Source organism: Botryllus schlosseri, chromosome 8 (assembly GCF_051294905.1).
Source record: "Botryllus schlosseri isolate E-star chromosome 8, Bs_hap1, whole genome shotgun sequence".
NCBI classification, from domain to species: domain Eukaryota; kingdom Metazoa; phylum Chordata; class Ascidiacea; order Stolidobranchia; family Styelidae; genus Botryllus; species Botryllus schlosseri.
The window spans coordinates 28,228,789-28,372,967 of NC_137243.1; the positions used below are offsets into that span (position 1 = coordinate 28,228,789).

Here is a 144,179-nt window from a genome sequence, read left to right on the forward strand (position 1 = left end):
TTTCGACCGAAGAGCCATATTGACCCAATATTTCCAATTGTAACTCCCAAAGAGCCATACATGTCAATCAACTGTTACGTCACAATTGAAAATTCGTGACGTATTCGTAGCACTAATATATGGAATTCGTAATGTGTGCCATATTTTTCTGCCAACATGCGACATGCGTAGGTGGAGCCAAACTACAGCAGTACATACCCAATGCAGGGTGTGATACGTCAGTGACATGGGGTTAGGCGAGGAAAGTGGGGCAGTGCCTCACCTGTCGTCAGGGATGAGCGAGGGAGAATGGCGAAACCTTCAATGATTATTGGTATTTTTATAGATGTTTATGAATGATTAGATTTTAAATATTTCTATTACCAAAATCGAGGAATTTTCATATTTATGGTTCGAAAATAAAGCGAGAAAGGAGAGTTAACGCACAGATGAGGCACAGACGGGCCAATCCGCACCTGTGATACCGCAACTCATCGTAAATGCATTTGAATTTATTATCACTGATATTATTCTAATAAAATTGTCGCGGTGATTCGAAAATCTAAATATTGATCGACTTCTAAAGTAGGCTATTCGGCGTAACATAACGCTACACACCTACATTTTACGGGGGTCCTAGACAGCTACTGACGTTACCAATCAAGATCTTGGATAGCTATGGTGTTGTTTTTAATTTGAATTTGTAATTGTTAATGTCACTTCACAGGAAGTTTGTTTATCGGCGTAGATCAGGAAGACAATGTGTATTTGAAAACTCCATTGTCCTACAAGCGTCGCCATGTCAAGGTATCAATCAAGGTATCTTGCAATCAAATTTAGAGGCGCGCGACGATTGGTAGATCGAATATGCCAGTGGTGTTAGTCGCCGGTGCGACAGCAACTGTAATTTAGGATTTTGAAATGGGGATACGAACCCCTAACCCAGGTTACCCCACTGTCTTGACCTGTCAAAACATGTTTATGTTGCAACGAGAGTAAATATTCGGGCCATTATGAAAATTTAGAAACAAGTTGCTGCAATATTGATAAATTAAGTACAAAGTTAAAATTTTGTCAAAGAGCCATATCTTATACCCAAAAGAGCCATATATGGCTCGCGAGCCATAGGTTCCCGACCACTGGCAAAAGCCATAATTGGCCATAAGCGCCACTATTGAAATGATAGTTATAATAATTACAATTCTCAACAAATCGTATACCCGCTATATGTGATGGATATGCCAGTTTGTAGCTCAATATTTTTCATTCGTCCCGCATGAATATACTTTTATTTAAAGCATGGCATGTGCATTTTGCATTTTGAATCTAATATCTCCATAGTCCTTCAAAATCAGGGTTGAATTTACAGCCCTGCCAAACACGTTTGTACGGTTTCAATCATTTCTTCATTTCACAATTGGACAACAAGAAAAATTTCAGCTTTTCTAAATAAGATTAGAATTTGAAGTACATTTTTTCCGAATTACACTATATTTATATTTAGAGCTAGCCAGTTTTTCCAAATTAAATTAGAATTAGAGATATAGCTACACAAGTTTCAAATTATATTATAATTACTGAACCTGTTCGTTTCAATTGACCGTTTATGATTGACTACGGTAGGCCTATAAAGTGAATAGGCCAAGCTGTGAATGTCAAATGTTAGGTTTACGGTCGGTATAAACATCTACGATACCAACAAAATGCAGGTTGCAAAAACATTTTGACTTTGTAAACAATGTTAATATATTTTGACCTAACGTTATGATTTTGAAAAAATCTAGACTTTTTTGCAATGTCCGAAAAATCGTCCTATTAACTCAATTTCTACAAAAGAAGGTTTACCCAATGACAGAAAATAGAAAGATATATAAGAGCTTCATACTTTGTGACCCAAGTTCAAGGCCAATCCTCGATCTTATTATGGCACGAAATCATAATGCAACATCACCTCACTATGCCACACCGTCACCACAGCAATCTATTTCGATTATAATTGATCATTCTGTGAATACTCTTACGAGCGTTGACAATCAGAAGTACTTAATTAGCCTATGCAACAAAATAATTCCTAACATATACCCTCAATCCACGATTTAAAAAGTTTGGAACCACTAATACCTTGCCCAGAAAGTAAACTAAATCTGCGTCAGATTCGTGGATAGGTGATAGCACTATAGGGTTGGGCAACTTCTCCAGTCGGTGGGCCGGATGTGGGAAAATTAAATACTTGGCGGGCCGGATAGCTGAATCGATACATTATTCGCCCATCTATCCACATATACAAGAAATAAATAGCATGTAATGAATGTATTGTAACGACAGCAATGTCATTTCAAAGCCATTTCTCGCCGATAATGACGAAGACAATGCGGATTTGAGAACACCCTTGTCAAACAGGCGCCGCCATGTCTGCTTCTCTCTGATCAATCAACACATGTTGCAATCCCTAATTAAGATTTCAAGGCGTTCGATAAGCCCGCGGTACCTCAAATTTACCAAGATATCAATTCATTAGGGTTGAGTACATCATAAATGCCGGCAATGCAAGTCTTCTCGCTTCTACTTACTTACGCGTAAGCTCCACTCTCGCACGCTGCGCACACACGCAAATAAAAACACACAGTCTCTAAAATTTGACGTAGTAAGCAAGTACTGGGGAATCTCGGCCGACTAGGGCCGCGGGGGTTCTACACCAATACCGAGAAAATCATTACCAAGAACGGACATTACCGATAATGCGTGCGAGAGTGAAGCTTACGCGTCAGTTTGTAGAAGCGAGAAAACTTGCATTATCGGTATTTGCGATGCGCTCAACCCTAATGAATGGATAAATTAGTGAATTTGGGGGACCGGGCTTATTGAACGCCTTGAATCTTACTTACTGAGAAGGCGTTGTCGAGAAATTATTTCTGAGAATCGACACCGAATGTGGCAAAACCGTCATGCACATGCACACGACCTGCATATATGAATAATTTGCCTGCATAGCATACTTAGCATTCTTGGTAATGTCCATTCTCGGTGGTGTCTATTCTCGGTAATGGATTTCTCGGTATTGTCCATTCTCGGTGGTGTCTATTTTCGGTAATGGATTTCTCGGTGATGTTTTCTCGGTATTGATCGGACACCGGCCGGCGGGTCACATTATTAACTAAGACGGGAAACTGTCCGCTGGCCGGACAAAATCCTGTCGCGGGCCGTATGTTGCCTGCCCCTATAGTGACTATACCATAGTTTTTATTTTAACCTGGGCATTTTTGATCGCTGTTGGACCCACCGACTAGCTTGAAGTGGTCAGTGAAAGGCCAATCTCGAAACTGTAACTATAAATCATACAAACACATGGTATAGCCTAGACCGTAGGCGATTTAAAAAGGAGGCATGCACATTGCACACTAAATGAAAGCATAAGAAGATAATATGAAAGGACAGACGACAAAAAGTGGTGGCATGTGCCGGAACCGAGATCGATATGTCAGGCCGTGGTCCAGCAAACGTAAGAGTTGACTGGTATTGATTCAGTAGAAATTGTTTGTATTTCGACTTGAATGTGGACACTGGACATGCTCAACGACTGTCAGATAGCCGGCGAGATACTGTTTTACACTGCAAGTCCGGCATATTTTATAGAACGATGATATTTCACATCGACCGTATGGTAGTTGGACGAGGGTTGTTCAATGTACACTTGCACCTTTGATTCCTAGGTAAGAAGTCATTGAAGTGATCGCAGTGGAACTGATACATAAACTTGGCGATTTCTAGTTTACGCATATCTTTTGTGTTTAGAACACCGAATCTTTTCCCTGTTTGATCATATAGATTAGTTGAATCTTGACTCCATTGGGTCTTGCCATGACATATGATGGACAGAAAATACGCGCATTACGCATCGGAAACGCATTTGTTACATACGGCTAGGGTTGCATTTAAAACACAAAATCAATTTAGAACAAACATGTTTGAAACGAGGCTCTTGTTTAAAACATGTTTATTTTTTTATTAGCTATGACGTCACGAATATTTAATTTTGACGTCATATATGATTGACATTGGCAATGGAAAATGTAGGGTAAATATGGCTCCTTCTGCGAAGAGGGCTTCCGATCACTGTCATAAAGAGAAAAAAAATATATTAACCTGTACTACATCGCTATGCAGCATTTTTACGGTCGGCGGTCATCATCATCAAATAACCCATTCCTAACCAATGATCTTGACTTGAGACTTGAAGAAATATGACGATCCCGGTATGGATTTTGGTTGTCATGTTTGTATTCAGTCTCAAATACCAAGACATGCATATCCAAGTATCCATGAAGGCTATATGTTTAAAACAGGAACTACTTTCTAAATATGTACCTGTGTATTAGGGTGGAGTGAAAATGACTTTTTTTTTTCAAATTGAAAAAAGGGCTTCCTCAATCCCGACAAATGACCTAAAACTTCAATAAAGAATGACTTCAGGGTTTTACTCCCATTTTACAGCCGGCAACCACCCAATTTCTGCGCGTGGGGGGGAGGGGTAAAATGGCCCATCTCGGCAACCGCTAGTCGTAGAGTCATGATATATAGCTCAAAATCTGCGGAAACAGCATGTTTCTATCTGTCTTAAGAGGAAAGTTTTCTCTATTGTGAACACAAAATGAGTTATAGGCAAAAAACAATATATACGCCCATTTTTGTTGAAATTCAGCATTTATTCTGACAAATTGTGATCTGTCACTAGTTTTGTTGAAAAAAAAAGTAACACACTGACAATACCGAATATTGGGCCCATAATGCAAATATATTCACAACACAGTCCTTTTAAAATCGGTTCAAAACATCATAATGAAACACTCACATTTAACGACTTATTGAAAATGCATTTTTTCATCAGTTTACGAGGCTTAATTTTTTGGCGAATGAGGCCATCTCGTCTTTCAAATCCTGAAACTTGTGCTGATGCTTCTGTTACGAGCTTTACATATCGTTCCACTGGTTGATTGTGGCAAGGATGAAACAAAATCAGAGGTTTCTCGCGGCATTCTTCCAACTCTGCATCAGTTAAGTGCTCAATCGCTAGAGTAAGTTGTTGATAAGTTTCAATATCAAACAACTCGTGGTATGCCTTTGCTTCCAAGTTCAACTTTAGGACACAGAATAAACGAATAGGACCGCAGTTCAATTGGTTGGAACTGCTATGACTATCAATATCCATAAGTGAATTTTGTTCAGCGGCATGTTTTCGAATCGCAAGCACCTTGCTCACACCACTATTTCGTATGTCTTCATCATCATCTGCCAGCATTGCAATCATAATATTTTCGGGGTGTTCGAAATAACCGTTTCTTATCACCACATTCAAAGCAATTTTACGAACGTTTTGGTCAGATAAATTCAAAACCCGTTGAATCAAGTTCAAGAAGTTTCTGGATCCATATGTGTTATATGTTTGTTTAGCTTGATCTCAACCCAAGTCGGAAAATATACTTCAAGGCAAAAACGAACCAGAATCTCCAGGTTCAAAGGCGGTTCATCAACTGTCACATAATACCGTAAATCTCTGCATCCCAAAGTTAGCCATCTTGAATGCACAACAGGTCCAACCTACAAATAAGCCAGATCATCATCAACATTTCCTTGAATAATTGCCCAGCACATTTTATAAGCATATAACTGGTCCGTGATTAAGTCATTCACGACTTCGGATGGGAGCTTTGGAAAGGCCAAAAGTGGTGGCGGAAGCTTTTTGAATTGAGTAACTGGCCAACAAGATACACTTCCATGTAGTTTTTTTTTCAATTGGGTGTGGTCCACCAAGATGCTTGCGATTCGAAAACATGCCGCTGAACAAAATTCACTTATGGACATTGAAAGTCATAGCAGTTCCAACCAATTGAGCTGCGGTCCTATTCGTTTATTCTGTGTCCTAAAGTTGAACTTGGAAGCAAAGGCATACCACGAGTTATTATTATTATTGATGGAAAGTTGAGTGACGCTTTCGCCTGTGGATACCACGAGTTGGTTGATATTGAACCTTATCAATAACTTCCTCCAGCGATTGAGCACTTAACTGATGCAGAGTTGGAAGAATGCCGCGGGAAGCCTCTGATTTTGTTTCATCCATGCCACAATCCAACAGTGGAACGACATGTAAAGCTCGTAACAGAAGCATCAGCGCAAGTTTCGGGATTTGAAAGACGAGATGGCCTCATTTGCCAAAAAATTAAGTCCCGTAATCTGATGAAAAAAATTGACACAAAAATGCATTTTCAATAAGTCGTTAAATGTGAATGATGTTTTGAACCGATTTTAAAAGAACTGTGTTGTGAATATATTTGTATCATAGGCCCGATATTCGGTATTGTCAGTGTGTTACTTTTCTTTTCAAAAAAACTGATGACAGGTCACAATTCGTCAGAATAAATGCTGAATTTCAAGAAAAATGTGCGTATATATTGTTTTTTGGCTATAACTCATTTTGTGTTCACAATATAGAAAACTTTCTTCTTAAGACAGATAGAAACATGATGTTTCCGCAGATTTTGAGCTATATATCGTGACTCTACGACCAGCGGTTGCCGAGATGGGCCATTTTACCCCCCACGCACAGAAATTGGGGGGTTGCCGGCTGGAAAATGGGGGTAATACCCTGAAGTCACTTTTCATTGAAGTTTTAGGTCATTTGTCAGGATTGAGGAAGCCCTTTTTTCCATTTAAAAAAAAAAGTCATTTTCACTCCACCCTACTGTGTATATATGTTAAAAGCCTAAACATAGCAATAACATCATAAAATATTACCCTATTAGTTCATTCTGTTATAAATTGACATTGATGCGGGAGATAATGAAGCAGTGTTTCTAATCGGCATCTGCGAATTACAATTTGTCAGATAATTTGACATGTTGCTATAATAAATATTAGCCTACATGTCATTGAATTCATAATTTCCCGAGTCTTGGACTTGATCAATGAAGCTAGAGTGCATAATTTATATTGCAAGTCGGTGCAGGTTCAATCATGTTTGATACGGTAAAGCCTGTTCTAATAAACGAGATCGTGTCTGTAATGTATTATTCAACACAGCTTTTCCCGATAATTTCTCCTTCCTGTGCGCTTACTCACCGATGCGTGATTGTGACGTTGTCTAAGCTACCGCGAAACTTCAGTCTCGATTTTCTCGCCATAAGACGTGATCTTTCTGGATGTACTCGATCGATATTATAACAGTATAGTCTCATATGCGGGCACCACTAATATAGCAATGTAACTACAGTTAACAAGCGGGAGTTTGACATTAGTCAGTTTGTGGTTAAGCCCCCGTTAGATAGCGTCGTCAGAATCATTGATTCCTAGTGATATTAGAACATGTGAGTTAAGTAGAACACATCAGTCATGGAACACCTTTAGTATATAGGCCTAGTAGATTAAAGATTTGGAAAGCAACGTACGCTTTGATTTATTTGGCAGATTTGTGTAGACTTTGTACTCTTTATTTGAAATGATTGACTACCTTTTGCGTGAACAACATTATGAAGCCAGCCCTCTCAACCGAAGTTTGATCTGTGTGTTTCATGAATCCCACGTTCTTAGCTACAAATTCAAGCCAATATGTAGGCTTTACTATGAGGCATATAAGCTATATCAGTGATTCCCAACCGCGGTTCCAAGGTAGCCTTATTGCAGCTCTGATTGACCTATATATAGGCTATGCCGCAGAATATAATAGACGATCGTTTTTGTTAGTTTCTATGAATAGTATAGTCAATTTATGTATATAAATGCTAAAATGTGGGATATTAGTTATGTCTAAAGTCGTCTAAGGGCGCTTCTGAAAACCGGAAAAGAGAATACTTGCAGACTTAGCGTCAAAGGCATGGATGAGTAGTGAGTACCCGTCAGAAAAGGATATATCTCGAGTTCTGTAGGTCATAGACCTTTATATATTGTATGTGTGGAGAGTAAATGTCGACACATACAGCGCGGCGTGTTTTAATTATACCATACACCCTACATGAACTACATAGATACTAGACGGCCATGTCTCAAATTTGCGTTGTTTAACTCTTGCTCCTTGACTAAATACTCGATTAGTGGTGTCATGTCATTGTTGTAATTTCGTTGCCATCGCCGTTGGAGAAGGTATTGCGAGCGATTGCGATCACGAGCAGTCAAATGATTCCAATATTTCACCCCAAAATCCACATCTATGTGGGTCAGTGGAATTATTTATTTTCAAGCCTTTTGTCAATTATGAGAAACCACTAAAACAGTGGCTCTAACCTGCGTGTCACGAATTTATAAGTTCGCGAAATTCTATACTTCCTTTGCTTTATTTCAGTTGTGGCGTTAGCCCAGTGAATCCGTCGTCAGGTATACAAGATATTGAACTGTAGACCCGGACTCTTCGAATTTTCTAATCAGGCAAATCGAATCCTGCATCGAGATAATAACAAAGAAGCAGTTAAGACAAAATATATGCATGTCAATTGTACTGTTTTAAAGGCCTAATATTACTGACCGGCTGTCATTGACTGCCAACTAAACAAGCTACAGATGCGTGATTCTCAATTGAAGCGTAACATGATTACATCACGATCAGTTTCTTCTATCTGTCATCAATAAAATTACGCTTCTTTAACTTTTATCTCAAGGAGATCTGTCTGATCTTGAGCTAGGGCCGCTCTTGAGATCCACCGCTATATGCCATGGCTTGTCTGTTTCTATCACATATCTTACTGAATCAAGCACTTGTTCGGTTTTCCAGGTAATACGTGTTAAGTTGTGTACTGCAACGGTAGTTCCATGCCAACATTGCAAAATGCTGTCTCGCAAAGGCTTGATCATCATTTCGTTGGCGCTCCTTGTATCAGGTAAGGATAGGTTTAGAATGTAGCTCCCTCTTACTCCCTGTTATAATCAGGGGCTGGTATCAATATGCATTCGATTTTGTACTGCAGTCGTGCCAACATGGATCGAAGGATTGACTTGCTTCAAGGTGTTGGCTATGCGGATACTAAATTAATGTTAACCGTAGTAGCTATAACTTTTGGCCAATGTGTGGAAAATATTTATTCGATATGAGTGCGTCCAGAAATCAAATATGGACAACTGGATAATTCTAGTTGTCTAATTTCACTAAATTAGAGCGAAATCCCAGTAATCCAATTTTAATCTAATTTGTTAAATGTCTCCAAGTTCCAATTTTAATTATAATCAAATTTGTGAAACGTCTCTATGCTCTAATTTTAGATTTAATCTAATTTTTTGTTTTCCTGAAAATGCCACTTTGTGCTAGGCATTTTGCAGCGAGTAAACAAGAATATCCCTATCGCACAAGGAAATCTAGTGCCAAGACACCATCGGTCCATCGCCTTACTTACACCATGCAGTCTTAGTAGTTATTGTGGCGAATAATAATGGCCTTCCAGCATAGTAGCTTGTAGTCTGCTAACAACATTCTAGTTTTACGTTAGTGCAACGCCGTGCTGACTAACATTGGTGATGCTCATGGTTGCCACAAAAGAAGTAATAGTTTTTTAAAGTAGTACAAATACAAGAAATATAATGATCATAAACGTCATTATATTTTGAACTATGACATGCGCACGATAGCTGAAAGATTATATCACCCTAAAGAGGGACCTTGTGGGGACGTCCTGCGCCGTTTTCTGAGCGTCTCTGTCTTGGCAGTGTCTGGGCCATTGCACGTCGAGGCAACATGCTTCTTGATATCAGCAGATTCTGCATCGATGGAATGCTGTTGCCATCGCCGAAGCCGTTTCAGGTAGTGTGGAATAGTGTTGTTGGGCACACACGAATAGCTTGTTTGAAACAACAACAAGAATTTGAAGCAGAAATCAATTTTAGCAATTCAAAATGCTTTATTGTGCGTATTTCCAAAATCTCAACTCAGATCGCCCACGGCGATTGCGATAACCCCTGGTATAGTAAAAAGCGAGCCAAGCTTGTTGTACAGACATTAACCATTCTGATGGTTACGGGAATGCACTGTGATTTGATATGAACTTATTTTTGCTGTATTCATTTCCATTCACAATTTCATTCAATTTCCAAGTTTTTGCGAATTCAGTAATCCTAATTCTTATCTAATTTGGAAAATAGAAACTTTGCAGCTCTACTTCTAATTTTAATGTAATTGGAAAAAAACTGTGTAGCTCAATTCTAATTCTAATCTAATTTGGAAGAAACTGAGTAGCTTTAATTCTAATTTCAATCTAATTCGGAAAAGCTGAAAATTTTCTAGTTGTCAAAGTCTGCTAGAAAGTAATGCCTCAATTGAACTCTGTACACGCCGGCGTCAGGGAATTCTCTCGAGAACGAACGCTGTATTCATCGCCATCTGCAATCTATACGTCAAGAGTATTTTTCCCTCATACGCGACACGATGCTCTCCGCTGAGAAAATTCCCTTGAGCGCTACCGAAGTCTTCGATTTCATATCATTATTTTTGCAGCACCTGTGTGACGCAGACCTGAGAACTGGATCATTTTAGTTGTTTAATTAGAACAGTGGTTCTTAAGCCTAAACTTTGGTAACCCGCGGAAACGCCTGCGCCAGTAGTTTTCAGCCTTTTGGTCTTCGCGTACCTCTTTTGGACCGCAGTGGACACCAGAGGAACCACTCAAGTTTTAGTTCAAAATTAGCTCACCCGTCGTGCAACCATCATCTGTCTTGTGTCAAAATTAATTTTGGGCTACGGAGGAATAGCAACAAATTGACTTTACCTCAAAATAATATCATACAATATATAGAAATTGGGATTACTTTTATTATTTTAAAGTGAATTCTGCAGCGGAATTTCTTCATATGCGTGGCCGTGTATTGAAAATCCGCGCCTTTAGCGAATGTATTATTACAGCGTAACGATACCTTTGGGTATGATCGCAACATTACGACATCAAAATTGAGTAACCGATTTTTATTGAACGTCCAGCCTAGTCATTTCTATGAAGCAGTTCATCTTGAAGTTATTCTGGAATATTGGTTATGTATGTCACAGGAGAAAATGGATTCCATGTCAAGGTTTACATCCCTTGATAGGGACTGTTTAGCAAAAATGGAAGGATTTTCTGTTTCAAACGACTGTTCACTATGTTGCTGGGACCGGCATATTCAAATCTATAATGCAAACATTTCGAAGTCTTCATGATTGATCCTGTTACTGCATCTTTTTATTTTATCCACAACCCACAAAACCTCTCTAAACAGCAATATGTTAGTATCAGAAGGCAATTATTGGCAATTTCACAATTAAAATGTGTTTGCATAGTAGGATAATTCATCTCCTACGGCCATTCTGTTGATGTGAGTCCAGAAGTTTTAGCGGTTATGAATCGAAACTGCTTCGTGATTCACCCAATTAAAAAGTTACTAATTAGTTTATCGATCATTTTTAAAATTGGGAGGTTTCGCGGGCCCCCTAAAAATGTTTCGCGAACCCAGGTTGAGAATCACTGACTTACGGTAATCTGCAAATTTTCGCGGAACCCCAAATTTCCCCAAAACAGAAATACACCACAACACACAACCAACGAGTTGTGATAAGTGTATCAACATCTATGGCGTCGGTCAAAAAAGTTCCAGTTTTGAAATCATTGTAAGATGCGTATGCATTGGTTATACCAATACCATTGGATTGAATGTTCTGACATCGCAGTAGATAGGCTACAAGACATACGCACAGCCGCATAATAAAATTCTTTCTCTGCCCCACTATCCCAATCATCGAACTGAGTTCGTAGATGTGGGGATTACATCATTGTGTTTCGCACCGTGAGTGGAACAGCGGAAGGCGGTAATGTACACAAGAGTTATACCGGCTACTAGAGCTGTATCCCCAAGCCCCTCAATTAGGGAGAGCTCGGAGGGGGCCCCGAATTATTTCTTTACGGCAGCCGTTTTTTGGAGGAGATATATTCGACTTCAAAAGTTTGCATACTTTTGAGCAGGGGCTCTTCAAGTACATAGGTCATGAATTGTATCTTTTTGGGTCGCGGCGACACCGAAGCGATCTTTTAATGTGTATGTAATATTTGCATCGCGCGAATTCCAGTAAATGGTTTGTGCATTTCCGAGGTCACTGTTGTGTACTATAGCCAATCTCCGAGACACGCAGGAAATCGTAACTACAGAATGACTTGACCATGAAAATATGTCGGCCTTTGCATAATAGTATCAAACTGAGAGGTTTGAATTGGTGATAAGATTTGTATGGCATTGGTTTCTCTGGAAAAAGACGGCGGAGACCATTGTGATGAGATAATTTGAGGCCAATCCATTACGCGCTGAGACACATGAAGATATGAAATTCTGACCAACATATTGCTGGACAAAGTGCGTGGTGCGAAAGAGATCGATAAAACCTTTGATAAAAAAGACCGTCGGTTATTGACCGAAACCTCCTTGCAATACGAGTAGACAGTGGTTCAATGCAGTTTAAATACCACACGCAGAGTAAAAACATTTAACCGAAATTGATATCACTTGTGTCACACTTATTTCATAGTGCTGTGTTGCGTACAACTGTTGTCTGCGCGTTGTATGTCCTACATGCTTGTAAAACGTAGCATATTATCATTCTTTTCATGTGCGAGGCTTGGGTCGCGAGTTGCCACTAAGCCCAGATTTGGGTCGCGGTCAAAAAAGTTTAAAAACAACCGCTTTAGAGAAATAGGCGTATCGGCACCGGCGATTACCACGCATTGAACAGGATTATGACTTAATAGGCCAGGCGTGAACAAAATTTCGAGCTCGCTGGCCGCATTCAACATATGAATCCCTTCGCGGGCTGCACTATGGTATAATCGGATTTATAAGCCTCGGCGCAGGCATTTATTTTATTATATAGTAACCTTATAGTAACCAAAGCCATGCAGCCAATACACAAGCAATTCGGACATTGATTATGATGAACGAACATGCGTCTGAAACATTGGCGAGATTTTATAAGCTGGCCATCCTCAATAATCAATTCGTCAAAATTAGGGACGCAAGTAGGTTTTGCCAATCTTCAAGAATGGATGGAAATTTGAATATGCGAGCAGTGATCGGCTCATCGATATATGTCGATTATGCGTTTGGTCTACTTCAGAACGCACAATGCTGACAGCGTCATAACCGGCATATCACATTTAAATACGTTTCGGTAGAAGGTTTACCCTGTTAAACTGTTAAACTCTTTGCGTACTTTTGTGATGACGACATACGAGACATAAACATTTGACTAATTCGGTTGATTTATTTTGTACCTCGTAATTTGATAAATTATTATCATTAGGATGGCCGGAATCAAATGGTTTTTCAAACAGCATCAGCATAACTTTTCACTTTTTGTATTGATTTGGTTATCCCATTATGAATCAGTAGAGGCCGAAGTCATGAATGGTTTGCATGCAACTGCACATAGAGGACGAATCTACAAACACACAAGAACTGGAACTCATGAAACTTCGAGTTCTAATCTAAGATCACTATTGTGTTCCGAACTGAGTCATTTCCGTTTTGATTTCCATCAACCGAAACGTTTCAAGATACGTTAGCCTCGAGGACGTGTTATTGCGCCAACAATAAAATATTTATCAATATTTTGATTACGTTTCTCGATGCCTTCGCGGGCCGTAGTTTGCCCGACCCATGTACTGTAAAGGAGGTGGACCGTAAAGCTTTTTCTGACCGGAAAATGAGCCACGGTCAAAATATGGTTGAAAGGCCCTGCGCCCTAATGTTCCGTGGAATACCGGTTAAGCACCACTGAATTAGAGTTATTAGGGCGAAATTCCGGTAATATAAATGGTTGAACGTTTCTATTCTCTGATTCTAATTTGCGAATGTGCTACAGGAGAACAGTATAGTACGAAACAGGTCAATATCGGTGTACACAGTAATAACATCTGTCATCTTAATGATTATGAGAATGAACTCTGGTTCGATATGAACTGAACTTGATTCAATTTCCAAGTTTTCGCGGAGTTAGTAACAATTGTATTCTAATATACATGTGCAGCTAACATTCTAATCTAATTTGGATAACCGTGTAGCTATCATTCTAATCTAATTTGGGAAAATTGTATAGCTATAATTCCAATACTGGTCTAAACTGAAAAACTGTATATAGCAATAATTCTGATCTGATTTAGAAAAGCTGAAAAGATTCTAGTTGTGCGGGTGTGCTATGGCGATAGCGTATTACGTGAACTTTCCCATGGTACAAACAAAAACAGTATTACAGCAAGAATTGCGCGAAATATTCCAATTTAACGACAAATATATTCATGAATCCTCTACAGCACTCGAGTCGCAGTACAAACAGAAAGCCTCTACATCTCTGAGTTTGCTGCGAACTGCGAACGGCTCATTGAACCAGTCTGGGTTTATTTGGTCGCAGATTTAGCAGCAATTGTTGTTGTCTAGTATTCATGGCATCACTATTAATTGTAAAACTGACCGATATTCTTCATTATTATTCCCGAGCCTCCGTCGTATTGCATGACCCACTTCCGTTCAAGCTTAATGTAACACCCCGCTTACTGTAGGACCATATGGTGATGAGGAGCCAAGATAAACTTCAAACACTGAGGACGACCACCCGCATAGCCAGTCAGAAATATCAATAGTTGCAGCATCAAGGATACCGAAGTGTCTCATTGATTGACCGATTTATCGGGCCGGTACCTACTCATGTAAATATCGGTATCGGCTAACTCCAGTCGATATGTAACGGCCCGTCCGATGGTGTCATCATAACATCTTCCTCGTTCTTTGGTGATTATGGTTGTATTCTGTTTCTTACAACGACAATTATTACCACCATAAAATGTAGATTCTGTCGCTTCATTGCAATGATTTGTTACGCGACGATACTGATAGACCAGTACACGGGCGAGTAATTACGGGTTTGGTGCAGTTCATGCCGGATTATTTATAGGAGGAGGAGGATGTAGTTTTATTTTTTTCCTCGATGTTTTTACGGCATATACACCGACTCATGATATACATACACACGATATGTGCATATGCATAACATGAGTGCATAATGAGCATATGTCGCTCGACGGGGAATCTGCAGACGTAGCGTTTTACGGCTTTCTAAGTCTTGCACCACCCCACCATGCTATCCCAGTAATGCATGAGCGCCAAGCGGTGAATTCATGGATACCAGTGGTCTTTGGTCTGACCCGGCCGGGGATCGAACCCGCGACCTACCCGATCAAGAATCCGGACTCTTCACCATTACGCTATCTTGTTGGTAATATAGCCTGTGTGGTATTAACATTCACACTCATGTGATAGAATGAATAGGCTACAACTCAGCAAAACATGAGCCACAAAAGTCAAAGTGTGGTTGATGCATGTGCTAGACACTCGAGGTTACGTTTCATGTTATTAATGCGTCATTGTATTTACGTATTGGACAGGTGAATCACCTTCAGGTACAACAACGACTGTTGCTGCTACGACAATTGGAGCTGGAGGTGATGCATATACGACAAGAATGGCGACTACAATAGCCCGTGAGGGAAGTGATACGAGGACTAATACCACAGCAGACGATGTTACCGATGCTGCCAAATCTACGGCTACTACTTATCCTACGTCGAGCGTCAGTTCCAAGCTAGATGAAACGACTACAACTACGAACAAAATCAATTCGACTGCAACTACGACGGCTGTGACATCTTCTACGATGGAGATCAATTCAACTACAAACACAACCATTTCACACGAGTCTGCCACTTACATTAGTCCACAAATTGTAATAGCGACTACTCCGTCGATGACTATTTTTGCGAAAGCTGACCGACTGGCAACATCGACCAATAACAACGACATCATCACTAAAGGATCCGTTGTCATAAGTAACCGTATAGCATCGACAACATCAGACGCCGGCGGTTCCGACAGAGGTACAAAATTAGTCATGTAATGAGACAAGACCCGGACAACTACATAATTGTAATTGTCTAGTTCAACTAATTATAGCTAAATGCCGGTAATCTAATTGTAATCTAATTTGTCATGCTCTCATTTTAATTCTAATCTAATTTCGGCTTTTCCTTTCAATAATACAGGAGAACTGCTTATGAGAAATAGATCTGATTTGATAGGAACTGAATTGGATTTAAGGTCGAATTTTTCGCGAATTCACTCGCCACGTTTGTTTTGTGACTGTTTTTATAAATTTTGCTTTGCTTTGTTCCTGCAACTTTTGCCTGCGACTACCAAGGACGTATGAAACACCATCAAACTCAGACGTAACAATTCTACTTACGTTTTACTTGCTGGCAAATATGTTTTCTTTTTGGTTGCTGAAAATAGGTTAGGCCTAGTTAACGTTCCTCATGATATATGATGATCATCATCATCATTTCTCTATTTTTCAGCGCCCGCTTCCCCCAAAAAAATCAGCAGTGGGGGCGTGGCAGCCGCTGTCATAGTATCTATTGTTGCCGTTGGAGCTTTGCTGTGTTATGTTCGTCGAAGGATGCGATTGAACAGAAAGAAAGACTCAATGAGGCGACATTTATTTAGCAATCCGATTCGATTTGAAGAAAACAGCGTCCTGTAACGAGATTTCTTGCGTACTGCATAGCGTTACCAATCCCTGGGTGACAAAACAATTCGCGAAAGGAAATCCGGCTTCGAAACAGTCAACCACAACTTTTTGAGAGTTTGCGGATTCCCCTTCCATTCGTACATTATGCAAATGGAAATTCACGTTCATTTGATCCGTATTTTATCTTCTTTTTTTTTCTCACGTGAACACTGCGGTTAGTTGATACACATGCGGTACTGACTTGTACTGTCAAAACGCTGTTGTTGTTTTCTGATTTATTCTTCGTTCGTGTCGAGACTACAGGTCTACGTCCATGTAGGTTTACGTAAGATTTGTTTAGTGTCTCACCTCGTTATTTCATTCGGAAACATGTTGCTACGTAGTAGTTTGATTCGATGCTCGTTATTGAAGGTGTCTTGGGGTGTGTTAAAAACCATGTACGCACTGTCGTATTTCTGTGGTTGTCAGTGTGCGTTAGGCGGTTTATGGTCGTCCTTTGAAGATGATAGGCCTTGACCATCGTTTCTCAAGTCTTTCTGTGGATCACCCCTTATCACGCTCGATCTCTATCTTCTGCTTGTAGCATATTGTGGCTTGTTTATTGCCAATCTATGTGCGTGCTCATCCAGTCGATACTTTCAATACACAGTTAACTCCCCTTCATTCGCACCGTTTGGTTCCTCCGAATTTAGGCCGAATTAGACTGAAAATAAATTGTTCGTTCTATGGACATTCTGTGAAGGCAGACAAAGCACCAAAATGACTGCACTGCTGCGCAGTAAATGACTTATAGCTGTGTTATTCTTCAGTAATTGTCACTGGTTGCCTAAAACGCACCAGATCTATAGGCACTGCTTTATTTTGAACCTAGATTACTCACACGTCGTACGTAGGTTACGTAATAACTGGGTCAAGATTTTGTTGCACTAAAATTACGACAAAGTTGCACTTTATTTAACAATAGTTGCATGCAGAGTTGGATCAAATACATTAATTCAGTTCATATTACAATTAGAATTACAATTACTTCTTTGCATGGTTTAATTACATTACAATTACAATTACTGTTAAACAAGTAATTAATTGCAATTACAATTATATTTACTGTTAAAAATGTAATTGGATCGGTATTGAGAGGTGCCCTTTGGCAACTGTAGCGACGTAATTGGCAACAATCTCAAGCTAGTCATGTTTAATTCATGATACGTAGAATACCCTTTATTCGAAAACAGCTCGAACGTATTCGAAGTATTTCTAATCATGAGTACTGAAAACTACAAATACAGATTTTTTTTAAGCGAATAAAAGTTTGAGCGAATAGGCTACACGACCGGCAGTGAAATGTAATCAAACGAATACACAAAGCTGAGTAAGGCAAATGAAATGTAGGCTAATTGGTAAGTCGCCAGCGATAAGGATGATAATGATAAGGTGTGTAAAATTAAAATAAATGCAAAAGGAAAGAACCTCCTGATAATTTAGAATTGCAAAATGTTGATTCGCATTTACATTTTCACTTGCACAAAAACTGTTAGGTTGCTTTTGATGAACATTAGGGTGCGGAAACTTATTGACCCTAGTAAATTTGGCTAAGATTGGGATAACAACTGTAGAAATGCGTGATGAAGTTTGATGAAGCCTTGGTTGAAAACTTGAATTTTTTGGGATTGTTGCAGCAAACCTCAATACTTGTCAGAGATTTAAAAAAAAACTCTGACCGTGGTGTAGGAAATGGCTCATCACAGGTTTCACAAGAGTTTATTGGCTGTTTATCCATATTTGAAGTGTTAAGATTTAGTTTAGCCCACTGGTTCTCAAACTTTTTTAGACACGCCCCCATTATGAGAGTGAAATATTTAGTGCCTCCCTTACCGTCATATCACACAATGAAACCAGAATGTTGACAATCCTTACAGTTAGTTTGATGGTATGGAAGGTTATGACTGTTGATGAGAAAACTTCCAATATGAAATTCGTACTATACACAGAACAATAACTATGAAATGGAGGTAAATCGGGCCAAGCGCGGTAAAATTCTTCAATTTACCGGAGCTTCGCGCCCCCTTTCAGATGCTTTCACGCCTGACAAGGGGAGCACGCCCCCAAGTTTGAGAACAACTGGTTTAGCTTATATTGTAATTCGCTACATTTTCTGTTGCTACTGATTTATGGGAAACAGTTTAGCATGGCTGAATTACCTAGTTAACGAGGCACGCATAGAATACCGACGCAAATAGGCCAATTATTTTATGCTGTGATGTCAATGTAATTAAAATTGTAATGAGGCAAAATTTCCAACTCTGGTTGCATGAAAAAGTTGCAAGTACCATTATTCAATGATTAGGATATGAGATAGTCGAAAGGTTTCGGTGTATAAACTAAAAGATTAAAAATGGCATGGTGTATGTTTGTTCCGATTCCTTCCTCACTGTTCAATCGATCAAGACCATGACTATAATTTTATCTTATTCTTAAGGTTTGAATCATACCGAAATAATTTCCCCCAAAAAGCCAAACAGCACAGCGGTAACCCACCCTTCCCCTGAAACGAGTCAAATACCACACCCCAAACCCCACGGTTTGCAAACTTGACTGAAGGCATTGCAGGAAAACTCACTGTTGGCGCCTTTAACATTTCATCAATAGCCTGGAAAAAGGTAACTAAGTGAAAATAGCCTACATATTGTCGGGCACGGTGGTGCTTGGCTAGGGTAGTTGAACTACCAGCTTGCCAGCCATTGCGTCATAGTTAACATAGAGATGCAGCTTATTCATGACAGCGTCTTGTTATTCAAATCAAAGAGAATAGAAACATAGTACAAAAGTTGCAGTAAAAAATCGCAGGCAAAACTCAAAAGACGTAGGCCTACCACAAAAATAGCTTCTGTAGCCGTTCGGTCGTAGTCTTCGCTATCTAACTGAATGCGGCCAAGTTACTTCAGGTTCGACTGGACCCAGAGACACATAGCAGATTCGACGGATATATTACAACGAAGGCAGGCACAATAAACGCATCAATACTTCCAATCCAATCCAAGACTTAACACAGTAACAACTCCACACGAAGATACTCCAAGACCAACTCCATATCCGAACCCAACTACATATCCAACTACATACAAAAGACTAACCCCAATCACTTCCTCTTTTCCAATACCACATGCTACCTTACGCATGACTGGTCTTGCAACCAGATAGTCCGGAGTCATTATGGCTCCGGAGTCGAGCGGTTACACTTCACTCATCAGATTACATAGATTTTTAGTATCTAGGAAGATGTTAAATTTTGAAAAAACTTGTCCTAGTAATCACGGCACACAAATAAACTAGACTTCGAAGTAAACGCATTTCCGAGTCAGTTTATACCAGGGGTGGGCAAACTATTCAGCTCGCGGGCCACATTCAACATGTGATTACATTCGCGGACCGAACAATGGTCAAATCGTATTTATAAACCAAAACGCAAGCTTTTATTCGATTATATAAAGCAGTGGTTCTCAAATTATTTTGACTGCGACCCAAATCCCGAGTTTTGGTGGCATCTTGCGACGTGAACATCACATAAAATCATATAAATTTTAAGTATAACTATGCTATATTCACCGGCATTCATACGATATGAATAACGCACAGACAGCGGTTGTACGCACTTCAGCTCCTTGGAACATGTCTGACTCGACGCGCTTTCAAATTAGGGTGTATTTTTCCTCTGTATTTTTCCTCCATTTTTAATGCTGTCTACTCGGACTATTCAGTACAGACCATTTCGACGACAGGACATATCAATATCGATGGTATATGCGAGCCAGCGACGGCAATTGTTCGCCACCGTTTTATCGCCGCCAATCTTTTTGGCACCGCACTGTACCCGTTGATATGTCACCCAAAACTTGATGTCTTCATGTGTCCTGGCGCTTAAGGGGTTGGCCTCGCAAGTACTCTCTCTCATAGTCTCGCACTGCACACCCTTACACTAAGGCATCCTAACGGTGCCCGACAGCGTTTTCAAGGATGACAAGGTCGGACAATAAATCCTGTCGTGGATTGAAACCAATCTGTGTAATACAAAGGTCGGTACATTTTTATGATCAAGCTAAGTTCTTGTAATGACTTTCCCACGTGTTTCACATACTGGCCGATAGTACCCAAGACAGTGTCCTCTAAAATCTACAAACGATTCACCGTTTGTAAGACCTTCCACTTTTTGGTTACAATGACCTTGGCCGTGGTGCAAAAGGCCGTCAGGCGATAAGTGCTAAATCTTTATGTTTATTTAAGAAAGCGATCCAGCCGAGATCGCGCAACGCCCGAAGTATTTTTGTAGATACTCAACAAATATTACATACTTGAAAGATCACTCATCTGCCATCGCGACCAACAATTATACCCTTCGCGACCCATACTATCAGAACCCGTGATATAAAGTAATCCAAGACTGAGAGATGATACATTTGTAAATTGAAACACCTCATAATACGACAAATTGTGCCTATAATTAGGATGTTTGGATTTAAATGGTGATTTGAATTGCAGCAACAAATTCATTATAATAATGACATATTATGTCAAGTAATAGTCCTACATATTGCCTTATACCATCGATGCTGGAACAGAAGTACGCCTACCTATTAGTTGATGCTTTTTGATTGCCTCATTCATAGCCTCCATCTTCAACTTTCCGCTTTTATTACTTCAGACAACTCATTATGAAGGAGTTAAGACCGAAGTTTTTTTTGTGGCGAGATAGCGCAGTGGTAGAATCCGCGGCTGCAACACCAATGGGTCCGACCGAGGTCGACGTCACAATTCCTATACCCATGTGTTGGAGGTTTAGGCTCCTCCTCGCCACCTCATCCGCGTAAGCGGCGTCTTACAATAAGCCTAAAAGTGGGCAGTTACGGAAAAAATGAAGAATGTCGACTTGATGTAAATGACCATAGTAGTCGACAAACATCACCAATACAACAAAAAAGACCGACGGTTAAAATTATTTGCAACTAACTTCGCACATAAAGGACGAATCTTCCAAAAACACGCACCAATCGGTTTTTCCAAGTACAACACTGAAAGTTTTAATATAAAATCACAACTGTCATCCGTACTATTAACTCTTTTAATTTCATTTCGATTGTCTTGATAAAAAATATATTATAAAATTGAGTAGTATAATCATATTGAAATGAACTCGAATAATTTCGACTTACACTCGTCAGGGGTAATCGTCATCAACTAGTAGAAAATTGGAAAAGAACATCGTATATCAACAATCGTATCACAAAATATGACGTCACCAGCATCAAATTTGAAATACGAGAGCGTTCAATTTACTATTTTCAGATGGTACACGAACTATTTTTGTTGACACAGTCTATGATGGAGCATTTTGATAAAAGTAGAATCCAAGTCACTCAAATGAACCTGTTAACAGATCCTCCCAATGACACGAAATCTGTCGTCTCGATAATTTTCCGCACGAGCGGGATAATGGAGCAGATTTTTGCCAATGGCAGAATTTATGGCCTTTGATTGCTGTCATCCATCTTTACCGGATGAGTAAGCTTTTCAACGAGCGTGACGCGCGTGTCCTAATAAATATAGGGACATGCTGATCAATGCGTTCTTGCAAACTCTTTGACGTTCTTCCCACGTATAGCCACAATCACAGCGGCACATATATTCGTACACTACATTGTTTTGTTGAAGTACAGGAAAAAGTTTAATCAATTCGTTCTAGTAATTTGATTCTTTACTGTAAAGTTTCATCAATATTTGTATCACGTTTCTCGATGCCTTCGCGGGCCGCACAAAATGTTGTGGCGGACCGTAGTCTGCCCCCCCCCCCCTGGTTTATACAGTAGTTTTTGTACACATATTAAGTGAGTACGCGCCTGTGAGTCATAATCATAGTACTGCTGCTGATCATCACACGCTTCCGATATCTATTTCTTTATTGCTTTATATGTGTAATGTATCAACTGGGGCAATCAAATGATAAAATAATCCCCTAAAATCAACATCTTCAGTCGCTTTGCCAACAATTTCCACGAGGACTTGCAAGGGAATGAAGGCTTAAGCTTCAGCGGTCAATAGCCATAACCATACAAGGTATTCGGCGTCTTTTTGCCGATCAAGATAGCGTAATGGTTAAGCGTTCGGCTTCTTGATCGGTAGGTCGTGGGTTCGATTCCCGGCCGGGTCAGACCAAAGACCTGATTGGTAACACTGGTATCCATGGCTTCCCTGCTTGGCGCTCATGCATTACTGGGATAGCATGGAGGGGTGGTGCATGACTTAGAAAGTCGTAAAGGCTATATCTGCACTTCCTTGTCCAGCGGCATATGCACATCATGCACTCATGGTATGCATATGCGCTGATCGTGTGTATGTATATCATGAGTCGGTGTATATGCCGCAAAAACATCAAGGACAAAAATAAACTACGTCCTTTCCTTTCCTTTCCTGAGTATTGCTACGTTGATGTTGAGCAGAGTGTAAAACGTGTTTCCATACAGGCAACCGATATTACCCCATCAACAAGTTAAACAGCAGTAGCCAACACCCCAATCGCACGGATTTGGTTTTTATGATGCATTAAGCATATGAAGTCGAGATTGTCCCAGTACGCTTGCTAGATTTTTTTTAAATCAGGCTACGATATCAATTTCATTGATTGATTGAAAAAGCATCATTCGCTCTTGATGTTGTGTGATTGCGGGTCGATCTCGCAGCAGAGAGTCACTAAATATTCACTAACGGAAAGCAGTATATTTCGAGCAAACTTTTTTTTTAAAGCAAGTAATTTTTTTGCGATTGACAAGGTGCATGCTCATTTGGTGTAGATTTTTATATGCTGCCCGCGCCATCGATAGAGTGGCCCGCAGTTTAAATGCATTAAATTTCATACAAATATGTTATAAACACGTGAAAATTGTAATATATGAAAAAGGTTCGCAATGCAGCACCTACCAAGGATCGCTTGTGAACGCGAACCTCTAAATGTCTGAGGTTCACACTCGGAACGCGAACGTGAACTTCACGTTCACACCATCCCTACTAGCTATTGAATTGAGATGTTTTGATTTAAAAGACTTTGTTAGAAGTCTTACCGCATTGTAATTCCGGCCCAGCGCTATGAATATCGCATCGGGCATTCAGTATGGTACAGGTAAACGGCGGGAGTCTCTTCAATCAGTGCCCAAGAAGTTTGGTTGCAAAAGGTTGTTTGACGCCTGGCCTAGATTCACCTTCAACGCAATGTACCTCATTCTGATTTGTATTTTTGTCAACGCACAGGTGCAGAATAAATAGCATACAAAATACTCACAGATGATTCATGACCGAAAACTGGGACTTGTACTCGGATTCGACGTCGACCTCTCGTGTTATGACTTTTACGAGGACACGGATCGATGAGAAAATGAAACTGGGAAGATTTGTCTCGAGTTAAAAGCTAACAAAAAAGTCAGGGAAGGACATGGAGCGTGGAGCCTCGCGACTTTGTTATAATTCTAATCAGTAGTCACTAATTTATCCTATGTTGGCTTTACAACGTTGTCTGAGATATGGATATAAAACGAATCACAAAACGGATACACATATTGATTGTTACGCCTACCGATAAGGATATCGATAATTGCAGTGAACAAGGTCTCTAATTACCTTACTTACATCTTCCTGCCATAATTACACTCATTATCATTGAAGGAGTCCGACGTCAGGTAATCATTGAGATATTTTGCGATATTTAGCGTTATCAGATGTAAAGGGCGAATTATACGTTCAAGCCTAAAGTTTCTTATTTGACCCGAGGTGACAGTGACAGAAATAGTTGAACATAATCCTTGATCATGTTCAAATTCCAAGTATATTGATTTTATCTAAGTTGTTTTGCTATCGTTGTGAAAGGGAAACAGGCCCGGTTCCGGGTGAAATTACAATCACATATATCGAGAAGACGAGAGTAGCCTTAGTCCAGTGGCATATACCGAAGGATTTCAAGGCTGAATCTGGGTAGTCAGGATATAAATGACTAGACGGTGATTATGTGTAACTTATTTAGCACAAAGTATTTTCAAAATTCTGTGACTGCGGAATGTTTTAAAAGCGATGAACGGCTCTAATATTGAATATAAACATCGTCTAAAATGAGATGTACGTTTGGAAGTCAGTTGATTTGAATTGCCCGTTAAGGCATTAAACGCTCCATTCTAAGCACATTTGTGCATTTCAAGGCTCGGGGTCATCTAAATTTTTGGGATTGAACATTAATTAGGTCAATACATGATAAAGCAATCTCTACAATGTAATTGGTATATCGGATAATATGTAAGACATCTATCGTTCCGTAGACTAGGGGAGATATGGTACCGATGGATCACTGGGACCGAAAATACTTTGAAAATTCTCTATGATAATTCCATGATTACACTCCGTGAACTTTCCTACAATTGCATGCTGGCAACATCTTTCCTCACATACAAACAAATTCGACGTGCGCGAACTATGGGGTCTCTCACAGATGTTTTTTGTTTTGGGGGGTGTAAACTAAATTTAGATCGACATATACATTTTTCTTTGTTACCTTCAACACGAACGAACCAGCAATCATTTTTATTGTGAAGTCTAGGGCTTGTATAAGGCTATATAATGGAACCTAATATTTTTTTCAGTTCTTTCCTTGAGTGGATTTTATTTCGATTCATGTACAAAATTAGTAGGGTGGGGACCGATGATACAATAGCCAAATCAAGCAAAATAATGAAGCATACTAATCATGAAACAAATGAAACATGACTACGTACAGAAAATCTTTATATAATAATTGAATATGATGTTTTATCGCTATAACGAGGTCTTTAGAAGTCACACTGTCGATTTTCGGGCAATATGTATGTACCCTCAAATTTATAAGTCCGAGCCTAAATCGAAACGTGATTTTATGACAACATTTGAGTCTATATTTAATCTATTTTTTGACGGTTGCGACCGAAAATTCTTCTTTGGCTTGCTGTAGCTTAGATTATAATACTGAGCAAGAAAAGTTGTCATATCTGAGTTTTTTAGGGTATATGTGTCATAGGTCCCCGGGTCGTGTGCCATTGGACCCACCGGGTGGGGACCGATGACACGTTCGAGCAACAAATTTTAAGCGTCCATAAATATTTTTTGAAAAGACAGATATTCATGTATATGTGCGCGATAGGTAGAGCTTGTATCAAAGTGCTGAGCCAGCAAAAGATCTGCTGTTTTCGGCTGAACATTTTTGGGCCAGCGAACATTTTCCAATTTTTGATCCATCGGTACCACATCTCCCCTACGTTTGTACTGAATTGGAAAACGGATATAGTGCGGAACTGCGGCTGGGTACAATATGGGAAAATAAAAAAAACATTATCGCAGTCTGCCTGATGGTTATGTGATCTGTGTTTGTTAAAATTATAAATAATGTCAATTGAGAAACACATTATATTCGACAGCTATTATAAATTATTATATTTTATTGATTGTTATTTTTGTTAAATTATCCACCTATATACCGTGTGCAGTACTATTTCTATGAAGGTAATCAATCTACTTACGTTGCTGCTATACACAGTGTTGGGATCTGGTCACTATGTTCAGGTCACGAGTTATCTCCAGTTATTGCGCATTTTGACTCGAGTCAAGTCGAGTCAATCGGTTCTTGAAAGTGACTCTAGTCAAATCAAGTCATTCTGTCATTCTGACTCTAGTCAAGTAACGAGTCAAATCACTATTCAAGTTATGTTGATTTACAGAAGTACGAGGCGTAATGACGTCATTGCCTTTTGATAGCTATTTGAAAGTCGCCCTCTATTTTGGATCAAGGGACGAATATAGAGTTGAATAAACATTCAAAAAGGCGTCGTATCGCTCACGCATATATAGAACTGGTAAACTATATTTGATTAACTGTATAGCACCAGTCTATATTCAGTCAAAATATAGAATAGAACACGAAACATCAACAAGGAATTGATATGAGCCCACCTAAATATCCGTGAGATACAATTTAAGAATGCGCCAATTGTTGTCAAGTGATATAAACTGATACACTATATTAAATTTCGATCCAAGGTTATAGTGAGTATCGACCACAATGAACAGTCTATAGAACAGAGATTGATACTTTGCCATTAGATTATACTGTAAGCATTAAGCTACGATCACTTCGTTTTCAGTCAATTTATTTGTGACAGAGTAATGGAGGCTCAGTAAAACACACCACCATCATGGAGTGATTACTCACTCTCACAGATCACACCGGCACGGTGCGCAAAATACGAATATATGCAAGATCAGTCTGCGGCTGACAAAGCCTGACAAAGTCTGCACGCAACGCAAAATGTGTGCCTTGCACGAAAACAGAATCCACCTGTGGTTCGAAAATAAATTGTCAGACGACGCGGCACCATCTCTTTTTGTAGAAAATGTATTAAAATGCGATAAAAAAAGTCGTGTCCGTCGCAGCGAACGTCAGAGTTTCGCAAAACTCTGGGATATCGATCATCAAGTCAAAGTGACTACCTTTTTATTTTTTTCAGTCAACACCAGATATAATTGTAAAAAAGTGGGTCATTCTTGAGTCGAGCCGAAGTGATGACCTTATTGTATAGTCAACACCACACATTCCCGTAAAACCTCCGGTTGAGAGTCCAGCTGTGGCTACGCACTCTTGTCCAAGGGACCACGCAGTGTGTTGGTGAGACCGCGCAGACTCGTGATAAAGTACAGGGAACATTTATTATAAGGGAATTAGATTAAATAATCAAATAATCGAATTGATGTAATGTTGCGTAATAGCGAGGTCGTATCGAAGCGTTAACATCTTTCAAGGTGACACAAGTTTCAGTTAGTTATCAGCAGTGCGATTTTTTGACATGTCACAAAAAGTCAAAGTTTTGTCAAAATTGTCGCGTTAGGTCAGAAAATTGTCAAAATTGTGCACCGAGTAAAAATGTTTTTGCAGCCTGCATTTCGTTTGTATTTTAGATGTTTGAGCAGTCGTCGAACTTGTCATTTAATATTTTACAACATGTAGCCTACTTTATAGGCGTGCCGTTGTAAACTGCCCATTGTCGACTCATTGCGGATCAAAAACGGTCAAATGAAACAAATAGGTTGACATGGTGTTATGCTCAACGTACCGCAATATCCTTATTGAAGCAAGACTGCGAGGACATTGGCTCTTACATCAAGAAGCACTTGATAAGAAACTGCAATGTATTCAACATTGTTAGAATGAAGCAACACGGTATGTCACCAGCAGTGTAGGCACAACTTCAGTGTTGCCAGCCAGCAACTGCTGCTGTTGAACATTCTTTCTCCATTCTTCGCAAGCTACTTAGTAAGGACATACATCTTCAGCCTGCTAATGTATGGAAATATATTCCGTTGTACTACAATATTTTCAAATTATTCCTACCATAATGCGTGATGTAACTACTGACATTCTTCAAAGGTTCAGATTTCATTAAAATAAAGATTTTTCAAGTGAAAATTAGTCAGGTTTCAAGTCGAAGAAGTTTATTCATGCCAAACTGCTTCGTAAAGACAGACAGTTCTAACCAGAAATGAAGATAAGTAGTACAATTCTAACATTGTGTGCGAAAACACCTAATATACATACACGAGGCGGAAATTCTGTCAAAATTATTTTTTTAACGTCGAAAAACGTTTTAGGTCAAAATCTACTGTATTTTAGGTCAAAATATCGCCGTAGATATCGACCCCAATCGATAATTCCATTACCACAGGCAAATTTCGGGTCCTTACTTGAAGAAGGATTTTGTCCGAAGTATTTAGTTTCGAAATGGTCCTAATGAAAGACGGAACTTGGATCGGATACCAAAACTTCACTGATAATTTCATCAACAGGGTGGTGTGACCCCGCGTTTCGCTCAAGCTCTGATACTGCGGTCATTATCAAGTTTACTGTACTAGGACGTAAAGTATTAGGTGGCCCCACAGACAATTTGTTACGACACTATGTCATCATCAAAATTGTGTTCATCCTTGTATTGCGCAATTCTATTGCATGCCAAAGTGCGATTTTTCGCCGTGCCGTTTCTAAAGCTCTAATATGGAAGGCCTAAAAAACATGAGAGTTGATGTCGGATCCATTGAGATTAAAGAGAAATAATATAACTGTTGTCAGCGTGTCATAACTAATTGTCGGGTAGCGTGGAAACTTATTTTTTGAAATCAGATCGCACACCACAGAACATAAAGAAACAATGATCTGGACCAGGACTTCTCAGCCTGATCAGCATGCAGACAAGTAAAATTTCATGACAAAATTGCCGAACCTGTGAACTTACGAAAATGAAGAAAAAAACTGTTGTGTTTCTTCTGAAAGATATTTGACTTCACTATTGACTAGATTCTGATGGTTGCATTTTCCTAAATTGTAGTTGTTTGTTAATAATTGTTATTGTTTTAAAACTCCTTCTTTGATTTTACATATTACTGTTATAGGCTACTTTTAAGCGGATTGGTACAACGCTTGTAGTTTTGTGACGTAGGGTAAGTCGAAAGTAGACCACGAATGTAAGAAAGCGTTGTAAATTTCTATATCAATTAAAATTTGTTTTTAAATACCTCTAAGAGTCAACATCTTACATTCGGCCGTCGTGATTGGTGGGAAGTTGATACGGAAAGGTAACGGTTTGCGGAGAGGAGGTAGAAAAATCACATTTAACTTCGGAAGCGAAGGCGCATTACCGAATTTCATTTGAAGCTTTGAGGTCTTGGAGTTTGTGAGCTCGGGATGTTTTTTCTGGAGCTCGTCACGGTTAACGAGTTTTTTCCGCGTAATAGAATAGGATTAAGTGTCATCGTCTCCTCTTTAACACCATCGTCATCGCGCAGAGAACGCGACTATTTGACGGCTGATCTCCATTCTAGAAATTGAGATGACTCATATCTTACTTTGGGAACACCAATTCCATTAAAGCATCATGGTATGTCGTATAGCAAATTGAATGTTATCATGATTTCGGAATTGTCGTCTTAAGACGAGAAATGCGTCTTAATCTCATGATTTATTTTTATACTTCCGCTTTAAGGTAAATTAATGCATTTATCCCCATGTAAAGTAGCCTAATCTTAATCAAGCCGAAATTCACGTTGGCAACAAATCTTCTTCATGGCAGTGACGATTTCCTAATACCCTCTCCTATATAAAGTTGTTCTTATTTCTGTTCCGTGATGGATTGCGTAGGATTGTCCGAAAATCGCGACATATCAACTGTTGCCCGAGGAAAATCGAAAGTTTCTTGAACTCTATTAGCGTCAAGGTACACCAGCCGGCTACCGAATTTTGTGCTATGTCGTGATTTATCTGTCAATAATTAATGTCTATGAAGATATTATTATTCTCGATTTCAACTTTCGTCTCAAACCTAGTTTCACATTCATATCATATATATATACATACATTTTTACCGAAACCAATATTCGATACGTTGGTAATCCTTTGATGAGCCATAAGCAATCGCTTGGGGAATCTTGAAGATTAAAAGTATCATCAACGGTGCTTATGCAACAATGCGAACGTTCGATTTAGCCTAAATTTAGAAAAGTCGTTGAGCTTTTCGTGCGAATTATTGAGATATAGATAATTCCATCTCTGCAATTTGGAATGTATGCAGATACCATGTAATTCGTATGATGGTAAATCGGTTTAACTAGTTCTTTGATCACTGAAATATCTGAATGTTTATTTACTTGTTTAACATTTTAGTTGCTGTTTTGTTGAACTTTTACGGTGGCGTATATTTCCTGGAGTATGAGTTTCTGTAGGTTGCGGTCGATATCAATGCATGTAAAATTGCACATGACACATATGTGGATAAGAGTCACCTTCTTTCAGATTTTTTCCGGTAAAAACTTTAATTGGTATGAAATGAAGTTTTTGCTTTCCGTTGCAACCCTGCTCTGTGCGGTCATGTTATCGAAAGGTTACTCGTGGGGCCCCGACAGAACGGCTTGTGATTTCTTCACGCCGTCTTATATCGGAGTGAACAGACGACCAAAGAATGGATACTATAAACTGAAATCATCGCGGGTTATGTTTTCGGCTGGGGAGACTGTGGAGGGTGAGTTCATTTATTAGCATGTATGCCGACATTTATATCCTGTATCTATGAATAAATAACTATCTCACTTCCGCTATTTCGCGGGTGCGGCCAACGAAGAGCAATCAACTATGTATTTGCTTACACCAAAATTTGCAGCCCGAGTATGCCCATACGGTCTTTCACTGCTCTCATTTTCTTGCCTGTATGTGAAAATACTCAATCAAGATAACCTTCTCGAATCTCATCAATACTATACTTAATGCGTTGCTCTCTTTTAATATTCCAACGGCAGAAAAGACAGCATCAAACGAGCGCTCCGCCATCAGAACCAGAATTTAGATACATGGCTGTCTAATGTGTATACGGAACCAGAGGTGGTCAGGAACGAAGTATTTCAATTTTTTCGAAGTACTCAAGTAGTTTCCCTCTACTTCTGGTACTTACTCAAGTAGATCTGATTTTTTCTATTGCTACTTCTTAATATTTTGTGATCTACTTACTTACTTTTCGCTATTTTCAGTTTGTCAAGCAGAAGTAGTTTATCTCCCAATAAGAAAGATAGCCCGAGGAGTTTCGGGGCTGTTTCCACGGAGTATCAACATTTAATATTTATAAAAGTCAAGTAAAGTCCATAATCTTTGTTGCACTTCGCGCACAGTAGTTATGGAGTGACAAATATGTTTTCACAAAAGTGTCAGTGAATATAAATTAGGTGCCGCATTGCGTGGTTCCCCTCATACCGCATTGTCGCCCATATCAAATATTTCATCACAGTAAATATGGTTCACCATATCGTTTGAATTTTATATTTCAAATTCACAGAAAACCAACCCGTTTTCTGTAAGAATCAATTAATCTATCATTAACCCAGCTTATCACATTCGCCATGTTGGAATTCTATTCGATTCTAAATTGTCATGGAAACCTCATATCGACTCAGTCCCCTCGAAATTGTCAAGGGCTACAGCAGGGGTCACCAACACGCGGCCCGCAAGGTCATATTTTGCGGCCCGCGACATGATTTGAAATTTCGGAAGAACGATTACTAAAGCATTTTGAAATGCAAACTCCCTAATTAATAAGAGGTTGAAATTATTATTGCTACACGCGGTTTAATGCTAGTTGATTACAGATTTTAACATATCAGTGTCCTTTGTAATCTGAGCCTCACAGTGAAAATACGAACAGCAGAGGAAAATGTTGCGCCCCATAAAGAAATATCAATTTGCAATCGTGTTCTAGTCAAAGGGGACTATTAAGAATTGGCCCACCCAAAGATGCAGTACAGCAGGGGCGGGCAACTTTTCCAGTCGGCGGGCCGGATGTAGGAAAATTTATTACTTGGCGGGCCGGATTGCAGAATCGATACATTTTTCGCCCATTTATCCACATATACAAGGTGTAAATCGTATTTAATGAATGTATTTTAACGATAGCACTGTCACTGCAAAGCCATTTCTCGCCGATAATAACAGCATTGTCATACAGGCGCCGCCATGTCTGCTTCTCTCTGATGAACACACGGCGCAATCACTAAATAAGATTTCAAGGAGTTCGATAAGCCGGGTACCCCAAATTTACCAAGATATCAATTCAAAAGGGCTGAGTAGGTGACGTTGTTCAAATGTGTGGTATATTTTATCTCGATATTGAATTTATGCGGACCGCGGCTTCTACGACAGTTGAAAACTGGCCCGCGACCCATTTTGAGTTGGTGACCCCTGGCGTTAGCGGTGTCTTACAAAAGATTAGAAGGTTGCCGTGCGACAAGTCGACGGCTAAGAAATATCGGCCTGGTGTAAATGACCATTGTAGTCGACAAACACCATGATTACCACAAACGATATTAGGGTTGAGTACATCGTAAATGCCGATAATGTAAGTCTTGCCGCTTCGACGAACTGATGCGTAAGCTCCACTCTCAGACGCTGCGCAGTGCGCATACATGTATATAATAACATACAGTCACTAAAATTTGACGTAGTAAGCAAGTAGCGGGGAATCTCAGCAGACTGTAGTCGCGGGCCACATTAATATATAAGACAGAAAACTGACCGCGGGCCGGACAAAATCCCTTCGCGGGCCGGATCCGGCCCGCGGGCCGTATGTTGCCCGCCCCTGCAGTACAGCATTACTAACTTCCCTAAAATTCTTAAGAAACTTCCTGCATTAACTCTTCCGGTGAATTTGATGACGGGGGCTAAGAGAGGATAAATATTTGATAGTAATATTGAAGCTATACTAATATTATTGACGAAATCCAATCAATAATATTAAAAAGTTTTCGCGCTTCGCGCGACTAGGATATGAAGTCCTGTGGTTGTTCATAGCATTTCGGTGCGCATAGTAAGCCAATGTGAGGAAATCGATTAGTCTGGAGTTCACCGGCAATGGACATGGGCACTGGCAGTTTAATGTGGGTATCTGGCCCCCAGTCAGCCCGTTACGACTATGTACTGGAATGCTGCCGTAGCTAACATGCCCGTCGCCCATATTGGAGAGAACAGTGTTGTATTGGCGTAGTTATAAAAACCTATAGCTGTGATACTGCCTTGCCGAATTATATCTCGATATTAAAGTCATGCTGCCCGCGGCCTCAAAAAATTTTGAAAAGTGGCCCGCGACCCCTTTTGAGTTGGAGACCCCTGGGCTAAAGGCATGTCTCAACGATTGAAATATCTAATGCCGCAAAACGTATTGCGTGCAGTGTATTTTGGTATTTGTCGATTTCCACTTCAATATCCAATGAATATATCGGGACATACAAATGTAACAAACCTTACAAAAATCAAAACGCTACAGAACCAGCAGGCTCTTCGTATCATTAGTAAATTACCTCCCAGGTGACGAATTCTCACGGAATATACTCATACTCATACTCATACTCATACTCAGAGTTGCCGAACTAATTCAGTATGAGACGGTAAAGATGATGCACACCATCTTCCACACAACCAGGTCATACTTTAATTCTCAATTTACAACTTTTTCGGAAATTCATGGTTATGAAACTAGACAGGTATCAAGATATTCTATTTCGCTACCGCTCCTGTCCCTATCTTCATCACGCAATAGTTCGAATTTTTACGGTGTGAAAACCTGGAATAACCTCCCTGTGGAGCTAATACCAATACCGCCATGGCAATTCAAAACTAAATATAAAAATTATCTACTCCAAACGTAGGCTACTGCTGTTTTTTTTTATACAATGCTTGTTCTAAATTTTTTATCATATCTTCATTCAAGATCAACATTGCGATGTTTTTCATATATATAGTGAATGTTGACTTTACCTATATGTGTGTGATTTGATATATATGCTCACATAATTACCTATATCTTACCAAACACTCCAAACGGGTGGCGACTGACTCTGAAGGCCTGACGGCTCCTCATCGTCTCCCAGTCTATACCGCTTGCAATTTTGTTTTGCATACTTCTTTATTTATTGGTGTGACGAATAAAAGCCTATTTATTTATGCATCCATCCACCCGTCCGTCTGTCCGTCCATCCGTCCATCCATCCATCCATCCGTCCATCCATCCATCTAAAACCCACGTTAACATCGATAGCAACAACAATAATGAGACATTAGCATTACTTCAATTAACTAATGATATTTTTCTTTTTATAGACTGTACTAATTTTCAACGTACACATGGCCCACCCAAAAAGACCCATGGCTCCAGGTTTCTATAGACAGAGCATACCGATATATCGAAATGAACGTGAAATCCATGTGAATTTATGATATACAAAGTACCGCATCCATCTCTGTTCTTGCATATGCGCGGTAATGCTATGATTATACACCATTACCTTCGTTTTTACAGTGACAGTAACGGGTCGGACACCATCAGATGACTATACGTATACTGGAATTCTCATGTCTGTAAGTATCCAAACACATTTGGAAGTATGAATTCTACTACATATATACCCGTAGGTGTTTAAAGTCGAGGCCTACCTTTATCAACATGATGGACCCATAAATAATAATATATTACATACATACGTCAACGTAATGAGCTGAGGCTGTACTAATACAGTGAAATAGGATAACCAATAAATCTGTGCAACCCACTGTGCAACAAAATTCACTCAAAAGAGTTCAGTATGACAATAAATAGCACTAAAATACACGAAGAAAATTGAAGCCTAATAAACCTCCTAAAATATTGCTTGAAATCTTAGATTAGAACCTGGACTAATTAGGCAGTTTTCTGAGAATATTATGGCTCCAAGTGAGATTGGATATGGTCAATGAACGAGCTCGTGCCTGCCAATACAAATGTCAGTATAATAGCGATTGCTGTCTAACGCCTCCTCGGCGTGTACGTATGCAAATTTAATATTATTACCAAAATCCACGAAAGCACCTAAATTCCGTCATAAAATAAATGCGTCAAAATGTTGCTAAATTACCCAGGATGATTTTTCTTTCCGCTTGTTAAATCTAAAATTGTCTCATCCAAACCTTTTAACGTAGGATTGCAGATGTGGCGGTGACGTCATACTGTCAGGAATGAAATTGTCTGTGATCGTAATTTTCATTTGGCGACATGTGACGGATCATAATTATATATCTATAGAGATAACGTTAGTTACGAAAATTTCAGTTGTATTTTTTCTCTGGAATCAAGTCATTAAACATCCTGAAAATCTTCCCTCAATTCAACCAATAAAATGAAGTCGAAACGATGTCTGCATATGAATAATGATGCTACACAGTGTACACTAGTAGTACGAATAGCAATTGAACCGCACCGCACGGATAAGTTTTTAAGGTTTATCATCATATTAGGGAATCGACGTGTGCTGAAGCTTACAGTCGCTTGACAGCCTTTCGCATCATGGCCAATGAGACTTATAATATAATAATAGGCCATATGAAGTCATGTGCATATTTCAAGACTTTAATATAAAAACTCATGTCAACAACGTAAGGAATTATTCTCGTGTTTTGGTCGTGCAAGTCAGCTGATTAAGCGGGCAACGAAACACTTAGAGATAACGTATTGTAATTTTTCAAGACCAAAGACAGACAATCACTTAGGAGGGCGAGGTTCTTCCGAAACCTGAGTAGCCCATAGTCTAGTAGTGAACTTTCGAATCCATGCTTCCTCAAAGATGTACATAAGAGGGCGAGGCGAGGCGAAGGTGTCAAAGAAGCTTCTACGAAGCGGCTTCCAGGGCTCACGAAGACTGTCTTGAAGTCACCATATCCCATTACTAGAGTTGAAACGGTTATTTAAGAATTTTGTTATGGCTAATACGATTGTCAATGAACTTCCCAGTTTATCATTCGCCTCTAGTATAGTTAGATCTATGTACCAGTTTACAAGCTTCAAAGACAAACAGATTTGCTTACCGACAACCAGTCTTGACCTGCGGCGAAACAACATTCGCTATCAGAGTTGTGAATTTTTGGAACGCGAATGGTTCCGAAACACCCAATGCTTCATGCTTGCCACTTTTCAGAAACAGATCAAAGACAAATCTGGATAGGTTTCTCGAGGATGGCCTATTACTAGTTGTCTTCGGTCATCCACCGGCACTTGGAAAATGTTTTCTGCAGCCCCCGTTTGCGCATCGTTATTTTGTTTGTTTATTTCTTTCAACTGATAATTAAATACATGCTATACGACGTACGTATATACACAGGTCCATCTGACGCGCGGAATAATGCTGCTTGCCACGGCCGCAACAGCAATGAAAAGTAGGTCAAACTCCCACCGAGCTCAACTCCCGAATCAAAGAAAAGATCAGTGACCTTTTCTGCGTAGTTTTTCCTGTTTTGCTAAAGTGGTGGCGGAATTTACACCCTGCAGTACCGTTTACTAACAACTAAATTAGAGAAATACTCTGGCTTTAATCATTTAACGAGACTGTTGGCCTTGTCGAAGGGCTACGAGCCGTTACATGCCTGTTTCTACAAAATAATGCACAGCGAAGGTATACCTGAACAAGATGTCTATTATACACGCTACATAGCCTCAGAAAATCACGCAAATAAATTTAAAAGGATGACTGAACGATAAAATGGAACCCGATTATTGACAAGCAGTTCTGATGGACTTTTAGGTCGAATTAATATAATTGATACGCTATCAATCAGGGGCCGGCCACCTTTTGTGTGCAGTGTGCCAAATGCCAAAAAATGTCCCATTATTACCAGCTGGCGTGCCAAACATTCAATTTATTGATATTTACCGATTCAATCAAGGAATACAGCAACCGTTTCTGCAGCTGGCAACGGCATCCGTTAGTGGTCGCGAAGGGAATAAATTTTGCTCGCTGAAGGCTATCGCCTACATGTACGTAATATTTACATAATTTATTTTTAGTCGCGCGAAGATCGATTTTTGTGGTTGATTTGGTCGTTTCCAAGTCCACTCTGTTCGGTACCATATCAAATAAGTGACAGACAGACCTATCCCTGATCCGTCCACCACATCCTGCCATCCCTTCCATGCAGAATCAAACTTCCAGGATCGTGAACAGATTATGTGAAGTAATGATGAATGATAAAACGAAATATATACACTTGAAGAAAGCAACATTGACAAATAGAGAATTGAATTTTCAGGACACCTAATCATGTATATGTAAAGTATAGAATAATGAATACTAAAAATTGCATACGTTTCAAAAAAGAAGTAGGAAAAACGTTGGCCTATAGAGAAGAGAAGAGGCATGTACACTGAATCGACATTAAAGCAAAGAATAAAAAGGGCAAGTGACAAAATGAGGTGCTGGCATGTGGCGGAAGGCGAGATCGATATGTTAGGTCGTGGTCCTGTAATCCTGTACACTGACTAGTAGGCCTATTCATTTAGAAGAAATTGCTTGCATTTCGACTTGAATGCAGACATCCTCGACGACTGTCGGATAGCCGACGAGATGCTGTTCCACAATTGGGGTCCGGCATACTTGACAGAGCAATGCGTTATGCGTATTCTTGTATTCAGTCCTGATGATATGGTAGTTGTTCTTCGTTGACGCGCGCATGCCGTACTTGTGCGTTTTTGACTCCGAGGTGAAGTGGTCGTTGAATTTTGAGGGACAGTGACCACAATGGAACTGATACATAAACTTGGCAATTTCTAGCTTTATAGCTAGAACACTAAACCTTTTGAGTAGCGATTTATCAGTTGCACATCCAGGCCCCCGTGGGGCATTGGCAATAATACGGATGATCCGATGTTGTAGTTTTTGCTGTGATTCAATCGTATTCTTGCAGGCAGCACCCCAGCAAAGGATCCCGTATAATAACTTTTATAGGAATAGAGTGTTGAAGAGTTTCAACAGAGCCCTGACTGGCAGAGAGTAACTGAGGCGGCGGAACAGACCATATACCTTCAATAGTTGTGGTTTGAGGGATTGTATGTGACTCTTCCAAGACATGTCCGAATCCAGTAAAACACCAAGGTATTTGGCATGTTTAGCGTTGGAAATTTGTTGGCCAGCGATGTCAACGGTTAGGGTGTTTGGTTATTGCAGGAGTTCATGACCAATAATTTGGATTTCGCAGCGTTAACTCGAAGGCTGTTATGGGAAACCATGTCGAATAAATTACAGTGCTAGTTATCAGTTCATTGTTAACTTGGAAAAAGTATTTGAATAATGTACATCAAACTTGGTTTATAGGCTACTTCAGCTGGGTTCATGTCGTATGTTTCTGACTCTGGAGCATTGAGTTAAAAAAGTTCAAAGCTTATTTTACAGCAATTCCATTGGAATTCAAAATCAAAAATTAGACTTGGTACAAAGATTCACCACAATTCACAGCTTCAAGCGCAGTATAGCCTACATTTTCAAGTGTGTTCTCATTTCACAGGCAAAGTGCAATAAAATTTATTGCAAATACTAAGTGTGACTGTGTGATGTTCTTCTGTGGTAATCAAACTGTCGGATCATTAACTTTCTTCAATCTTTAGCAGGTGATCAGCAGTGCTACACTGCTACGTCATACGTTTAGAAATCGTAATTCGGAAAATAATTCAATCAGTGCACGTTATTAGCGGTCGTGAGCATCGATACACAATATCAATATTCCCTATCATAGTAATAACGTAAGGGTGTTGTAAAAACAATAGTAAATTATGTTACTACAGCATTTTGTATTTGGTTTAGGCTACTAGTTAAGAGGTGTACAATGTACATTTACTAATTTTCTAACCGTGTATCGTTAACGTGACGTGATGCGTTAACCTTTGTATTGCTAATAAGTCATGACATTTCCTATTTGATAACTTATAATGATATCTATTCTCTAGAATCTGTAGGATGAGAAAATCGTAACAAAGGAACACCTAACAAATATTGTAGCTGCGGTCGCATTTAGCACTCCACTCAAAGTCATTATGGGATTCACAATCTATTGAATACTACATATTCTTGATTACCCGTTCATGAAATTGAAGTCACAAAAACAGACAACATTAACTGCAGAATAATGACACTATAAAGTTAGCTTGCAATCACCCGTGGTGAGGAGACATATCGTTTTTCAGGCAGAGCAATGGAGTCAGAGTTATAGTCGGTGAAATCGGAGTGGAAGTTTCGCTATTTTTTTCCTTAAGGGAGTCGGAGTCTCCAATTTTTTTCAGCACTCCTTGGACTCGGAGTCGGAGTTCTGTGAAGAAAATAGTCGGAGTCGAAGCTTGAGTCGGTGCGTTTAAAGACCCGGGAGTCGGAGTTGAATTCGTTATATTGACAATGTCTGGAGTCGGAGTTGGAGTCGGTGGTAAGAGTGACCGCCTCCACAGCCCTGTTTTCACGTGACTCTTTGAATTGTAGGTACGTAAAAACGGAGAATCGTTTGGAGTTTGGGACGAGTCGATAGATTATAAAAATATTGACTGCAGTAGTAAAGTCGGAAGCGCCATTGCCGAACGAGACGAGTTTCCAAAGGCTGTGGGCAAGCATGTATTTCGGTGGACCGCCCCAGATCAATGCAATACAAATGATATCTATGTCGTGAGGTATGTTTGCTGATGTTTGCTGATGTTTCACATTTGAGAACTAGCCTTTAAAATCAATAAAAAGATTTCGGTCGGAAAGTGTAAGTATTCTCGGCTCTGTCAAGATACCAATTGATTACTTTTTAGGATGAAATTTAATTTAATGTCACGAGTTACGTATTGAAATATTTGGATAAGCATTTCGCATTGATAATTAATTTATGTAGCATCGATCTCGATTCCGATATCTGACTCCGCGTTAATATGTTTAGTGCTACTGTCGTCAAAAGAAAAAGAGAGTTTTTGGACGGAATAACGCTTTCTTTAAAATGCGTTTTACCACCAGAAGACGAGAAAAATGACAGCTGCAGCAGAGAATTCCAGGTCATCCCTAGAGGTAGGATGGTAATTTGACTAACATTTCAACACACAATATTATCGAGCATTGTAAACGCTCGTTCGCTTGAACTTGTCATGCTAATATACTGTTTCATGACAATCGTTTCATTACTTTCTATGATTTATCTTGAATCAAATAACGACTATGCATGCAAGTAGGCGTTGTATCGCTCACGCACACGTAGAACTGCAAATAAAATACGTGAGTAAATATATAGCTACTTGCGACAGTCTATTAATATCAGCCAAGAGGATCGAATACGGAGCCTCAAGAATTTGAAACAAATTGATATGACAGGTCTACACTACCCATCTACACATTTGTGAGAATATAAGCTCATAAACTATATTCGCTCGATTTAAATCATACCAGATGGTAGGTAAAGGTGATCACTGCGCTATGTAAGCACCAAGTTTGTAACCAAGTCTCAAGGCTCCGAGTCACAAGTCAATCTCACTTTTATAGTTTTGACTTGAGTCAAGTCGACTGAGTACGAGTCCAAGTTATTGTGTTGACTGCTCAGTTTCCAGTTAAATTTTTGTTAAATCCACTTTTTATAGATCTGCTTCGTGATATCGGATATTTCGCATTCATAATATACTAATTTTCCTCACTTTTAGAAGTTTCTAGTCGAATTTTCAAATACCAGTACCAATAAACGAAATCCCAATAGTGGGGTTGCTTTACTATTCTTTGAAATTACACTGAAATGTCGGACTTGGCTCTCTGAGTTTCGAGTCATATGACTTGGTTCGAGTCATGCGCAATGACTCGAGTCCAAGTCGAGTCAATAAAAAAATTGGCTCGAGTCGAGTCGAGTCATTTCCGTATTTGGAGAAAATGACTCCAGTCAAGTCGATTCATCAGAAAATCGTGACCCGAGTCGGACTCGAGTCGAGTCATGACTTGGGCCATTACAACCCTGGTACTGAGCCGTATAAGAATCAGGGATACGTTGCTATTAGATTAATCTACTTCTACTACCACAACGTAAGCTATGATCATTTCGTTTCTGGTCGATTTATTTTTTATGCAATAATATAGGAGCAGTGAAACGTACAATCAGTGAATTACTGGTTACTCTCACAACTGGCACAGGCGTATCGCGAACAATACGAACAGACACAAAATACAGGGATTCAATCAACACTGTTTACTTGATGACTTGAAATTGACTCGTAAATTTCTCTCTCAATCACGAGTCAATCCGCATTTTTTGAAGCTCAAAGTCAAGTCAAGTCATTTTTGCAAAGTGAATCGAGTCAAGTCAAGTCATACGAAAAAGTTAACTCGAGTCACACTGATATCAAGTCATAGGGAAAAACTGATGTGAGTATGACCCGAGTGAAGTCATGACTCGAGTCATTCCAACACTGCTATTAAGACCTCCAGGAATCCCTAAGAATAGTATCGTTGCAGCATATAATTTATTTTCGAATGCAGTAACACCATAGTGTCCTAAATGGTGTGGACGCAAGCAAATCTCACGGTTCACTGCGATTGGTCTAGGTCACACTTTCCATTTGACTAAGGAATTTTGACGGTAATTTGACCGGATTTCCGAGCATTAAATTTCATAAAACCGGTATCAATAAAAAGCTGCCGCTGTACTGATTACGAAAACATAAATTTTCTTCCGCTCATGGCCCTGGGACCCCGACAATTAGCCTCGAATATTTCATTGTTATGGACATTGACATTGTGACGCAATGTCTTGCTAAACGAGACATCATTTCAGGAGCAAATGAGCGGCTGCGCGGCGAGACTGAGACTGCTCAGCTGGCGTCGCGGAAATAGGCAATGAACTTGCGTTTCGACGTGCAATGGCGTCGCAGAGAAACGTTGCGCTGTTGATACTTTCTATAGGCGCTTCGGTTGAATCGAGCACACTTTACCAGCCTTTCCTTGACTGGTAAGGGTAAAACTTGGTCCACAGAATGCGTTAGGGCCCCGGGAAGTGTGAAGTAGATCAATCGTAGTGAGCCGTGAGATTTGCTTGTGTCCACACCATATAAGACACTATGCTAAAACCATATCTTTGTCTGAAAACACCTTGTTCATCACTTTACGAATGTCTAGTTTCTGCTTCCGATAACGTGGATTTGACCAGCCATGGAATAAGCTGCTTCTACGTGTGCATTGATGAAAGCTTGCCCTGCAGTCTTCCTTCTTTGTCTTCACCATCACTCGCTATGCTGTGTCGATCTCTGCATTAAGGCCTCTAAGTGATAGTATCGATGACCGTGCGGATTTTAGATTTCAATACTTCCTTCGAGCTTGGTGATCTCGGGCAATGGAGAAATGACGAAACGACCAAGCTAAACTGGAAACAATGGACCCGCAAAACGCCATCTCCGGGAACTGGACCCAGGGATGCCATTGATGGAGGTAAATAGCAGCACGTTTATAAAACCGTCGCAGCGTCATTTTGAAATGATTAAGATTCACGATCGAACTAGCGATTGTTCACAAGTTCGCCAAGGCATGGGTCGTAAGAAATATTACTGAAACCCGTTTCCCAGGAATAGATGTTCAATTGCACATACTGATAAGGAGATATTTTATGGGTAGAATTGCGATCGTGGAAAATGCTCATTGGTACGTATTGTATCATGTGACGTGCCTACAATGCCACTGGCGAATGCGAAATTAACACAGGCGGGCCGTATGTATCTTACGTCACACTTATGAGATATCAATTTCGTGCCCTCGCTTATCTAATACACAGTCCCACCGACCACGTCCTTTCAAACATGGAAACAAAGTCATGTCTCTTGACTCAGAACCACATCCTTACACATATTCCTATAAATCCGATTCAAAGCGTGTGTCTGTGCACTGCATCCCACGAGACAGCGTTGGACTTGATTATTTCCAGATTTTACAAATGATATTATGATGGGAATTACAGGTATACCGTTTTTATTCAAATAAGATTCGAGTTGGAATTAAAGCTACGGAGGTTTTTCCAAATTATATTAGGATTATAACTACTTAATTCGCAAAAACTTGGAAATTGAATCAAACTCAGATCATATCAAATTAGAGTTCGTTGTTATAGACATTAAAATGGCAAATGGCTCGTTTTGCACTACAATTTTCTCTTGTAGCATTTTCAGAAAAAGCGGCAATTAGATCAGAATTAAAATGAGACCACAGAAAAATTTCAGAAATTAAGTTAGATTCAGAAAATGGGTATTTCGCTGTAATTAATCTAATGTGACAACATAGATATTTCTAATTGTCCACAAATGTCACCACATTGCAATGAGAAGGTAAAAAATTCTATATTTGTCGGGGATATTTCTCGCCCTATGATCAAATACACGGTAGCCTATTTTTGGAATGACCACCTCATTAACAATGTTCCCTATTTGTTCAGATCATTATTTGTACACTGAAGCAAGTTTTCCAGCTCGCGAAGGACAGCGTGCTGTTCTTGTTAGCCCACCTGGGTTGGCTGGATGCTTTTGCTTCCGTTTCGCCTATCACCTCTACGCAGACCTCGCAACTCGCTTTTTCTGTGAAGTCAACGGGAAAACGGTACAATGCCAACACCCCGAGTATTTTAGCGAAGGAGAAGCTGGTGCGCCAATGGATGTGTCGCGTAACCGATGGATCAGATCATGGATTTCGATTAACGAGCCAGCAAGTGTGGAAGTAAGTAAACAGTTTTATTGAAGTTGACCGCAAAAATGTATGTGGCAATTCGACAAAATTCGTATTTCCCTCTTGGAAATAGTCTACTGAGCTCATGTCGCCCTGGTTCTGCTACGTAGGGCCTACTTGACCTACAAATGGCCTTGCCTAGCTATATAGGAGATCGACGAAAAAATTATTATTTGTGGATTCAACTTGGTATGTAGTTTTGGGATGTTTAACATGTCCATATGTGCATTGGTGACGGTATTTGAAACCCACTTCTTGGATGCTTTTATGATATCATCGGGGCCTCATGCCTAGTTGGCAATAAACCAGCCTAGCTGCACCTTTGTTGGGAATTCCGGTAGATATCATTAAAATTAGGAATTCATGGAAGTGATTTCACCAGTCGCACAAATCTTCAAGGTGAATGTTTTTTTAATAAAGTCGATCTACAGATATATGCCTAATACTAGGCTTACCATATTTCGGAAATGAAAAAAGAGGACACATTTTCAGACATGCCAAACTGGAGAAGAATTCTTAAAAACCGGTAAATTTTTCCCACTTCATGATCGGTTGACTAAAAAAAAAAAAAAAAAAAAAAGGTTTTCTTTTCGCTCAGAGCTGATATCACCACTTTTCCCTCCGAAATACCCGCCGGAGCTTCACTTCTGCGCTAATTTGCGGCATATCACTCGCAATTTCCTCTAAATCTTACCTAAATTTTCAAAAAAGAGGACAAAATCTCAAAAAAGAGGACAAAACGGCGTCCTCCGAGGACACTTTCAAAAAAGTCAAAAAAGAGGACAAATCCTCTTAAAAGAGGACGTATGGTAAGCCTACCTAATACCCAGAGTTGGCTATACATATGCTTGATGAAGCCTCTTATTAAATTTGGGTTACTGCTGAAAATTGTTCCGTGGCCTAAAGGGACTCCGAGTACACCGACAATGCTGTAACTGTATACGGAACACCCGTGTCACATATCTTGTGTCTGTAATTGTGTCGTCTATGCGGTCTGTCAGTAAGAACGAAACTAACGTGTATGCCACACAGTACAACCTATACAGCAGTGTTTCTTAACCTTGTCGTCTTTGAAGGGGGCTGAAACGCTCAGGGGATGATATGGCGGGGCTAGGAGACCTAGAGAAAGAAGACTTCAAAAAATCATTAATACAAACAGGTATTGGTGATAGAGAGATAAACGAAAAACCAAGTAAAGAATTCTTCGAAAGACTGAGATCCAAGATAGAGAAACAAAACATAACACAATTAGTAGATGATGATCAGAACTTGCTAACAGATGAAAAAGAAATAATGGGAGAAGTAATGAACTTCTACCAAAATTTATGGGGCAGAAAACCAACAACAGATAGGCACAAACAATGCCAATTTGTAGAAGAAGTAAAGAACATAGAAATAACAAAAGAACAAAGGGATATCCTTAACGGTCCCATTTCTGAAGATGAAATAAAGGAGGCTATCGATAAAATGCAGAACGGGAAATCGCCGCGCAGCGATGGACTATCTGCTGAATTTTATAAAGCCTTCTGGAAATTGATTAAGACTGAACTAACAGAAGTCATGAATAATGCCTTTTTGTTTAATCAACTATGTGAATCCTGGACAAAGGGCATAGTTAAAATGATTTATAAAAAAGGAGATAACAAAGAACTTAGAAACTACCGTCCGTTGACACTACTCAACACGGACTATAAGATTCTATCTAAAATAATTAACAGAAGACTGTCAGAGATCATGCCTAACATCATTTACAAAAGTCAAAAATGCAGCGTGAACCAACGCTACATTCATGACGCCACCCTGAACATTAAATCAGCCATCGATTACACCAAGTATAAAAAGAAGCCCTTATTCATAGCCAGTTTCGACCAAGAGAAGGCTTTCGATATGGTAAATCATGAATATTTGATGAAATTGATCGAAACACTGAACCTTGGGACAAAATTCCACAGATATATCGAAACGACGTATAAAAAAGCAACCAGCAATGTAGTGGCAAATGGGAAGATATCGCAGACAATCAAAATCAAAAGAGGAATAAGGCAGGGCTGCCCAATGAGTATGTCACTGTACGCCATTGCGGCAGACCCCTTGATAAGAAAAATAATAAAAGACGAAAATATCAAAGGTGTTTCGATAGGCAATCAGGGCGAAATGAAAATGCAGCAGTACGCTGACGACCTGACAGCAACAGTAACGGACGAGGAATCTAAAATAAAAGTCCTGCAGCATCTGCAGGACTTTGAAAGAGCCACGGGCCAGAAAGTTAACAAAAAAAAGACACAAATCCTTGCGACAAACAAGGAAGCGAAGAAAAGAAGGAGAAACCCAGAGATCAACGAGTTCTACCACGAACAAATTAAGGTACTGGGACTCCTCCTAGGGGAGAAGAACGTAGAGGAAATGTGGATGAGAAAAATAGCCAAAGTTAAAAACATACTTAACTTATGCAAAGGAAGAGACCTTACCTGGAATGGTAAAAAGAACGTGCTTAACAGCTTGGCAACCTCGCAGATTCTGTATGTGGCGCGAGTGTATCCACCTGGAAAACAACATACAAAAGCACTTAACAAACTGTTCTTTGAGTTTCTTTACTACCCAGAAAAGATGGAGACGATATCCAGGATTAAACTAGCCTCAAGTAAAGAGAAGGGAGGCATGGCAATTCCATTCCCAATATGGAAAGCCACTACTAGCGACATAATGAAGATGAGAGACCTAGCTAATATTGACACACCAGAAGAATTTTGGCAAAAACACGCATTATATCAATTAGGAACCAAAATCATCCAAATCAATCCGAAACTGTACACCAACAGCACCCCGCACAAAAATGTACCAAATAAAGATTGGGCCATAACATGGAAAAAATACAAAAATCTGAAGTGGGGAAGAGAACAGCTTCGAGAAGCTAACTTCAAAACAATATATACTACATTAACAGACATGCGGGAAGAAAAGGAAGACACGATCACAAACATCAATTGGCTAGGACTTAACAAATCAAAGAAAAACAGAGAGATACAACCAACAAATAAAGAAAAGATTATAAATTACAGAATAGCACAAGACGGATATAACTTTGGAACGAACAAAAAAAGACGTGGAATGCTAAAAATAATAAAAGGGAAAATGGAAGAACACAAATGCAAATACTGCAAAATAAAAGAGGAGACGGTAGACCACGTATTTGCCGAGTGCACAGTGACGCTAGCGGTTCTGAGAGGCGTGGAGAGATTCCTGGAATTGTCACCTGCAAAAAGAGAAATGATATTAATGAACAAGCTGAATTCAGATGGCTTGGTACTTACATTGTTATCAATCTACAAAAGAACGGTGTTGACACAAAAACAACACCTTGACATCGAAAATATGTACTTGAAGGAAGAAAAGAAATGGAGAAGAGACGCAATCAAGAAAATCATGGGGAAACTGTTGCAGAGATTCAAGCTGCACGAAAATACCCAGAAGAACAAAGAAATAAAGAGTTGGACGGAAAAAATAACAACTTTCCTGTCCAAAGAAGAATGAAAAATTGGACAGGAAATGTGAATGCCTTCCTGTCCAAAATGAACGAAAACGGACGGGAAAAGGCAACATACCTGATGAGACGACGTCGACGCCTGATGAGGATTGACGAAAGGATGGGATGATGGGAAAGGATGGGATGATGGAAAAGAAGATGGAAATGGAAAGATGCGCGGCGATTTCATGTATTTCAAGCATTTCATGTTATTTTGTGCCGCGCGCGTAAATTAATTTGCATTTTTTTGTATTGAAATTATATGAATGTAATAAATATTCGGCGTATAGCCAAAAAAAAAAATAAACAAAATGTAACCGCTTTTACAATAATAGAAGCAAGTAACAATAGACATATTTACAATTGATCTTGAAATGTGGCAATTCGACGATCCAAAATGCATGCCAAACACGAAACAAGAAATATGTTCGGATTTTTGACTTTTGACAATGCTAAGAGACAAAATGCATTTTCTCGTTTGTTCCATGTCATGTAGGATTCGGACTACACAAAAAAATACAGCAAAATGTACTTTAAAGCAGTATGGTTGACAAAATGTTTGATTTTAAATTTAATGTTTGTTCAACTATGAATTAGACAGTTTCACAATATTTGGAACTGGGTGCCTCTTTGGCGCCACCTAGAAACATGGTTCTGAGTGCTGTTACCATGGCAAATATTGTGCTTCTTTGATTTTTATAGGCTAGGTAACGTACCTAATCAATACAGTAAAATACAATGCTTCTATTATTGTTGAAGCGGTGGTTCAACATTTACAGTATCCGCTACATCTCGGCATACATGACCTACGGTAGGCTATGCACGGGCGGGATGAGGGTGAGGTCCCGGGTTTCTTTTTCTATTTTTTTTTCACGATTTATATTCTCTCTTGATGCTGTCTAGCATATCTTCCAGGTGGTCTTGTCCCTGGAGTCTTGTTCTTGTTTCCAGTCTTTGTAGTATTGATCTTTCAATCCACTTGTAGCCTAATTTCCTTCCTTCAAATTTCGTCTTGTTTCTAGCCATCCATGTGGCTTGTTTGTACATTGTGGTTATTTTCATGAGTGCCGCCTCTTGGGTATCTGTGATGTTTCCCTCTGTATGCATGTCGATGATCATTTGGATCTCGGCTGGCTGAGTTCTCTGATTTGTCACCTTGCTCCAAGCGCCTACTAATTTCCCTACGGCTCTGGCTGTTTGCTCGCATTTCAAGAAGAGGTGGGTGTGCGTTTCGGTGTGACCCGAGCACAATTCGCATTCCATTTTGTTTGTTACTCCCGCTGTTTGCAGTCTGCCATTTGTTGGTAGCATTTGGTTGGCTACCATCCAATTCAGGTCCCTCTGCCTTAGCGTAAGGGTCGGGTGGTGTATGTTGTTCCAGTTGGGCCCTTTCATTTCTTCTATGTCCCTGGAGTGTTTCCTTTCTAGTATTTCAGTGTAGCGTTTTTTGTTGTCAATCGTTTTGATTTGTGCTTTGTCTATTCCCATTTCTGTCATTGTTTTGTTAATTTCCCTCCAGTGTTTCTGTGGTTTCAAGGTGTGTGGTCTGGTATTTGGTGTTCTATGCGACTGATATCTTTTCAGGGTGAATGCCAGTTGATAGTCAATCCTCCTTTCCCATTCGTCATTTATGTTCTCTTGGGCTTTCCTCAGGTATTCGACTGCCGGCTTTATAAAGATCATATCCGTTATTGTGGGTATGTCGATTAGCTGTCTTCCTCCCAGTTTCTGTCTCTGGATTATCTTGTCGTAATCCGCTCTTCCGTTTTTGGGGAGGATCAGCTTGGTGAGCATTCGTCTTAATTCGCCTCTTGTTTTGCTGGGCATTCTTATTATGGCTGCGGGGTATGTGAACAGTGGTAGTATGTTGGTCGCTACCAGGCTGATTTTCTGCTGTCTTTCGGAATGGATGTTTTTGATCTCATAAATTATCTTTTTCGTCTTTTTCATTGGTTCTTCCCAGTGTTTTCCTTTCTCTGGGGTTTCCCTTTCTATCATGTGCCCAAGAATTATCATCTCTTCTACCCATTGGATGTTGGTTTGGGTGGGTTTTCTCCCACTTGTTTGGAAGTTGATTCCCTTGCTCTTTTCTTTGTTTATTTTTAGGGCGCTTGCTTCACCGAACTTTTCTATGATTTCAATCGCCTCGTTTGTATCTTCCTGTCTCGCCAGCGTTATGTTTACATCGTCCGCGTATGACGGTGCAGTGATCGTTTTTCTCATTCCAGGTAGTTTGTAGCCTGCGAGTTTCTGGTCTAACTTTTGTATCAGGGATTCTGTCGCTATCGTAAACAAATACATCGAGATGGGGTCTCCTTGTTTTATTCCCCTTTTTATCATTATTTTCTTCCCCACTCTTCCCCCTATTGAGATTTTTGCTTCTCCGAGCTCATATACTTTTTCAAAGAAGTTACAGAAGTTCCTCCCTAGGCCTGCTCTTTCCATTGTTTTTTTCAGGAATTTATGGTCCACGGAATCATAGGCTTTCTTGAAGTCTATTGAGAGTATCGATCCTTTTCCCCTCTCTCTCATTTCGGAAGTTATCTCTCTTATGAGGAGGTTAAGTTGCCCTATGGTTTTGGGCGGATTTACGTGTTGGTTCTCATGGGTTATATCTGGTAACTCTTTCTTTAGTCGGTTGGTCAGGATTTTGGTGAGGATTTTGTAGTCGGTGTTGAGGAGACTCACGGGTCTGTAGTTTCGAATTTCTTTCTTGTCACCCTTCTTGTATATTATTTTGAGTGCTGCTCTTGCTAGGTTCGGGCTGATGTTCTGTGCCTCGTACATTTCGTTGAGGGTTTCGAGCATTTCTTAAGCGATCGTGTCAATATTGATCATATACAGTTCTGCGCTCAACCCGTCTTCCCCCGGGGTTCTGTTTTTTTTCTGTTGATGGACTGCTAGTCTGAGTTCGTCCATCTCGATCTTTTTGTCTATTTGCTGGCGTTGTTTTTCTATGAGGGCTCTATTTTGGTAGCAGAGGTATTCTTCTGCTGTCGTTTCATTTGTTTCTTGCCTGCTATAGAGGTCCTCATAGAATTTCTCTATGAGGTCTCTTATTTCTTTTGGGTCTGTGGTGGTGTGCCCTGTAGGGAAGTTCAGCTCGTGTATTGACGCCATTTCTCTCCTTTTCTGGAGGGCCTTACAGAGTGTGTATTTGTTGTTATCTAGCAGTGAGTGTTTTTCTATCTTTGCCTCTTTTTTTAGCTTCTGTAGTTGATCCTCTTTCATCTTCCAGAGGATCCTTTTTTCTTTTCTGTAAGCTATGCTGGAGTGGTTGTGTTTTATGATGTTTTCCCTTTCTCTCAGCAGTTTTTCTTGTTGTTTCTGTATCAGCTCTCTTTTTTCAGCTGTGGCTTTCTTTGTATGTTTTATCACAAGCTGTTTTATTCTCATCTTCATGGCTTCCCACCATTCTACCCTGGTGGGGTATATGGTGGGGTAGAGTGTTTTCCACCTATCCCATTTCTTTTGTAGTTCGTTCGCAAACTCATCCGTGTGATAGATTTGTACATTGTTTTTCCAAATCGTTCTATCTTTTTGTGTGGTTTTCCTCATGGATATCGTTGCCATTACCGCATCGTGGTCAGATAATATGCAAGGGATGTGTTTGCAAGAGGTTGTTGTTATTTCTCTTGATACATAGATTCTGTCTAATCTCGATTTCCCACTGTTGTAGAAGTGGGTGAATTCCTTCTTATTTCCATTAGATTCTCTGAAGGTATCCTTAACATTTATTGTTTTGATTATTGATCTGAAGAATCTCGATTCTCTTTCCCTGTGTGGGTTGCATGGCTGTATGTCATTTTTATGGTCTTCGACGGCATTGAAGTCACCCCCTATCACTTTTAATTTCGCCTTAGCCACCCTTGTGGCCAGGTGTCTTATCTGGTTTTTCTTTTTGGCTTTATTGTTATGTCCGTAGTAGTTTACTATGTCTAAGGAAATTTCACCGAATTTTATACCGACCTTGATAAGTCTTCCTTCCGTGTCCATTTCCTGATCGAGAATTTTCGTCGAGGTCCTTCTGGGGATCATCAGTATTGCTGTTCCAGCTGTTCTGTTGTCCGCCGAGTTCCAGACTGATTTTCCTTTCCATTCTCGTTTCCACGTTTCCTCCGTGAGGAGGGTTGAGTGCGTTTCTTGCACTAGGGCTATGTCTGCCCCAGTTTGCTTAATAAACTCGAACAGTAATTTCCTTTTGGTTTCGTCGCTCATTCCGTTAGCGTTTATTGATAAAATTTTGATTTTTTCATGGCCCTCCATTTTGCTTTTTTTTTGGGGGGGGGGGGGTTGGGTTGGATTTTCCGGTTTACATTTCTTTTTGGCATCTGCCACATTCGGGGTTTTGGCTCTCTTGAATGCAAAGTAGGTTCCCGCAACAGGACGCGATTGCGCATTCCCTTTCGCAGGCGTTGCATTTTAGCGTTATTTTGTTCTTAAGTTGAGCCTCCGTGTATGTATACACATAATCATCGTTGCAGCACGCTAGGGCAGTGTAATGCTTTGTCTTGCAGTTCAGGCATCTGCTCGTTTCTCCATATTGCGTAAAGTGCATCGGCTTCTGGCATTCTATGCATTCGGTCATTGCCACGCCTTCTGTTGAAAAACTGAAATTTCTCTTCGGGTTCTTCGCCCCACTTTCAGAGTCTGTGCTCTTCCTCGGTCGTTTTTTTTCGTTTGTCTCTTCAGGTAGGCTTGTTGCATCATCCGAGAGGCGGAGGTCTTCCGAGAGTTGGAATGGATCTGTTCCAGTGCTCTCCGAGTCTTGGCTTTCTCCGCTGGTTTCTGTGGTTTCAGATCTGGTCAGGACGTCCTCCAGACTTTTCACTATCCTTTTTGCCTCCAAGTGGCGTCTTGCAACATTCTCTGTTTTACGGGTGATTTCCCGCTGTTCGGTACCTCCCTCGTCTTGTGGGTGGTTTCCAGAGGGTGGTACATCGTTATTTTGTTCTTCTTCATGAGTCTGGGGCGTCATCGGAGTGTGTTTCTCTCCTTTCCCCTCTTTTGTTTCCTGGGATTTCTCTATCCCTCGTCTTGGCTGTTCGCTATTTTCTGTTCCCGGAGTTTTTTGGGTTGTTTGATGTAGCCCCTTCTCTTTCATATCTTCCCTCTTGTCTGTGGGTTTTCTAACGATTTGATCCATTTTCCTCGGGTTCTCCTTACAGAACCTCTGTAAGTGACCCGGCTCGCCGCAATAGCCGCATGTCTGTGTCTGTCCTCTGTGTTTTACGGCAATCTTGGCGCCGTCAATCCAGATATAGCTTTTTATGGGCCTCTCGTCAAGGCTTTTCTTTGGCATGAGTAGGGACCTTACCCCAGTTTTCACTCCCCTCTTGTCTCTTTGGTCAATCATATTTCTAATTTCTCCATGGTTGTTGCGGAAGTACTCAATTATCCTTTCTTGTCTTAACGTTATCGGTACCCAGCTGAGGTAAACGGCTACATTTTCCGAGACGTAGAGCCAATGTGCTGGGAAGCCCCCACCATTCTTTTTCAGTTCAACTATTTTTCTGTCTGTTAGAACTGCGACTTTCCTTTCTGTGAATGTCAGGTCGACCTGGCCATTCGGATATTGTACTATCCCTTCTATTTCCTCTTTTTTCAGTCCAATACTGTCGAATAAATCCCAAAGTTCCTCCCTAGGTATAGGTCGGTTCATTTTAATTCCCAAGTCGCATGAGCGATCGATCGGTTCGGTATTTCCAGCCGCTATGGCATATGAAGTCGGGGCTTCGCCCGTTCGAGTATAGTCCATATCGATATATCCGTCGGGCAACGCCCTGCGCTTTCCGCGCGCAAATTTGCCTGTCGCTAACTCTCTTTCAACTTTCCCGCCAATTTTCTGCGTTCAGTTCGGTAGCTAATATATCTTTTCGATGAAGCGGTGGTTCTGCAAGAATTCTACTTGAAAAATTTCGAAAACCTAATCAAATAAATTTATTCATATATATGACTGGTGATAATAGTATTTACGGTGAGCAGGGATGTGGGTTTGGACCATGAAATTTTTATGTAATGCATATTTCACGGTGGAATAACTGGGAAATTTAAAATCAAGCTTTTTATCAACCATACTCCTTAAAAGCACATTTCACAAGAATTTTTTTTGTGTAGGCCGTATCCTACAGACATTTTCAAGCCCGTCCCCCCATTTTTTTTTTCATCCGTAACTTTTTTTTCATTGAGTTTAGGGCGAAACAGTTGGTTTTATTGAATTCCTCGGCCCCAGGATTGGTTAAATGGACATTTTAATTGGTTCTCTACCATCATTTGAGCAAAAAATATCGATTTCAAAGATTTTTGAAAGTAGCGCCACCTAGTGACGAGAGGATTTTAAATCGCAATATCTTTTGAACCGCTGAACATTTTTCAATTTTTTTTTTAAATAAACTTGGAATTCAAAAAGAACAACATATGTAAATATTGGACAATTCTGAGAGTATGCATTACAAATCTCAAAAAAATTGCTCAATTATAATGGAATTAGTCATCTTTCCATGCAATATTTATTGATATCGTGGTTGATAATTGCTACAGTGGTGATGGTCATATTTTTACCCCGGAAGTGGTGTGTCATAATTACCTGTAACAGAGTCGCAACAAGTTGGCTGCAGTATATTTCCAAATATGATTTTTCAACCAAACCCCCCATATGGCTCCTTCGGATATCTCTGAATTGCTGACACTAAGGGCAGCGGCATTATGTTGTCTTTACAATCGCATACCGCCAATTGGAGGAGGGCCTTTTAAAAATTCACAGACTTTTCAAAATCATGAAAATTTTTTCTTGAAAAACAATATTGTATCGCAAGTCTGAACGGACCATATAATGTCTCGCTTTTCATAAGATAATGATCTCATCCTACTAAAAATAAACCAAGTACACAGCACCTTTGAATTTAGTCGCGTACTTTATTTAGGCGGATTCACATTCCAAATTTTGATTAATCATATTCATGTGACTTCATGCGATATGAATTCGAGTCGAGTAGAGCATTCAAGTACTGCCAACTATGACGTCATATAAGTGATATTTACGGCAAAAAGAATAATCATACCAGTTACACGACATCCAAAAGAGGGTCTGCTATTTCTGAATCATGACTATTTCGTAGTGCTTGCCAGGGTCGATCACCACTTGTCGGAAATCGCCGTATAAAAATAGAAACATAAAAATATCCTTGCGCGTCCGGTTATCAGATGCTGAGATATGATTAGTCAGTTTTTCGAAGCTTCAACGGTGGGAATGAAATATCGGAACGCTGATTTTGTTGAAATATTACTCTCGGTGTGAAAGCGTCTGTTTTGGCTACTCGAAAATAAATAATCGACTCTGATTATACTCTACTCGAATCATTACACTTTATAGTCTAATCGGAGTGCGCAGCATTATGAATTATGAATTTATGATACAGGCAGTACGTTATAGCCTGCCTTTATTTGAAGTCCATGTATCGATAGACTGAATAAGCCCATTCTCCCGAGCGTTCTATAGTCTCATTGCCCGACTGTGCAGCGTACATAAATTTGTAAATATCACACCGTTCTGATATTCTGAAGAATAAAAATAAAATATTCTCTCTCAGATAAAGATTATTGCAGTACGCGGATCAACATTTCGAGGAGATGTGGCAGTCGATGACTTCTCATTCTCGCCTGGACCTTGCATGGACGGCCAGAATTAAATTGAAATGGCACATGGATCATCGACGGTCTCCGTAACCTACCAAGCTTTTATTATTATCAGCCTGCTTACTTTCACTGATGCCGACAATAAATCTCTTTTGCGTCTACTGCTATCTCGACGGAAAATAATTAGCAATGGTACGAATATGATATCATCGTCCATGATCTATTGCAGTGGTTCTCAACCGTGGGTCCGCGAAGCCTCTAAATTTGAAAATGCTTGATAACATAATTTGTATTTTTTATTATAGGGAAATCACGATGCAGTTTTGTTTGATACCTGCTAAAACTTCTAGACTCACATCAACAGCGTGGCCGTCTGAAATGAAACATCTTACTGTGCAAATTCATTTTAATTGCCGAAGTCCCAATAGACTACTGATACATATATATTGCCATTTAGGGGGGTTTTGATGGAGTTTGCGGAAGAAATAACAAGCTGGAGTAGTAAGGTCAATCAGAGTGACTTCGAAAGGGTTACAAATCATCTTGGATTTGAAGTCGCCAGTCTCAGCAAATTTATGAACGGAAATTTGAATTACAAATTCCAGATGTTTTTAATATTTACATAAGACAGATGACGGTTGTTGTTTGTGTTATTCATGGTCTTTGTCGACTACTGTGGTCATTTACACCAGGCCGATATTCCGTATCTTTGATTCCGTATCTGCCGACTTGTAGCACGGCCCACTTCTAGGCTTTCCGTAAGACACCGCTTACGCGGATGAGATGGCGAGGAGGAGCCTAGATAAACCTCCCGACGGTTAGATGATAATTAGGCTAAATTTCAACCGAAGCTTGAGGGAGTCCGCGGGGATCCGTGACGGTCTAAAAGGGGTCTGCGAAGACAAAAAGGTTGAGAACCACTCATCTATTGGCTATTTCAATTTGGAAATGGCGCATAGCAAGGCCTTATCAAGTTACTTAGTAATCTCGATTCCAATTTATTTAGCAGAGGAATAATATTATATGAACTGGTGGTCAAATTAGTCAGGAAAACTAGTGAAGTAGAAGCAGAGGTAATGCTTCACGAATCAGACCTAAATTACGTCAAGTAGAAGTGGAACTTTCTGACTTTGAAAGCTGCTCACGTAAATAATTATAGGTTTGGAAAGCAGTCATAAATACGCTCTCATATAGTCAAAATATGGACAGTGGCATATGCGAACTGCGTATCAGGGGTTCTCAACCTTTTCGTATTCGCGGACCCCTTTTGGACCTTCGCGGACCCCTACGGACCCCCTAAAGTTTCGTACAAAATTAGCTCAATTATTGTGCAACCGTCATTTGACTGGTGCAAATATTAATTGTAGGCTAGTGATAAACAGCCACAAAATGACTTTTTTTGAAAATGACACCACACTATATCTAGAAATTAGGAAGACTTATATCATTTCGAAGCTAATTTGACAGCTGTATTTATCATTGGTTCATTAGCAATTTTATCATTATTAGCAAATTTATTGTCTTGGAAATACGGGTCTTCGATTTGATATGAACGAGTGCCGAAAATTCATTTCCACAATGATAGGTGGTGCTGGTGGCACCTGGCGAATGAAATATGAACTCGAAACGCTTCCGACGACAGCTTTTGGTGTGAGTTTTTAATGAACATATCACGTCCAGCCTAGTCATTGCTATCTAGCATCTCATCTTGGAGGTATATCACAGAAGAAAATGGATTTCGTGGCGAGTTTTCAATTCCTTCATTGGGACAGATTAGGAAAAACATTCAGGAATTTATATTTCAAACCATTGTTTACTAATTTGCTGACACTGACAACTCCAAATCCAAAGTGTTTTGCAAACATTTCGAAACCCAGTTTGACCTTGCTATCTCCAACGTTAAATATTTACACACACCCCAACAAAACAATTATAAGCATGAATATGTTTCCATTGGCAGGCTGTATTGGCAATTTGACAATTAAAATGAGCTTGCACAGTCTGATATTTCATCTCAGACGACCATTTTGATGATTGAGTCCTAAAGTTTCAGCAATTACTAAGCAAAACTGTCTCATGATTTTCTCTCTAATAAAGAAAAATACAAATTACAAGTTATCAATTATTTTACAACTTTAGAGGTTTCGCAGACTTCCTGAAAATGCTTCGCGGACCCCCGGTTGAGAAGCACTGGCGTATACTGTATATAGTAGGGCTACCATACGTTCCATTTTGGGGGGAGTTTTCCTCCTTTTTTCAGGAAATTGGAGATGTCCTCGGAGGACATCCGAATGTCCTCCTTCATGGCAATTCACAGGCGCAACTAATAACGTCATAAACTACGCGAAATCTGAAATCCGAACGTCGTAACGGGTCTTTCGGGAGTCGAATTTAAACAATTGCCTTTTTAGCCACCACAACAGAATTTTTCATAGAGATTCTAATTACCCGTTATCTCGATCGATGCTATAAAATCTGTAATTTGATCCCCAAATAGGGTAACCTTAGCATGTAGCTGCGTTTCTGTTGCTACATCCCTTGAGATATAGATTTTCGAAAGAGACGGTTAGGAGTACAGAACATCATAACACATTTGAATAATATATTAATATTTATTCCCGAAGTTTTCCCGAAGCCCTTATTATACCATCGCAATGTCGATGACACGTTCGTGATATTCAATAATGAATCTGACTGTGATAGTTTCCTGAAAAATTTAAAAAATTGCATCCAGCATTGCAATTTACATCGGAAAAAGAAATTAACAACCGTATGGCATTCCTTGAAGTTCTTGTGGAGAAACAAGATGGCCAATTCCTTACCTCCGTTTATAGGAAGACCACATTTTCAGGTCATTACCTTCCATGGAACTCTTTCAGCACAAAAAGTCGCAAAATCAATTTAATCGGCACCTTGGTCCACCGAGCGTTGATAATTGGTTCCGAGGTCAAATTGAATAGTGAACTTGAGTACATCCGTAAAATTTCCATTGACAACGGATAGCCAGAGTATGTTATTAAGCGGACAATAAATAACAAGTTAAGTCATCGGAATGATACGAAACCAAAAGGGACTCCCGAAGAAGTTTCTCGTGAAAGTAGGGATGTGTATATCCATCTACCTTGGATTGGCCCAGTTTCTTATCGATTTGTGAAACAGATAACTTCAGCAGTCTACCGCTGTTATCCAGCGGTGAAAACCAATGTTGTTTTTACACGATACCATTGTTTCCTGCAACCCGTAAGGACGTTCTCCCGGCTTTACAACAAAGTAACGTAATTTACGAATTCAAGTGCTACTGTGATTGTCGGTACGTGGGGAGAACTTCCAAACGGTTGCAGGATCGTATCAAAGAACATACCCCACCGTCTGTCAGCTCTTATATCTCGAAATCGCAGCATAACAATCCGCTTGTTCTCGAACATAACCAGGCCATGGGTCAAAAGTCTTCTATCGGCAAACATTTACTCGAAAATCATGCACGTGCTGCTAATTATAATGGGGATATGTTCTCTATATTGGCTAAGGGTCGCAATTTGTTTCATTTGTCTGTTCTTGAGTCCACCATCATCCCAATAAGTTAACCTAGTCTAGGCCAACAGAAAGAATTTGTGCATCATTTGGAAATCGCGCATTAACTTGTTTTGCTTCGCTATCTCCGTGCCAACGCTACAGTTCTCTCGTTTTATCTTCGTATATTTCCTGTGTGACGTCATAATCAGCCATATATATTGTTGTTATTTGAACTATCGCATTATTGCTGACGATATCCCCTGACGAGGGTCAACTGAAAAGCTTCGGGAATAAATATGAATATATTATTCACATGTTTCAAGATTTTCGAAAGCATGTGGATTCAACCACATCACATGGCACATATGATGGCTTTCCTGCAGGAGAATGATTCTAAACCGTTTTTGCATCCCTTTTACAAAATGTCATGTCGGCAACTATACCGCATGAAATTGTCCACATGAATCACGTAACCGCTGTATACATCCATTCAATTATTATTTCGCGAGAATCACAACGAAATTTTTAATCTCTTTGCCAAAACAACCGTACTTAACCGCAAATATCGTGAATTAAATAAGTCACAAAATAGGCCCAAGTTGAATTAGCGGATAAATTAGATTTATTTTGAGTAAGCACAGTGAGTAGAGGAAACTACATTGGTACTTGAAGTATGTAATTAGAGTTCGATAAGAATTTCCTGCCATGTCATCGATGATAATTCGAGAGCCAAATATCTCGAGCACTTTAAATCCTCCTTAAATGTCACCACAGAGATGTTAACCGATGTCTAAACTGTGAATCATGCTTCGCGAACAGAGTAAGTGAGGGCCGCCGCAACGTTGCTATTGTAAATGTTCCTGCTATTATTCTGGTAATCCTGAGATTCGACAATTCGCATAAGTCTCGGACAAACTTTTTAGACATGTTTTGCACATCACAATTGAGGTGTTCAAGAAACCGAGCAATTTATGTAAAACTATATGTAAAACTATCGTCATATCATACTGAAAAGCGACAGAATCATATACAAGGATTCAGTTATTGAGGTATATATTATGAAGGACAAGAACTGTTTCTATAATTTTGTCCCAACGTGGAAAACCCGACAATCTCGATTGGCCGCACCGCAGCATCCAGTACGTGCGTACCAGGCGTACTAGGCACGAATATTGTCCGAAATGATGCCGCTGTGCAGCCGTGTTCAACCCGCAGTGCAATGAAATCGGTATGGTCAAAAATGATCAGCATGTGGTGGAGAAGTGGCATTATTGTTTAGTTTGTAGTGGTAGAAATTTTAGCCTTTCACTTCAGTCAGAGTCTTATGACGTCATCATGAGTAATACTGGAATAAGCTGATAGGTAACCGGGTAATTACGACTTGAAAGCAACATGTACTTTGTACAATGTCTGTAAATTTATTTTCTTTCATTTGTCAAGTGATTAATACCAGCTTGATCGCAAACAAAATTCGTCAAATCCGTTTCAAGTTTACTGGTCCTCTGCTACGGGAAGTCCTGCAGTTGAGCTCCCAAAGATATGGCACAAGGACCAGGCGTGAACTTAAAATCGTCGAGTGCAACATCTCCTTCATCAGATCCGCTGCTGAATACTTGGAAAAGCAGCTGAAAATAGGTGTCAATGGTTTACATAGCTTACTAAATCCACTACAGATATAGGAAACGAAGATTGTTGTCGTTCAGTACAAACGCATATGACATCATCAAACAATCAATATATTAATTTATATTCATCGCCGCAATAATCTTGCGAAATAGGAGTGAAAAATTATTTCAGTTATACATGTGTCTAATGGGTGGCGTCACAATGCCATTCTCCATATAAATGAAATATTCCAGGTTGATTGTGGGGGTTCCATGGCCATGAGCGGAATAACAGTTATATTTTCGTGATCAGTACAGCTGATCGATACCGGTTTTTATCAAATATTATTCCCGGCAAGCCGTTCAAAAGTTACCGTCAAAATGCATTTAGCGAAATGGAAAGTGTGACTTAGACCAATTGCAGTAAGCCACGAGATTTGCTTGCATCGACACCATATAGGACACTATGGTGGTAGTGATTTTACTACCGGGACCACCAAGTGTCTGTTTCTGACTAGGTAGTATGGAGCAATTGGTGGACACATGACAATGCATGCTAATTTCTGGTCTAATCTTGTAATCTCTGTGCATCTACAATATCAGAACGGCATGATCAATCTTAAATTTTCTCGTTTGATCATCGTTTATGGAAATGCTATTCGAGCTCGACAGTACTCGGACACGTGCCTTTTTGGAGGCTTCGCTCGTGTTGGTTGACTTTCTATTTCTCAGTGAAATAATCGAACTGAGAAACGATATCAAGTTTGACATTACCTGTCAACTTTTACTATTAGAAAAGAAATCGAACACAACCACAACAGCAACAAACCAGTGTTGGGATAACTCGCGTCATGACTTGACTCGAGTCAGACTCGAGTCACCTTTTTCGTATGACTTGACTAGACTCGGCGTATCAGAAATGTGGATTAATTCGTGACTCGGAGCAAAATTCACGAGTCAATTTCAAGTCATCAAGTAATCGGTATCGATGAAAATCACTGTATCTTCCATATGTTCGGATTGTTCGCGAAACGCTGATGTAACCCGTGAGAGAGACCAATCATTCAATGATCGTGTGTTTTACTGAGACTCCATCGTTCTCTCACAAATAAATTGACCACAAACGAAGTGATCGAAGCTTATAGCTTACGTTGTCGTAAACTAGTATAATTTAATAGCAAAATATCCATTTCTCTTCTTTGTTCTTACCTTAGCCAAAGCTCTTGTTTTATTAAAATTGAATTCAAATATAGTTAATATACTCTTCAACCATTGGCGCAGCCTTGAATAATATCATATTAATATGTAAATGGGTAATGTATTGTATCTTATCAATTCGTTTCTCTATTTGGCTGGTAACTATAAAATGAGGCTATGCAATTACTTGCGTAGTTAACAGTTCTACGTATATGTGAGCGATACAACGGCCTCTTGTGTGTATATTTAACTCTATATTCGTTCATCGGTTCAGAATCAATGAGCACTCAATCTGTATTGTAGACACCCATCAAAATGCAATGACGTAATCATGCCCCATACTTCGAAAATGCAACTTGACTTGAATTGTGACTTGACTCGTGACTTGAACTGACTTGACTCGACTTGACTTCAGTCATCTGCAACAATCGAGTGACTTGACTTGACTCGAGTCACCTTCGAAATTGGATTGACTTGACTTGACTCGAGTCAAAATGTGCAATGACTCGAAATGACTCGTGACTCGAAGGTAGTGAGTTGATCCCAACACTGCAACAAACACAACCAAGAATACAGAATTCCAATTTCTACTGAACTTTGCAGGACTGTTTTTACTTCGGCTTACGGACACGATTATTGTGTTCAATGTACTAAAACTACTCACCACGACTGGCCTTGTTGAGGTCATAGTATAAGCAACAGTTTCCCACTCATCAGTTTTCACGGCTGTTCTTAGGATTTCCCTCGACTCTTCTCCAACAGATCTCAGGGTGAATACGGTGCTTCCGTCGGTTTTCATGTGGCATCGAAATGTAAAGCAGAAGCACCCCTGTATACCGAATGGGCTCAAAAGTCCCGCCATATCCCCGGCTTTCCGCCCCGTTGCCTCGTAGTACATATACCAGCCTAATGCAAATTTAATAAGTATCCATAAGCTTGTGTGACAGCCTCCTTGTGTGCACGTGATATCCGGAGAGAGAGGATTCGCCTTTTCCATCAGACAATAGAATGCCATTGAGATCGCATCCGAATGAAAACGTGGTTGGAGCCATTTCATAATAAAAGAGTTGATCAGTAGAGGACTATTCTACTCCATGTAGATTTTGTCAACTTACTCAAATTCCTCAAGTGGTTATGTTTTAGAATCCTATTTCTACAGTCTTCAGTTTTCCAGACAAAACTAGGCCTGGAAGGCTTACTTATTATGTAAATGGAAATAGCTCCTTCTACTTCTAGTCAAGTAGAAATGTATGAACTTATTTCTACTTCTATTAGAAACGATGACTGCTTTGACTATCTCTACATGATACCAACTTCTACAATCACGCACTTCATTATTCTCAGTTTCCCAATAAAATCCAAACGAGGCCAGAGGCGGGCGGGCCAGCCTAAATAAATCAGTCCTATCCAAAGTCAAATGTGTCATTGACTTCACCGACGAGAGGGGTAGTGACAATGCGCAATGGCGCTGTTAGTTTTGATTTCATGTCAGGTGAACAATATACAACGGGACATATTTCAAATCCTATATGGGTTGTCGATGATGGTAGCGATGCAATTCCGTAATAAAAAGTTGCATCGTGCGACCCTAATTTCACCTACTTCCATCTATCGCGCTACTCGGTCCCGTGTTTGCTGAAGGAGTTGATCCTGATTGACGGACGAACCGGAAGCCAGGTGCACCGTACAAATGTCGCCAACCGCCCGGGGTGAGTCTTGTTTCGAAGGAAGTAGTAGCGGCTAAGAAATGACTGATATCATTTACCTTATAAACAACATTTATATCGTTGTTTGGTTGCAATTGAATCAACGCTCGTTCACTCGGAAACTCACTAAGGTTAATACCATGAGTTTTCTAAACGCGAGCTTGACACCATATAAACCTTGCTCATTTCAACATTCCTTTACGTCGATTTACATTGTTTGACCTTACCTAATTGCCATGCTATAACTGAAGACATGGTGACGGTGTCACGTATCATATGCACACAGCCTTCATTCGCTATAAATTATATTTGCCACTTTAGTTGCAAAATCATATGATCATAAAGGTACGACCGGTAATTAGGTGTTGTTGTTCGGGGCGGACGGAATCACTGGGAGCTTTATGAGGGCTTTCTGATTGAAATTCAACAACAACAAAAATCACGGTCACGTGGCCTCCGGTATAACTACCTCCAGAGACCGCTTAGACTATGACCAATGATTCTAATTAGAATATAGCAAGTGACCAAGCTCACAACGCGAATATATTGTGTATTTGCCCTCTGTCCCGGAAATTCGCATTAGAATGCTATGTTTATGCAGGTACGATGCGTCTGATAGGACAACAGACAGCACGAATATACTTTATCCCGATCCACCACAATCATTATTACAGCAATTTTTTTCAGTCAGAAAAATTTTGCATAGCCATCTTGCAAAGTCAAGATCCGTATACTGTTGGGCGTCCGGGACGCCGAATTCTAACACAATTGGTCGACAATGATTCACTTCTATACTGACGAGAATATCCAAGAACATGTGGGCTGATTTCATCCTGATTGAAATCAAGCGGCACGGCTTCCTAAATATGACGGATACTCAACTCGCCTTTGGGTAATATAGCCCAACTTCCAACAGCACAATACTGCAATTTGAGAGGAGGTCGCACTCTTTCCATTACTGCGACATTGGAATAATCCGGATCGCAAACCAATGGTACCACGACTTGTGTCCAAACGCTCGGGTTATACTGCTTCACTACCGTAGCTCTGGAAGAAGCAATTATTCGGGTAGATGAATCATTTAAATCTATATTTTATTTAAGTAAAGTTGTAAACGTCTACAGATAGCTTATATTTATAATATTAAGTAGGTGCAAACATAATTTTACAGATATATCATGAGAAGAATGGGCTCACGTGACCAATCTACGCTGATCGGGATCGTAAATTAATGGGTATGGTATGATAATATTCTGGGCGGAATTGGATGAGAACGGCCACTGACGGCGATGGACACTGGTTTACACTGAAGGCGAAAGCTCTGTTTGTTTATTATAATTTTGAGCGCCTCAATACGCCTCATTACGCTTCATTACGCTTCGACTCGCTACGCTCGAAAATGCTCTCCGGGTGTTTTTTTCGTGGCATTGAAGCGTATAGCGGCGACAAGCGACAACTGGAAATCGAATGAGGTAGTCGGTGGTCGCGATTAGGGCTGGGCAAAATCGAGTACCTGAGTGATTCGATTCTGAATCGAGTATTTTGCTTCGAGTCGAGTCGAGTAATCGAGTATCACTTATTATGACGTCACATCAGTATGGAAAATGACAAAATTCAAATATGAACTTTTATCCTACCATAAATAATATAAAGCCTGTCGTACACCATGTAAAGGTAATTTGTAGCTTTGCAATACATGTTACGTAAGCTGGTACATGACCAATCGAAGTTTCAAGGTTTCTAGAGTGGAAAATGGTATCGAATTACAATTTTCGTTGATAAATTCACTCTTATTGACATGGAGCGTACAATTTCAGTACTCGAAAACATCACCTTTTACTACTCGACTCGAATCATTAGAATTAATACTCGATTCAGATTCGAGTACTCGAATCATTGTGCCCAGCCCTAGTCGCGATACCGGTGGCGTTGAGTAGACGTCGCCAAATATATGTATAGGTATTAGTTACCGCTTTTGGCGTTGAGATTACTCCACGTGATCGATTGCACATGAAAAGTAAAGGTGAGTTCACCCGATATTAAACAGACGAGAAACTTCAGCTATATGGACATAGTACCTGTGGGCCATGGGCTATGGAATCGGTGTCTTTTGCACACTGCACAGCACACCAGAGATTTTGCTCATTATACCTAGGCCTGACAGTAGGAACCGTCTTGTCACACCAAATATATTATGCTAAATGTATCGGGATTCCAACCTGGCCGGGTTGATCAGATCTTGTGATGTCAAATAATGTTGCTGTGCTATATCATGCTTGGCTTTCACTTAAATTATCGTCGCTATTTTGAATTCCAAATACCAAATTGCTTATGTCCAGCATTTTAGAGTCAACTAGGCCGTCAGCCAATCTTTGTCTTGCTGGCACATCTATTTTGTGCATGCTATTGCTGTAGATCTATTTTGTGCATGCTAGCTGTCTCACAATGGCTGACAACAAGTGCCAGGAAATCCCTGTCTGAAACACTGTTCTATATCCTTGTTTTGCAGATATTGATGACTGGCGACTTCTATTAAGCAACTGGATTTTCCTACCTAATCAGCAAATCTGCGGTGGCAGAAATTACTCAATCTGGGATGTACTCCAACCTTGGTTCATGACAAAATTAATAGGGAAATGTCGCTGATGAATTCAACAGGACATGTCATTCCAGAATTGCCTTAGATGGAAAGCATGTTATGTTGCAACTTGCAAGCTCCCACCAGATCAGCCATCTCTGGCTTAATATTCTGTAATTATAAATAGTATATTGGTAGTGTGCTATTCGTAGTACGGTAGATGATGTGATGCTTCACGTATGGTCGAGGTGCATGATAGTTCAGTATTTCCCAATTCAAACTGCAACAAACATACTCTGTTCATATTGAATCGGGAAATTGTTGTTTCACAAATTGATTATATGATAAAATGAATTGTACAAGACAGCTGATGAATTCAACATGATGTAACATTTCCTAATTGCCTTGGATCTATAATAAAAACGCATTGATCTGTTTGAAGCAACAGCCAATTTTGGCTCATTACTTTTACACAAAAAAAGTATATTAGTCTGCTATTAGCAGTAGCTGACTCTTCATCATTCTCCAATTCTACTGAAATGTTCTATAGATTCTATGGCGTGGAAGAAAAAATTGTTCGCTATCTCTATTTGAGACCAATTTCAATATTAAGTGTCAGAATGAAAATGAGTGCATATTATACATATCTGTTTTGTTATTGTGTAAACTGCTTCTATATTACTCCTGATGCCGTGGTGATGTGAATAATAAATTCAAATGGATTTGGATTTGGTATATACAGTCGTTCGACAACGTCAACGGAGAAACTGCGGGTAAGGAATAGTATACAGGTGAACAGATTGAATCACAATGAAATCCTAGTCATCTTGCTGAGTCGACCTAAAATATCATCAATTTTGAATAGGTTGTGTCTTTTTGAATGATTCATCTGTCGATAGAAGACGGTGATGCGACTTGACATACAGTGACGGGAATTACTAAATAGATTCGACCAATCGCTCGGCAGCCTTCGACGAAGTTTGCATAGCTGCACAATACTAGACTTAATGACTGGTGACCGGGAGCAGGAAATGTCCGTTTAAGACGGATCGATTTCGCAGGTCATGCGTGGCTGCATACGATTTATGCCGGCAGTGTGAACTTCAGCTTCGCTTCGCTTAGCTTAGCTTAGTTTAGCATAGCTTAGCTGACATTCAATGTACACCGCCGAGCGAGATAGTGTAATGGTTATGCGTCCGGCTTCTCGAGCGGTAGGTCGTGGGTTCGATCCCCGGCCGGGTCATACCAAAGACTCGAAAAATGGTATTCGCAGCTATCCTGCTAGGCGCTCAGCAATCACGGATAGCATGGAGGTGAAAAAAACGGGGGCGCAGACTAGATGACCTCATGGGGCCGTATCGCATCTCCGTCGTCAAAGCATCTCGATGGTGCAGGCGAAAAAGAATATCATATATCTCTCTCTCTCTTAAACACCGCCCTTACACCGCCCTTACGCTATCATCTACATGGCCCACATACTAGTCATAATGACAGCCCCAATAGCTCTTATTAGACATCACATCCCGAAATACCTGGTTGTCCCAGGAATTTCGGGATTGGTTGTAACTCCGTTGACTGACTCGCAAAACCTGCCTCCGGTGCGCAAAATCGATACATGTCCTTCATGTGGCCATCTAAATCGGCAGGGTGGCGGCCGGCCGGACGGGCACCAGGCGTAAAACTTCAGCCATCTCATGTCCGGACAGTTGAGCATTGTTGCCTGGTGGCGACACAATCGGCAGACGCCGAAAGACGACACTCTATATGTCTCTTTTCCTACCACTTTCCTCATATACTTGCAAGAATTACAATTGTCACATTGCTTTGATCTTTGAAGAGCTTCTTGGAGGTACAGAACTTCAATATACAATTGAAGAGTATCGTTGGGCAATTTGTGTGCCTTGGAATCGACTTTTATCAAAATACACCAATCAAAACTCTGTCAATAAAAGGAGTTCGTGTACCACCTAAAAATAGTACACTGAACGCTCTCTCTTTCATGCTGGTGACGTCATATTTTGTCATACGATTGTTGATATACAATGTTCTTTCCAATTCTCTACTAGTTGCAGACGATTACCCCTGACGAGTGTCAGCGGAAAATATTCGGGTTCATTTCAATATGAATATACTATTCAATTGCATTGATCCTGTTATACTATATGTCAGGGGTGTCTTATTCAATTTTTGTCGCGGACTCGATTCAAATCTTTTGATAACTTGCGAGCTGGACAAGTCAAATGATGCCAACATGTTACTTAGAATACATATTTATTTCAGTCAATGCTTCATCATGAAGTCTAGTCATATTATTACGGATCTTGGGGGTTCCATTCTAGAAAAACCTTCATTTGCAAACAATAGCATATGTGAAAATACAATGAATTGTCGGTTGAATCTAGTTATGTATAAATTGAAATGTACTGGCGTTTTTGGCATGAATCAATCACAAAATAATCAGTGGGGTGAATATACAGCTCAAGCTGATCCGAGCTTATGTCAGTGCGAGTCTCGGGGCAGGGTAAATTTATGAGATGAATTATTTAGGACTGCATCAAAAAGTGGTATAAAATTCAAATATGTTTGATTATTAACTATAATCAATAATTGAACACATATCTCTGGAAATTTTAGCTTACAATGCTACCATTCTTACCGTATTTCAAATTGTTCGTTTGTGCCGCAAGTCAACGGTGCTTTCCATGTAACCTGCGTGTCCGTGTCAGCTTTCAAGTTATTGTTTCTGTGAGTCACAGAACTATTCGAGACTCCATTACAATTCAAATTCTTCAAGGTTGCACTCTCTGACCATGTTCCTGCTACATTGTTATCGCCATCTCTAACCTATAATAAGAAAATTTTGTGGAAAAGTGTTGTTTCAAACCAAATCATGGCTAATTGATCACACTATAAGAAGAGCGAAATGGAAATTGAGAACATTCCTGGAATTGGTAGATATACAAACTACGACATTGCGATATCAGTCAGCGCAAACGTAATAGCATGGAAATGCATTGATAAATCAATGCTCTTCGATTTTGGGTGTTTCGACGCAATGCTGTCGGCATAAAATTCGAGATTGTCGAAACTAGAATCCTACTAATGTAATGACCGGTAGAAAATATACGAAAATACGTGAATTACTCTATCTATAGCAGTGGTTCCCAACGTGGGCGATATCGCCCCCCAGGGGGCGATTTGGCGGCCTAGGGGGGCGAAAATGACGAAGGAGGTGATAGGAGGGCGAAAATGGACAAAGGGGGGCGACAGGGGCTAAAATAACGAAGGCGGCGATAAGGGGGTGTTAAAACGGCTATATTGGAGTCAAGTCGGAGATGACCTTTTTTTTAGTCAACTCACGGAAATTTAGTTGCAAAAGCGTAACGAGCCGAGAAGTTGACCTTTTTTTTAGTCAACCCGCCGATGATTACAGATTGTATACCAATTTTTCGGGTTGAGCTTGAAAAGGGGGCGATGAGTCGAAAAAGGTTGGGAACCACTGATCTATAGCATTTAAAGAAAATTACAACCTGCATCAGAACGCCTCTTAATTGACCAGCTCCCTCTCGATCCCACACCCGAACTGGAATTGGAATAAAATGAAAGCGGTTGGTATGATGCCAGTTTCCTAATCGGCTTCATTCGCTAACGTAAAGATACGTCTGATGAATTGCGAAGAAGCCACTTGTTAACGAAACATTCAATTTGAAATCTCATTGCAGCTCATGGCAGTTGTGGCACGAATATTTCATGAGGAGCAGTTTCAAACGAACAAGCCGCGTTCGCGTGTCCACGAGAGTAGCTTTATGAACCATGTAAGGTGGTGACTTATCGGATACGAGTAGGAACCGAACTACTATACAAGGACTTCGCAGCAACCACTTGAAGTCATGGCAGTGTTGGGATCAAGTCACTACCTTCAAGTCACGAGTCATTTCGAGTCATTGCACATTTTGACTCGAGTCAAGTCAATTCAATCGATTTTCGAAGGTGACTCGAGTCAAGTCAAGTAAAGTCACGAGTCAAGTCACAGTTCAAGTCAAGTTGCCTTTTCGAAGTATGAAGCATGATTACGTCATTGCATTTTGCTAGCTGTCTGAAATACCGATTGCTTGGTCATTGATTTTGAACAGATGACGAATATAGAGTTGAGTATGCACGCAAGAATGCATTGTATCGCTCACATATACGATTAACTGCTAATTGCATAGCCTCAGTTTATAGTTACCACCCGAAATAGGAAATAGAGAAACGAATTGATAAGATGCAATACATTACCCACTTACAAATTGATATGATACAATTCGAGCCTGCGCCAATGGTTGAGGACTATATAAACTATATTCGAATTCAATTTCAATAAACAAAAGGTTTGGTTAAGGTAAGAACAGAAAACAGAAATAGAAATTTTGCTATTAAACGACTTTACTATACTAGTTTACGACAACGTAAGCTATAAGCTTCGATCACTTCGTTTGCGGTCGATTCATTTGTGAGATAACCACGGATGCCCAGAAAAACGCACGATCATTGAATGATTGGTTGCTCTCACAGGTCACACTAGCGTTTCGCAAACAATCCGAAGATATGCAAGATACGGTTCTTTTTCCAACACCAATTACTCGATGACTTGAAATTGACTAGTGAATTTTGTTCCGAGTCAGAAGTCAAGCCACATTTCTGATACGAGTCAAGTCAAGTCATGTCATATTAGAAAGTGACTCGAGTCAAGTCAAGTCACACGAAAAAGGTGACTCGAGTCAAGTCAAGTCATACGAAAAAGGTGACTCGAGTCATACAAACACGGAGTCAAGCCATTGAGGGGAAATAAAAATAATTTTCTGGATGTATGTGTATCATGAGTAGGGCTGGGCACAATGATTCGAGTACTCGAATCTGAATCGAGTATTAATTTTCATGATTCGAGTCGAGTAGTAAAAGAAGATTTTTTCCAGTACTTGAATTATACGCTCCTCGCAACTGAAAGTTAATTTACTTGCGAGAATTATAGTTTTGATACTATTTTCCACTGAAACCTTGATTGGCCGTCTCGCAGCATACCAGACACAGTACAAATCTACGAACGTTACAGGAAATAACACATTTCCGAAGTCATGATCATCTACCAACATTGTCAACAAGCGCTATGAAATCGGTATGGTCGACAAAATACCAAGGTGGCTTTAATGTGACGGATAACAGGCATTATGTTCTTTGTGGTGCATAAAAGGTGAAAATTTGAACTTTGACATAATACATTCTGTTGTGACGTCATAATGAGTGCTACTCGAATACTCGACTCGACTCGAAGCGTAATACGTGATTCAGAATCGAATCACTAAGGTACTCGATTTTGCCCAGCCCTAATCATGAGTAGGGCTGGGCACAATGATTCGAGTACTCGAATCTGAATCGAGTATTAATTTTATTGATTCGAGTCGAGTAGTAAAATACGATTTTTTCGAGTACTGAAATTATACGCTCCTCACCACTGAAAGTTTATTTATCAACGAGGAGTTTATCAACGATCAACGAGTTCATGCTAATCTCACTGTTGAAGCCTTGAAACCTTGATTGGCCGTATCGTAGCATACGAAACATGAAGTACAAAGCTACGAACGTTACTGGAAATAGCACATTTCCGAAGTCATGATCATCCCACAATATTGTCACCAAGTGCAATGAAGTCGGTATGGTCCAAAGAAATAACAAAGTATCCTTAATATGATGGATAACAGGCATTATATTCTTTGTGGTCGCTTAAAAGGTACATATTTGAACTTTGACAAATAATATTCTGCTATGACGTCATAATGAGTGATACTCGATTACTCGACTCGACTCGATTTTGCCCAGCCCTAATCATGAGTCAGTGTCATATGCCGCAAAAGCATCAGGGTCAAAAATAAACAACGTCCTTTACTATCCAACGCAAACAAATTTGAGATAACTTTCATAGCAACATACATCGCCGGAAGGAATTTAATAGAGCTCGAATACTTTCCGGAAGTCTCTTATCAATATAGTTATCGGTACAATAAAGGGAATCCAATATGTTCAAAAGTGAAACCAATATGGCAAAGTATAATGAAACAATAGAATTAACGGACCGTGAAATTTGCCTTGTAATGATGACAACAACAAACTTTCAAGTATACATTATCATACAGATATTACTGACGCTAAAGGTTAAAACGACAAAATAAAGCGAAGTAATGGCAGATTTGTAAGCTATACTGATCATCCTTTCGTTCACATAAACTGGAATTGATCAACTGAATCGTGGGTGTTTCCAGAACCTTCAAATTAAACTAGGATCTACCCATCGCAATGACACTGAATACGTCATCATAGTTTTGTGAATATAAATATCACCTAAGGGTGGAGCCCAATTCTTCTCCTCAACTGAGTACTGCTTAAATGCGAATCTCCACTCAACTAAAAATCGATTGGTACTCAGCGATGAGTGCGCGCCAATTCTCTCTACTCAGTTAAGTATCGATTTCCAGACGTCGTTTTCCGAGATAGCGTTGCCAGATTTATTTTCGCCTTCGACCGGACACGCGTGAACGATTTTGTCATGACAACACGACGCTGTCGTCGCTATTTCGTCACTGACCTACAAAGCAGACGCAGTTCTCAACTGATTTATCTAAATGCAATGAATACCCTCAGCTGATCCACTCTCTTTGAAGATGACACGATAGAAAAATACAAATCCTTGAAGATACCCGGAACGTTCCTATGCCCCACAGAACTATATTTGCAAGACGCTACAAACTAGGCTTACCATTTTTTGGAAATCTAAAAAGAGGACACTTTTTCACTTTTTTGCAAAACCGGAGAAGAATTCTCAAAAACCGGTGAATTTTTCCCACTTTGTGATCGGTTGACTAAAAAAAAGGTCATCTTTTCCGCTCAGAACTCAAAATACCGTTTTTCTCTCCACGTTGCCAGGTGGATGACTAAAAAAAAGTCATCTTTTCGCTCAAAGCTAAAATCAACGTTTTTCACTCTGAAATAGCCGCCGGAGCTTCACTTCTGTGCTAATTTGCGGCATATCAATCGCAATTTGCTCTGAAACTGACCTAAATTTTCTAAAAAGAGGACAAAAGGGCGTTCTCCGAGTACACTTTCAAAAAAGTCAAAAAAGAGGACAAATCCTCTTAAAAGAGGACGTATGGTAACCCTACTACAAACCCATTCGAAATTTATGAAGATAATAGATAAGTTTCACAGCAGGCGAACACGTAAGTGCAGGCCTGAAAGAACAAAAGAATGCATCTATATCGTGAAAACAAATTGAAAAATTACCATGTTTTCAGGATTTCTTTCCAATTCTCTTTGAACCATTCACTTTGCCCCTCTACTATTCAACTTCCCGAAATACCCAGACCCACCCGACATTTTCTCCCTTAAATTCAGTATTTCTGGTTTCCAATATAGCTTATTGCTGCTATTGTCTAAACTGTCTTGAAGGTATAGCGACTCCATCCTAACACTGATATTACCATGCAGGAACTCTATCAGCTGATCGAGGTTCATGCTATGGGTCTGTTCAAGATGCTTCATCTATTTAATTATTGTGGGAAGAGCATGCGTAATATTAATAATAATCGTCAAGTTTTATTTTTCATCTGAACAAGTCACACACAATGTAGAATGCGATAAGAGACAATGCGACGTAGTGAACAGATTTGAGGATATCGAAAGACAAGCAGTTGCGATCTTTTTTTTATACTGACATCCACCTCGGCCTAGAGTGCCCGATGTCACAGTTCTTTTCGATGTTGATCTTTTTGAAGCCGCGGCCCTTTCTAGTTCTTTCCATTCCTTGTGAGTGCTTTCTTTCGCCGGGTCTTTTTTGTCGCCGTAAGAACGGCGACGGCAGGGGATGCTAGCGTATTGAGACTGCAGAAGTTACCATTCCGGTATAACGAGATGCCGTACGACAAGAAGTCGAAAAGGTACAGAAGATAATTACAAATACAATTATAAATACAACATCCGTTCAAGCGCCACTGATGTCATTCGCTCAGCAGAACATCACATCACGAAATACCTATATACGACAATACCGGTACTCCGGTATTTGGCGGGTGTTGCCTGCAGTTGGCTGCTCGACCGTGAAAATCGACACTTGAGTCTGGTGGTGCGCTGACTTAGATTTGAGTGCCGATCTGGACGCATTTGAGTGTGAGTATACTTTTTGGCGTAAGTTGAGTAATGAAATCGTTGCTGAGTAGAGAATCGCCACTCAGCAGAGAAATTGGGCTCCACCCTTCATGTCAACCAATCGAAGAAGTGTTCAATTTATTTTGCGTATGTCAACTTTCGTTTCCGCCTTTAACGTTGCTATTATTATATTGTAGACTTCAAACATGGTCGTTGCCATTTCATTGGGTTCGGTATTTTACCTGTTACGTCATACTTTGGCATATTTGTTTCACTTTCGAATATGTTTGAATCCTTTTAGTTTGCAGATAACTCTTGATTTATAGGCATTCGAAAAGTATCAGAGTAATCATAAATGAATGTTGTGATAGAAGACATCTTCAAGTTCTTTACCAACAACCAGTTATATAAATATATTGAAGTTGTGTTATCAATTGCACGAGCGTGCTATCAAATGCAAAACATAATTATAGGTAGAACTTCAGGGTTAGTACTAAAACTAGTAAAGTTGTGAATAAATTCGAAATACTCAGGAAATCTTATGGCGGAGAGTAGGGCGCGTTGGTCAACATTTAAAATATTGCGATCGCCTGTAAATAAACCTCCCATGCGTTCATATCTGATTCGATTAAGCGGTGTCTTACAAAAGCTACGTACGATTCGGCAAATTAGGACTGATCATTAAGAAGATTAGCCTGGTTGAAAATGACCATTGTAATCGAAACAATACGGATACCTAATGAATAACAACATACATATCACGACATTTGTTACAATGACACTTTGTGGCAATAATAAAATTATGACTAGTTAGGCGCACGCTCCGTTGTCAGGATTCACTCAGTATATTGAATATACCGAAAATAAAAGTTGATGAAGGATATTTATTTTTTAATTCGAAGCTAAATTGTAGCATACCATTATAATCTGAAGAAATGAGCAACTTACCGCTCATAGAATCGCTTGGAAAAATCACGTAGCAACCCGATGCTACGTCATAGTCCGGGGATCCACTAAACGTGTTGGTACCATGCATCGGTTCCATAGTTGAGCATGCTGTGGTTGGGGCTCCGTCTGGATATGCATTGCTTACAGCAATGGATGATAAAACGACAAGTAACAATCGTGACATCACCATAGCAATGAAGTCAATTTATAAGGATGGGGAGCACTAAGTTCTGCAATAAGATTACGTTGAATGTCGTCATGGAATGCAAACCGATGTTGTCTAGCTCTTCCCTCATCCATCACTAAATGCAATTAGCATGTTCATGTCGCAGGGATGCTCATATTGCAGGTTTCGCTTGTTCCTGGACTTGAAGAATAAGTTGATAGAAATACTTATGAAAATGTTCATTTTTATTGATACGAATTCGAATACATCAGGAAATTCGAACCGATCCAATTACTCGTTTTTATAACAGACAGGGTCTAGCCTCAATTAAAGTGGTTGCTTAGTCCTATGAAGCTTTCTTTCGTAGCAGTTCCGGGCACCACGCTCTACATACTCCAGAAACACGGTAAACCCATCGAGTAACACGGTTACGCTTACATCCGCACCCGATATCTTTATAATGTCTAATTAGAAACTCCTAATTCTCTTATATCGATCGATGATTATATCAGTGCAGCTGTCTGTACTGTAGCTACAGATAAGCTGCGCCGAAGGGCAAAACTAACATTTCGTCTCGTCATCTTGACTAAGAATTTTTGGAAGCAAGCTATTTCGGAAATTAGTTGCAAAACAGGTGGATTATTTCATACAGTTATTGCAGAAATGACCCCGAGTCTTATTACGGTGAGGACTGTAAACATTACCACTGAATGCGAAGTATACCTAAACATTGACAACCTTTTTGCAGATATTTGCACACATCATTCCTTTGCGCATAACGAAACCAACATCTTTCTTCGTCTAATCAAGTGGCTCGAAACCTTTTTTAACCTAGTCAGCCATTACCCGAATGTCCAAACCTTTGGTGATCGTCAAAGTCTCTGGACCATGAAGACCACAATCTACAACATCACACATCTAAGATCTAACTACACATCTTATTCATTACTATAAATTACTGGTGCACAAAATGAACTGTGTGTCAACAGGGCACTAAAAGAAGATTTCCATACAAATCAAAAACATTACATGATTAGTTATTGCAAATCATTGCAACTCATGCTGCCCCCATTTAGATACCAGTTCATGAATGTGAGGCATGGGTTGGAAAGTGTCATCGTCTTGTTTGGTCGAAACGCAATAGCGTGATAGGAATTGCCTAATTGTACCAATCTAACTTGCAAGAAGCGTGATCACGTAACGCCGATTTTTAGGTCCTTTCATTGGCTTCATGTAAAATATAGGTCCGAATACAAGTTTCTTTTGTATGTTTTCAAATGCTTGAAGGAAAGTTCACCAGCGTATCTCCTCAGGCTATTGACAATCTACAATCCCAGAAGGGCGTTACGTTCCTGGTCGCAGAAACTCTTGTCAGTTCGAAGAGTCGAAACATCGACCTACGGCGAGATAAGCTTTATTTTTCGTGGCTGCCGCTCTGTGAAACAATCTTTCCTTTTCTATCAGATTCCCAAAACCGTTTTATTCACATTATGCCATATAACTATATGCACTCCGTCTTTTATACATATCGTTTACTTATCTATTTTATTGCCTATTGTGTACGGCGCTCTAGTGTTATGTATAGTCCAGGTGACTCAAGTCGCGAACTGTGTTTATTCTTTGTTTTTTTGACTCTCTATCCCATATGAATCATGTACGAATAAACAGCTTTACTATAAAAAAACGAGATATTGCTATACTCGGCGCTCAATAAATTACTGTATTATTATTATATTCTTTACTCCCAGTAAAACTGGTAAATACACGCGTGATCCGGAGAGGGACCTGCCTCCAAAGGAAAATGGCGAGATTTAAGTAAATTTTCAAAATTTCAGTATTACAGTCAAATTGTTATTCCTATGCAATACATGAAGAGGTCGGATTGCGGAATTGCGGTAGATGAAGAATTGGCAAGGGTTACAGAGCGGAGGTAGAGTTGATTGAAAATGAAGAACTTAAACTACAGAAATTATGCTGTGATTCATGCGCACAAGTTTAATTTGAGTTCAGTGGTGCATTCCAGGCCTTCCGAAGAATATGCACAGTGACGAATAATGTAATCTTTTGGATCATGTCGAATCGGAAGTTATCCGGAATCTGTTGGATATGTCTGATGAGTTTTTTGCTTACGACGCCTGTAGCGCCAATGACTATCGGTAAAATGTTTATTTCGCATCGCCACATTTTCCCCCATTCCATTTTGAGGTCTGTGTAGTGCTATTCTTTTTTGATTCTTTTTTGATCAGCTGGGACAGCCAGTTCAATGAATAAGCATTCGCTTTTCTTTTTTAGTTTGATTATCATATACGGGCGGTTGCTCCTTATTTCACGGTCAGTTATAACCGGTACATCTCACAGAATTTTTACTTAGTCGTTTTCTGTGACTGGGGCTGGACTGTAGTCATACTAATTTTTTGTCGAATTGGCGATGTTGAAGTGTTTGCATAGTTCAAAATGAATGCAGCGACCTATCCTGTTGTGTCTCCATGTGTATTCGTTAGCTGCAAGTGCGCCACAGCCAGACATAAGATGGGCAGCAGTTTCAATATTAATCCAGTATTATTATTATTATTATTATATTACTGGCCTTCATATCATCGTGAAAAATTTGGATATTCAATCTGTAAGAAACTGGAACACGTCTTACGTGAATACTGAATACAGTGCAATATTTCAGTGATTTTTCATCGCCTTATCAAGCAATGATATAACAGTAGTAAAGCAGGTATACTTCAACAGAGTTTTCAAGTTAGAAATCTCTAATCGTATTGCAATCCCATGAAACTGACCGAACGTGCTGTCTAACTCATTGAGGATGCTAAAAAAATAGCATGATTATGAAGTTCTCACGGCTCCACAGATATGGTGTAGCTGATTGAACGTATTATATTATTTGGGAGGTATGACATACAAACAGAGCGACAGGATGACTTATATCTACATGTTCATGAACTTTGTCACGAAAGACACTATCTTATGATATTTGTGATCTAATATTGTAGCCACATTCCCGCTTGTTACCTATAAATTGCGAATGTCGTACTGCTTGAGACGGACAGTTCATGCTTTAGATCTGCATTTGATTTATTTAATTATATTACTCATTCTGTCAGTTACTAGTGATCCAACCCTGCAGCTAATTTCCGGTATCCGATACGAGATCTAGGGACTCGCGACAGTGCAATGGGTATCACTGTTTTCAGCGGTGGTCAGTAACGAAGTTTCCTCTACTTTTTTGATGTACTCAAGTAGTTTTCCGCTACTTGTGTACTTACTCAAGTATATATAATTTCCCGTTACTTCTACTTCTACTTCATAATATTTAGTGACCTACTTACTTACTTTCCGCTATTTTCAGTTTGTCAAGTAGAAGTAGTTTAGTCCTTCAATCAGAAATATAGCCTGAGGAATTTCGGTGATGTTTTCACAGAGTATCAATATTTAATTTTCATAAAAGTTGAGTAGAGCCCAGAATTTTCGTTGCGCTTTGCGCACAGCAGACCAACATGATTTCACGATCGTATCGGCTAATATAATTTAGGTAGCGGGTTGCGTGGTTCCGTTCACACCGCATTTCGCATTGTCGCATGCGAAATATTTCATCACAGTAAATATGGACCATCATATCATCTGAAACTATCGTTTCGCAAACTAGCATTTACCTATCATAATATAATCTAGCAGCCTATGGCGTGTCCTAATCTGGAATAGTGAACTCTGATTTTTTGTAGCTGTAGACATGTTTTAGCAATACGCTGTTGAAACTTTCTGGACGAAAGACATGAATTATATTTTCCGCCTTTTAGATGTAGTATTTATATTTCTCTTCCAACACCTCAGTATCATAATTTGAGTTCTAATTAATATCAGTTCTTTTGTCTGGAGAACAGACATGTTAAAGTATAAAGGGAAATGCCTCTATTTCCGAAAATAAAGCTACACTATGGGGCATTTTTACAAGCCATATTTTTATTGTCGTTTACTAATCGCACAAAGTGTTAGCACCGTATCAGACACAACTTTTCCGTATTGCTTTTCGGCCAATAACACGGGACTTATAATATGGGGGAGGGCTCCCTATCATGATATTTTCGAAATCGGGGTGTTAGAGTAAACAGAGGACTAGCATCGCATTTCCATATCAATGCTATCATTTTCATTCCACGACGCAGATGAATGCTTATATGCTGTCGAACATTTACACCTCATCGGATGCATCAATATGAATCGAGCTCTGCACCTTTCGCATAGCTCAATTTGCTGCTTTTGACAGTCCATTTCAACGAATTACGATATTTTTCAATACTACTTACCTACTTCAGTAGATGTAAATACAGTCAATTCTACTTCTACTTCTAGTAGTTTGAGTTTGCTCAAGAAAGAAGTACTTCTACTCGCACTTGAGTATGTTTTTGCGTCGCTACTTCTGCTACTTGAGTAGCTTACTTAACAACTTTGACCACCTCTGTCTGTTTTACGATATGAATCGCAATCTTCAAACCACGCGTGCTTTCCGTTCACCAACACCTTTAATCAAATTCATTGACAGTCGGTGAGTGTTTGATTTTGTGAATGATGATGATATCCAGTCTTATTGTGGTAGCTTCAGGAAAATAATTTTCAAACCATTGATAAAAAACAATCACTGGTGATGACTAGGGCGATTTTTTTTTGACCTAAAAAACGGAGGATTTTGACCTAAAAAATCTAAATTTTGACTTTTTTTTACCTAAAAAAACTGAAATTTGACCAAATTTTGACCTCACGCATGCAAATTAGGTGTTTTCGCAGATAATGTTAAAATTGTACTACTTATCTTCATTTCTGGTTGGAACTGTCTGTCCTCACAAAGTAGATTGGCCAGAAAGAACGTTTTTGGCTCAAAAACGGACAAATTTTTACATGAAAAAACTAGTATTTTAACGAAATCTGGCCCTATGAAGAATTGCAGTAGTTACATTACGTATTATGGTGGAATAATTAAAATTTGTTGTAGTACAACGAAAGATACTTTCCTACATTCTCGGGCAGAAAGTGTTTGTTTTGTGGTATTCATGGTGTTTGTCGACTACTGTGGTCATTTACACCAGGCCGATATTCTTCATTATTTTCCGTAACTGCCAACATATAGCACGGCCCACCTCTAGGCTTTTTTGTAAGACACCGCTTACGCGGATGAGGTGGCGAGGAGGAGCCTAGGTAAACCTCCAACACTTAGCTATCGGAATTATGAAGTCGGCCTTGGTCGGAATCGGACCCACACCCATTGGTGTTGCAGCCGCGGATTATACCACTGTGCTATGTCGGGTAGAAAGTGTCTGTTCTTACTAAGTAGCTTGCCAAGAATGGAGAAAGAACGTTCAACAGCAGCAGTTGTTAGCTGACAACACTGAAGTTGTGTGCACACTGCTTGCTGGTGATGCACCGTGTTGCTTCATTCTGACAATGTTGTCTATATCACAATTTTTCAGCTTGCGCTTCTGGATGTAAGAACCATGCAATGCCCAAGCTGTCTTGCTTCAGTTAGGATATTGCGGTACGTTGACCATAAAACCATGTCACTATTTGTTTCATTTGACCGTTTATGATTCACAATGAGCAGACGATGGGCCGTTTACAACGGTAGGCCTATAAAGTAGACTACAAGCTGTAAATTATCAAATGATAAGTTCACAGAAAGCGCAAAATCTACGATACAAACGAAATGTAGAGGTCAAAAAATGTTTGATTTTGTAAACAATTTTGACAAATTTTGACCTAGCGCTACAATTTTGACCTAATTTTGACTTTTTTTGACATGTCAAAAAAAAAATCGCCCTAGTGATGACGGATTGCTTCACAATTATTTGACATTTATTCGCGACATAGGTATTCACTAATATAATATAACGATACTAAATATCTTACTGAAATACTTGATCAGTTATTATAATAAAATGTCACGTCACGTCACCAAAACTGAAACTGCCTGAATTTCAGTAATGACCCGCTATATGAGATAACCCGACGCACATAATATACGTTCAAAATTCAGAAAGATGTTTTGGTGCTTGAGGCACACAGAATTAATATAATTATAGGTATAATAGAGTGTAGGATTAGAAATTATAAAATACGGTACGCGTGCTACACTGCACACGAGTGGGAATAGTCCATCAACATCTCACGAAAACAGATGTCACAAATAGCGATTAGTAACTTAGAGCAGCATAGGCCTGCAATTAAACTGGCTTGACATCTACGCCTCATGGGAAATCGTTCTCTTAGTAGTTGAGATTATAGGCGGTGGTCATTGTCACCAAACATGATAATTCGCTTGTATAACAATAATTATTCGTGTAAGTCAACCCTTACATCTGATTTACGTCATATATTATACCCGTTAATGTTGTGAAACAAAATCGAATGCAATAAAACTTTTATTATTAAATGTATTATCCCGTTATGGACATTATTGCATTTATATGCCGGACTACGATAACGCCAGACCGATTCACAAACATAAATTGTATTTTGTGCAAATCACACAGCTCTTCAAAACGGTTGAGGAACAAAAATAGAATAGTTTTCAAATTCAAGAAATATAGACGGAAATATATCTTCGGTAACCGATAGTGATAGGCAGAACCAAAACAACAGTTTTTGCCACCCAAACACTGGCCTTTACCACAATCTCTACATAGAGGTTTAATCAAACTTATGGAGTTCTTTGACGCCATGTCCTCATTTACGCATGCGGATCTTTCATATCCGCTCTTTATCCATACAATTCAAAATCACGCAAGTCTTTCCGTAGAGAACTAAATCTGCGATTCACGAACGTGACGTAGTTGGTAACGACGAACGCAGAACTTACATATATATTTCCGTAGTCTCACTATGCAATAGTGCATATTGTAGGAGCAAATTTCTAGAGAGATATTACATAAATTCCGGTAATAACATTGATACCCGCATGCCGCATCAAATTAGAATTTACAATTGTACGGTGTATGTTTCTAGCTATGTTTATACCATACGAATAATATTATTAATTGAGTTCTCGCAGTTTGTTTGAAGAATAACAGTCGTAAATCTGCGTCTATCAATGCTAACATAACCGATAATTATAATAAATAATGGAAGTAATTTGGTGGATGGTTGTATTCTGATCCATGCTCTGAAATATTCATTTTAAGTGCTCCGGTAATTTCATGCTGCTCCTTACGTACTCTGAAGTTTGAAATGCAGTCCCAAAACCAAAAAAAAGGTTACTGCTCTGAACCAAAACCAAAACACCTAGCTTACGCAACATTATTCGTTTATCGGTTATTTTGTCACTGGAAGAGGCATCGGCGGCATTGCCACCCAAATGAAATACGATGAATTATATTAGCCCTCCAAATCAGTGCTACCTAACCAATGGGTCGCGAAGACGTTCCAAATGTTACACTTTCGTATTCAATTTTCCCAATATTACAAACAATCCGACAGTGCGTTATTGTGCACTGTAGGGTTGTCCAAAATTTGGAAAATGTTACAAATCCGCCGTTGTAATGTTTTATTCTATAGATTATTGATAAAAAACGACACTGGGCCTAAAAGAAACTCACAGGAAGGCCGTTAACATTTCGTGCAAAGCGTTTGAAAGTAGCTGCCGAAAAATGGGCGTGCCACCGACCATAGAACGGCGAGAAGACTAGTAATCACGAAACCACGGTTCTTGATTGGCAAATTGGCTATGCTTCAATGACCACGACTGCAGCAGCTTGATTATGAGGTGATCAAGGAGTCTGCTACCGGCGGCGATTCTGAAAGCGCATTGTATGTAGGTTGGCAGATATTGATTTAGGATTGATTCAGGGTATGTTGAGGTACGAAATACATGATATACAAACAACAGCTGCTTCACAAAAACGTCTAAAGCATGACTGCTTTATTGTGAAGGAAACCGCCGTAGCCTATATGCCTTGTTTTCAACGAGGGAAAGCATAGACGCTTATGCGAGTGGCGACAGATTCCTAGTTTCAGAAAGGATCTATCATTATTGAATACAAATATAAAGCTTAACAATGATACTACTTTGCCTGTCTGAGCTTATTGGGCTCCGGTTGTAGTACATAACTGAAGTTTTGAAAGCTCTAAGGATCGGCTGAATCAGCGGGTTAGCTTGGCCCTTATCAGATGCCTTTACATCAAATTGTATTCACTTGCAAGTGTTTTCAAAGTCCTTAATGCTGGTGCAGAAAAGAGGTGTAAAAGTAAGCACATACTATGCTGGATATGATATGCCAAAGTCCTTGATAATCGTGCAGAAAAGTGGTGTAAGGCAACGCACAGACAATGCTGCATAGTGCATAGTATCCAGCATATTGTTTATATCATATTAAGCATAGTCCGTGCTTACATTTACACCTCGTCTCTGCGGCATCATTGGGGACTCTGAAAACACTTACAAGTGAATGCAATTTGCTGTAAACATCTGATAAGGGCCAAGCCTAACCGATCCCTAGATCATTCAAAACTTCAACTATGTACTACAACATGAGACCAATAAGATGACACAAATTAAAGTGTCATTGTTAGGCTTTATATTTGTATTCAATAATGATATAGCCTTTCTGAAACTAGGAATCTGTCGCCACTAGCATGAGCGCCTATGCTTTCCCTGGTTGAAAACAAGGCATATAGGCTACGGCGGTTTCCTACACAATAAAGCAGTCATGCTTTAGACGTTTTTGTGAAGCAGTTGTTGTTTGTACATCATGTATTTCGTACCACAACATACCCTGAATCAATCCTAAATCAGTATCTGTCAACCTACATACAATGCGCTTTCAGAATCGCCGCCGGTAGCAGACTCCTTGATCACCTCATCATCAAGCTGCTGCAGTCGTGGTCATTGAAGCATAGCCAATTAGCCAATCAAGAGCCGTGGTTTCGTGATTACAAGTCTTCTCGCTGTTCTATGGTCGGTGGCACGCCCATTCTTCGGCAGCTACTTTCAAACGCTTTGCAAGAAATGTTAACGGCCTTCCTGTGAGTTTCTTTTAGGCCCAGTGTCGTTTTTTATCAATAATCTATAGAATAAGACATTACAACGGAGGATTTGTACGATTTTCCAAATTTTGGACAACCCTATAGTGCACGCGTCCGATTGAAATTCATTCTTTCCTCCAGAGGCTTTGCGGAAGTTGTTCGGGGAATTCAGCAATCTACCCGTTATAATCAGCAGACAATTCAGTGTGATGTGCATGCCTCTTCTTTACATTGCCTAGGCCCAGGTGGATTTCTGACACATGATACCAAAAACTAGGCCTAGAATACTTAATATTTTACTAAAAAGAATAAGCAAGTTATTTTAACTTCGACTCGATATGGGAATTGACGTCGTTACTTCTACTTCTACTTGAGTACCTTAAGTAAGTACTTTGACAACCTCTGATAACGTCACAATGGTTATAACTAAGACCCTAGATCAAGGAATACTTCACAGAGCAGGCTGTTTTTAGTACTGAAATGCAAATTCTAAATCAGAGAATATAAAATTCTTGACGTGATAGAAAAAATGGACTTCATGTTTGTAATCAGCGACGAAAATTGACTTACTTGTCCTCATTCTGGCTAAACAGTAAAAATCATGACCGAATGCCATCATGAACTCGGGAAAATATTCACGCTAGGCACAACCAGATAGCTTTAACGCACTGACAACAAAAAGACTTGCTCCTACGAGCAGTGATTTAGACATTAGTCGCGCAACGGCGTTTGGTGGGTCGCGCAATGAAATTTGGTGGGTCGCGAACTGAAACTAAAACGAACCGTCACTCAAAATAAACTGAACCTATGCACTAATACGCTCATTATAGTACCTCGATGTAGACCAGACCTGGGAAAAGTGTGCCCCGCAGGGAAAATGCGGCCCATGAAGCTATTCTGTGCGGCCTGCGAAATATGTTACTTGGATTTACAACATAAAACTTGCTTTTTGAATGACTAAACCCATTAACAGTATCAATCGAGCATGAAATTCGTTTAGTTTGAAGCATGTTCTTTCATATGCCACGATTACGCTGCCTTCGTACCTCGCATGTATAATCCAGATTCAGAATAAAGGCAATATGGAAAAGTATGAGTAGCAATTAAAGTCACAAGTCACAAATCGCTCTTTCGAAATGGTTTAGTTCAAGCCTTCTTTGCTGCCATTGTCACATTACTCATTATACCAGACGTGTTTCAAATTGCTACGAGATAGGCTACGTTTCCAAATCCCTAATTCGTAAAACAAGTTAATCAGTGCTCTTGAATATACTATATGACTCACCATATCTATCACTCATAACGGGTTACCGGGCATGCCGAAGAAAGAAAGCCGAAAACTCAATAAAAAGAAGGGTTAGATTTTAGAGCACCAAATATTTGTGTACTGGATTCAGGGGTGAACTCGTCCTTTTACTTTTTGCACAGCATGTCTCCGAGATTAGGGATTTTAATTGAAGTCGTTCTTGTGACAAAAACACGAAACTCTCGGCCAAGGGAGGGCGAGGTTCAGAAAAATGGCACGCTTCGCTCGGTATCAAGGCTATTCAAGCTGCACACTGCTCAGAAGAAAGCGACCAAGAAAATATGCTTTGTGCCATTGCATATACATTTCTGTGCAGTGGTTCCCGAATTGGGGGCGTGAAAGCATCAGACGGGGGCGCGCAGCCGAGGTTTAATGAATTTTTATTCGCGCTCGGCGCGATTTACCGCCTACTTATAGTTGTTGCTCTGTGTATTGTCAGACTTTAATATTTCAGCATTCGCTCATCAACAGCCGGGGGCGCTAAATTTTTCACTATCATACAGGGAGGCGTGCCTAAATAAGATTGAGAACCACGGTTTTAGAGTCTTACTGGAAGAACGTGGATAGGGGTTTACATTGAGATAAAATGTGCCATGTTTAACATTGTTTCGAATCATTGGCGCAAATAGATATTTTATCAATTAATCGTCACTTTCTCATTACCTAACATAAAGACATTCACTGAGCAGCATTTATTAACAATGTAATTTAGAAATAGAATTAAAATACGCTGGAGAATAAAGCTAAAAATGTTCACGCGGCCCGCCAATGTAGTTTCTACTTCTCATTCGGCCGTAGGAGGAAAATAATTGCTCACACCTGTTGTAGACTTTCATTTGCAATAAATATGGGATTGATGTAGACCGGTGGTTCTCAACAGGGGGCCCGCAAATCCTCCAAATATGCAAAACGTCTGAAAACTTCTTTTAAATAGACAAATCACGAAACAGTTGCGCTTCATAACTGCTAGAACTTAAGGACTCACGTAAACAGAATGGCCATCTGAGATGTAATATTCAACTGTAAAAACTCATTTTAATCGCCAAATTGCCAATAGACTACTTACATATTGCTGTTTAGAGATGTTTTGGGGGCTTCGGAATTAATTCGCCTTCAAAAATCCATTTTCTCTTGTGATATACATAACCGCTATTCCCGAATAACTTCAAGATGAGCTGTTACATAGAGATGACTAGGCCGGACGTTATATTGGCGCAATGTAGGCTATGTTGCGATCGGACCCAACAGTGTCATCGGAAGCGTTAGGCGTTTACCACCACCAATCTCTGTGGAAATTAATGGTTTTCGGCACTCGTTCATATCTAATCGACTGCGGATATTTCCGTGACACGGCAGGGTATTTCAAGAAATACACCACAGAATTTGCTTTGAAATAATAATGAACGTCTGCCCAATTTCTACATAAATAATTTGATGTTAATTTCAAGAAAGGTCATTTTGTTGCTATTAATCACAAGCCCACAGTTAATATTTGTACAAGACAGATGACGGTTGCACGATAATAGATCGAGCTAAATTTGAACTAAGACTTGAGCGGTCAACGGGGTCCGTGACGGTCGAAAGGGGGTCCGCGAAAACAAAAAGGTTGAGAACCACTGCCGTAGACAATTTAATTGTGGTAAGTTAGCGCTTCATTTTCACATTACTCATCGACGATCCGTATCCAGCAGTTGATAGCAATATATACGGAATTATTCTGACATTTTTTCAGCATCCTGATTAGTGCAATTTCGCATTCTTATTCTACGTAACAAATCGTAATTAGTTACCCTTAAAGTGTAATCGTAATTTAGAAAAACTTGCAATCTCATCGTAAGGACTATATTATTGTGAACGTGATTAGACGCTATCGGGCACAACCTCTGAATTGTATTTATGTAGAGAGCGAGCAGTAATGCCGCCCTCTACGGGTTTCAATTCGAGCATATTGTTCGGGCATCAATGCTAATGCTAACGTCGCTATAATTTTCAGTAGTGCCTTTAAACCACTTTGAGCTCAATTCGCACTTTGTGTTGAAAAGAAAATCATTCGCCCCAGCCAACCGGAATTTATTACACAAAAAGAAATTGAAGAAGCTTATCACTTCTGTGTTCTATCTAAGAGCTTCTTGCCATGGAGGTACAGAGTTTCATTATTTTACATTCAGAGTATCTTATTATTGATTAGTTAAGTACTAAAATCCCTGCAGTGGAAAAATCACAGTTATTGCACTCCCGTTGTCCTCAAGGTATTCGTTGCTCTTTTCCGGGGTATCGTGTAGTGATGTCCGTCGAAGCTTAAAGGGCGAATCCGAAAATAATATTCACTCGCAACAATATCACTTTTCCACTAAATCGACATGTTACGTCATTGCGATGAGAATGTGTTTGCATTTAGAATGTACAAATAATGAAACTGTACTTGAATCGTAGCATCAATGTTGCGAGTAGCACCTTTCGTTCCTTCTCTGACGAAATTTAAAAAGATTGACTGGTACGGTGGGCGTTAAAAACAGGAATGCATTATTATACAAACTCACACAATCCGAGTAATTGATAACGGTTATTTATTGATAGGCTCTGGTTTCATTCACTTCTTATCTACACAATACACAAATCAGCATATCTTTCAAGAACAACGTGCGGTATCCTTGTGGTTGTCAAGGCCAACAGTTACAACTTGAATAATTTACACTTACATGACACGCAGTTATATCGACCAAGGTTGCCAACTGCTGGATGGCTCTTAGGACAATCGAACAATATAGGCAAACTGACTGAAATATTGCCAATTCATCTTTAATATCCCAAATATCCGTATAGATTAAGAGGATTTGATTCTGCTCTACAAAGGGTGCTCAAGTTTGGATCAGCAAGCTCATAGTGGCATCACCGATTAATCATACATAGGCCTCTGCCTTAACGATCTAGACTCGGCCTGAGATCATCAGTCCAAGAACAAGAAAGCGCGTTTAAACCTAAATGGCGATGTTCGCATTTTAAACAGGCTATTGCAATGGTCAGTAGATAAACTTCCCAGTGCTTTAATAATTCGATGTAATTCAAGACCAGAGGTGGTCAGTAACGAAGTACTTCTACTTTTTCAAAGTACTCAAGTAGTTTTCCTCTACTTCTGGTACTTACTCAAGTAGATCTGATTTTCTCTACTTCTACTTCTACTTCGCAATATTTTGTGATCTACTTACTTACTTTTCGCTATTTTCAGTTTGTCAAGTAGAAGTGGTTCAATCTTCCAATCAGGAAGATAGCCTGAGGAATTTCGGGGCTTTCACGGAGTATCAACATTTAATTTTCTTAAAAGTTGAGTAAAGCCCAGAATTTTCCTCGCGCTTCGCGCGCAGTGGATACGTAGTAACCTGTATGATTTCACGAAAGTATCGATGAATATAATTTTGGTAGCGGGTTGGCGTGGTTCCGTTCACACCACATTGTAGCCCTTCGCCCATATGAAATAATTCATCACAGTATATATGGCTCATCATAACGTTTGAAACTGATGTTTCGCAATCTAGCATTTACTTGTCATATCGTAATAATCTATAGCATGTCAATGACGCGCGTCGATCCTAACCTGGAAAAGTGGACTCTGACTTTTTTTGTTAGTTTTAGAGCTGTTTTGGCATACCACCTTTGAAGCTTTCTGGACTAAAGGCATGAAATACATGTATTTATGTTTCACTTTCAATTCCCAGTATCAAATACTATGATTATAATTAATATCAGTTCTTTTGTCTGGATAACGTACATGTTAAAGTATAAAAGCAAGTGTAGTAATGCCTTTAATTACCGGAAATAAAGCTACACAATATGGCATTTTTACGGTCCACCATATTTTTATCAACATTTACTAATCGCGCAAAGTGTTTACCCGTATCCTATACAACTTCTCCGTATTTCTCTTCGACTAAACTACGGGCCTTATAATATGGGGGATGGCGCCAGACCATGCTATTTTCTAAAACGTGCTGTTCGAGAAAACAGAGGATTAGTATCCCATTTCCCTATCAATACTATCATTTTCATCCCATGATGTGGACGAATGCTTACGCTATCGAAAATTGGATACCTGCTGGTATGCATCAATATGAATCAAACTCATCGTCACCTTTCGCATAGCTCAATTTGCACCTTTTTACAATCGATGTGAACGAATTGGGATCGTTTTCACAACTACTTACTTACTTGAGTACTTTTAAAGTCGATCAATTCTACTTCTACTTCAAGTAGTTTCAGGTTGCTTATGGAAGAAGTACTTCTACTCTTACTTGAGTAGATTTTTTCGTCGCTACTTCTACTTCTACTTGAGTAGCTTCCTTGACTACTTTGACCACCTCTGTTCAAGACAAACAGTTTTCTTACTCTAATTTTAACAGCCTCTAATACTTTGTTAGGTGCACGAGTAAACAACACTTGTTACGGATCTAATCTGCTTATTGTTATAGTTGGAGAAGGTCGAAATTGTCAACGTGATAAACGAAAAATTCTGGTGCCAACGAACATGAATATTTCACCACACTTGTCATTCACCCTGGATTTTTTCATTAGCACATGTGCGAACCGTCACACAGGTTGGAAAGCATTGATTTTTTGTATCTTTTGAGGTTATCTCTGGTATGGATGTGAGAAAACTCTGGTCCTGTTAAACAGTGTTGTAATAACTCGAGTCACGATTTTATGATGATTGGACTTGACTCGATTTTTTTTCATTTTCTCAGAATACAGAAATGACTCGAATCGACTCGAGTCAATTTGTGTATTGACTCGACTTGGACTCGAGCCATTGAACATTACTCGAACCAAATCATATGACTCGAGACTCAGACGGCCAAGACCGACATTTCATTGTGATTTCGAGCAATAGTAAAGTAACCACACTATTGGGATTACGTCTATTGGTCCTGGTACTTGAAAATGCGATCTGAAACTGCTAAAGGTGTGGGAAATTAGTACATAATCAATGCGAACCATTCGATATCACAAGCGGAGTTATAATAAGTGGATTTAAAACAGACTCTAACTGGAAACTGATCAGATAACATAATGACTTGGACTCGGACTCGAGTCATAATACCATGACTCGGACTCGACCCACTGCTCGCTGACTTGGACTCGGACTTGACTCGGGCTCGAGTCAAAACTATAGAAGTGAGATTGACCTGTGACACGAAACATTGCGACTTGGTTAAAACCCTGCTGTTAAAGATAATCCTTTCTTTTAAAATAAAAAAAAAGCAATAATCCTGAATAAAGACGCTAGTTAGCTAAATCTCAGTATCTCTTGTTGCTGTATTCTAATTATCCCAATATCCCAATTATTTCGACTTCGAGGCACAGAAGCCTGTCAATCGGGTGATCTACTGAGGATGATTGTTTTAATTCAAAAGCTTTTACCCCGTGTTTAGTGAAAAATGTCCCAAGGGGTTTAGTAAAACGTATATATCTGATCCAAATGAAGATAGCAGACACGTATATAACCGAATGGACCGAAGAATGAACGGAGGATATACAATAAATCACAAGGCGTTGCGAATAACCGACAACTGATGCAACGCAAACACGTTTGGTCCGGAACCTTTTTGCGTTCTAGACCGGTAAAACTTTTAAAAAATGTTGTGGACTAGTGAACCTTCAAACAGCAAAATGTATCCCAAATTTAATTACGACGAATGGGTGCAACTCGAATGTAATTATGGAAACTTCATGTAAAACCGACATTTTGCTATGAGCTGTTTATACGGAGGGGGTAGCGTAGTGATGAGCGTCGTGGCCATCTGGCAGACGAGCTGGGTCCAAGTTTTGAAACGTAGACTTGGTGTCGCATACTTTTAGTTGTGGTTGTAGGGGTTACTTTTGAAACAATCCAAATTGACTATAGTGCAGAGCCGTTTCAATAATATAATAATGAAATATTATATATAAGACGTCCCTCTAAATTTTTTCCGTCGTTAAAACACAAAAGATATCACGTTTCATGTACAAAAAGAGAGCACGTCGCGAAGTTTGGAGAATGTGTGTATGAATCTATGACATCTTCTAAAAAATGAAATAATTTCAAACATAACATCAATTGGTAAGACTGATAACCACTATTGTTACAAGCACCACATTTGGTCAACATGCTTCGTCATTACAAACTGCTGGTCATCAGTAATGACTTTGAGACCACGGAAAATTATGATCAGAAATGCAGTGCAGTCCATTGATATTGCTAGGTCTAGTAACAAATAAATTCATTGTCAACTTGAAATGGCAAAGTGCCAGTTTATGGCAATTGCAAAATAACAAATTATTTAGATACAACAGATTATCAGTACAAATAAATCCCGTTAAGCCATCAATTAATGAAGCTTCGCACATGGACATCTACATTGTAAGTGAAATGATTGTCACAAACCAAACTTTGACAACTAGATAGTTATAGTTGTCTAATTAGAGAAATTAGAGAAAACACAGTTAATCTAATTCTCATATCATTTTTGGTTTTCCTGAAAATACTGCAGAAGAACCGTATCGTACAAAACGATTGGTTTAGAGACATTTGCCATTCTCACGCTATGAGAATGAACTCTGATTTGATGTAGGCTAAACCGAACTTGATTGATGTCCAAGTTTTCGTGAATTCAGTAATTCTAATCGAATTTGGAAAAGAACGGCAAAGCAATAATAATAATTCTAGCCCAATCTAGAAAACAAACTCTGTAGTTACAATTCTATTTCTAATCTAATTTGGAAAAGCGGAAAACTTTCTAGTTGTCAAAGTTTGTAGCAAGCCCCGATAGATCTGGATATACTCTGAATCCAGTATAGTGGTTTTCTCATCAAAAGCAGATTCATCTTTGAAAAAATAGATTCTCGTCTTACCTTTGTCACCAACCATTTTCGTGCACAAATTCACTTTTGATTATGAAAACTTTTGACTCAATGACAAATGTCTGAAATTGAACCACCTATTCTGCTTGAAATCCCCATGCTTCGCCAAATATATCATATATGAATGAGAACCAGTGTACCAAACTGCAACAATTGCCATTTAAGAAGGATCAACAAATAATATTCTGTAATTATATGTTTCTTTCGGTGTGCTATAAGGCAATTGACAATTTCAAACTCCTCAGAATATAATATGAAAACAAAAGGCCAGTAGTAGTATGAGGCCGATTATAGCCACCAATGAGCGAGCGCCACGTGTCCAGCCACGCCCACTTTCAAATTTAAATTTTCCCGCGTATTTTTATTTAATTTTTCTGTCTCGAATTTCGGTGGGAACGGTTACTCTCCGAGAATTGTACCGAGGACCTCCCGACTCAGATATGAAAACATGCCTTCTCCTGGAATCGAACCCAGACCTGTAACCATTACACTACCGCGCTCGCTGAGAAATTCTGTCCGTACTGAACCTTTAAGGCCGAATGAAAACGGCTCCTCTCCCTGACTCGAACCGAGGACCCTACGACTTGTAGAACAGAACCGTAACCATTACACTATCGCGCTCGCTACCAATCTCTTTCCGTATTGAAGGTTTTAAAAAAAGGTTGTCTAATAAGGCGCAAGCATTGAAAACACATTTGTTATTGGTGCGACAATCACCATATATTTTTCGGGATATCCACATGATAATGGTCCCTATCGACATCAGAAAAGGATTCAGGTCCATTTTCCGGCCTCAAGAAAGCTACCATTAAATTAGAGATGGCTACCGTACGCTTCCGAGCCTGCGCTCTCAATTGTAAGGCGAGGCGACGAGTGTACCAGTACCATTACAGACGTACAACGAACGATCAACGTAAGTGGCTCTGTAAATCATGAGCAATAATAAGCGACGAGTGTGCCATCAACATTATAGACGTACAAACGAGCATATTCAACTAGCATTGATGCTTTATCGATATAGCGCAGTATGTGTAGCTGGATGGTAACCAATTCGCATTTAGCAATGCGACCCGCGCACAATTATGTAGCCCGATTTTCGTTGAATATTGACGACCCCAATAAATCGAATGAGCTCTTTTCCGCAGACATCTATGACACAGCTGTCAGTCCAGTGGACACGAACTTGAGATTCCGTGGGGTTAAATTCCGCAACGAATAAGATCAGAGCGCCTTTTCTCGCTTTCAGGATTTGGACTGATGCGTCCGGCGTATGTCGCAACACTACAATATGTGGTAACACGAACCTGTGCACACGTACAGTTGTTATTTGTAGTGTCATCGTCGCCCGCCAATGCGATAAACTCCCAACGGCTGACACATTGGTCTTCAATCTAATACCAGCATATTTTTTGTAGGTCGAGAACAAGGGTAATTTAATTGCAACTAAAATGCCTGCGGCTTGTTTTGGCTCGAGGGTCGAATGCAACATATGAATCCATTCGCGTTACGCACTATAGCCTATTTCGGATGATGAGCCAAAACGCGTAGGCGAGGACATGGAGATAATAACTAGCCTATATATTTAGAACAAATCAAGCATTGATTTCACGATAACGTATTCGTTATAACGTCATAAAAATTTAGCGAGTTTTATAAGCTGCTTATCCTCAATAACCAATTTGCGGAAATTAGTGAAGAAGTGGATTGTACAGATTCTTGGAACTCACGACAATCTGCTTATAGATTTGCTGATGCTACCTGCTGCCAGCATCATAACCAAGCAACCTTTACTTACCCGTCAGCTAATGTCTTACTATCTAAAACATGCATTCTGCACGTTCTTCCGTGTAGACGAACGTAATTTGCCGATGTCCTAAATATTCAATTAATTCGGTTACTTCATGTGGCAGCTCATAATTTGAAATCAGCAACGACTGCATTACATTACAAGTCTTACAGTTTACGTTACTTCTTGCTCGTTTCTTTACTGCAAAAAGCGTTTATATTCAACTCGTCGCATTTTAGATTGCTTCGAGTCGTGGCGCTAGTTATGAATAAGTTAATATTGTGCCTACTGCCCAGTGCACCTATAGATGCGGAATCTACTAAACACGCGCATGGATCGCTTATTTCAAATAAAACGCATAAAGTAATAAACGTGCTGGAGTTGTCAATCTAAAATCACATTCATGATACGAAATGAGTCATCGCCATTTTGAATTTATGAAATGTTTATAAACTACATTTGAAAATGCGTGGGCCCCGAAGTCGGGTTATTGCAACAACTATAAAAAAGGTAACATAGTGAGTTTAATTAGCTCGATAAAATATTATATATTTTTCGAATACATTTCATCCATATCTACAAATATATCTTGATGCTATCGTGAGCCACTAAAATGTTCTCCGCATGCGATCCGCTAACCGTAGTTTGCCCATCCCTGGTTTTAATCATAATCTCTCGAGTAAGTTCTGTTGGTAGGCAAGCCCTACCAGAATATATTTTGATAAAGGCAAGAGTAAATCGTTATCGAGCACCTTTCGTTATCAACTTCTTCAGTAACTCAAAATCGGTGACCGATCGCGACCTCTCGGAATAAATGAACAACATGCAATATGAACAGGACATGAAGCTACGATGTCCGATAATTCCTTTCAATTTAAGTAGAAGTATAGCCATTTCCGACCTAGTAAAACGTTACTCGGCATTGCGCTCTCGATAGTAGTGAGAAATGATATTCTTTTACTTTCGATAATATCCAACATACGGACTCATGTCGAGGGCAATTTTTAGAACTCTATTATGGCATAGCCTAACTTTTCAATATTTTTCGATTTATTTAGTCATGTTTTCCTTGCGATAGCCATTCAGCATCGCGAAAATTCATAGTACAATTTAGAATAAACTGCTAACTTTTATCAAGGTCTTTGAAAAGTACTTTTCAACATTTACCTATCATGACATAGTAAACTTCTACTCAAGTACGAGAAATAGCGATTTTAAGGTGATTAGAAAATAAGTATTACGGGCCCAGTTTTGCCTAAAACCTATATCGCAACACGTTATCTGATCCATTCCGAATGACGAAATTAAATATCCCTGAAAAATGAATAATATTCATAATATTCACATTGCTTTACATAAAATTTGCTCTGACATTGCCCATAGTGACCATTTAGAATTGGGTAGTAAAGGAGTCGAAATTTCTTCGATGCGCCTAGTGCACTAATTCGAGTGCTGAAATCCGAATCGACCAATTTGTTATAATGATTCGAGTCGAGTAGTAAAATTTAATTAGCGAGCACTGAAATTACAGTAATATAGTTATATCACCGATACGAAATTTGGTAGCCATTTCCCCGGAATAGTAATCAGTCCGAAACATTATGATAAATAGATAAGGTTGAAGAAATATAAAAATATCATCAATGGTGTATGTATTATGAAACTGGAAATATTGTATTTGCGGTAGCACGCAATTGGTTTCCAATTCGTAATTTCAACCGCATCGGCAGTTTTTTCATAAAAATAAATAAACAAATACTTTGATACTAATTTCAAAATAACGCAAATCTCTTAATGAATGTCCCTTGAATAGTAATTAATCCAAAACATTATCATGCAAGGTCCGAGAAACATAAAAATATCATTAATGTGGTATGCATTGTGAAACAGGCAATATTTTCTTTGCGGTGACCGGGGAATATGTTCTAATTCGTAATTTCAACCCCATCATCATCTCAAAATAATGAATTAGCAAATCCTTGGATCCTAATTTTCAAAGTAGCTTAGATCTCTGAATGAGCTCTGACTCGCTGTTATCTTCAAACCATGGAATTATTACGAGTATCACCCTCGCTCGCTGACGAAAGGGATGAAATTATGTCCGGGGCATATTCCTTGGCCAGGAATTTTATCATGTACGAACTAGACGGGCCGAGCGTTAAAGCAAATACGAAAGCGGAGGCAACCTTACGGCGAGTTAGTGATGAAATGTTCGAGCGACATCGAACTGTCGTAAACGCAATCTCTAAACGTCTCCGATACAGTATTGTTGAAGTCGACGAAAAATATGAAGAATATTCTGCGGAAGAGCGGATGTTCCTGATGATAGCTGACGAAATTTTTAAAGATACCCAAGATAATTGGGGTCGGATCGTATCTGTGTTCCTGCTCGGTAGCATTCTTGCTCGCAAAAACGAGGATGAGCATCGCGGTGATAATATAGAAGGTATCATACAGTCAGTCGGGAATTACATTGGTAGTAGAAGGCGAAAGTGGATAGCGGAAAATGGAGGATGGGTAAGCGATTTTACATGGCCTGATAATGATTTGGCAATTATCATTTAGCTTGAGGTACTGTGTATCTGCTCTCGAAAGTCCATACCACCTATCGATAATGAAACTTAGCTTGCACTTCAAAATTCGGTTTTCAATTTACATTTTGTCATAAGGCACAGTAATTTACATTCCAAGCGCTCCGAACTTTGAATTACCTAGCAAGTACGGTAGCTTTCCTCTGCAAGATTAGGAAGGCTTACATTCTTTTGTTTGTTTCAGGACAGTTTTGTAGGATTTTTTGATAACGCAGCTTTCGATGATAGTAAAGTTTGGAAGAGGCTCATGCTTGTTGGAATTGGACTGACGTCTATTGCAATGGCAATAACAAGATCATGGATAGTCCTTTGCCGTAGGCCTACATCATGTAATATTTTTTAAATAATATATTTCTTCGCCGTTTAATTACATCAATTTTTTCTGTATAGGACGGATGCAGTTTCTTCTGAGATTACATTAAAGATTGCTCCATAAAACCGTCTTTATCTGGAACATTTTCATTTTTCAAATTTATACAGCTACGTAAGGAAATTGCTGGGTTACCTAGAAAACGCCGCAGGTCAAATTTGATCCAATTCCGACCATAGTAGCGACAAGGAGTTATGACAGCTCAAAATGGTCCATCTTTCGAAGCCAAATATCGTTGGTTCTCCAAGACCAAATATCGTGTTCTATAAATATTGTGTATATGGAACAGATATAAATGTTGCTATTTTGTTGTTATTTGCGAAGAATACTTTGCTCAGTAATTAATTTCACGGGGATTCTAAACCTCAATACATACAAGTGAGCAAAGTTACATTAACCTGCGTTAACCTGTAGTGTTATGTAACTACCTACAATTCTATCAAGGCGTAGCGAACACGACAAGTAATATGGAGTGAAGGAATAAGGGCGCGAAATTACAATGTATAGATGCATATTTAGGCGGAAATATCGTCTTACCGGACGAATGCAATTGTTTCCTTAAAGTTTTCCTGTCTACGCCATTCAAGCGCGGTAAGATCAGTTTGAGTTGGCGACATTCAGGATGATATTTCAAGAAGCTCTGAATGATAGTCACATATTCCTCGTCGATTCTTGTTCTATCGCTGTCACTGAGGTCGAATACCTTTAGCTGTTCATTGAATAATTGAATATTAGGCGGTTTAGGTCAATTTCATAAACGAAATCTGAACTAAATTGCTTTATTGAGAACCATGAGAGAGCAGAAAGAACTTACTGTAGTGCATCGCTTGCCCATCTCTTCACTAAGATTCCTGATTTGCATGGAAAGCATCTTGCAATTACTCAGGTTGAATTCTTCAACGCGGGTTTTGTGCAGGATTTCAGTTACTGTTTTGTAGCAGGAGGAAATGTCGGGATTTCTACTCAAATCCAGCGAATGCAGCTAAAACACAGTGTGATGTTCAGATATTTTACGACGCTACAAACTACTCATCAGTTGCTGTAATAATAATATTTATCGACGACAGAGCAATATTATCAATTTCTTCGCTTCATCGCAAAACTGGTGTAATACAGAAAATAATGAACGTCTATAGGATATCGAAGAAACGGCGGAAACTAGCATTAATATGAATGAGCGATGGAAAATCTTTCACTCATAAGCAAGGACACTTTTCATCAGCAGACGTGATCAGGAATGCCTCATTGATGATAAATTCGCTAAATGCAATGCCATGCCTGACGTTGCTTGGAACTCGCATTAGTTGCAAACTATGCTTGATTATTTCACTAGTAAGAAAACAAAACAGATCTAGCTAAAATGGATCACCTCATGATTACCGAGACCATTGTTCAACGACGTTAATGAATGTTCATCCAATTTGCAAGCTGAAAGTCGAACTGCCTTCGTGTTATGCCTTTTCGCGAAACGTCCGATTTCTTGCAATCCTACCGGTTCCAAATCCGTATTGTAACTTAGATCGAGTTTATCAACCTACAAAATACAGCAAATTATTCTGAAAACGACACACAAAATTGCGGAAACGAGTGGCTACCTCGATTTCACCAAAACATTCAAAAGCATGAATTTCCTCCGGTGTGAGGTCGCATCCTTTCATCACAAGAGTAACCGCTCTGTCTTTACAAAATAAGGGCGGCAGTGCAGCCATACACTCTTCATCCAGACGATTATAACTGATGTCGAGATATTGGAGCTAAACGAATATGGGAAACTGGCAACTTACGACCAGAATTAATCGTGGATGAAGACAAACATTACAAACTTATAACAGAGAAATGTTGATTAGCCAGTCACGTCATAATAGATTGGCGAAATGTTCTGAGATTAAAATAGAATTTCTGTGATTCGTCTCAAATGGACTCTTTGCAAGCAAGCAAGAATGTGACTATTGACCACTACTGAACAACAATCGCTCAAGACAAGATCCATATACCTTACTGTTTTTGACCTGCATGGCGACGAAATCCTTTGACCGCAAGTGCGAGTTCACAAGTGACAAATAGGTTAGATCGCTTGAAATAATAGTCCCGAGTTGCGTAAAGTTGATGTTTTCGCCGTAGCTGAGATCGAGTTTTTGCAATTTAACCTATGGGAATGAGGTAATAAAAGTCTCATATCGAAAGGATTTATACTAGATTAGTGTCCGGATATTTTCATCGCCAATACCTGATGCTGTCTGATAAGTTGACTCAAAACGGTCAGAAAATCGTTAGATCCGCTACTTTCTTCCAGGTTGAGTTCCGTCGAGCCACACTTCTTCATCAACTCGCAGATGGCTGGCAGGAGTTTGTCAATGCCATCGTGGGCTGTGACGCTGAATTTCTTTATTTGGACCTGGACGAGTGCAAAACTTTCCCCCATAAAACAGTAATTGAGGTGATGAATAATTAAACCCTCATCAACTCGCACTAGTCTAGTATGACTATTGCGATAAATGGCTACACCGGTGCGCGATTGAGCATTGTTCGGTACGATACCTTCAATTCACGCGTAGTAACAATATTAATATGAAACAATGCGCTCATGATGAAGGTTTTTTTAAAGCCCGCTATGTATATTATACGGATAAACATGCTTAAATTGAACGTGGGTTTATAATGCTCAGTGACTGTGAGCGGTATGTGTAAATGTGTTTACCTCAAATTCAAATTCGCGAATTTGGTCCAATATCATCTTTACGAGGTTTTCATTGAGATGGCATTGGCGGAATTCTAACTCGTACATGCGAGATTTCTCCATGAGACCATTCACGATATTCTTTACATCCAATTCAGTCGTAGTTTTATGATAGATCCCACAAGGAATTTCAACTTCATCATGATCCATAAGTATTGATTGATGGTACATCCTGTTATCACCTTTAGCATATGTGAATCATAAATAATTCATGATCAGGAAATAAAATTAATATTAATTCTAATCAACCTCCAATGTGATTTTTGTGTCGGACTATTTCAATATTTCGATAAGTCGGATAAAATGATGATACGTGACATATATACTCAAGCAAGAAGCCGCTCCAGTACCAACACCACCAGGTATGCCAATAACATATGACTGAATCATGGTAGTTTGCAGAGTTTAGTCAGCCATTGTACAGTTTATGCGCTATGAGAATATCCAATTACACCATCATAAAATTAATCCAAGAGTCAAAATTATATTATTTTTCAGTATTGTATGGCCGAAATTATCAGAAATAAACATCCAAAAAGTTTAAGCTTCGGTTTTTACTTTATGAGAATAATTTTATATACTTTATTATAGTCATGGTAGGGTGCTTGTAATAACGAAGGTGTTTTTAACAACAAGCTATCAATAACTTCACAAATGACACAAGCTAATTGATAAATTTTGAAATTGCCTGTAAGATATTAAGCTAATTATCAGAGTCGACGGCGATAAAACTATTTTACTTGAGTAATATTTATCGCTACATAAATATCGTTATGCCTTTGATACGATGTGAATAGTTATCTCGTGCGGCGTCCGTTGCGTGTCGTCACCCTTCGTACACCGAAGAGAAATAAGCTACCCGGTGCCGTTGACTTGTGATTATTTGTCGTAGACTTAAGTTGTGATATTGCAAATTTTGAGGTTCTAAGATGGGTCCTTTCGGGTAAAAGGAGCCCACGAATGCAATAAAGAGACAATTCTGAGGATGCCGCCCGCCCCGCTCTCGGGGTTCGGGCCAATAAAAGGGATTAAATAGGGGACTTTTATTACCTCATTCCCATAGGTTAAATTGCAAAAACTCGATCTCAGCTACGGCGAAAACATCAACTTTACGCAACTCGGGACTATTATTTCAAGCGATCTAACCTATTTGTCACTTGTGAACTCGCACTTGCGGTCAAAGGATTTCGTCGCCATGCAGGTCAAAAACAGTAAGGTATATGGATCTTGTCTTGAGCGATTGTTGTTCAGTAGTGGTCAATAGTCACATTCTTGCTTGCTTGCAAAGAGTCCATTTGAGACGAATCACAGAAATTCTATTTTAATCTCAGAACATTTCGCCAATCTATTATGACGTGACTGGCTAATCAACATTTCTCTGTTATAAGTTTGTAATGTTTGTCTTCATCCACGATTAATTCTGGTCGTAAGTTGCCAGTTTCCCATATTCGTTTAGCTCCAATATCTCGACATCAGTTATAATCGTCTGGATGAAGAGTGTATGGCTGCACTGCCGCCCTTATTTTGTAAAGACAGAGCGGTTACTCTTGTGATGAAAGGATGCGACCTCACACCGGAGGAAATTCATGCTTTTGAATGTTTTGGTGAAATCGAGGTAGCCACTCGTTTCCGCAATTTTGTGTGTCGTTTTCAGAATAATTTGCTGTATTTTGTAGGTTGATAAACTCGATCTAAGTTACAATACGGATTTGGAACCGGTAGGATTGCAAGAAATCGGACGTTTCGCGAAAAGGCATAACACGAAGGCAGTTCGACTTTCAGCTTGCAAATTGGATGAACATTCATTAACGTCGTTGAACAATGGTCTCGGTAATCATGAGGTGATCCATTTTAGCTAGATCTGTTTTGTTTTCTTACTAGTGAAATAATCAAGCATAGTTTGCAACTAATGCGAGTTCCAAGCAACGTCAGGCATGGCATTGCATTTAGCGAATTTATCATCAATAAGGCATTCCTGATCACGTCTGCTGATGAAAAGTGTCCTTGCTTATGAGTGAAAGATTTTCCATCGCTCATTCATATTAATGCTAGTTTCCGCCGTTTCTTCGATATCCTATAGACGTTCATTATTTTCTGTATTACACCAGTTTTGCGATGAAGCGAAGAAATTGATAATATTGCTCTGTCGTCGATAAATATTATTATTACAGCAACTGATGAGTAGTTTGTAGCGTCGTAAAATATCTGAACATCACACTGTGTTTTAGCTGCATTCGCTGGATTTGAGTAGAAATCCCGACATTTCCTCCTGCTACAAAACAGTAACTGAAATCCTGCACAAAACCCGCGTTGAAGAATTCAACCTGAGTAATTGCAAGATGCTTTCCATGCAAATCAGGAATCTTAGTGAAGAGATGGGCAAGCGATGCACTACAGTAAGTTCTTTCTGCTCTCTCATGGTTCTCAATAAAGCAATTTAGTTCAGATTTCGTTTATGAAATTGACCTAAACCGCCTAATATTCAATTATTCAATGAACAGCTAAAGGTATTCGACCTCAGTGACAGCGATAGAACAAGAATCGACGAGGAATATGTGACTATCATTCAGAGCTTCTTGAAATATCATCCTGAATGTCGCCAACTCAAACTGATCTTACCGCGCTTGAATGGCGTAGACAGGAAAACTTTAAGGAAACAATTGCATTCGTCCGGTAAGACGATATTTCCGCCTAAATATGCATCTATACATTGTAATTTCGCGCCCTTATTCCTTCACTCCATATTACTTGTCGTGTTCGCTACGTCTTGATAGAATTGTAGGTAGTTACATAACACTACAGGTTAACGCAGGTTAATGTAACTTCGCTCACTTGTATGTATTGAGGTTTAGAATCCCCGTGAAATTAATTACTGAGCAAAGTATTCTTCGCAAATAACAACAAAATAGAAACATTTATATCTGTTCCATATACACAATATTTATAGAACACGATATTTGGTCTTGGAGAACCAACGATATTTGGCTTCGAAAGATGGACCATTTTGAGCTGTCATAACTCCTTGTCGCTACTATGGTCGGAATTGGATCAAATTTGACCTGCGGCGTTTTCTAGGTAACCCAGCAATTTCCTTACGTAGCTGTATAAATTTGAAAAATGAAAATGTTCCAGATAAAGACGGTTTTATGGAGCAATCTTTAATGTAATCTCAGAAGAAACTGCATCCGTCCTATACAGAAAAAATTGATGTAATTAAACGGCGAAGAAATATATTATTTAAAAAATATTACATGATGTAGGCCTACGGCAAAGGACTATCCATGATCTTGTTATTGCCATTGCAATAGACGTCAGTCCAATTCCAACAAGCATGAGCCTCTTCCAAACTTTACTATCATCGAAAGCTGCGTTATCAAAAAATCCTACAAAACTGTCCTGAAACAAACAAAAGAATGTAAGCCTTCCTAATCTTGCAGAGGAAAGCTACCGTACTTGCTAGGTAATTCAAAGTTCGGAGCGCTTGGAATGTAAATTACTGTGCCTTATGACAAAATGTAAATTGAAAACCGAATTTTGAAGTGCAAGCTAAGTTTCATTATCGATAGGTGGTATGGACTTTCGAGAGCAGATACACAGTACCTCAAGCTAAATGATAATTGCCAAATCATTATCAGGCCATGTAAAATCGCTTACCCATCCTCCATTTTCCGCTATCCACTTTCGCCTTCTACTACCAATGTAATTCCCGACTGACTGTATGATACCTTCTATATTATCACCGCGATGCTCATCCTCGATTTTGCGAGCAAGAATGCTACCGAGCAGGAACACAGATACGATCCGACCCCAATTATCTTGGGTATCTTTAAAAATTTCGTCAGCTATCATCAGGAACATCCGCTCTTCCGCAGAATATTCTTCATATTTTTCGTCGACTTCAACAATACTGTATCGGAGACGTTTAGAGATTGCGTTTACGACAGTTCGATGTCGCTCGAACATTTCATCACTAACTCGCCGTAAGGTTGCCTCCGCTTTCGTATTTGCTTTAACGCTCGGCCCGTCTAGTTCGTACATGATAAAATTCCTGGCCAAGGAATATGCCCCGGACATAATTTCATCCCTTTCGTCAGCGAGCGAGGGTGATACTCGTAATAATTCCATGGTTTGAAGATAACAGCGAGTCAGAGCTCATTCAGAGATCTAAGCTACTTTGAAAATTAGGATCCAAGGATTTGCTAATTCATTATTTTGAGATGATGATGGGGTTGAAATTACGAATTAGAACATATTCCCCGGTCACCGCAAAGAAAATATTGCCTGTTTCACAATGCATACCACATTAATGATATTTTTATGTTTCTCGGACCTTGCATGATAATGTTTTGGATTAATTACTATTCAAGGGACATTCATTAAGAGATTTGCGTTATTTTGAAATTAGTATCAAAGTATTTGTTTATTTATTTTTATGAAAAAACTGCCGATGCGGTTGAAATTACGAATTGGAAACCAATTGCGTGCTACCGCAAATACAATATTTCCAGTTTCATAATACATACACCATTGATGATATTTTTATATTTCTTCAACCTTATCTATTTATCATAATGTTTCGGACTGATTACTATTCAGGGGTAATGGCTACCAAATTTCGTATCGGTGATATAACTATATTACTGTAATTTCAGTGCTCGCTAATTAAATTTTACTACTCGACTCGAATCATTATAACAAATTAGTCGATTCGGATTTCAGCACTCGAATTAGTGCACTAGGCGCATCGAAGAAATTTCGACTCCTTTACTACCCAATTCTAAATGGTCACTATGGGCAATGTCAGAGCAAATTTTATGTAAAGCAATGTGAATATTATGAATATTATTCATTTTTCAGGGATATTTAATTTCGTCATTCGGAATGGATCAGATAACGTGTTGCGATATAGGTTTTAGGCAAAACTGGGCCCGTAATACTTATTTTCTAATCACCTTAAAATCGCTATTTCTCGTACTTGAGAAGAAGTTTACTATGTCATGATAGGTAAATGTTGAAAAATACTTTTCAAAGACCTTGATAAAAGTTAGCAGTTTATTCTAAATTGTACTATGAATTTTCGCGATGCTGAATGGCTATCGCAAGGAAAACATGACTAAATAAATCGAAAAATATTGAAAAGTTAGGCTATGCCATATTAGAGTTCTAAAAATTGCCCTCGACATGAGTCCGTATGTTGGATATTATCGAAAGTAAAAGAATATCATTTCTCACTACTATCGAGAGCGCAATGCCGAGTAACGTTTTACTAGGTCGGAAATGGCTATACTTCTACTTAAATTGAAAGGAATTATCGGACATCGTAGCTTCATGTCCTGTTCATATTGCATGTTGTTCATTTATTCCGAGAGGTCGCGATCGGTCACCGATTTTGAGTTACTGAAGAAGTTGATAACGAAAGGTGCTCGATAACGATTTACTCTTGCCTTTATCAAAATATATTCTGGTAGGGCTTGCCTACCAACAGAACTTACTCGAGAGATTATGATTAAAACCAGGGATGGGCAAACTACGGTTAGCGGATCGCATGCGGAGAACATTTTAGTGGCTCACGATAGCATCAAGATATATTTGTAGATATGGATGAAATGTATTCGAAAAATATATAATATTTTATCGAGCTAATTAAACTCACTATGTTACCTTTTTTATAGTTGTTGCAATAACCTGACTTCGGGGCCCACGCATTTTCAAATGTAGTTTATAAACATTTCATAAATTCAAAATGGCGATGACTCATTTCGTATCATGAATGTGATTTTAGATTGACAACTCCAGCACGTTTATTACTTTATGCGTTTTATTTGAAATAAGCGATCCATGCGCGTGTTTAGTAGATTCCGCATCTATAGGTGCACTGGGCAGTAGGCACAATATTAACTTATTCATAACTAGCGCCACGACTCGAAGCAATCTAAAATGCGACGAGTTGAATATAAACGCTTTTTGCAGTAAAGAAACGAGCAAGAAGTAACGTAAACTGTAAGACTTGTAATGTAATGCAGTCGTTGCTGATTTCAAATTATGAGCTGCCACATGAAGTAACCGAATTAATTGAATATTTAGGACATCGGCAAATTACGTTCGTCTACACGGAAGAACGTGCAGAATGCATGTTTTAGATAGTAAGACATTAGCTGACGGGTAGGTAAAGGTTGCTTGGTTATGATGCTGGCAGCAGGTAGCATCAGAAAATCTATAAGCAGATTGTCGTGAGTTCCAAGAATCTGTACAATCCACTTCTTCACTAATTTCCGCAAATTGGTTATTGAGGATAAGCAGCTTATAAAACTCGCTAAATTTTTATGACGTTATAACGAATACGTTATCGTGAAATCAATGCTTGATTTGTTCTAAATATATAGGCTAGTTATTATCTCCATGTCCTCGCCTACGCGTTTTGGCTCATCATCCTAAATAGGCTATAGTGCGTAACGCGAATGGATTCATATGTTGCATTCGACCCTCGAGCCAAAACAAGCCGCAGGCATTTTAGTTGCAATTAAATTACCCTTGTTCTCGACCTACAAAAAATATGCTGGTATTAGATTGAAGACCAATGTGTCAGCCGTTGGGAGTTTATCGCATTGGCGGGCGACGATGACACTACAAATAACAACTGTACGTGTGCACAGGTTCGTGTTACCACATATTGTAGTGTTGCGACATACGCCGGACGCATCAGTCCAAATCCTGAAAGCGAGAAAAGGCGCTCTGATCTTATTCGATGCGGAATTTAACCCCACGGAATCTCAAGTTCGTGTCCACTGGACTGACAGCTGTGTCATAGATGTCTGCGGAAAAGAGCTCATTCGATTTATTGGGGTCGTCAATATTCAACGAAAATCGGGCTACATAATTGTGCGCGGGTCGCATTGCTAAATGCGAATTGGTTACCATCCAGCTACACATACTGCGCTATATCGATAAAGCATCAATGCTAGTTGAATATGCTCGTTTGTACGTCTATAATGTTGATGGCACACTCGTCGCTTATTATTGCTCATGATTTACAGAGCCACTTACGTTGATCGTTCGTTGTACGTCTGTAATGGTACTGGTACACTCGTCGCCTCGCCTTACAATTGAGAGCGCAGGCTCGGAAGCGTACGGTAGCCATCTCTAATTTAATGGTAGCTTTCTTGAGGCCGGAAAATGGACCTGAATCCTTTTCTGATGTCGATAGGGACCATTATCATGTGGATATCCCGAAAAATATATGGTGATTGTCGCACCAATAACAAATGTGTTTTCAATGCTTGCGCCTTATTAGACAACCTTTTTTTAAAACCTTCAATACGGACAGAGATTGGTAGCGAGCGCGATAGTTTAATGGTTACGGTTCTGTTCTACAAATCGTAGGGTCCTCGGTTCGAGTCAGGGAGAGGAGCCGTTTTCATTAGGCCTTAAAGGCTCAGTACGGATAGAATTTCTCAGCGAGCGCGGTAATGTAATGGTTACAGTTCAGATGTATAAGACATGAGGTTCTGGGTTCGATTCCAGGAGAAGGCATGTTTTCATATCTGAGTCGGGAGGTCCTCGGTACAATTCTCGGAGAGTAACCTTTCTCATAATCCGCCGAAATTCGAGACAGAAAAATTAAAAAAAAAATACACGGGAAAATTTAAATTTGAAAGTGGGCGTGGCTGGACGCGTGGCGCTCGCTCATTGGTGGCTATAATCGGCCTCATACTACTACTAAGGCCGTCCGGATAAAGGACGATGCCTTCATGCGATTTTGTATATTTACCCTGCCAAAGATCTTTCATGACATCAAACTGGCGTTGGACAACATGGGGTCATGCGAACAAGTTCACTGCCTGAACTGTCGAAATTGGCAGAAAAATGTTCCGTTTGTGCAGGACAGACAGCAAATAGTATTAGCTTCATCTGCGATAGCATTCAAATCTAATTCAGTTCGACTCCTGACGTGTCCGTAAATGATTTTTGAACTGCTTGTTATTGGGATGTCAAGTTTTGAAAGAGTTTACTGCATCCCTAAAACTTGAATGGTCTTTATTACGGTTTATTAACACTAGAACGACCGGAAAACCGCACTACCTAGAACTATAGTATACCTACTATACCTATACTATACTATACCTACTATACCTAGAAATATTCTATACCTACTATGGTATACCAAGTGAGTTTCTGGCGCATGTTGAATTTTTTCCGATTAAATTCATTCAAGGGAGCTAAAAACCAGCACAAATATCCATAAACGGCATCAGAAACCAAAGTTTATTGCGCTCACAGATATAGACCCACTTGCAACATTTTAGACAGACTTTAGTACAACAATTGTAACAAATCGCCGTTTTTTTAGTGTAACATATCAGTGTTGTTTTGGTGCACATTTGCTATATGAGCACGTTCTCTAAAAATGTGGAGTAGTTTAGAGATCGGCTTTAGCCACATTACCATTCGTCGTTCCTGCTGACATATCACAAAGCTCATCAGCTAAGATTTGCATGATGTACTCGCGACTAATCCTCGATTTGCATATTTTTATAGTATCGGCCTTTTGACAAGTAGTAGATCAATCACATTCCAAGAAAACATGCATGGATCATGACTTGTTGGTGCCCTTGTAGAATACTGCCTTATTACAACCTGGTCAATAATATCCACCTGGTTTTGTTTCGTTATAAAATGTAACCGTCACTGGTTGCTTGTTTTTATTTTGTTTCTGAAGGGGACAGTTAGCCTACCTCTGGTTAAATTGGACTCAATATATATGTGTACAACTTCGATCTCTACACTGGCATCTCGCCGTTACTCTTATCGATGAGATTATACTGTTGAATAGTGTATGACTACATGAAGATGCCTTTTTTTCCTTCTGGGCCTGGGTAACTTCAAGCAACTCTAGACAATACTGTCAACTGGGACTTCTTTTTCTTCACCAAGCGTGTACTGCACAGCCATTCGCGTAACATTGTTTCAAGATGGATTACATCAGACTATATACATTACTGTGCTTGGTAAATGTAGGGATATCTAGTTCTAGAACTAGATATCCCTGGGCAAATGCATATCAGACATGGGGTGATTACTTCATGAATGTAATCGATTGCGATTACGATTACTTCAGAATCACGCGATTACGATTACGATTACAGCAAAATCAGGAAGTAGTCGATTACGATTACGATTACATTGGAAAAGTAATCACGATTACTCACGATTACATTTGTTTTGCTTCTTAGGACTATAATCTTAAATGATATACTGGAAGACAATACAAGGATTGCGATGAAAAGGCTTAATGAGATATCAACTCTCTTCATACATCATGCGTCATTTGCTTATTACGTCATAATATACCAATGCCCAACATTATAGGGGATGATTTATCGCACCCAACGATTTGCATTATTGCCAGGTCTTTACCTGCCGCACCCCAAATTCCTTAATAGGGTAGGGATCGTGCTCGAAGGGAATTCAAAACTATTTCGTAAACCAACATAAATTATAGAGTATTTTCGAGAATTTAATTATTTCTTGAAAATGTTCTTCGAGCTTCGCGATTCAAATGTCTCTAGTAAAGAGGTCACCAACGCGGACCAAATGAGTCGCCCGCGGTCGCTGTAGCAAAATCAAATCCAACATCCAAATGAGAGATTTGAAAGTTGAAGCTGGTTTCATATGAGCCGCAGTTGAACATGGGTCGGCCGACCGCAAGGAACATACGAACGCTATCGCTCGGGGCATTGCTCGTCTTCGCCTACGCGGCGGCTCAACGGGAAACTATAGCTAATATTCCCGAGTCTCGACGCGGAGATCGGCGCTTCAGCGCGCACTGCAGCAACGCAACTGAGCCTGGAGGAGCTGGTGTGAGTCCCGGCGAGTGAGCGTTTTTTGTTCTTGGTAAGGGGCGGATACCCGGCCCACTTCTCTGATTGTCTTACTCTAAGTGAAGAAATCCAACTGAGCACTGATAAACGGTGGGAGTAAGTGGTAACCCATCGGTCGTCGCAATATTCAGTACACACTATACACAAGAAGTAGCTTTTTGTTTCAAAACGGTTGGTGACCCGTGCTCCAGTAGATAGCTTGGTTTGAAATGCATACCTCTTCCCCTCAAGAAAAAACATGCGTAGGCTATTTTATTGAAACAGGCATTTCGGAGCCGGTCATTACCGCGCCACGATCCCACAACACACCAAAAGAGATATGCAGTTTCGGCCAACACGCAACTCCACGGGATGTGATACCAAAGAAATACCTTGGCCGAAACTTAGGGTATTCGTCCATTGTCAATAGCCATGCTGGGTGGGCGTGACTAATAACTCATGTCCTTCCAATCTTGGCCCACAATGCAAATGCCACCCGGCGCATCCACAAAGGAGTAAAGCCATGACAATTTGTGTGTGCGTCTCACGAAAGATATTCTTTTAGTCTGCTACGTTTGGGCGAGTACAATATCTTTTGATTATACAACAGACTGGAGGTCGCGAATTAACAACATATAATGAAGTAATTATAACAGCATACTAGATGCTATAATTATGAATTACGTGCCCCAGCTCTACAGGTAAATCTGACACTCGGGGCAGAGAGAGGTTATAAATGAATAGTAATATGATGCAATTACGAAGTGCTGTTTTGGTTCTGATTCTAGCTACAACCCACGCTAACATGTCAGGGTATATAAGCGGATGGTTATATGGCGACAGGTCCAAATGCTGAGTAACGAACTGTGAAATAACGATTGACGCCCGTTTCAAGTAGTTATATGAGAATAATATATAGTGAACATAAAAATTCTGCCTTCAACTTAATACATAGGCTATACTGCGAGCTGCTGTTACGTGAAACGGCTAAGCACGGCTCGGTTATGATATATATCAGCAGCTGTTTATTTGTAATGCTTCGTTGTGGAAACTGCAATGTTTTATTCGACGAGTACAAAATTCCGAATCTTCGTCAGGTGCACGTTCGTACGTAGGCCTCCTGCTCGCCAAGCAGCAACGTTAAATTGCGTTTAGCTAAGCACAACCAAACATCAATACATAAGTTACTATTTGAAACTATAGGCGGAGTGGTGATCAATATCCTGCTGCGAGGTAGGGGCTACTGTAGTGTATTGATAACCTGATATACACCACGGGGGTGTTCTTAAAATCACACTACAATGTTCATCGCATGTCTGTTTACTATGTGTGGATACTTCTATGCAATGACGAGCGGAGCTAATACTTCTGACGTAATAATGAGTAGCGGCGTTTGAAAACAGACGTTTGTGCTATCGCTAACGTGGTATATTATCTCATTCTTGTTCACGAATATTCAGTTTATGTCATAGTCCTTGTACAAACAAAAAGTAATCGTTCTTCCACAAAAAATCGATTAGATACGGGAAGTAGTCGATTACGATTAGGGGAGATGTGGTACCGATGGATCAAAAATCGGAAAATGATCGCTGACCCTAAAATGTTCAGCCGAAAATAGCAGATCTTTTGCTGGCTCAGCACTTTGATACAAGTTCTACCTATCGCGCACATATACATGAATATCCGTCTTCTCAAAAAATATTAATGGATGTAACCGCTCGACTCCGGAGCCATAATGACTCCGGACTATCTGGTGGCAAGACCAGTCATGCGTAAGGTAGCATGCGGTATCGAAAAGAGGAAGGGATTGGATTTAGTCTTTGGATAAGTAGTTTGGTTGGATATGGAGTTGGTCTTGGAGTATCTTCGTGTGGAGTTGTTACTGTGTTAAGTCTTGGATTGGATTGGAAGTATTGATGCGTTTATTGTGCCTGCCTTCGTTGTAATATATCCGTCGAATCTGCTATGTGTCTCTGGGTCCAGTCGAACCTGAAGTAACTTGGCCGCATTCAGTTAGATAGCGAAGACTACGACCGAACGGCTACAAATGGCGAGCACGCAGCCTGATGCTGGATCCGGTAGAGAGATGCCGCTTGCTGTAGGAGACGGATGCGGTGGACTTGAAGCAAGGCAGTTATTAAAGAGGAAAGAAGAAGTTGCACTTGCACGTTTTTTTAAGAAGTTAGCAAAAGGAATGCTTGGGAAGGAAGCACGGCAAATTGTGAAGTTATTGGACACTCGTGCTGTTGGGAAAATGGATAATGTGACTCGTGGTGGCTTGGAACAGGTGTCGGTATGCTCGTCTGTTGGAAACTCTGTTGTTGATGTGACCTTACAAGAGGAGGAAATTTTAAAATCGCATGTAGAGGAAATCGTTGATGATGTGTTGGCATATGAGAGTGAAATGGATTCAGTGTCTGAAGATACTGTTACTGCTCCTGTTGATGATATTGGATCTGAGATGGTAGTCATGGTACCATTGAAGTCGTGTGACGAGATAGATGATAATGGTCATGGAGAAAAAAGAAGTGTGATGGATGGCTGTTTGACGGAAGGACATTTATCAGAGGATTGTGGAAGTGAAAGTGCTACAGTGGCTTCGTCAATTGGGAACAAGGGCTTGGTTGGTCAAGAAGTAAATGTATTGGATATATTTGGTACTTTGAAGTTGTTGGTGGACTGTAAGCTGACCGTTGAACGTTTCAATGTGAATATAAAGGAGCCCTCACACCGTAAAGCGTTTACTTTGAGAGATATTTGATTTGAGATGGTGGGTCATTGGGATTTGACACTGGACTTGGACTACGCCCCTGATGTTGAGATGTTAAAACTGTGATCTTGATTTGATAATGAACTGCTATTGTTGATGGGTATTGACACCTCGTGTTTTTGTTTCTGTTATTGGCTTGGTTTTAGCGCATGGTGTTATGTTGGTGGAAACTGTCTGTGGCAAATGGTTGCTTTTACGTTGTTGGTGGATTGTGTCTCGTTGTTTTGTATTTTTGACAGTTGAGTGAACTTTTGAAGATGTTGTCGTGGCTGTCTTTACGTTGTTGGTGGATGTTGTGAGATTTTGTATTAGTGACGATTGTAGGACGTTGTAACTGGGTTTGCACGATCATATACCTTCTTTGTACATATTCATCCAATTTTTATACTCATTTTTTTAAATTTGTGCTCCCTCATGTCGCTTGTGAGTGATCTTTACTACTAGATCACTCAACTTGGGAACGGGGATGTGTAACCGCTCGACTCCGGAGCCATAATGACTCCGGACTATCTGGTGGCAAGACCAGTCATGCGTAAGGTAGCATGCGGTATCGAAAAGAGGAAGGGATTGGATTTAGTCTTTGGATAAGTAGTTTGGTTGGATATGGAGTTGGTCTTGGAGTATCTTCGTGTGGAGTTGTTACTGTGTTAAGTCTTGGATTGGATTGGAAGTATTGATGCGTTTATTGTGCCTGCCTTCGTTGTAATATATCCGTCGAATCTGCTATGTGTCTCTGGGTCCAGTCGAACCTGAAGTAACTTGGCCGCATTCAGTTAGATAGCGAAGACTACGACCGAACGGCTACATGGACGTTCAAAATTTGTTGCTCGAACGTGTCATCGGTCCCCACCCGGTGGGTCCAATGACACACGACCCGGGGACCTACAACACATATACCCTAAAAAACTCAAACGTGACTACTTTTCTTTCTCAGTATTATAATCTAAGCTACAGCAAGCCAAAGAAGAATATGTTTGGTCGCAAATGTCAAAAAATAGAATAAATATTAACTCAAATGTTGTCATAAAATCACGTTTCGATTTGGGCCCGGACTTATAAATTTGAGGGTGCATACATATTGCCTGAAAATTGAGAGTGTGACTTCCAAATACCTCGTTATAGCGATAAAACATCATATGCAATTATTACATAAAGATTTTCTATACGTAGGTATGTTTCATTTATTTCGTGATTAGTATGCTTGATTAATTTGCTTGATTTGGCTATTGTATCATCGGTCCAAACCCTACGAATTTTATACATAAATCGAAAAAAAGTCCACTCAAGGAAGGTACTGGAAAAAATAATAGGTGCCATTATATAGCCTAATACAAGCCCTACACTTCACAATAAAAATGATTGCTGGTTTGTTCGTGTTGAAGGTTACAAAGAAAAATGTATATGTCGATCTAAATTTAGTTTACACCCCCTAAAACAAAAATCATCTGTGAGAGACCCCATTGCTCGCGCACGTCGAATTTTTTTGTATGTAAGGAAAGATTTTGCCAGCATGCAATTGTAGACAAGTTCACGGAGTGCAATCATGGAATCATCATAGAGAATTTTCAAAGTATTTTCGGTCCCAGTGATCCATCGGTACCACATCTCCCCTACTTCGGATTTTTTTTTCGAATGTAATCGATTGCGATTACTTCAAAATGCTGTAATCGTCGTAATCGATTACGATTACTAATCGCGATTACCCCATGTCTGGTGTATATATTATAGAAGAGGTGTCCTGTCTTATCCTGGCCTAAATATGAGACGATCTTTTACAACTACTCTACTTGGTAGCAGCAGCATCCACCATCTGACATTTTATCCCAACTCTTTTCTGGCATTTTGACCATGTAATAATGAAAACCAAATTATCTTTATCGAGTCTACAACTTTTACTCTTCATGTCAATAGAAAGTTCATGAATTCCATAACCGAGACGGTCTCACCGCCACAGCCAACAACATTGTCAGTTCGACATTTATTCCGATAACTGCACGCTAATATAACAACTACTAGATAAAGCTGCGAAATAACGATTATAGAACATAATTGGTCACAGCATTCAACCCCACACAAGACATACTGAATATAACTGAGCAAGCTGTCTATTGTGTAGATAGGCAAGGAGATTTCAACTTTTATATCGGATGGTTGACTAGCAGGGCACATTGTCTGCGCTGCTACTCTACTTTAGGAACTATCCAATTTCTAAGATATGCCAGGACAACTTGAAGTAGTATATAATGAATTGGTTACAAAACTCAAGTATGTCATGTAGTGTAAAAAGTAGATTTGCTCCTATTTTTAGGAGTGATTCGAGGTAGCTATTTCTGAAATTGCGAGATGAATCTTCGCGACCAACGCATAATCACTGCCGTCATTACACATACATTTTACTACGACCATTCAGTGGCTATTTCAACACGTTAATATTATAATTTCACTCACAAACCTGATACAAAAAAATCCCAAAACTACTTAATTCGTCACTCTAGTGAAAGTGAAGAAGTTCATTGCTTTGTCACAAATTACGGTAAAGTGAAATCGGAAGTCTTCTGAAAACGAGCCAATTGAGCAGTCAGTGAAAGTAAGCAAAACTCAGCGAGTACACTGAACGAGTACAAATACTTCGACCATTTCTTCTCAAGTACAAACAGAACAAGTACGAATTGATCGGAGTGAGGATGTGACGTCCCAAGTTTCGAGTATTTGCCAATAGCCAGAAATCAATTTGTGTCGGTGATTGACGCCGAGCTACCAGTAAAATGAAGTTACATATGTAGTGGCAAATGGGAAATGGGTCTCACCATGCACTGCCGCTACGCTTACACAAGAACTTATTCTGAAAATCTGATTAATAAATATTTCTAACCAGGTTTATTTGAAAATTTGATGACAGTAACAATTCGCTGCTCTATCACATTAAAATATATTTCGCATTACATAGCAGAACGGTAGAATGGAAAAATCAACTCAAAATTTCCGCTGCAGATAATTAAAAAGGAAAGAATAGGGTTCCATATTTACACAAATTGACCGAAATGAAATGTTATTATTGTAACTTGGCAGGGAGGCGAGATAATATATTTCAATATAGAAAAATTGCATTGCAGACAATGCTTTTTATGATTCATTCCTTTTCTAGTTCCAATCAATATTTTCTTTTTCAACTCATGCTCTTGCATACGGATTTGGAATTCGGGCTTTCTCAAGAATCCTTCTTCATCCTAAATCTGGGCCTGCATCAGCTGAGCTCCTATGTCATCGCAGCTCCTTTCACATGGTTTGGATTTTCTGTCTGAATTGAAAGAAGTGCATATTAATACTTTGAGTTAGCTAGCTACCTGCCATTCACTAAAACTGGTATTCTGCAACCAGCTGATCACAAAGTGCAGAATTGGTAGTAACCGATATTCAACTCCTTCGCCGATAACCTCTAAATATTCAGCCGCTATTCAAAAGATGTGGAATCGACATTAAAATGCGCATTTAAAAAGCTTCAGACCATTTATTTCAACAGCTTAACAGCGATTGCTATACATGGACAGGAAATAAACTAGAAAGCATGCGTCCGGCAGTGTTGGGATGACTCGAGTCACCTTTTCCGCATGATTTGATTTGATTTGACTTGACTCGAGTCACTTTGCTAAAATGACTTGACTTCACTCGACTCGGCGTATCAGAAATGTGGATGGACTCGTGACTCGGAGCAAAATTCACGAGTCAATTTCAAGTCATCGAGTAATCGGTGTCGATAAAAATCACTGTATCTTTCATGTTCGGATTGTTCGCGAAACCGGTGAGAGCCAGTTACCAATCATTCAGCCAATTGCGCGTTTTACTGAGCCTCCGTTGTTCTCTCACAAACAAATTGATCGAAAACGAAGTGATCGAAGCTTACAGCTTCCGTTGTTGCAAACTAGTATAGTAAAGTGATTTAATAGCAAAATGTCTATTTCTGTTCTCTGTTCTTACCTTCACCAAACCTCTTGTTTTATTAAAATTGAATTCGAATATAGTTTGTAGCTAACAATACGTTTATATTGCCAAATTTATTCCACTGGAAGCTTTTCGACTGGCTATCTTCAGCAGTGAACGCCAGTAAATGAGGTTAACCAAGTTCGAAATATAGAAAGAATTTTGTCGTTGTGACGTGACAATGACAAGTACACAGAGTCGCGAACGGCAGTAAACAACGCATGGTCACGGTACAGCACACAGAAAATCAGCTATAAAACAGCTGAATAGCAAAACAACACTAATGGAAGATTCCCAGCGTCCTTCTGGCGACAGAGGATCGGCTTTTGCAGCTTTATAATGGTTGATTCAAGGACCTTAAAATGAAAAAGAGAACGACCACGAGCAACTATGGAAAATTGATTGTTATTGTAATGTTTTGCACACTCTGGGTGTTTCAATAGGTGCTGTCCGATGGCAGAATTACATGCTGTTACTTCAAGGGTCGGCAACCTACGGCCCGCGGGCCGGATCCGGCCCGCCAAGCGAAATCGTCCGGCCCGCGACATAATATTAGTTATCACAAGAATACGGCCCGCCGCTTCATAATGAGTTTCAATCTGCAGTGCATGAAAAAAGATGCGGCATTGCTACGATATAATAGTAGCCTATACATCGTATTAGTCTATTGTTACGCCATAAAACGAAGGTGGTTGAAGTAGGAGATGGAATGGAGATAGACTAGACTGGATCAGTGCTAATCAATCGGGTGTATCTCGCAACCGAAGGTGTTCCATGCTTTTTTAAAGGTTAATCACTCTAACGGGCTGTGAAAATAGACGTGTTCTTCCTTTGCTTCAAAAAACGCTTGGAGCATCTCAGACGCAATGACGGAATTTCAAACTATTCAATTATAGATAACTAGCCTCCGTATGTTAGTTAGCCTGTCTATAGTTTGATTTTCCAGAAGGCATTGTGTGCCCAGACAAAAAACCCGAATAGTGTTTTAGCCACAATGGTGAAAACTGTTAATATGATTTTTGTCTCATCAACTGAATCAGTTACGCCAGATATTACTAGAAGCAGAGAATCAATATGGCGATGTCATGTAGGCCTATACCTGTCGTGTTCGCTCATTGAGTAGAGCAGCTATACTTACACGAGTGTATGAACTGAGAAATGAAATAGCAACTTTCCTCGAAAATACAAGTATCGCCGACTCATAATCTTGTAATCGAAAATGGGTATCTCTCAACGTCACATCTGAACAAATTGAACTTGCAACTTCAGGGGGAAAACAACTACATACATGAGATGTTGAGGTGCATTCAAAACAAATCTGTGACTCTGGAAATGTCAACAGTAGAGAGAAAATTACGCTCACTTTCCTATACTGGAGGAGTGAAAACCTAGTACCAACACTACATTTGTAACTGTGATACGAAATTTAACTACTGAATATTCACCCTCTTTTCCGACATTCCTTCTCTACAAAATGAATTCTGACTTTTCAGTACTCTGTTTAATGTGGATGCCAATACCATTGCCTGAAAATTTGAAATGGGCCTTTTTGAAATGCGATGCAGTTGAATTGAATGTCAAATTTTATACAAAGAGCATATCGCTGCATGACTTTGACAAAGAGTACGTTCTTGAAATTGGTCTTTATCCCAGCTTGACCAGCAAATAGCAATGCAAAAGAAATTGCATCGATTTTTGGAAGCACGTACGCATGTGAACAAATAGTTTTGAACAATGAAATTCACGAAGAGCAAGCTAAGATCACGTATTTCGGACGTCCATTTTGAATAGGGTCTGATTCTTTTTTCATCTGACTTGTTACCAGAAGTTGAAAACCTTTCACAAAGCAAGCTGCGTCAATTGTCACAATTATTCTGTGTCGTTGAAGTGTAAATACATGTGACTTCGGATTGGTATGATTGAGATTGCAACAATGTAGGTTAATATACCGAAGTGAGCGTAAAATATAGTACTAAGAAACAATCCGGCCCGCCAAAGATTGTACACCCGAAATTTGGCCCGCGACTAGCAAAAGGTTGCCGACCCCTGTGTTACTTGGTCATAATCGTGCATGGTAACTAGGGACTGTGATGATGAAGCAGACATGTCATCACCCTGCGAATTCCTAATTTGAAGTGGGACGTGTTGACGAATTCTTGTTGCAAGCGTTGAGATGTGCGACCTATATACCGACTGTCGCATCGGCATGTATACTGGTAAATTATGTTACTCTGATCAATCGCAGGAAGCACATCCTTACGCAATATTGAAGTTCTGTACTTCGAAAAGAATATAGTTTATATAGTCCTCAACCAGTGACGCAGGCTCGAATTGTATCATATCAATTTGTAAATGGGTAATGTATTGCATCTTATCAATTCGTTTCTCTACTCTCCATTTTGACAGACAGGGAACTATAAACCGAGGCTATGCAATTACTTACGTTGTTACATAGCCTTCTTGCGAGTATATTTACCTCTATATTCATTCATCGGTTCAAAATCAATGACAAGTCAATCTTTATTTCACCTTCAATGGCCGATACCAAGAATTCATTCAAAGTGTGATATCGACTTGATATTATCAGCGAACCTGTAATTCAGTGATTCCCCAACTTTTTTAGACACAATAGTGAAAAATTTAGCCCCCCCCTTATCACCAAATGCAACCAGAATGCTAGCAATCCAAACGGATAGTTTGATGGCACGGAAGGTTATGACTGTTGATGAGAGAATTATAAAATAAGAAATTTGGACTATACACAGAGCAATGGCTATGAATTGGAGCTAAATCGTGCGGAGCACGAAAATATTTTTCAATTGGTCGCTGCTTCACGCCCCCTTCAGATCCTCTCACCACCCCAGTTTGAGAACCGCTGCTGTAATCGGTCTGCTCTATTGTATACCATCTTAAATGAATTGTTACAGGGTTGTAACAATGTACATTGCACTGGTAATCAGCAATCTTTGGAGCAGTCAAATACCATTTCCCACTCTATCGTTCACAGATATACTTCACTAGAACACTTAGTACAAAGTGGGACCTATTTACCTAACAATGGTTGTGGCAGTGGAGTGAAAGTTTGCCTTACTCTCCGAAACTGTAAGATTGTATATTTAAAATTATCAACTCGACTTGAAATTCCAATGAATATAAGTTATATATATACCAGATGGCAGCTTACTTCTCTTTGCCACGCTCATGCCTGTTGAATGTGATTCCATGTAGCTTGTTTCTGAAAAAAAGTGAATGCTTCAGAAGGATTAGAGGCTAAACGCATGTTTACGCATGCACAATGCACATGCATACTTGCTAGTGACAGTGAAACAGATTATTTGACGCCTAGAGAAAAATCTCATTACAAAATCGCAAGAAAATTTGATAGCATCAATGCATTCCCTTCGACACACCACTAGGTTTAACGGTACATATTTTGGGCAATTATAAATAACACTTTGGGCAATTATAAATAACACAATAAATTCAGTACAGTTAAATTACACAGGAAGTGAAACATATGTATTGGTAACGACATTTTGGTTGTCATATAAATCAGGGGCGGGCAACATACGGCCTGGGGGCCGGAAAGCAGACTTTTTGTTTTATTAGTCAACCGACCACAAAGTGGGGAAAATTTACCATATTTTCAGGATTTGCCTCTGGGATTGCAAGTCTGAAAATTTTGAAAAAGTGTCCTTTTTTCAGATTTTCAAACTATATGGTAACCCTAAGCTTGCGTGTAAGTTCGTCGACGCGAGAAGACTTGCATTATCGGCATTTACGATGTACTCAACCATAATGCATTGATACAACACGAGATAGTACCAACCTTTATAATGCGATGAAGAAATATTCTGACGATTTAATTTTGTAGCTCTCAAATACAAATATATTTAGTTATTCATTTAGTTCACAAAGCTTCAAAACTTATTTTATGTACAAGGGGCTCTCACTATCAAAAGTGATATACAGAGCCAACTCCTTCCATTTTCACACTCTGTGCACTGCGGGATATAATACCTAATGCGTAACATTTTGTGGAAAATAACCCTAACAAGCATGACGGCAGTGTTCTAAAAGTACGCGCAATTCGTTTTATATTAATTATAATAACCCACTACATTTATAAAAACACGACCAAAAATTTCGGGATTTGGCATGTTTTGTGGAATGTTAATTCGTTCTGAATACTCATTATGGATATATCCTACTACCACATCATCTACGGCGAAGCCAATTTTATTCAGCGCTCCCCTTATGATAGCCCTCCTGAGCCGCGCCCCCCATATTGCCCCCTGAGTGTTTCCACCCCCTTTAAAATCGCCAACGCCCCTTAGGGCCTATATGACAATCTAGTTTTCAAATACACATTGTTTTCCTGATCTGCGCCGAAAAATGAACTGAAATGAAATAACCCCCAATTGGGGAGGGCCCGAGCTCGAAGTGGGCCCCAAATTATTTCGTGAATTAGCATAAATTGTAGAGTATTTTTCGAAAATTTGTGCGCGATTTCAAGTTGTCAAATATCTTCATTATTCGGTACTCTCCCCCGAAGAAAAAACTCGCGTTGGCCATTACCACGCCACGACGCACCAAGACATATAACGATTTAGGACATATTACATGAGACTCCAAGAAGTGTGCCAGAACGATCAGCAGCGCGAAAACCTTGGCCGAAAAGGACTGCCCTTACGCTGACCGAAAACTTCGTTATATATACATTATAAATTAACCGGGTAGGTTTAATTGTCTGTCCACAGGCGCCTAAATGACTAGCACTGAATGTTCCTGCCTTGGCAATCTGAACCTAAGAAGACAAATACCATCCCGCAGGGAAAATTATATGCCAGTGAAGAAATACCAATTTGAAATCGTGTGCGTCTTTTAGTTTAATTTGGGCGATTTTATATTTTTTGATATAGTTGTAACCAAGTCACAAGGCTTCGAGTCACAAGTCAATCTCACTTTTACAGTTTTGATTGAAATTGGATGTGGATCAAAGATCTTGATCATAACGATGCGTTAGAGTAATTTACATTTAAATTTTAATGGCACATGTAGGGTAACTAGTACTCGTAGTGCAATTGATATGCAATGTAGAAGTTAGTGGTGAACGAAATTTTGGATTGATCTTGAATTAGCCACAAAAATATTTTTTAAATCCAGAATTTTATACTCCAAAGACTTCGCTGCTACGGGTTGGAATCGAACAAAAATTGTTGGCATTATTCGTCTAAAATAAATGATTTTTGGCTAATTTCCACACACAGAGGCAAAGTTCTTGGAGTAGAAAAGTTTGGATTAAAAAATAATAGCATTAATAAGAATTTGGACTATAATTGATGGAAATGTAGAAGAACCACACCCACCACTTCTGACTGTTACGTACCTGGAACGTTGATGCCTTCCGGCACCGTGATCGAAGGAACGGGACCATTTTGAGTAGTGAACTACAGAAATTCCACATTTTCGTCTTTGCTTTCCTGCTGCGGTTCTGGTTCGCATTTCTTCATGTCGGAATCCAGATTTCTTTCAGGTCGAAACAGGAGTTCAAAGACTAGGCCTACCTGTACAGACAAAAATCGGGATGGTTGGTGTTTGATCGTCACCCACATCCACACTTGGACAATTCGATCATTCTAGCCTAATTACAGTGAAATGACGGTAATCTGATTATAATCTAATTCGTGATCGCTTTTTTTACTCCAATTCTAATCTAATGTGTGAAATGTTGCCATGGTCTATTTCTAATTCGAATCTAATTTGGAAAAGACGGTAGCTATCATTCTAATTATAGTATAATTTGTTAAGTAAACTAGATACCTGTAATTCTAATTGTACGGTATCTAATTTGGAAAAAAAAACTGCAATTTTACAATTTTCATTTTGTTCTCATTTGGAAAAAAAACTGTGTACGTGTAGCTATAATTCTAATTCTCCTCTAATTTGCGACGTCTCTTTGCTCTAATTTTAATTTTAATTTAATTTGGAAGAATTAGGCCTAGAATCAGATCGTCAACTAACTACTGATTTTTGAGCAGTTTCAGTTTTAGTTTTAGTTGTGAGTTTTGAAAATGAGTGGTCCTAGTTGTAGTTCCGAATTTTGAAAAGTGCATAGTTTGTACAAGTCTGCCAGAATACTTGTTCCCACCTCGGGATTCCCAACAGGCCTGGTTCTGTCATCAATATCCAAGTTCTTCTCCGCCTCATTATTCATCATCAATCAGCGGAGCTTTAACTGTGTACAGAATACATGCCTGTTCACATTTAGCAACATATTGTAAAAATGCACGACAAAAGCCTGACTCCATGCGTGAGAGACATTGACAGGTTGAAATAGGTTTCGTATCACAATACCTCAGTCACCATCTATTTCGGTACGACCAAATGTTGATTTGAAGTAGATTGAAGTAGAATTAGAAGTAACAACGTAAATTTCAAGGCAAGTACATATATGTGGATATTATGATTTTCCAGGGTTGTTATAACTCGAGTCACAATTTTTTGGTGACTCGATATGACTTTACTTAAGTCATTTTTTCAAATGCGTAAAATGCCTCGACTCGAGTCAATTTGGACCCATCTTGTACTCGAGTCATTGGGCAGGACTTGCACCAAGTCATGACTCTAGACCAGGGGTGGGTGGGCAAACTTTTCAGCTCGCGGGCCGCATTCAACATCTGAATCCATTCGTGGGCCGCACTATATTAAATTGGGATTATTAGCTAAATCGCCACATCATTATGTAATTATATGGGGACCAGGGAATTATGGAGAAGACATATATTTAGATTGTATATATTTACAACAAGTCAAACAATAATTTAATGATAGCATATACGCTTCAGAAACATCGATAAGATTTTTCAAGCTGGTCATCCTTATTCCTTATGACCAATTTAGTAAAATTTGGGATGAAAGGCAGTTCTGCCGATTCTTAGAAGTAGGCTATATGTAAATTTGAATCTGAGGAACCATGTCTTCATAGATTTACTGATTCTACTTTTGGTTTACATCGAGGACAGACAATAATGCGGACAGCATCATAGCCATGCTACCTTCAATATACGTTTCTATGATACATAGTTAATATAAATATAAAATACACATATCCAGAACATATCTATACCTAACACACACGTGAACCGGTCTCCCAAATACGGTAACAAAAGTAATAAAAGTAATAAATTTACTGGAGCTGTCAATTTGAAACCGCACTCGTGATCCGAATTATGTTATTTCCATTTTGAATTTCCGTAATTTTTACCAACTAAAACCTTCGAAAATGTGTGGGCCTTGAGATCAGGCTTCTACGTCTGCAAAAAATAACCATCATAGTAAGACTATAACTTCTAGTTGTCAGAGGTAAATATATTTAAAAAAAATATTGCCAAGTTGCTGCAAAATTTACATTTTACTACGCATTATATTTTCTCATGGCTTTCACGGGCCGCACAAAATGGTGTTCTGGCCGCATGCCGTAGTTTGCCCACTCCTGTTCTAGACTCAGACGGCCAAGACAGACATTTCATTGCAACTTCGAAGAATGGTAAAGTCACCGCATGATTGGTATTTCGTCTATCAGTCCTGATATTGGAATATAGGACCGGAAACTGTTCAAACTGACTGAGGAAAACTACGATATTATAAATGTGGGCCAGCCATTCAATATCCCTCAAGCAGAGTATAAAAACTGATCAGACTTTACACAATGACTTGTACTCAGAGTCGACTTAACTCGAGTCGAAACTATAAAAGAGTAATTCCCTCTCAACATACAAACGCCCGTCTCCACTACACTTCAGATCTAATTGAAAATTTTCTCATAGATCAGGTATCAAATTTGGTGCATAACGAACTTTGTTTCAAGAAAATCGGACGATTCGCTGCAGAGTTATTGCAATTTGAAAAATGACATTTTGTGCTCACTCGGCCGTGACGCTGTACGTACAGCTTGGAACCTACGTCTAATTGCAATTGACATTATAGTCATCAAATTGCAGCCAGGCAGACTTAAATTTATGTAGTAAGATATTTTGGTATATGCTTATTGTGATAGACCCAACTTTTTAACTTTACTAACTACCGGGGGTTAGAGGTCAAATGTCAACTCAACTGCTAACAAATTAAGTTTAAATACCGATAAAACTGTGATGATGCTCTTTAATACTGCTTCTGATAACCTTACTGTGAATCTAAATAATAACTGTATCTCACTGTGTGACTCAGCAAAATATCTTGGAATCATCATCGACTCTAAATTGTCATGGAAACCGCATATTGCTCATACCATAACACAGCTTTCTAGATGTGTAGGTGTAATGACAAAACTCAAGCACATAGTTCCTAGATCTGTGCTTAGGACAATTTACTTTTCGCTTTTTTACTCGTTTGTACAGTATGGCATAATTGTATGGGGGAATGCTTGTACTTCACATTGTTCTAAAATTCGTACCCTGCAAAACCGAGCCATGCGTTTGACGGCTGGCTTGCCCCCATCGAACAAGATTATCCCAGTACTACCGCAAATACAATATTCTAAAATTTGACGATATTTTTACATTTGAAGTAGCTAAATTTATGCATCAATCTTTTTCAAATGAATTGCCTCCTGTGTTTAATGATTTCTTCGTCCTTGCTCAAACTGTTCACTCACACCATACCAGATTTTCTTCCCAGGGCAACATCTATTTTCATCGACCCACCAGTAACCTCACAAAGAAATCGATCGACTATGCCGGTCCTGTCATATGGAATGCTATACCCTCTTCAATACGGGACCTCCCATACCACTCCTTCAAAAGGAATTATTCAGTCACCTCATCTCCCATTACCAATGATCCGCTTGTCTCCCACCAAATTTGTAGTTTCTTTAGTATTTTATTTTTATGCTGAGCTGAATTGATTGATCCTCTCTCGCTCTCTCGCTCTCTCTCTCTCTCGCTCTCTCTCTCTCTCTCTCTTCGCCTTGCGTAATTCTATTTAAACCGATTTTTTGGCGGAAGGTGTCAAATAAAAGCTTGGAAAGAATAGAACGTTGCTGAATTGGTATTGCATGTGATATTTGACTGCCACTTGTCTAAAAGTTCATTGAAAAGATGCATTCTAACCAGCTCATGATGACCTATTCCGCATATACTGTCAAATTATATTTTCAACTGTGTTCCTGACATATATTCAAATCATAACCAATTCTGATGTATTCTAATTGGTAACAGCTTTCATATGACACCGTACTTATGAATATTGAGTTACATAGAGTCGTGCCATGAGAGTTTAGAAATATCGTTACGCATCACTGATTTTAACATACTGGTATGACTATTTTCAAATCAAGATTTGAACCTTAATTCTATAATGTGGAGGGGAATGCCTATTCCATGAAGAACATCTACCACCAATTATTGCTCACCAGCCTGCATGGAATCGTCGTCCTGTGTTCTATGTTTTATTTTTTTATTATTATTTAATAAATTACTTTAACTTGGAGAATCATCGCTGCTCACGTGTTTATGCAAAACGTACCGAGATTCCAGTAGGGCTTACCAGCATTACAACCTGCAGCCCGTATAAGTAATGATTTTAGCAGTTATAATCATACACTGGTTTCCGCTCATCAAACTTCATGGTTGGGTAAGCACGAAATCCTCATTCTTCAAACTGCAATTGCTCAAGAACCGATCAATAAAAGATACAGTAATTAAATTCTATTCTACTCAGAATTGGGTGCTTTAGTTGAACATGATATTGAAGAGAAATCGAGAGGGTGTGAAGACGATTTGAAATATTATTTGTATGTTGACTCGAACTACTGATAGTCAGTCAGTATACCCAGAAGCACCCTTGCAAGCATAATGCACATGCAATAAGTAAAAGTACTTTCTGAGCATGGCAATGATTAACTACTGAAACACATTATCATATATGAAGCATAATAATGGCAAAATCAGATAATCAATGAATAACTTCAATTAAAATTAATTAAAAAATGACTGATTTTGCATTATGCACCGCATTATATCTATAATAAAACTAAGTTTCGTGCATTCTAGTTGGAAACAGCTTTCATATGACACCTTGCATGTGAATTTTGGTTTGAATAGAATTGCACCAGATGAGTTGAAAAATATCGTTATGCATCACTGATCTTAACATATTAACAATTTTGGAATCGCGTTTTGAACCTTGACCCAATACTGTGGAGCGGGGAAATTCATGGAAAGTGAAGAACATGTACCAACAATTATTGCTAAATAACATTCAGAAATTTACTCTACGTAACCTCTGAGCTATACCAGTTACAATCTTACACAGGTTTTGTGTTGCCAAATTTCATGGTTGAGTAACCACAAAATCATCATTTTTCAAACTGCAATAACTCGAGAGCCGTTCAACGAAATTGTCCGAAATAAATTTCGTTGTACTCAGAACTAGATACTTTAGTTGTATATAAATTTAGAGAAAAATCTGAGAGGGTGTGGAGACGGATTTAAAAAATATTTGCATGTTGACAGGCAATTACTCAAAAGTGAGACGGAACGTTGCGACTTGGTTACAACCCGGTGATTTCCAAGACCAGTCAAAACAACTTTACGTAACAGTAGAAATGAAGATTTGCAAATTACTGCCGTAACTGGTTTCAACGTGTACAAGAAGTACTAAAAATACCATGAATGCCTACTCTAGCACAAGTACAACTCACCATTTCCGAGACAAGACAAAACTATTACATGAAGGAGTCAAAAATCAAGAATTGGAAATGAGTAGTTTCAAAGAATCGCATACTTATCGCAGTTGATAGAAGGAGACTATTTCTGAAATTGCAACATCAATCTTCGTAACTGACGCAAATAACCAATGACAATAGCTACACTAGATATAGGATTTTCGACAACATATTCAGCAATCTTACGACCGACCACTTGTCATGACGAATTCACTCAGTCAAGTTGTGTTGACTTACCCCAACACTGTGCTGTACTTAAAAATTGAGTAGTTCAAGTGCTAGTTCTAGTGGAGAGTTTTGTAAAGCGATCTAGTTGCGAGATTTATAGAATGATCAGTTGTAAAACCGTACCGTACCGTACTGTACTGTACACCTAATGCAGTGTTGGGATCAAGTCACTACCTTCGAGTCACAGGTCATCTTGAGTCATTGCAGATTTGGAGTCGAATCGAGTCACGTCACGTCACGTCATAAAGTCAAATTGAATTTTCGAAGTACGGTATGAGTGATGATTCAAAGTCATTACATTTGCTAGCTATGCTAGACATGCTAGTATGCTAGACAGCGATGCTAGTATGATAGACGGATTAATTAATCATTTATCTTAATCAAATAACAAATAGGCTACCGTATCTAGTTAAATATACATGCGAAAAGAAGGTGTATCCCTCACGCACACGTAGAACTGCTAATAAAGTACGTGAGTAACTGTACACAGCTACATACTACAGCCTACAGCCTACACTACCCATCTACACCTCTGTGAGAATATAAATGCACACAATATATTCGTTTGATTTACACAAGAGGATTGGTAAATGTGAGCACTGGGCAACGTAAGCATTGAGCCGTCTAAGAAACAGAGACAAATTGCAATTTAGAATAATTTATTACTTTGCGGTCAATTTATTTGTGATCTAACAATTGAGGAACCTTGTAACATACAATCACTGAATGACTGGTGGGTTGTTCCCACAAAATCCACCGGCGTATCTCGAATAATCCGAACATACACAAGATACAGTGATTTATTCGACACCGCTTATTTAATTTAATGACTTGAAATTGACTCGTAAATTTTGCTCCGAGTCACGAGTCAATGCACATTTTTGAAGCTCCGAGTCGAGTCGAGTCGAGTCGAGTCGAGTCGAGTCGAGTCGAGTCGAGTCGAGTCGAGTCGAGTCGAGTCGAGTCGAGTCGAGTCGAGTCGAGTCGAGTCGAGTCGAGTCGAGTCGAGTCGAGTCGAGTCGAGTCGAGTCGAGTCGAGTCGAGTCGAGTCGAGTCGAGTCGAGTCGAGTCTAGTCTAGTCAAGTCAAGTCAAGTCAAGTCAAGTCAAGTCAAGTCAAGTCAAGTCAAGTCAAGTCAAGTCAAGTCAAGTCAAGTCAAGTCAAGTCAAGTCAAGTCAAGTCAAGTCAAGTCAAGTCAAGTCAAGTCAAGTCAAGTCAAGTCAAGTCAAGTCAAGTCAAGTCAAGTCAAGTCAAGTCAAGTCAAGTCAAGTCAAGTCAAGTCAAGTCAAGTCAAGTCAAGTCAAGTCAAGTCAAGTCAAGTCAAGTCAAGTCAAGTCAAGTCAAGTCAAGTCAAGTCAAGTCAAGTCAAGTCAAGTCAAGTCAAGTCAAGTCAAGTCAAATAAAATCAAGTCAAGTCATTTTTCCAAAGTGACTCGAGTCAAGTCAAGTCAAGTCAAGTCATACGAGAAAGTTGACTCGAGTCGAGTCAAGTCGAGTCAAGTCAAGTCAAGTCAAGTCATGACTCGAGTCATCCCAACACTAGCCTACTGTAGTAGTTTCAGTTGCAAGTTTTGAAAAGTGAGTTGTCCTAGTTGGCGTTGTGGATTTTGAAAAGTGAATAGGTATACTTGTAGTTGACGTTGCGAATTTTGGAAAAATGAGTAGGGCCTAGCTGTAGTATTGGTTTACGTTAGTCGCACAATTTGAAAATGCAGTAGTTTCAGTGGTTTGTACAAGTGCGATCGTTACCAGTTTCACATTTGAACAAGTATAAACTCACCACTAATAGTATCTTGTTGCACCGTCGCAGTGTTTCCGTCAGTCTTCAAGTTTGATTGGCCGCCAGACATGACGACTTTTCTCACAGTGAACTTACTACGCTTGGAGTCTATAAAATAAATGAATATCCATTTAGATAAATGCTAATTAAGCGGAGGTGGTCAAGGGAGCTACAATGCCAAGCCGCCATCACATTACTTACACCATGCACTCATAGTAATTGTGAGGGATAACAGCCATGCCGGCATACTAGCTTCTAGTCTGCGGACAACCTTCTTATAAGATTAAACTCTCATTTGATATGACCTGTGCACTCGATTTTTGTTGTATTTCTTTCTCATTCATAGTTAAATTCATTTCCTAGTTTTTTTTTGCAAATTCAGTACCGTAATTTCTAATGATATCTGGAAAGACGGTGTAACTCTAATTCTAATTCTAATTCCAATTCCAATCTATTTTGAAAATAATCTGTGCAGATCTAATTCTAATTCTAATTCTAATTCTCATTTAAAGTTGAAAATATTCTAGTTGTCCAAATATGGGTGGACCCATTTCTGTGTCACACCAGATTGGAACAACTTGCACAAAAATCATTAAGACTTGGACGGACCAGAAAAATGATAACCAAATATATTTGCTACTAATATTATCACAGCTGAACGCAAAGCAATCGAATAGCGATGAAGGCGCGACATGAATCGATGACAAGGTTTTCTATTAGGCCTAGTAAGGTTGCTATCATCATAAATATTTTGATTGATTCTTTAGGAATACCGGAAGGGAATTGATTATGTTGGTAATAATATTGGATATATACGATTATCAACTTGCATTATCAATAACTATATATTCATAACAGACAAAATTGCATCATTTTTGTAATTGAACTATAAAAACGTATCATTACCACTTCAAGTGCGCATTATCGACACCTCTCGGGTTGCATGATCCAACTGAAGAATAGTTTAGAATTCATAATTTATAGATTTACAACTGTGACAAAACAAATCTGGGATTGGGATTGGGATTGAGGTTAAATCTGGTAGTTCAATGGCTTATGGTCAAACTCTCAAACATGTAGCCTATGCCTTGGAGAATATAGGATTTACAACAGGCCGAAAGCATTGGGTTGGGTTGGGTTGGGTTGGGTTGGGTTGGGTTGGGTTGGGTTGGGTTGGGTTGGGTTGCGTTGCGTTGCGTTGTGTTGTGTTTCAAGATCTCGAATCACATTTATAGATTACTCCCGGCAATGAGACAAAATCAGGCTACTTTTACTGGACAATGACCAATAACAATAATACTAATCGAATATGCATATATAATATTACAGCATTTCTATTTCTAAGCAATTTACAAAATATGTTGGCATAAATTGATAATAACTTCCAGTTAATAACACCAATTTCCGCTACCGGTAGGCCTACTACAAATTCCTAGATCGTGAATACCAACAAATTCCACTGGAATACCGTACAGTGAATCGAGTTATCGAAGCATGTCCTTTGGTTGAAATATTTTATTTACCATAATAAATACGTTCAATACAGTATGCCATGCATGTAATCCCTTTACATTCACAGGCAGGCGAGCAACCAATAAGCTTGAGGTCAAGTTATCAATTCTAGGTCTACATACCCTAGCCTGCACAGCAGTAAAAACGCAAACAAAGGCTATTTGTGAGTTGTGACTACTGACTACTACTGCTAGCTAGCGAACTTACTTACTCACTCACTCACTTATCACTCACTCACTCACTCACTCACTCACTCACTCACTCACTCACTCACTCACTCACTCACTCACTCACTCACTCACTCACTCACTCACTCACTCACTCACTCACTCACTCACTCACTCACTCACTCACTCACTCACTCACTCACTCACTCACTCACTCACTCACTCACTCACTCACTCACTCACTCACTCACTCACTCACTCACTCACTCACTCACTCACTCACTCACTCACTCACTCACTCACTCACTCACTCACTCACTCACTCACTCACTCACTCTATACTTGGGCTAAGCACAATGATTCGAGTACTGGAATCTGAAAAGAGTATTCATTAGGGTTGTTTGAAAAAAACTTTTTTTTCCAAATCTCACTCGCCTGGTGACTAAATCGTCAGGTTGTCCGAGAAAACAATGCACACCAAATTTGACTCAATTCCAACCAGTAAAAGCTGTGCAATCTTGAATTGAAATTTTTAATTTATTATTTAAAATTTAAAAAAAAATTCTCAAATTTTTCTGTCAACCCCATGAAATTGTTGAGCTGTCTTCAAAGACGATGCAAAACAAATTTGAGTCAATTCCGACTTGTAGAAGCGGAGTTATTCGAGTTTTTCGTTGATAATTCTGGTATTATAATGTACCTGTTTGACTTGCAAAGCAGATAATTCCAGTCTTTTGTTGGCAGTTTATTCTGGCATTCGTCCGAAAGTGATGACGGCAATTTCAGTAGCTTCGCCAGTTCGTCTTTGTCACTTTCACCGGATGGAGTGATGAGAATGAATAAAACGGTTATTCCTATTGCTGAAGCATGATGTATTTGAAGCCTCAATTAATCTGAAATATCACGTCCAATGTATTTATCATTCCATTCGGTAATAATTCCTTTTCATACCATTATATCGAAGACTAAAATCTATGAATGAGTTTGCAATTTCAGGCGACAGTATGTTGTGTAGTACCACCAATGTTTGCTATGATCAGCAATATTGCTGTTTAGTAGCAAATTAATTTATTGCTGACAAAAAATAGCAAACACACAGTTTGTGATAGTTGCATAAGAGCCAATGATAATAATATTATTAATAATAATGTATTGCATAGGAATAACAATTTGAATGTATTACTGAAATTTTAAAAATTTACTCCAATCTCGCCATTTTCCTTTGGGGGCAGGTTGCTCCCCGGATTATGTGTGTATCTACCAGTTTTACTGTGAATAAAGAATATAATAATAATAATATTAATATTAATATTAATTAATCTCCATCAGTAGGATATAATTATAAAATGAACACTCATAATTTCAGTTGGCAGCAGCATTCAATACCGCACAAGATGCATTGAATATTAAAGGAAGCGGTATGGAAAGATATCAATAGTCAAGCAAATTTATGGGTATTTCAACTTTTAACCAGGGCGGCGAGCTAACATAACACATGAATAAAATCATCACTGTCGACTAATTCTGCCGGTCCAGAGGAGACGAGGCAATAATGATCAGGCTTACCTGTCAAGTTTTTGCTAATCCACACTTTGTACACTATACATGTCCATGGTGAACACTAATTGGTGGTGAACATGCAAGCACTTCTCAATGTTTACTAGCAGAACAAACCACGAAAACGACTGCAATTGTTTTGAACTGTCCTACAGGCTACAGGGATTTCTGAACCGGTTATTATTTGCAAATCTGGTGTGACAACTTAGCTTACTTCTCACATGTCGTTCGAGCAGAGAAAATGTTTCCCAAGATGACATTGGCTATCAAAATTTGCACAGCCAACAGTATTGTGAACAATGCAGTAATAATTTCCACATTAATAGAATAAAACTGTTAAATTGCCACCACTCAATAGTCAATACCACAGATGATAGTAGTATTAAACCCGACAGAAGATACATTGAAAATTAAACTGCTGCGCAGCATAAAAAGGCAAAGTCGAAGAGGTGCAACTTTGACCTGAGAGAGCTGCTGCTGAGCATATTCATTATTCATGAATGAAATGTCAGCAATAAATGAAATCATTGCTAACGAATGAATTACCAATGCAAGCTGGCCGGCCATACACATGTCAATGGGGAACTCAACTAAGATTGGTTTATGGTCTGCCATGAAGAATTACTGGTTCAATTAACAACGACTACAGTAACTCATGGACTTAACTCATGGACTTTAGGACTATAGGCCTACTTCTACGGCGGCGGCAACGGCGGCGGCAACGGCAACGGCAGCGGCAGCGGCAGCGGCAGCAACAGCAACAACAACAACAACAACAAAAACAACCACCACAGCTAAACAAAAATTATGTATTCGTAACGGCTAACAGTACACAACAGTAAAGTACCGGTAGGTAATCGCCTATGCCAATGTGGGTGTCTGATTCCACAGCCTACCGCAAGTTGTTTCGACACCTTTCTATCTTTTCATTGCATCGAATTATTTGTGCTGCATTGAACTGATAAAATTGCTAATAAACCAAACTGATGATAAATCACAGCTTATCCAGAAATTTAACCAAGACATAGGTCACATAGGTTAGTATTGCAGATACGGTGAATTTATTACCCCATGAACTATGACATATTATAGACTGAATTTAACTTGAAACAACTGCTAAAATGTAGGCGATTTTGGGAGACTATAGTGAAAAATTGTTGAAGTTTCAGTGCTATATAATTTTACATACAGGCCTAGGCTACAGCTATATTTTCAGTAATAGCATTTCGCTAAAGCATGATTATTCAGGTTAAAAATCAAGAGTTCCATTCAAAATATGGCCCTCGTTAGATTGAAATCACGCACGCAGACAGACGCATCTCAATATCCTGAGTGGAATTAGTTTGTCGTCAGTTAATACTCCTTACAATGACAACAAAATCAAAACTGAAAAGTACGTACATTTTACAACATTATGTTATTAGTAAGTAATAATTAATTATGACCGTTAAATTGACAAGAAGAACATGACATTGACAATACCCTGAAACTGAACTGGGTCGAAAAACCGATCTTAAAAACTGATCAGAGAGGATAAAACATAAGACCTAAAACCCGTCTCGGCTCCCGGACCGTCAAGACACCTAGTGTTGACATACAGAAATAAAATCAACGTTTTTACACAACTGTATTCGAGATACGCACCTCAATACGATAAACAACGCATCAAATCGATATTTATGTCATTTTACCAGAAACAGGAACCTTTACTTATGACCGTTATTGCTTGCAAACGACTTGCTGAGGCGAGCGACGCAATACACAATTCCCAATACAGAAGCCGGTCTGCCTGATGCGTGAATCAAAAAAGGCTGAGCGCACTCAGCCGCCTCTGTCAAGAGATACGTACCTTCAAATACAACCAAATACTCCAATGTCTGGTTCGTACGGAGCAGGGGCGTACTAGTACTTGGAGAGTCGTAAGTACTGGTGCGGGTAGAAAGGATCTCGTCTGTTACGTCTTACAGTTGGGACTTGCCGTCGCTTGGAATTTTGTTGCTCGGCACAATTCCGTTGTTCGCGCAAAGTTACAGTGTAAGTGTCGAGGTTCGGGTTCGACACGATTGGATAGTATTTACGGATGGATTGGCTGGAACAAAAGAAAACACATTTTCTGCATATCGAAAAAATGCTAACCCGTTGGCGCCCGCCCGACGAATGAGATCGTCCGATGCTACAGTCACAGTGCTACATCACAGAACGACACTCGGTGTGGTATCGCCGACTACCTAAGCCTGTCGAAGCACGTATATATTACACTGTCGCTCGTGCAAGCAAAGGTTGGCAAAGCCGGAATTGCACCGAATTTCAAGCGACGGGCGGTCGTTTTTAGACAGGCGCGAGTGCTGATAATTCTCCAACTCCTAGTAGTCCCCCTTGTCCGTTAAATATTCATCGGAGTATTTGGTTGTTATAAGGTTTGTATGCTTTTTCTTCTCTCGTTTGCCGAGTGCGCTCGGCTCTTTCACGACAAATGACAAGTAAACCCGGTCCGTTTGATGTGGGGGGGGGGTAAACGGTGGGAGTAATTCCCGAGTGAACGCGGCGGGACGAAGCCCGTAACGCAACACACAGCACGACACATTTTCTTTGTCCCGGTCCGTATTGAGGCGCGTCGAGTCGCGTTTGTCGCGGGCGGACAGGGCTATCGCGGCGGGTGTTTTTTTTTGATTCGTACTCGTTCGGGTCGGATTCCGTCGCATGTTTTGTTTGTGATTTTGTTGTGGGTAGTTGTGTGACCAGACGTGAGTGTTGACTGCAAAGTCGTTTTGCCAAGTGGGTCCGAGCCAGTATATACATTACGTCAGATAACCCTAACCTTGGCCTTTGTAAATACTAGTCTGCTCAGATGTACGATTGGGATTCTTCGGCACACGGTTGTTCGGTTCGATTCAGATTCCGAACGGCATTATTCGGAGTAGACTGCGAGTAGCTGGGGGTCTCTCGCGTTTGCCCGCTCGCGCTCGCTCGTAGTTGGGGGGGGGGGGGGGGCAGGCGTGCACAATGGCACGGGTACTCAAAAATGAATCGAGTAACAATTTTCAAGATTCGAATCGTGTAGTGATACATGACTTCATAGCGTACTGAAATTATACGATCTTGTCGCTAAGGGTTGAATTATAGTTTCGATGTAATTAGTTTTAAAACCTCGATTGGTCACGTGGCGGCATACGAAGCCGGGTGCGTCATTGTATATGAGATATCTGTGAAGTCGTGGTCGAGCCGCGGCAACAGTGACAATGCATGCGCAATTAAATGGGTACGCTCGAAAATATGCCTGACCTGCCGCAATTACATTTAATCCGATGCGAACACTCGACACGACTCGAAGCCCAATACACATTGTCGTCTACTTCTGACCCGGCGTTTCCGATATCTTATCGCTCTTTCAATTCAGAGTCCCAATTTCCGGTGCGGCGCTCGACGCTCAGGCTCTCGCTCTCCCCCGTGGCGAGCGACGGCCGATCAATGGGCTTTTGCCGCGCCGTAGTACTGGCTGGCGACGTGGCAGAACCGGGCTGCGTTCACCGCCTGACAGGTCTGAACTGCCCCTCGGATGAGCGCGGGTCCGATAGCGCTGCGGGTTTTGCTAGCTCCGCGAAACGCGGCTTTAGGAAGTAGAAGTGTTAATTTTGCACAGCTCGATCGAGCCGCCCCGCCGTCGAAAACCGGCCGTTTACGCAGCCGCGACGTCTCGCGCGGATCCGGAACGGGCGCGCCGGTCAGCGCGCGAACACGCTCCGCCCCGCGAACCGATTCGGATCGGTCGGCCACTTCCGGGGTCGTCGCCACGGCCCGGGTCACGACGAACACTAGCACAGAAAGCCGTGCCCCGACCGGCGTCGGCCGTCGCCGAGAGCTTTATCGTTTCGTTCGCGTCTGCTCGTTCGGCGGACGTTGGTTATATAGTAATTTGCGCCTTTTCTCGACTTCTACAACAACTGCAGAAATATTCACCGTTCTATTTGTACGTACAAAGCACGATGTCAGCCGCCAAGAAAACTACGACGACGCCGAGTCACGCTCCTTTCAAGGACATGATCGTCGCCGCCATCAGGAAGCTGGGCGACAAGAAAGGCTCCTCGCGCCAAGCCATCAAGAAGCACGTTTTGAGCAGCAACAAAGTCACCGAGCAGTCGACTAAAACCAACCTGAACCGGACTCTCGCAAAAATGCTCGCGTCCGGCCAGCTCGTCCACCCGAAGAACAGCACGGGACGGTACAAGCTCGCCGCTCCGAAGGCCCCGGCCCAGCAGGCAGCCAAAAAGAAGACCGTCGTCGCCAAGAAGAAACCGGCCGCCAAGAAGGCCGCCGTCGGCAAGGAATCGACCAAAAAAACTGCGGCCAAAAAGCCCAAACCGAAGAAGACTCCCGTCAAGAAAGCAGCGGCCAAGAAATCGGCCACGGTCAAGAAGAGCGCCGCCAAAAAGCCGGCTTCCAAGAGACCCGCTTCGAAAAAGTCGCCGAAGAAAGTCGTCAAGAAGGCTGCCAAAAAGACCTCAGCCAAGAAGAAGTAAAAGCTTGCGTGTCGCCAACACCACCGCTATTAACGGCTCTTTTCAGGGCCATCCAAAGTTGATGTTTACGCGTATAGAGTACGGGCCGACTGTCGCAATATCGCGACGGCGAGACTCGTATTTACAAACTACCCATTGAGTTAGTCGAGCGGTTGTACAAGTCGGGTGATTTATTGGAAAACTGATCGGGGTCTGTTTACTGGTCAGTAGTATAATTATGTACTATACGACCGACCAAAATATTCTCTACACAGTTTCAACAAGTTCGGGTGGCTCTGAAAAGAGCCGTTGTTGTCTTGTGATCGCAGTAGCGAGTCGCTTATCCGCCGAACCCGTACAGAGTTCGTCCTTGACGTTTCAAGGCGTAGACCACGTCCAGAGCGGTGACGGTCTTTCTCTTGGCGTGTTCGGTGTAAGTGACGGCGTCTCTGATGACGTTCTCGAGGAAGACCTTCAGCACACCTCTGGTCTCTTCGTAGATGAGTCCTGAGATACGCTTCACTCCGCCACGACGCGCCAGACGTCGAATTGCGGGCTTGGTGATTCCTTGGATGTTATCACGCAACACCTTCCTGTGACGCTTGGCGCCTCCCTTTCCGAGCCCTTTACCCCCTTTACCTCGACCGGACATTTTTTCGTCTATTTACTGAAATTTTCAAACGTAAAATTACAGTAAGGTATCACTTTCAGCAACGAATGATATGCGCCGCCACTCAACGCATTATGTCAACGTCGCCAGCGGACGTTCACGAAACGCTTTAACGCGCCAAATTCGACGGCCGAGTATAAATAGCCTTGCGTGACACGACGGACGTTTACTAGCATTCAGCAACTACCGAATCTATCTAGTGATTTACGTAACTCGGAGAGAGAGAGACACTATGGCGAGAACGAAACAGACAGCAAGAAAGTCAACGGGAGGCAAAGCTCCCCGAAAGCAGCTCGCTACCAAGGCGGCGAGAAAGAGCGCTCCCGCCACAGGCGGCGTCAAGAAACCTCATCGTTACAGGCCCGGAACAGTGGCCCTCCGTGAGATCCGTCGCTACCAAAAGTCGACCGAGCTGCTCATCCGCAAGCTTCCCTTCCAGAGGCTGGTTCGCGAGATCGCTCAAGACTTCAAGACCGACCTCCGCTTCCAAAGCAGCTCCGTGATGGCTCTGCAGGAGGCCAGCGAAGCCTACCTTGTCGGCTTGTTCGAAGACACCAACTTGTGCGCGATCCACGCCAAGCGCGTCACCATCATGCCGAAAGACATCCAGCTCGCCAGACGTATCCGTGGCGAGAGGGCTTAAGCTGCCGGCGATTAGCACGACGCAAAAGAAACGGCTCTTTTCAGAGCCACCCGAACTATACGGTATCGAGAGAGCTTAGAATGGGCGCGCTGCTTTCAGTTTTATAATTATTGTCATCGCGGCATGTTGCCTTCCGCAGCGTCCGTTTCACAGCGCGCGCACTACTTTGTAATACACAAACCAGTCTGGAAGATTCGCATCCCACGAACCTCTAACAGCAGATAAGCTACCCATGTAATACACGAACCCGTCTCGTTCATCGCACCGCAGGTACCGGAAACGCAACTTACCACCTAGCGTAAATAACAGAGTACGGCATAACAACTGAACTGATAACGCTCGCGAGAGCAAGCAATCAAAACGCACAAGAGCGGGTGGCCCTTACAAGGGCCGTTGTTGTCGATTTTCGGCGTCGAGCACAACCATCTACTTAGAGCTGGTGTACTTGGTGACGGCTTTGGTGCCTTCAGACACGGCGTGCTTGGCCAGTTCGCCGGGCAGCAAGAGCCTGACGGCGGTCTGGATCTCGCGGCTGCTGATGGTCGAGCGCTTGTTGTAGTGGGCGAGACGAGACGACTCGCTGGCGATCCTCTCGAACACGTCGTTGACGAACGAGTTCATGATGCTCATGGCCTTGCTGGAGATTCCAGTATCGGGATGAACCTGCTTCAACACCTTGTAGATGTAGATGCTGAAGCTTTCCTTTCGCCTCGACTTTCTTTTCTTCTTGCCATCTTTCGGCGTTTGCTTTTTCACCAACTTCTTGCTTCCCTTAGACGCGACCATTTTGCTGTTTGTGATCGGCGTCAAGCCGCAGATCCGATTTATAGTCGGGCGTATGCTAATGATGCGAGTAGCAAAAGCACGAAACGAGACAGCCGCGTCACGGATTTTTTAGGCGCGCGAAATAGCCGTCTCTCGTTTTATGTCACAACGTTGTGACACGGGCGCACAATAAAAAGGCAGTTATGCGTGCTTGGATTCATTTATCGTATTTACCTAGTACCCAACGAAAGCGTAAAAATGTCTGGTCGCGGAAAAGGTGGAAAATCAAAGGCAAAGGCAAAGAGCCGATCCTCGAGAGCGGGCCTGCAGTTCCCGGTCGGCAGGGTTCACCGCCTGCTGAGAAAGGGCAACTACGCACAGCGTGTGGGAGCCGGAGCTCCCGTGTACTTGGCCGCCGTGCTCGAGTACCTGAGCGCCGAAGTTCTGGAGTTGGCAGGAAACGCAGCCCGCGACAACAAGAAGAGCAGAATCATCCCGCGTCACTTGCAGCTCGCCATCAGAAACGACGAAGAGCTGAACAAGCTGCTCGGCGGAGTTACGATTGCGCAAGGCGGCGTCTTGCCCAACATCCAGGCCGTCCTTCTGCCCAAGAAGACCGGAAAGAGCTCTTAAGCGCATCGCAAAAGCCTTCATCATCACAAACGGCACTTTTCAGTGCCACCCGATCGAGCAGGTTTTATGAAATTGTATACACACTTACATGTCATTGCGCGCGCAGTATATTCATAAGACTGAGACTCGAGCGAGCCTAGAGTAGAGCGTTTTTAAAGCAATACTTGTATGGTTACGGCGATGTACATTGTCGAACAATTTTGATTTGGAATTGAATAGAATAGTGTTTACGGTGGCCAACTAGAATTAGACGCGCTCGACGGGTGGCGGGCGGTACGGCGGCGGCGCCGCCTTGATTGCTCAGCGGGTTTCTGTCACCGTTATTGCTTGCAAACGACTTGCTGAGGCGAGCGACGCAATACACAATTCCCAATACAGAAGCCGGTCTGCCTGATGCGTGAATCAAAAAAGGCTGAGCGCACTCAGCCGCCTCTGTCAAGAGATACGTACCTTCAAATACAACCAAATACTCCAATGTCTGGTTCGTACGGAGCAGGGGCGTACTAGTACTTGGAGAGTCGTAAGTACTGGTGCGGGTAGAAAGGATCTCGTCTGTTACGTCTTACAGTTGGGACTTGCCGTCGCTTGGAATTTTGTTGCTCGGCACAATTCCGTTGTTCGCGCAAAGTTACAGTGTAAGTGTCGAGGTTCGGGTTCGACACGATTGGATAGTATTTACGGATGGATTGGCTGGAACAAAAGAAAACACATTTTCTGCATATCGAAAAAATGCTAACCCGTTGGCGCCCGCCCGACGAATGAGATCGTCCGATGCTACAGTCACAGTGCTACATCACAGAACGACACTCGGTGTGGTATCGCCGACTACCTAAGCCTGTCGAAGCACGTATATATTACACTGTCGCTCGTGCAAGCAAAGGTTGGCAAAGCCGGAATTGCACCGAATTTCAAGCGACGGGCGGTCGTTTTTAGACAGGCGCGAGTGCTGATAATTCTCCAACTCCTAGTAGTCCCCCTTGTCCGTTAAATATTCATCGGAGTATTTGGTTGTTATAAGGTTTGTATGCTTTTTCTTCTCTCGTTTGCCGAGTGCGCTCGGCTCTTTCACGACAAATGACAAGTAAACCCGGTCCGTTTGATGTGGGGGGGGGGTAAACGGTGGGAGTAATTCCCGAGTGAACGCGGCGGGACGAAGCCCGTAACGCAACACACAGCACGACACATTTTCTTTGTCCCGGTCCGTATTGAGGCGCGTCGAGTCGCGTTTGTCGCGGGCGGACAGGGCTATCGCGGCGGGTGTTTTTTTTTGATTCGTACTCGTTCGGGTCGGATTCCGTCGCATGTTTTGTTTGTGATTTTGTTGTGGGTAGTTGTGTGACCAGACGTGAGTGTTGACTGCAAAGTCGTTTTGCCAAGTGGGTCCGAGCCAGTATATACATTACGTCAGATAACCCTAACCTTGGCCTTTGTAAATACTAGTCTGCTCAGATGTACGATTGGGATTCTTCGGCACACGGTTGTTCGGTTCGATTCAGATTCCGAACGGCATTATTCGGAGTAGACTGCGAGTAGCTGGGGGTCTCTCGCGTTTGCCCGCTCGCGCTCGCTCGTAGTTGGGGGGGGGGGGGGGGCAGGCGTGCACAATGGCACGGGTACTCAAAAATGAATCGAGTAACAATTTTCAAGATTCGAATCGTGTAGTGATACATGACTTCATAGCGTACTGAAATTATACGATCTTGTCGCTAAGGGTTGAATTATAGTTTCGATGTAATTAGTTTTAAAACCTCGATTGGTCACGTGGCGGCATACGAAGCCGGGTGCGTCATTGTATATGAGATATCTGTGAAGTCGTGGTCGAGCCGCGGCAACAGTGACAATGCATGCGCAATTAAATGGGTACGCTCGAAAATATGCCTGACCTGCCGCAATTACATTTAATCCGATGCGAACACTCGACACGACTCGAAGCCCAATACACATTGTCGTCTACTTCTGACCCGGCGTTTCCGATATCTTATCGCTCTTTCAATTCAGAGTCCCAATTTCCGGTGCGGCGCTCGACGCTCAGGCTCTCGCTCTCCCCCGTGGCGAGCGACGGCCGATCAATGGGCTTTTGCCGCGCCGTAGTACTGGCTGGCGACGTGGCAGAACCGGGCTGCGTTCACCGCCTGACAGGTCTGAACTGCCCCTCGGATGAGCGCGGGTCCGATAGCGCTGCGGGTTTTGCTAGCTCCGCGAAACGCGGCTTTAGGAAGTAGAAGTGTTAATTTTGCACAGCTCGATCGAGCCGCCCCGCCGTCGAAAACCGGCCGTTTACGCAGCCGCGACGTCTCGCGCGGATCCGGAACGGGCGCGCCGGTCAGCGCGCGAACACGCTCCGCCCCGCGAACCGATTCGGATCGGTCGGCCACTTCCGGGGTCGTCGCCACGGCCCGGGTCACGACGAACACTAGCACAGAAAGCCGTGCCCCGACCGGCGTCGGCCGTCGCCGAGAGCTTTATCGTTTCGTTCGCGTCTGCTCGTTCGGCGGACGTTGGTTATATAGTAATTTGCGCCTTTTCTCGACTTCTACAACAACTGCAGAAATATTCACCGTTCTATTTGTACGTACAAAGCACGATGTCAGCCGCCAAGAAAACTACGACGACGCCGAGTCACGCTCCTTTCAAGGACATGATCGTCGCCGCCATCAGGAAGCTGGGCGACAAGAAAGGCTCCTCGCGCCAAGCCATCAAGAAGCACGTTTTGAGCAGCAACAAAGTCACCGAGCAGTCGACTAAAACCAACCTGAACCGGACTCTCGCAAAAATGCTCGCGTCCGGCCAGCTCGTCCACCCGAAGAACAGCACGGGACGGTACAAGCTCGCCGCTCCGAAGGCCCCGGCCCAGCAGGCAGCCAAAAAGAAGACCGTCGTCGCCAAGAAGAAACCGGCCGCCAAGAAGGCCGCCGTCGGCAAGGAATCGACCAAAAAAACTGCGGCCAAAAAGCCCAAACCGAAGAAGACTCCCGTCAAGAAAGCAGCGGCCAAGAAATCGGCCACGGTCAAGAAGAGCGCCGCCAAAAAGCCGGCTTCCAAGAGACCCGCTTCGAAAAAGTCGCCGAAGAAAGTCGTCAAGAAGGCTGCCAAAAAGACCTCAGCCAAGAAGAAGTAAAAGCTTGCGTGTCGCCAACACCACCGCTATTAACGGCTCTTTTCAGGGCCATCCAAAGTTGATGTTTACGCGTATAGAGTACGGGCCGACTGTCGCAATATCGCGACGGCGAGACTCGTATTTACAAACTACCCATTGAGTTAGTCGAGCGGTTGTACAAGTCGGGTGATTTATTGGAAAACTGATCGGGGTCTGTTTACTGGTCAGTAGTATAATTATGTACTATACGACCGACCAAAATATTCTCTACACAGTTTCAACAAGTTCGGGTGGCTCTGAAAAGAGCCGTTGTTGTCTTGTGATCGCAGTAGCGAGTCGCTTATCCGCCGAACCCGTACAGAGTTCGTCCTTGACGTTTCAAGGCGTAGACCACGTCCAGAGCGGTGACGGTCTTTCTCTTGGCGTGTTCGGTGTAAGTGACGGCGTCTCTGATGACGTTCTCGAGGAAGACCTTCAGCACACCTCTGGTCTCTTCGTAGATGAGTCCTGAGATACGCTTCACTCCGCCACGACGCGCCAGACGTCGAATTGCGGGCTTGGTGATTCCTTGGATGTTATCACGCAACACCTTCCTGTGACGCTTGGCGCCTCCCTTTCCGAGCCCTTTACCCCCTTTACCTCGACCGGACATTTTTTCGTCTATTTACTGAAATTTTCAAACGTAAAATTACAGTAAGGTATCACTTTCAGCAACGAATGATATGCGCCGCCACTCAACGCATTATGTCAACGTCGCCAGCGGACGTTCACGAAACGCTTTAACGCGCCAAATTCGACGGCCGAGTATAAATAGCCTTGCGTGACACGACGGACGTTTACTAGCATTCAGCAACTACCGAATCTATCTAGTGATTTACGTAACTCGGAGAGAGAGAGACACTATGGCGAGAACGAAACAGACAGCAAGAAAGTCAACGGGAGGCAAAGCTCCCCGAAAGCAGCTCGCTACCAAGGCGGCGAGAAAGAGCGCTCCCGCCACAGGCGGCGTCAAGAAACCTCATCGTTACAGGCCCGGAACAGTGGCCCTCCGTGAGATCCGTCGCTACCAAAAGTCGACCGAGCTGCTCATCCGCAAGCTTCCCTTCCAGAGGCTGGTTCGCGAGATCGCTCAAGACTTCAAGACCGACCTCCGCTTCCAAAGCAGCTCCGTGATGGCTCTGCAGGAGGCCAGCGAAGCCTACCTTGTCGGCTTGTTCGAAGACACCAACTTGTGCGCGATCCACGCCAAGCGCGTCACCATCATGCCGAAAGACATCCAGCTCGCCAGACGTATCCGTGGCGAGAGGGCTTAAGCTGCCGGCGATTAGCACGACGCAAAAGAAACGGCTCTTTTCAGAGCCACCCGAACTATACGGTATCGAGAGAGCTTAGAATGGGCGCGCTGCTTTCAGTTTTATAATTATTGTCATCGCGGCATGTTGCCTTCCGCAGCGTCCGTTTCACAGCGCGCGCACTACTTTGTAATACACAAACCAGTCTGGAAGATTCGCATCCCACGAACCTCTAACAGCAGATAAGCTACCCATGTAATACACGAACCCGTCTCGTTCATCGCACCGCAGGTACCGGAAACGCAACTTACCACCTAGCGTAAATAACAGAGTACGGCATAACAACTGAACTGATAACGCTCGCGAGAGCAAGCAATCAAAACGCACAAGAGCGGGTGGCCCTTACAAGGGCCGTTGTTGTCGATTTTCGGCGTCGAGCACAACCATCTACTTAGAGCTGGTGTACTTGGTGACGGCTTTGGTGCCTTCAGACACGGCGTGCTTGGCCAGTTCGCCGGGCAGCAAGAGCCTGACGGCGGTCTGGATCTCGCGGCTGCTGATGGTCGAGCGCTTGTTGTAGTGGGCGA

At 40.4% G+C, this 144,179-nt stretch overlaps 13 protein-coding genes and 2 long non-coding RNA genes across 18 annotated transcripts in view; 8 read left to right on the top strand and 7 right to left on the bottom strand.

Annotated features, from left to right (window-relative positions):
* The first annotated feature begins 7,559 nt into the window (after nt 1-7,559).
* LOC145444020 (uncharacterized) lies at nt 7,560-17,273 on the top strand. Its single transcript, XM_080321924.1, has 4 exons — nt 7,560-7,854; nt 8,735-8,840; nt 15,405-15,893; nt 16,371-17,273. Exons 2-4 carry the CDS (start codon nt 8,789-8,791, stop codon nt 16,553-16,555), a joined length of 726 nt encoding a protein of 241 aa, XP_080178050.1. The 5' UTR covers nt 7,560-7,854; nt 8,735-8,788; the 3' UTR covers nt 16,556-17,273.
* A 13,123-nt stretch (nt 17,274-30,396) lies between these two features.
* Nucleotides 30,397-55,003, top strand: LOC145445456 (MAM and LDL-receptor class A domain-containing protein 1-like). Its single transcript, XM_080323645.1, has 7 exons — nt 30,397-30,660; nt 34,477-34,535; nt 39,446-39,630; nt 39,882-40,006; nt 42,266-42,397; nt 43,392-43,669; nt 54,791-55,003. The coding sequence occupies exons 1-7, from the start codon at nt 30,399-30,401 to the stop codon at nt 54,887-54,889; spliced, it is 1,140 nt and encodes a 379-aa protein (XP_080179771.1). The 5' UTR covers nt 30,397-30,398; the 3' UTR covers nt 54,890-55,003.
* Nucleotides 55,004-59,744: 4,741 nt separating this feature from the next.
* Nucleotides 59,745-74,818, bottom strand: LOC145445459 (uncharacterized). Its single transcript, XM_080323647.1, has 7 exons — nt 74,558-74,818; nt 68,965-69,017; nt 68,091-68,278; nt 63,743-63,903; nt 62,753-62,890; nt 61,815-62,056; nt 59,745-59,974 (listed from the first exon to the last, which is right to left on the bottom strand). Exons 1-7 carry the CDS (start codon nt 74,745-74,747, stop codon nt 59,855-59,857), a joined length of 1,092 nt encoding a protein of 363 aa, XP_080179773.1. The 5' UTR covers nt 74,748-74,818; the 3' UTR covers nt 59,745-59,854.
* On the top strand, nt 64,339-65,875 carry LOC145445476 (uncharacterized). The gene is made up of 2 exons (XR_013917044.1): nt 64,339-64,879; nt 65,366-65,875. It is a non-coding gene; the product is annotated as an uncharacterized LOC145445476 (long non-coding RNA).
* A 22,306-nt stretch (nt 74,819-97,124) lies between the features above and the next one.
* LOC145444133 (uncharacterized) lies at nt 97,125-98,725 on the bottom strand. Its single transcript, XM_080322059.1, has 4 exons — nt 98,281-98,725; nt 98,055-98,219; nt 97,500-97,667; nt 97,125-97,394 (listed from the first exon to the last, which is right to left on the bottom strand). Exons 1-4 carry the CDS (start codon nt 98,392-98,394, stop codon nt 97,125-97,127), a joined length of 717 nt encoding a protein of 238 aa, XP_080178185.1. The 5' UTR covers nt 98,395-98,725.
* A 2,011-nt stretch (nt 98,726-100,736) lies between these two features.
* LOC145444134 (uncharacterized) lies at nt 100,737-102,193 on the top strand. Its single transcript, XM_080322060.1, has 4 exons — nt 100,737-101,037; nt 101,099-101,263; nt 101,651-101,818; nt 101,924-102,193. Exons 1-4 carry the CDS (start codon nt 100,924-100,926, stop codon nt 102,191-102,193), a joined length of 717 nt encoding a protein of 238 aa, XP_080178186.1. The 5' UTR covers nt 100,737-100,923.
* An 11,775-nt stretch (nt 102,194-113,968) lies between these two features.
* Nucleotides 113,969-131,258, bottom strand: LOC145445473 (uncharacterized). Of its 4 annotated transcripts, none has more exons than XR_013917040.1 (6): nt 130,284-130,492; nt 128,761-128,868; nt 122,179-122,265; nt 121,417-121,594; nt 119,212-119,262; nt 113,969-115,347 (listed from the first exon to the last, which is right to left on the bottom strand). It is a non-coding gene; the product is annotated as an uncharacterized LOC145445473 (long non-coding RNA). The 4 variants fall into 4 exon arrangements; XR_013917041.1 differs by lacking the exon at nt 130,284-130,492 and adding an exon at nt 131,140-131,258 and having other exon boundaries at nt 114,955-115,347; XR_013917042.1 differs by having other exon boundaries at nt 114,955-115,347; nt 119,197-119,262; nt 130,284-130,506.
* Nucleotides 131,259-135,269: 4,011 nt separating this feature from the next.
* LOC145444385 (uncharacterized) lies at nt 135,270-136,579 on the top strand. The gene is made up of 2 exons (XM_080322351.1): nt 135,270-135,562; nt 135,637-136,579. Exons 1-2 carry the CDS (start codon nt 135,270-135,272, stop codon nt 136,511-136,513), a joined length of 1,170 nt encoding a protein of 389 aa, XP_080178477.1. The 3' UTR covers nt 136,514-136,579.
* Nucleotides 136,580-136,825: 246 nt separating this feature from the next.
* Nucleotides 136,826-137,222, bottom strand: LOC145444754 (histone H4). The gene has a single exon (XM_080322763.1). It carries the CDS (start codon nt 137,142-137,144, stop codon nt 136,833-136,835), a length of 312 nt encoding a protein of 103 aa, XP_080178889.1. The 5' UTR covers nt 137,145-137,222; the 3' UTR covers nt 136,826-136,832.
* Nucleotides 137,223-137,346: 124 nt separating this feature from the next.
* LOC145444750 (histone H3) lies at nt 137,347-137,865 on the top strand. The gene has a single exon (XM_080322760.1). The coding sequence runs from the start codon at nt 137,395-137,397 to the stop codon at nt 137,803-137,805; it is 411 nt and encodes a 136-aa protein (XP_080178886.1). The 5' UTR covers nt 137,347-137,394; the 3' UTR covers nt 137,806-137,865.
* Nucleotides 137,866-138,178: 313 nt separating this feature from the next.
* Nucleotides 138,179-138,624, bottom strand: LOC145444753 (histone H2B.1-like). The gene has a single exon (XM_080322762.1). The coding sequence runs from the start codon at nt 138,589-138,591 to the stop codon at nt 138,232-138,234; it is 360 nt and encodes a 119-aa protein (XP_080178888.1). The 5' UTR covers nt 138,592-138,624; the 3' UTR covers nt 138,179-138,231.
* Nucleotides 138,625-138,786: 162 nt separating this feature from the next.
* On the top strand, nt 138,787-139,251 carry LOC145444752 (histone H2A). The gene has a single exon (XM_080322761.1). It carries the CDS (start codon nt 138,829-138,831, stop codon nt 139,201-139,203), a length of 375 nt encoding a protein of 124 aa, XP_080178887.1. The 5' UTR covers nt 138,787-138,828; the 3' UTR covers nt 139,204-139,251.
* Nucleotides 139,252-142,633: 3,382 nt separating this feature from the next.
* On the bottom strand, nt 142,634-143,030 carry LOC145444762 (histone H4). The gene has a single exon (XM_080322772.1). The coding sequence runs from the start codon at nt 142,950-142,952 to the stop codon at nt 142,641-142,643; it is 312 nt and encodes a 103-aa protein (XP_080178898.1). The 5' UTR covers nt 142,953-143,030; the 3' UTR covers nt 142,634-142,640.
* Nucleotides 143,031-143,153: 123 nt separating this feature from the next.
* LOC145444759 (histone H3) lies at nt 143,154-143,673 on the top strand. Its single transcript, XM_080322769.1, has one exon. It carries the CDS (start codon nt 143,203-143,205, stop codon nt 143,611-143,613), a length of 411 nt encoding a protein of 136 aa, XP_080178895.1. The 5' UTR covers nt 143,154-143,202; the 3' UTR covers nt 143,614-143,673.
* Nucleotides 143,674-143,986: 313 nt separating this feature from the next.
* Nucleotides 143,987-144,179, bottom strand: part of LOC145444761 (histone H2B.1-like) — a 446-nt gene continuing 253 nt past the window's right edge. Inside the window, exon 1 of the mRNA XM_080322771.1 lies at nt 143,987-144,179. This exon is cut by the window's right edge and continues 253 nt beyond it. Within this exon, the coding sequence (XP_080178897.1) occupies nt 144,040-144,179 (140 nt within the window). The 3' untranslated portion in view covers nt 143,987-144,039.

What these genes read in the sequence shown, in the direction of transcription:
- LOC145445456 (XM_080323645.1), top strand. Translation starts at nt 30,399, where the DNA reads ATGACACATATGTGGATAAGAGTCACCTTCTTTCAGATTTTTTCCGGT. An exon ending in AATGATATCTATGTCGTGAG is followed by an intron (nt 39,631 to 39,881) that starts GTATGTTTGCTG and finishes TAATATGTTTAG; the next exon opens with TGCTACTGTCGTCAAAAGAA. An exon ending in CAGGGATGCCATTGATGGAG is followed by an intron (nt 42,398 to 43,391) that starts GTAAATAGCAGC and finishes CTATTTGTTCAG; the next exon opens with ATCATTATTTGTACACTGAA.
- LOC145444750 (XM_080322760.1), top strand. Translation starts at nt 137,395, where the DNA reads ATGGCGAGAACGAAACAGACAGCAAGAAAGTCAACGGGAGGCAAAGCT.
- LOC145445459 (XM_080323647.1), bottom strand. Translation starts at nt 74,747, where the DNA reads ATGGTGATGTCACGATTGTTACTTGTCGTTTTATCATCCATTGCTGTA. An exon ending in TAAGAGGCGTTCTGATGCAG is followed by an intron (nt 68,279 to 68,964) that starts GTTGTAATTTTC and finishes TTCTTATTATAG; the next exon opens with GTTAGAGATGGCGATAACAA. An exon ending in TTGGGCTATATTACCCAAAG is followed by an intron (nt 62,891 to 63,742) that starts GCGAGTTGAGTA and finishes GTCATTTCTTAG; the next exon opens with CCGCTACTACTTCCTTCGAA.
- LOC145444762 (XM_080322772.1), bottom strand. Translation starts at nt 142,952, where the DNA reads ATGTCCGGTCGAGGTAAAGGGGGTAAAGGGCTCGGAAAGGGAGGCGCC.
- LOC145444754 (XM_080322763.1), bottom strand. Translation starts at nt 137,144, where the DNA reads ATGTCCGGTCGAGGTAAAGGGGGTAAAGGGCTCGGAAAGGGAGGCGCC.
- LOC145444753 (XM_080322762.1), bottom strand. Translation starts at nt 138,591, where the DNA reads ATGGTCGCGTCTAAGGGAAGCAAGAAGTTGGTGAAAAAGCAAACGCCG.
- LOC145444020 (XM_080321924.1), top strand. Translation starts at nt 8,789, where the DNA reads ATGCTGTCTCGCAAAGGCTTGATCATCATTTCGTTGGCGCTCCTTGTA. An exon ending in GTTGGCGCTCCTTGTATCAG is followed by an intron (nt 8,841 to 15,404) that starts GTAAGGATAGGT and finishes CGTATTGGACAG; the next exon opens with GTGAATCACCTTCAGGTACA. An exon ending in CGCCGGCGGTTCCGACAGAG is followed by an intron (nt 15,894 to 16,370) that starts GTACAAAATTAG and finishes TCTATTTTTCAG; the next exon opens with CGCCCGCTTCCCCCAAAAAA.
- LOC145444133 (XM_080322059.1), bottom strand. Translation starts at nt 98,394, where the DNA reads ATGGCTGCACTGCCGCCCTTATTTTGTAAAGACAGAGCGGTTACTCTT. An exon ending in ATGGTCTCGGTAATCATGAG is followed by an intron (nt 97,668 to 98,054) that starts GTGATCCATTTT and finishes ACTGTGTTTTAG; the next exon opens with CTGCATTCGCTGGATTTGAG. An exon ending in TGGGCAAGCGATGCACTACA is followed by an intron (nt 97,395 to 97,499) that starts GTAAGTTCTTTC and finishes TTCAATGAACAG; the next exon opens with CTAAAGGTATTCGACCTCAG.
- LOC145444385 (XM_080322351.1), top strand. Translation starts at nt 135,270, where the DNA reads ATGCCTGACCTGCCGCAATTACATTTAATCCGATGCGAACACTCGACA. An exon ending in TGCCCCTCGGATGAGCGCGG is followed by an intron (nt 135,563 to 135,636) that starts GTCCGATAGCGC and finishes AATTTTGCACAG; the next exon opens with CTCGATCGAGCCGCCCCGCC.
- LOC145444134 (XM_080322060.1), top strand. Translation starts at nt 100,924, where the DNA reads ATGGCTGCACTGCCGCCCTTATTTTGTAAAGACAGAGCGGTTACTCTT. An exon ending in AATGTTTTGGTGAAATCGAG is followed by an intron (nt 101,038 to 101,098) that starts GTAGCCACTCGT and finishes TGTATTTTGTAG; the next exon opens with GTTGATAAACTCGATCTAAG. An exon ending in ATGGTCTCGGTAATCATGAG is followed by an intron (nt 101,264 to 101,650) that starts GTGATCCATTTT and finishes ACTGTGTTTTAG; the next exon opens with CTGCATTCGCTGGATTTGAG.
- LOC145444752 (XM_080322761.1), top strand. Translation starts at nt 138,829, where the DNA reads ATGTCTGGTCGCGGAAAAGGTGGAAAATCAAAGGCAAAGGCAAAGAGC.
- LOC145444759 (XM_080322769.1), top strand. Translation starts at nt 143,203, where the DNA reads ATGGCGAGAACGAAACAGACAGCAAGAAAGTCAACGGGAGGCAAAGCT.